The 144,179-nt window shown below is 35.4% G+C and overlaps 1 protein-coding gene across 1 annotated transcript; it reads left to right on the plus strand.

Moving 5' to 3' along the window:
* The first annotated feature begins 11,182 nt into the window (after positions 1-11,182).
* On the plus strand, positions 11,183-120,243 carry GlcAT-S (Glucuronyltransferase S). The gene is given in 8 exon segments (XM_081762928.1): positions 11,183-11,528; positions 27,640-27,797; positions 29,434-29,626; positions 72,784-73,020; positions 73,023-73,042; positions 100,258-100,464; positions 107,628-107,763; positions 110,967-120,243. Coding segments are annotated over 7 exon segments (984 nt in total). The 5' UTR covers positions 11,183-11,528; positions 27,640-27,653; the 3' UTR covers positions 111,014-120,243.
* Positions 120,244-144,179: the final 23,936 nt, after the last annotated feature.

Here is a 144,179-nt window from a genome sequence, read left to right on the forward strand (position 1 = left end):
TCCAGTGAGTTTCTCAAACACGACCAGTTTGCAACCCTGTATCTCGACAACGAAGCTGAACTCGAAAACTGCAAGATGGCTATTTGTCTCCTTTTGATGTCGCGAATCATATCCCGAAGTTTGTGGACATCTTTCAGGTTCACCCTTAATGAAGCTTCTTTTCGAAACTTTAGACATTGTTTATTTTTTAAAAAAATCACAAATGCCGTTATTAATTTTAAGGCAGAGAGCAACTTTTGAGAGAATAGATAATTAAAAATAATTTTAAAACTTAGACTTTTGTTTTCGAGACATTCCAGACAAGACGAGACATTTTAAAAGCTATCATCTCGTGTCCAAAACATTTGTTACGTCTTCTTTTGGATGTCCCAAAGCGCGTCTCGTCTTATCTCGTGCGCATTCGTTAACACTCGGGAAGGATTATCTTTCTACTCAAAGCATTGTTTTTATAATGGTTGCATATTTATGATAATTGCCGTCAACATAAATTACAGTTCTTTCAGTTGAATTAATTGTTTATTATTATTATTGAAATTAAAATTAAATGGAATATCTAGTTTAACGTTGCACGATTATGCACCTACGCTAAGGGAGAATGATGATGAATGAAATGATGAAATGAAGAAAGTGGGAGGAAAATGGAAAATTCCAAGAAAACAACCCATACCCATGCACACGGTATTTGTCTACCTCAAATTTCACTTGGCGCGAAGAGGAGTCGAGCCACGGACCCCATGAATGCTCTATTATTATTATTATTATTATTATTATTATTATTATTATTATTAATAATAATAATAATAATAATAATAATAATAATAATAATAATAATAATAATAATAATAATAATTGAAGTGAGCTTAACGAGTTTCAACCGTCCGACTCAACCAATGTTTGGGTGCCTGTTCGTTCGTCTACTCCATGACAACTTTTCATAAAAGACATTTCCTTTTAATGAAACTAGTAAGTGCCTTTTAGCTTTGAGAAGTAACTATGCTTGGAATTTGAAATCTGCAAAATATAAGAGGTAAAATTAACCAAATGGTGCAAGTTTACACTAATGTATACAACACAATTTTGCAATATCAATTACTTGAATCTTGTCCCATAAAGAAGCCGAAACTCCTACACCGAAGAGCCCTCCGAGATTTGATAATTGTCCACAAGGACTGAAATTGTCATTTGAAGCCAAGACTTTAATATGAAGCCAATAATTTCTTTAAAATAGACCAAAAATTCGAAAGTTATAAGCATTTTCATATTTTTGCCTTTTCTCATAATGGAGCCGTAGCACACTATACTGATGAGCCCCCCCCCCCACGACTCCAGGATTTGATCATTCTCCATCGGACTGAAATTGCCATTTGGAACCAACACTTTAATACGAAGCCCAACAATTCTTTAAAATAGACGAAAAATTCGAACGTTATAAACATTTTAATATTTTTGCCTTTTCTCATAAGGGGCCCGTATTAGCCTATACTGAAGAGCCCCACGAGATTTGGTCCTTGACCACTGGGACTGAAATTCTCATTTGAAACCAAAACTTTAATATGAAGCCAAAAATTAAACTTTTACATCAATTTAAACTGACTGGGTTCCAGTTCACCCCACTATTATGTTTAGTTTAGTTAAGTGGTAATTTGTGACAGCTTCACATCATCAAAAGAATCTTTCACTCCCTACCCCCCATCCCAGAAGTTTGTGCTGGATCCGTCACTGGATTCAATAGACATTTTTCCTATTCTTTTTATCACCTTGTTGGGGCTCCCTCGTACAAATAAAGAAGCGGTAATATTACAATCAAGGGGCGCTATATATTAGGTATTTCTTTAGTTACCTACCCCTAACCGCACAGGGCCATCTTTGGTAGAATAAAAAAATGCTACGTGATATTCCAATCATGAAAGGGGAGAGGATGCTGTAAATATATTTCTTATTCATTTTGTCTACCCTGCTTATCAGAAAATAACTTTCTGTTGGAAAGGTACTGAAATGAGAGGGGCAAAATAAAACGCCGTACCCCCTCCTACATGGTTGTTCAAATAATTACTAAAGAAAGCACTTTAGACTAAGATATCTAAGATTTAAACTAAGAAACGAAGATATCCTTACATTATGTAAGGATGGCATATTCAGGATTATTATTATTATTATTATTATTATTATTATTATTATTATTATTATTATTATTATTATTATATGAATGTTTTTGGAGCACCGAAATTTTGTGAGACGAACAATGGAATGTAGAGGTTTAAGATGGGTGGTCATAGGGAGGAAAAAACAGAATTTTTTTCTGTCTGACTCTCTAACGTGAAGATTATGTGCTGATGGCAAGAAGTATCATCATTCTACAATAGGTAGCTTTTACGTAGAATATCAATTACTTGAGTTTTCCTCCTTCGAGCTACTTATCTCATGTGGTAAATTCAAAACAATTTCAATTTAATACAAATACATTGTAAAACTTTTCCGTAATTAAACATCTAGGGAAAATTAAACATTTAATAGGGAAATCTGTTATCAAAATATCCAAAAAAGTAGATAGAAGACTATCTAGTGAGAAATATTGTGAAACTTTATAAAATTCTCCAAATTAGGATTAACATTTACTGGGAAACAACGCGCCAGCGAGCATTACGTATAGTGAGCAGTGAGCACAGGGGAAATAATTACTAAACTTTTTGCAAACAAAATTAGGGATGTTAATGCAAGTGCGACAACGACATTTTTTCTTTTTTTGGTATCGTCATGGATTTTACACATATGTTACAATTTAATTCTTTCCCACATAAAAAAATAAATAAAATAACCATAATAATAAAAATGACAACGTTACTTCCATCTGGATTCGAACCCGCTACCTTCGGCATACAGACTAGTTGCTTTAACTAACTGAGCTATTTGTTTCTTTACGTGAACTGACCCTGTTCTACGGTAAAGACGATTTTTCATTACGGTCGCGCTACCTATTCGTCCTTTTCCATAGACAATTTCCACTTTTTGCTCTATCTTTACGTTAATACTTGGCATGTATTCATATATTTGGAGTTTGCAGATAATGAACGAAATAAGACATATTAGAAATATTTCGTTAAAAGTTTCGTTTGTAGATTTTATCCACATTTCTCTCAGTGACATAGATGTCGCTGCTTCGTGTTGAACTGCAGAAATCCCTCGCGTTCTTGAAAATTTCCCACTTTAGCAGAGTTGGTAATTCTCGAGATTTCTGTCGATTTAATGTTTTTTGCTTCTAATTTATTTATTTTAAGCTAATATCTAACACAAATATTAAAAACGGGTTTGTTATTAACCTGTCCTGCTGGGGAAACCTTCCGAAATTTCGAACATATAAAGAAAACAGAGATATTTTCAAAAAAAATCAAAATAAAGAGACGCGTCATTTATTTTGCTCATGGTAGTACATATCATATGCTACGCTAAAATCAATACGTGAAATTCTTTTTTTTTTTTTTCATGCAAGGATTAATTCAACTCTAAATCGTGAAGTACTGGTCTTGCGTTCGATTCCGATGAGAGAACTTTCAAAATGAAAACATATTTAGTGTTCAGGTTGGATTCTCGATGAGAAAGCATTAAATATTTTAAGACATTAAATATACTCTTCAATTTCCCAAAAGGAACGGGGCAGGGAAAGACCAATGCTACAAAAAATTAGCTATTCAATACATAACGAAAAGACAAAAATCAATCAATCAATAGGGAAGCTTCGATCATGATAACTGGTAGGACTAGTGTTGCCACGAGACGAGACGAGACGAGACTTCAGGATGTCTCGTCTCGTCTCGTGCAAAGCATGTCTCGTCTCGTGTCTCGTCTCGAAAAAACGTGCTCGTCCCGTCTCGTGTCTCGTCTCGAGAGGTTCTGTCCCGTCCCGTCTCGTCTCGTCTCGTTTGTCTCGTTTTGTCTCGTCTTGTCTCGTAAAAAATATAGCAGCATACCATGGGAACGAAAGTAAAATGTACCAGGCTGCACCATGCTAATCAACATACAACTAAGTTATTACCCAAAACAAACAAGACAAGAAATGTCACGGTCAGAGTTGGCGTGGGTCAATGAAAACTTGACCCACGTCCCACTGACCCACCACCAACCGTGACCCACGACCCACTGACCCACCACAAACCATGACCCACTCTGACCCACCATGACCCATCACCCACGGTGACCCACTCTGACCCACCACCCACGGTGACCCACTCTGACCCACCACCCACCATGAACCACTCTCATCCACTTTGATCTAGTCTGACTCACCAAAATCCATCGTCATGAAGTCTGAACACGATCCACGGCCTCTTCTGAACTGACTAAAGAGTTTACACTTGTAATAAAACAAGACTGACATTGTCACTAATCGGAGTTTGAATTTCTAGTCAATCGCTCAAGCACCACTCTGTTACAATAACGGTGGATCTGACCTTTACGATATAAAAAGGTAAAGTGTTTGTCAGTGAGGAAACAGTTTGAGGTGGGGGGGAATTAGTGTGTGCCTAAAATATACTTGTACTAAGAGAGTATTGTTGCTATTCTTGCTAAGAGAGTATTCGTTAAATTTAAGTTACAAATATGCATAATTACAATTATTATGAATATTTATTGAAACGTAGTTTACCTAAAGCAAAGAAGAGAGTTACTAAAAAGTAGGTACAAAGTTGAATAACACAAATAAGCCATTAGTAATACAAGTATACACTTTCCGTAACTCGTAATTTTCCACCTTAAAACAAATCTGAAATCGGATTTATTTCCTGTTGGTAAATTTCTGGCGGTAAATCATCCGCAGTGGAATGATGTTCATCCTTCAGCCAAGAAATAACTAGCTCGTCTACTTTGAGCTTGTCTAGCGGTGGGCCATTAACATTGATGAGCAACAAGTTAGACAATGTTTGAGCACTTAATCTATTTCAAATATCAGTCATCTGTAAATTCATTGGGGGAAATCCCCGTTCGCATTCTGTCGTGGAAATTGATAATACTTCTACCCGATTTCTGCAACTTCTCATCGACAATCTACTTGTTAGACTTAAGTCTGATAACGATTTTTCTCGGTCAGTTTTGAAATACTCAGCAAGAAGTATCATGTCTCTATCAACATACAACATCTTTTCCATATCGACCATGTCAGTTGGCAATGTCAACCCATGTAGAACAGAAACTTCATATACCACGCCTTTGATGGGGAATCTTGTGAATAAATTATCAATTAAAGCCTGATAAACTGATGATTTCTTATTTGTTTATAAATTTATTTTTTGTAATTACACATGAAGGTTTCATACCATTACCAAGTTCGTTCCCCCGTCTAGAAAGCGAAAGGGAACGAGGTTTCTGGAAAGTATTCAGAGGTGAATGGGAATTTCCCTCCTTCTTCAACTTCAATTACCACACTGCTGTTTGCCATGTGCCAAATTACGATGAGTTTCAGTTAAATTATCATAGTATAATTATTTCCTTGTTGAATTATCAATACTTCTCAGTGGAAAAAGGATGAAATTTCGAAATTCCAAATCAAAGTAAGTAGACCAACGTAAAGGGAAGAAAGTAAAATTTTCCATACAATTATGCGTACAATCCAAATTTCAAATTTCCGTGTAATTAAGCTTACAGTACAAATTTTATGCCTATTTTTCTCACAACTTTATGAGTTGATTACCCTGTGCTGTGAGCGCTCCATATAATAAACATAAGCTTCAGCAATTATTATAGCAGAAAGCAATTTATATATGAAGCCAAGCACTGTATTTTTTGTTTCTGATTTTTTTTCTGAAATAACATCGATCGTTTTCGATCCTTTTTACAAACCAATTCACTGCCAATTTTCCATGTATAGAAAGTGCGCCCCCCTCCCCACATAAAGGAGCATTTAAAAAATGCTAGGACACATTCTGTTTATTTTCAATAAAGAGTTAATACACTTAATTTCAGCTCCGTAAGTTTAACGGCTTGCGAGATACTCATTTTGTTTCGCAAAAATTCGGATCCTCACTACCTCCTTAGGATATTATGCATTATAATAAAAGCAATATAACATCCTAATTTGGATTAAGGCCTAACTATATACCAAAAGTAATTTCATTTGACTTTGCAATTTGACCGTAATGATCAGGCACACATAGTTACATTCAATTTTTTATAAATAATTTATATATTACAGTGATTCAAAAGTGATTTTTTCCAGTAGTTAGCTCTAAAAACCCACAGGTCTTGAAAGCCAAGTTGTAGTGTAAGTCCTATTGCTATTATTACTATTAAAATATTAATATCCAAAAGTGCCCGAAGTTCTTTTTTCACTTGGTTAGATATACTCACCTCAGGGAAGTAGACAGAAACAAGTGGAAAAGAAAGGGAAATGAAGGTTTTGAAAGTAAAACGGAGACAAATTTACCAGTCTTCAGAAGATACTGTCTACAATGCAGTGAGCAGAGAGGATCGGTAGATCATACTGAGTCGGTAGGTCGCAGTGGGTCATGGTGGGTGGTGGGTCGCAGTGGGTCACGGTGGGTGGTGGGTCACAGTGGGCTATGGTGGGTGGTGGGTCGCAGTGGGTCACGGTGAGTGGTGGGTCACAGTGGGTCATGGTGGGTGGTGGGTCGCAGTGGGTCACGGTGGGTGGTTGGTCACATGCTGTTGACCCACGACCCACTGATCCATTTAGAAAACTTGACCCACTTGACCCATTGATCCACTCCATCTCTGGTCACGGTAGCTACACCGTGAAGCATTTACTTCTGGTGTGTGTGGTAGTCGGTTCGATCTCGGTTAGTGCCATGTGAGCTTTGTGGTGGACAAACATGGAGTGTGTGTGTGTGTGTTTTCTCGAAGTTGTCTTGTATCCTATCACTTTCTTCATTCCACTAATTTCCCCATCATCATCTATTCGGAGTGGGCCAAAGTTGCCTGAAGGTCTTAAAAATAAATTCAAATAAGCTGACAAGGTAAGGGCAAATAGTTTACAAGATAATATATCTCTGCTGTTAGTTGTCTGAGGCTTCTCGACCCTGGCCTTTTTTTTTTTTTTTTTTAACATTTTCAAACATTGAAATTTGTTTTACCAGTTTCAATACACGAATATATAGTAAATTGCTCATAGGTACGTGGAAGATGAAGACACTAATGTCAAATGATGTTTTCACGACAAGCAAAGTCCGATGTAAAGGTGTCACCATCCCCGACACTACCGTATACTACCAACCACCATATAGGGGCCCACTTGCTTTATAGTGTCGGTATATATATATTAGATAGATAGATAGATAGATGTGTGTGTACACTTTGATTTCATATATTCCAGCCTTTAGGTTTCACAGTGTTAACCGATACCAATCCAAAAACTACTTTCCATTTTAGCATGTTTAGATTTGTTGCAATTATTATATATATATATATATATATATATATATATATATATATATATATATATATATATATATATATATATTAAAAAGAGGCTTGGAACCAAATAATTTTATTGAGTAATGGAAAGTATTTGATTGAAATTTTATAGGTTACTGCACAGTAAGCTCTATTTGACACATCGGAGGAAAGAATGCTTGGGGCCAGTCTACACCTCCATGGTACAAATCTCTTCCCATACCCGCGGGGTGTGTGCCCCTATATGGTGGTTGCCCCGTTTGTGTAACAAACTCATGAAAGTATACCCAGATTAGCTTGTGGTCTAAAAAAAGGATTTTGGGTGGCCATTTTGGATTAAAGTTTCTTATATTGTCGTAATCTATTCGTAATCATACAACGTACATCTTCATACCAAACCGAGCAGTCTGCGGTGATAGACCATCGGCTTGAAGGCCACGGGTTGAGTCCCGGAAGGGTCATGTGTATGGATTTTAACAGCATTTGTTTTTCCGTATTGTGTCAGGGGGCGAAATCGTACGAAATAACCGGATTTCAGTCTGAAAAATTTGGAGAGAATATCCTGGCCAGGTTACTTTCATGGGAGTACGGAATTAGTAAAAATATAGGATATACATTTTATAGCAGGGTTAAAAATATGGTTTGGGTATCCTATTTCTTTTCTGTTAATTATGTTCTTCAATGTTCGAATTTTGATCATTCTCATAATATTTTCTGCTTTCAACGGAGTTCCATGAATATCATACCAGATGTTCTTTACATTTATTAAGTTCGAAAGGCTTAATGCGCCTGTAAGAAAACATTTTTGAAGATAATTCAGGTCCTAATGAATATTTTTCACTAGGAAAGTGAAGTATTCCCCTCCTCCCAACATAGAAGCAGAGGGCAATTTCGCACTCTGGTCAGATAAAACATTTCCGCGTAAAAAAAGGAAGGCCCCCCTGTAAAACCTCTTCAGCTCCAGGGTTATTGTTACTATAGGGGTACCATAAATTTGCTGAAAGCAAACAATTTGAAGGGTTCGTCGACAATATGTTTGCTTTCTTTGTCCTTCGCCGGCTTCCAAACGAAGATGTGAATTTTTCAACATGACTGCTGTAAGCGGGCGATTGGTAAAACGGTAAAAGTGTACTTTTAAGTGTGTGTGTGTGTGTGTCTGTGTGTGAGGGAGGGAGAGAGAGAGGGCAAAATTTTAGTTGCAAGATGTACTTCAATTGCCGTTTTCAGTTCATTTAGTAAAAAGAATACCGCCGCGCCACCAGGGAATAAAGACAAGTGTTGTCTGTTTCTTTTTGCCACCTCAGCCAGAACTTTCAACTACAGCCTGTGATGAGTATAGACCTTACCCAGTTTTCAAATTGAATAGCTGGTGGTGGTAGTTCGGTTTCTTGACCTTGTAAAAATCTTCCCTGTCTTTGTTTTGTTTGTCATCATTCCAGCCAGAAATAAAAAAAAAGAGAAATCCTCAGTTTACAGCAAGGAGAATTTGGGACAAGAGATTAAGGATGATATTCCTGGAAGCTCACGTATCACGATTGTTTCATTCAATTGACAGAGGACACTTTTCTATGAAGGCTTTTCAACATGTTTTCTCACAAAGGGGATTTTCCTTTTGCAATCTATATGACCACTGGCAATTTCAATCTTGTCCATTCCCGCCAGCGTTTTGATTTTCGAGACGAGAAAAGTAGTCTGTCTCGTCTCTTGTCTCGTCTAAAAGGGTTCTGTCTCGTCTCGTTTACGAGACGAGACGAGCCGAGACACGAGAAATGTCTTGTCTCGTGGCAACACTAGATAGGACTCTGATCCGTCCAAGAGCATCCAAGACTATGAGCATAGCAAAAGCAAACAACATTTTCCCACGCGTTCCTGTGGTACCCGTAAAAGGCTATGAACATAACAACTAAAGGCTTGTCGAAACTTGCCTCCCAATTCCAGGAAATAATATCGATTTCTAGGAAAACAAGATCAAATTTCGCTGACTCGACCTTCTATCCAGCCTCTATTCTACTGCGTATTACGATATATGCGTCGAGTAGAAAATTTTAAGACGGTTTTTCTCGGTTATTTTTGGCCATTGCGCTCTCCCAGTTTTTAATATTAACTCTTTAAATGTGCACTACCACCTCGCAAAAAATGGCCCCGAAATTCACTTACGAAAGTCAGCCTTCTCCTTGTTAGTGTCGGCAACCGCAGACAGACAACCGCAAACGTCTATTATTTTGTAGAACATGTATTTTAGTAAAGTAAATATTAATAAAGCATCATGTTACAAGTATTATCTTCAATTTTAATTCATGTTCAGCACACAATAAAACACAAACAAAACTGTCATTCCAACATCCAATGCTGATAGTAAATACATTAACTGGAGAATTATGGATTCTATTGTAGGGATACTAATTATGGAGTTTTATACCCAAATTTTCTCATATTTACATGCTGATAGGCAACGAAAATAGTAATTCAGTTATTACCTCCGTAATCCATGTTATTAGCAATAAATTTGACTACTCTGTACTTGCAATATCCTGTCATTTGTCTTTATCGGTAAACAATCAATATACTAAACAAATGTACCGGTATAGAAAATATGGTTACAACTAATTAAATTGAGATTTACTATGATATTAATGTTTTTTTTTTTTTTTTGTATTAACAACATTACATCAATTTGATTACATTACAACACAATGTTGTATCTTAAGGGGCGTTTACACTTAGTCGATTTGCGTTCGATTCAGTTAAATTGACCTCACTTTCAACTTAATCGACCGTGTAAACGGGACTTCAACTTAATCGCTTTTTGATCGAAGGCGACTAATCGACTGGCAACTGAATTAAAAGACGTTCTATTTTCTGTGGTTGAAATAATTGAACACATCCATCAATCCGATTGGGCCTACTTGCTTCGATTTAGTGGCAAATGCAGCGAGTCGATTTAGTCGTGCGACTAAATCGACTAAGTGTAAACGCCCCATTACTTTCAATATTCTCATATATCGCAATGCGTTTCCGTACCAGTTTTAATCAACACAGCCAACAATATGCTTTATAGCTTGTGATACTCGTCTAAACAATTTCAAATGACGACGCAAATTTTGCGACGGCGGTTTCGGAATCTTGCGACAAATTATAGCTCCTTTTATCCACTTTCCAATAGCTCATATGATCATATGATTGACGAGTTATTGGATTTCAGGGGCGAACTCATGTGGTTCAAAGCCAGTGACAACTCCAACTTTTATTTCTGTGGCGAAAGTGGAGGGCGGAAAAGTTCAGGACGGCTATATCTTAGTGTACCGAAAATAATAGTTATATACTGCTTCATCTAAATCAAAATCCAACATATCTGACAACAAAATTCAACCGCTGGAATGTATAGTCATAGGCACCAGAGGGCACTTGCCTTTCCCTAATTGTTAGATGCCCACGTTAATTTACAACTCCGTTGGCCTCATTCCGTATTCGTTTGCATCACTTAACGCAAAATTTGCATTTCGGTTTGCGATGATTGGCATAGCAGTTATATTTGTTTTTTTTTTTTTTTTTACTCCTCCCTTACGTTGCGTTGTTATTCGCATTTTTTTTTGAAAGACTATAGAAAACCGTATCATGTCTCATATACCCTTGGTGCTACAAGGTTCTTCTAAACTAAACTACGAAATATACTCAACATTACTGGAAGGAATGAGAAAAGTGGAAATTATGCAAAGGGTATCTAATACAAATCTCTAGCCTCTTTTGTCAAATAGGTGAACCAGCGTACTGTAAAAGGTTTGAAGTGTGAAAGTGCTTTGTTCCAGGTTTACACATCTATAGTAAAACTATGAAATGCTCTTATTGGTTTGTCCTTACATTCTGTCAGATATAAGTTTAGTCATCAATAAAAAAGTGTTTAACCGCAGTTAGCTAAATTCTGTGCTTCATTTTGTTACTTCTGAAGATGCTTGTTGGCAACACTACCTTCCGATCGCACTCGCACCGTGCAGAGGAATATCAAGGAAAATGTGGTAGAGTTGTAAATATTTGTTGTTTATTCTTGAAATGGGTTGAAATAGCCCATTATATCAGAGAAAAAATTAACATACAAGCATATTGAACATATGCTAATTTATTTGTGCAAAGAGGTAATAATATTTTTCATCACTTAGACTTGAATATGCTGTGGTAACTTATTTGATGTATAAGGAAATGTTTGGTTGATAATCTAGGTGACAAATGTTAAAATACATTTACGTTCAGGGTAATAGTATACAACAGTGCCTCATGATCTGTGCGCGTGGATACTTCCTACTGTTGCACTACGTATAAAAATGATTTTTATTACATTTAGAAGTAGTAAGAAGCATCCACGTGCACGTGACATGCGATATATGTTTCAAATCCCCCACATATACTCATACACTACGTACAAGGGCACATTATTATTCTTCGCATACCATAAAACACAACGAAACGCAACGCAAACCGACGTACATTTTATTTTATATTACTCAGTAATTAAATGAAAGTCGCATTTTTACCTCATTTTCAAGTTCCTATATCCTCAATGAATAATCCTTAAAAGACTGCACTTCGTCAGTCCTCGCTAAATGATGAGGCACTCTCGTATACTATATCCACGTTGAGATTAGAATATACGTCATAAAGAGGTTGTTTTATGTTTGAAATGAGTAAGTGACTATTAGTATACAACAGTTCCTCATCGTGTTCCGTACTCGAGGATAGTTCTTACTCTTGCACCACGTACAGAAATGGTGGTATGTCATGTACAAGTGGTAATAGAACACAGAAGAAACCCAGATCATGTTGTACACACACTGGAATATGCAGTATGAGTACACCGTGATCTGTGTTATGTGTGCTATTACAACTTCTACCATCACGTTTGTACGTAATGCAACAGTAAGAACTATCCACGAGCACGAGACATGCAATATGCGTTCAAGTCCCCTCCCCACACACACACACACATAGTGAAATATAAAGTACAAGGGCACTACAGAGGCGCACATAAAGTAACGGGTACGTACTGGTCTTCACGAAAACCTGTACGGAATGACCCCCAAACCTTCCTTTCTGTCTGCAAACACCGCTAAGCAATCACGCTTGACCTGGTACTACTCCGTACACCTCAGACATTTAAACATCAGCAATCGTGAAGAAAAACAAAGGTAAATACAGGTTCGTTCTTTTTTATTTTCATATCAGTCGATAAGTAAACGAAAGGCGCTTTGTTACCCCATTTTCAAGTTCCTAGATCCTCAATGAATAATTCGTAGAAGACTGAACTTCGTGAGTCCTCGGGGAATTATGAGGAACTGTTGTATACTATATCCAGGGCGGGAGTGAAGCAGAGGAAGGGGTCTCCGTGGTATCGCATTGGAAGGGAACACGCGCGTCAGCTGCGGGTATGCGTACAAATGAAAATAGTGGAAACATTTAATATCACATACAAACAGAGAAAGGTAGGGGTTAGGAACGGGTTAGCTCAAGGTTAAGTAAGTTTTGATCCATTTTCATAAAATTATTAGTGTGTAATTTCTCGTTTCTGAGTGAGTATACATGCTGGAGCGGTCGTTGTAAAGTTAATCCCACGTGCAGTTTTATGGATGTAAAGTTTAAAAAGTATGTTTATTGCTTTAAACGATATCTAATACATTGTACAGTATTATATACTTCGTGAAGGTAAAGAGAATAGTATTGTTTCCTTATTTTAAATTATGCCCTAACACATTCTACAGTGTTATTTTCTTGGCGGATGCACAAGCAGTTGCTTGCAGATTCATAATACGGATGCAGGCTGATATGTTATAAAAACGATCATTTATACGGAAAATACTCACCAATCTATATTAGGTTGTTACTGTGAACCAGACGTATCTAATCCGGTTCAGAATAAGGTGGAGGTAGTAAGCCCCCATAGGATATGTGCAGTTAGGGGAAAGCGCGAAGCGACTGTGGGTATGGGCAAAATTGGTTGCTAGTGAGGAACGCTTCGGCGTGTGCGAGAATTATAGCTATTCTTATAGTGCTGTCTTACCTCATCCGAGATTTACCGCTTATTTCTTCTAAGGGTATGGAATAAAGCGAAGATTCCGATAGATTTATGGGTAGTTTTGAGACTTGCATAATACTGATGTAAGCTTGGCGTTGTACATGCTATTTGCGTCGTTGTTTTTCTATGTGAACGAGAGATATAGGGTGAATTTGACAAATTTCGTAGTAATAAGATACTTCGTACAGGAACATTTGAGTACCCATGTGAAGAATAATGCGACTTCGTAGAGTACTTGTAATGTTTTCAAATTTGTAACCTTTGTTTAAGGGTAAATATAACTTTCCTAGGTTGTGTAGAATAGAAATACAGTCTCGATGAAAAGTTAATATTTTCCACAACCCTCTTTCATGTGCAGTTACTCATTTTAATTACAAAATGATAATTTTTGACGACTTCTAATAAAACTTCACCTTGTCGACAATCACACGTTGGTTCTAGTTCAGTTTATGTGACCAGAAACTCGTGTAATTTATAGAAGAAATGTTTAATATTGCAAAAAAAAAAAAAAAAAAAAAAAAAAGGAATGTATAAGTAATGAAATTATGGAAATCTCACCTCTGACACCCATGACAATGTTGAAAACGTAATCCAAAGTGTTAACCACATAATAGTCGATAAGAAAGCTATGATGAACTGAATTGCTATATGAATGCAGTGTGTCATTATCATGATCAGTAATGACAGAAGTATCCGAAACCTGTTCGACAGGTAAGGAATTTAGTAACATGAGGATTGCAGTGGGTTTCCACTATCTTCATTTAAGCGCGTACACACCGACACTCACACGCCTGGTTAATTCACCAATTTCGCCCTACCGTTACGCGTGTTAGGTATGTATCTCCTTTATAGTGGCCACCTATCACAGGTTGGTTGGTATATTTGCACCATTGTGTTTGACATATGTCCGCATGCTGTATTTATACCCATACCGGTTAAGCCGTTCGAAAGCGAATCTGCTTCCCTTACGCGATTCCTCCCATAAAAAAAAATAATTTATAAAGTTTAAGGGTTCGATTTCGTGATGAAAGAAGTGCTTGACTCATGAGTTCAAGTATAGTCCCATAAAGTGGGCTTCTGTCTACTTTGTTTTTCAACTGTATGTACTGAAGTAACTTTCCTTTGAGTTATCACTTTACTTCGATTTTTATCTGGTATGATATTCACCAAAATTATCCACTGCCGGAAAACATATAGTTGAGATTCATATTTGTGTACGCATTAACCTTGACACTTGGTTATTTGTAACAAAAGAGAGCATTCAATGCATATACGTTCTATTATGAAATTATGATATATATATATATATATATATATATATATATATATATCTTACAAAGCATTTAAGTCTGATTTTCTTCATATTACGATCAGATTACTTTGTATAATATCTTCTTATGAGTTGAATATTTCATCGTAGTATATTGCAAAATTATTCCCAGTTATTAAACAAACAGTGGTTGGAAGATGATTGCTTGTTGATTGTTTTACGGGTGCTTAAATTGAAATGAACGTTCAAAAAATGCTGTGTCGTATGCTAGATTTATTTGGGATGTGACTCATTGGTTTTTAAGGTACCAGAATTGGATGACACCCGTTTGAAAACAAAAGAAATAAAAATGAGAAATTTAAAATATATATATATATGACAGGAAAAGGAGTGGGAAGAAAGAAATTCTGAGATCACCGTACCTGTCAATTGGTCTCTGCTTGGCTGCTCTTTATCCTCTCTGGTCTTCGTCTTCTGCGAAGGTATGTTGGTTTCGGTGTGTCTGATTTGATTTTAGCCTAAAGTTGGCTACTTTTCAGACTTGCGATGCAGTTCGTAATACGGGAGCTGTGCTGACAGACTGTTTGCAAGATTGGAGGTCTGTTGTACTTATTACAGACGAAGCCATTCTCTCGAGCCACTGGGCTAGAACCTGCCGAAGACTAAAATAGAAGGTCGTTAAACTATCGGAGGCCTAACTGTCCGCGATTGATCTCTAGCAATTCACTTCCCGTTTTCGGTTTGACTTCGGTTTTTAAAGATCCAAATTTCCTGGTGCTGTTGATGAGGAGTTGTGCTTAGTTTCAACAGACACCTTGACGTTAGAGATAGATTAGATTATTGGGAAAGGAACTCTCTCAACTTTATTACATAAAAGTACACATTTTCATAATTTGTTACATAAGCGTAAACAAACACCTCTTCAATTCTGCAAGAAAATCACAAAATTACGGAAGAAAACAGCCTGAATTTTCAGAGAAAGATGAATTCATTAGTAAGGACTGTCCTTCCGTGTGTTTATTATTCTTATTACAAACGAAACAGTTTTATGTAATTAGGAACAAAAAATAAAATAAATAAATAAAAAAAACAGTATCACAACATTAATGGCAGTTGCTGATGATAAATAATGAGTCTTAGTTTTCAATCAATCTATAGGTCGTTGGTTGGGAAATCAATACCAATCAATGATCAATAAACACTGATCTCTTTACAATTGATTTGATGTTTAGCATCCCTTTAGGCGCCAAGGCTGTATGATACGTGAATCTACTGCTTAATTTGGAATCCGAGCAGGGTTGGCTGGTTTAAACCGAATAACGAAAAATGTTCGTAAAAGTGTAAGTGTTCCTAAAATCTTGATGAACACACATTTGTGGGTTATCATGTGTCACTCCCGCATATTATTCGTATTATATTCAGACCTAAATTCTCCATTCGTTACTCAAAGAGAACTACAAAAGCGACTTTTTGTTTTATTTATTTATTTTTTTTATAAGTTCATGAATGTTTCTTTCGTGATTTGTTTTAGTTTCTTATTATTGTTATGCAATTGCAATCAAAGCAAAACTCCAAATATTGTTTCGCTTTAATAATGTTTACTATTGATAAAATACATCGAAATACCGTACTTTTTTTTGAGGGGATGGGGGTCATACAAACCCCACGAGAGGCATTTACTGAAATCAGAAGTATCTGTTTATGTATAAATGGGTCAGAGCCAGAGTGGACTCAAATAATTCTTATCTTTATTCACTTTTCTTACTGATATGCAAATTAAGTCGTTGTATTTCTTTAACTTGGACTAATAAAAGTCGTAGTGAACTAACTTGGACTTAATTAGTCCTTCTGTACTCTGCAATATTTTGAAATTGTCCATATGTAATTCTGTATAATGGTTTCACTTGTTCAACTATTTATCTTTTGTCCTTCTGAAATGACTCTTGATAATTTGACAATTATTTTAAAAGTATGTAAATATCAGTATAACGTATCAGGAGTCCTTCATGAGTGGGTCGGCAGACGTATCACATTTGTGGCCAATTAGTCCCGGTTTCAAGTTCAAATGGAGGACAGTTTATTTCAGATGTAAGTTGAGAAACTGTTTGGACTCCTCTTTAAGCTTATGTTACCCTTTCCAGCATACCCTGTTGTTGCACAATAACACCAAATTGAAACAAACTTATTTCTGTCCATATGTGATACAAATGCATAGAGCAAATTATTTAAACAAAAAAATAAAAGTTTAAACAAAAAAAAAAAAACTTTTTTTTTTCAATAAAAAATATGATTTTTGCCAACCCTGGATCCGAGCTACATAAGCTCCGACCGGAAATAAATCCGGGTCTCCCTCGCCAAGGTGGGTACGTTAACGATATAGTCACAAGGGTACACAAGATAATTTGTTATCGGCGTATTATTTTATGTTTATCCATAGCCTGTTGTTATGTGACAGTAACCTTTGAGTAAGAGAAATGATGTCTGCTGGAAGTAAGCGAAGTAATGCTACTCTGAATAAGATAATCTACCGGATGTAATTGCACAGACAACCTTAATTTTCTGAAAAGATATGCCCTGAAGAAGGTAATAATTAACCTTTGTCACAACGTTCACAATTGTGTAATTTTGGAGTAGGTATTTGCCAGTGAATATTGACCTAAAGAGTTCAAAATTATCTACAAAAGTCGAATCATGTAACTTGGTTTTATTAATGAAAACAACAGAATTTCCTAAATAACTAAACGACTCCCCCCCCCCTAAATCTTTCCAAAACGTTTTATCACACGCAAGTACGGTACATTCATTTCATGAATATCGTTAGAACTTGTTATAAAATGAAATTTCGACAATGACCAGTGAACAAAACTGTTTAATATGAATTGAATCTGTTGATTAATACTGGAAAGGTGTAGGGAAAGAGAATAAGTGTCCAGATTGTTGACGTACAGCAGACCAGAGATAGCTATCATGACTCCCAAACTGCGACAGAAAACAGTATGACACTTAACACTGCCTTGAGGGACACCGTTTTCCTACAGAAATCGCTCCGAAAGTCTAAATCCCACACGCACCATAAAATAATGTTCGTGTTGGAACTTCGCTATGAACTTGCTACAGAAATGTCGGAGCTGTTGTAATTCCTATCAAATATGTACATAAAAACTTCACCAGTACTGGCAAATTGGCAAGTTGCCACAGTGGTACCCCAGGTGTGTCTTCCGACATGGTCTCATGAAAATCATTGTAGACTCCAGGCCCATTCTTGACCCAAATTGACGTTTAGCACCCTTATGCCGGACATATGGAGCTACCTTGGTACCCACTTTCAAGGAAATCAAATGGGCACTTTCTGAGATATCACTGGTACGAAATTTTCCCGGAAAATATTTGATTTTCAAATAAGTGTTTCTGACATACAGGGGGTATACAACAAAATCGAAAAACACTTCATACAGGACACATAAGTTTGGCCCTCTACTGTAGAACACGTGTTGCGGTTTGCCGAACGTTTTTTGTTTTCAATGTGTCATGTGGACCTTCCTTTTCCGTCAGCAGTAACCAGGAACAAAACAACACAGTTCACCTGTGGTGTGAAAGTGGTACGGTAAAATGGGCGACCTGACAGACTTCCAAAGAGGTATGATCGTTGGTGCCCGTCTGGTTGGAGCTTCAGTGGCAACAGTGGCGAACATTGTGGGGGTATCGAAAGGCACTGTGTCCAATGTCACGAGGGCATACACAATTCATGGGCAAACGACGTCTGCAAAGCACAACAATGGTCAAAAGACAATCCTGTCAGATAGGGACCGGAGGGTATTAAAACGGATTGTAGCAGCTAAAAAGAAGACCAGTGCAATGAAAATTACGTCTGAACTCAATTTCGGCCTACAGAATACGGTTTCATCGAAAACAATGCGACGAAAACTTCATAAAATGAGAATTCATGGCAGGACCGCTATCGAAAAACTCCTGGTCACAGTAGTAAATGCGAAGAGGCATATCCAGTGGTGCAAGGACCACAAGGCGTGGACTCATGAGGAGTGGAAACACGTAATGGGGTCCGATGAATCGACCTTCACCTTGTTTCCAACAACCGGTCGTGTTTACGTATGCAGAACATCGTCGCAGGCCTATGATACAGACTGTCTGCTCCCAACTGTAAAGCATAGGGGTGGTTCTGTTACAGTATGGGCAGTATATCGTGGTTTTCTGCAGGTCCCATCATAGCCCTGCATGGAATGATGAATGCTAAGGCGAATGAGGCCATTTTGAGAAACCAGGTTCTACCCATGGCCCAAATATTGTTCCCTGATGGTGTTGGCATCTACCAAAATGATTTGGCACACTGTTACGCTGCAAAAACGGAGAATTCATGGTTTGAGAAGCATGACCAGGAGCTATCACACCTCCTCTGGGTCCCACAATCACCAGATCTCAACATCATTGAGCCATTGTGGTCTGAGCTAGAAAGGCTTGTTCGGTCTCGTTACCCTCCACCAGCATCCCTTTATGAATTGGAACATGTTTTGGAGGAACAATGGTACAAAATTCCACACACCACGATTCAGGAGCTGTATACGTGCATTCCACGTCGGATCCGAGGTTTTTTGGGCGCAAAAGGAGGCCCCACAACATACTAGGTACGATTTTCACGCTTTTGCAAACGTTTTAGATTTTTTTGTCCAACCCCTGTATCTTGTAGCCTATTCTTTCCTCTTCAAAATGGTATATAATTTTTTCTCTCTCTCTAGCTCAATATTTACGGGAGATATGACCAATTGAAGCTAACAAAGTTATACATTTTTTTTTTTTTAACCTCTCTGTACTCTTAAACTACATGGGGTATTGGGCTACAATTTGTTACATGATCATCTCTCATAGGGGCCTACATATACACCAAGTATCGTCGAATTCTGAGACGAGTTTTTTGTTTATATATATGAAAATTTTGTTGATTTCATATGGAATGACTCTGGGCAAAAAGTCTCATCCAACCAGATACGATTAAATAGCTGCAAGCTGAGTATCACACGAGACGTTACACAGCACATCTTAAGAGTGGGCTGGAGCATGGCTGAATTTCTACATTTTGGCTTTCTTCTTCTTTCGGAGCTGTCAAACAGCACTCTGTGGGGAGAGTCAGAAGCTCCAGGTATAGTAAGGAAAGGCTCCAGGCTATATGGAAAGTCGCTTGGCTGCCTTTCCCCGCCCGAACTGTTGTCAGTCTTGAACGCAGCAGGGGTGCCCTTAGGATATCTGCTGATCTTTGTTCAGGGGATGAAGAGGAAGCTTCTTACACTGAGATGATGCGAAATAAAAAAAAAAAAAGTAATAAAACTTACTTGAGCTTACTTTGGAAAGACGGCATGTTTTTTTTTTGTCTTCAATTTGAACACAGGAGAATACGTGTCTCGCGTTTTGCGAATTTCATGTTAGAAAATGAAAATAATAATAATAATTTTGAAATCCAATATCTCGTTTGTAGAATGGATTTCGCAATCAATTTATCTCATAATCTCGAGACATGTAAAAAACATATTACCGGTACATTACATTTGGAAGGAAATGTCGCGTGCCAATTATATGCCTCACTGACCGTCTCTTGTTGACAGCTTGTGGAAAACAAAAGTGATAAACCGTTAATTTCAGAGAGTTCCGCATCAGTATTTCATATTCGTTATGTTCAGTATATCACATCCAAACTAAAGAATAAACTACTTGCATTTCTCCTTTTCTTCATTCATGTACAAAAAAATGGCGATCCGTATTATTTTTATTTTTTTTTTAAGATTGAATAAAATCTCGTCGCCAGAAATATATATATATATATATATATATATATATATATATATATATATATATATATATATATATATATATATATATATATATATATATATATATATATATATCACGTTAATGATAGTGCAACTATTTCCCTTTCAACAGATGCTGCTTCTCGTTTGAGATTGAACAGCAATTGAAAGATATGATTGTTTCTTTTCCAAAACCGTATATAGTTATGGAATCCACGCAGTATGTTTGCACATTTATGAAGCTCTTATAACAGAAAATAGTCATTAAATTCGTTTTTAATATTAGTTACATTCATTTTTCTACATCTTTGCACTTCTAGGAGCGTTTTTATCTCCTGCTTCTTGTACGGTTTTCTTTCTCAACGAACTTGACTTGTACTTTGAACCATAATAAGCAATGTCTGAAAGTTTAATTCGAATCAGTTCTCGCGTTCGGCAGTTATCGTAAAAACAGACAACACACGTGGTGTGCGAGTCGAATATTTCGCTATAATCAGTGAAAAATAAATACTTAAAATTTTAATATTTTTTCTTTCCTTGTAATAACGAAATGTAACTGAAAACAATCTCTATAATTCTCACTAGAATCTACTCTGTCAAATTCCAAGCTTAAACCACGCGAGAAAATAAACAGCATATCATCACTATGTTTATCCTTACCTCGACGTTATATCCACAGATTGAATCTGGAATCTCTCGCCTGCCTTCAACGTACGTGGTCGCAGGTTTAAACCCTAAACCCTGCTGCAAGTCCAACGGCTCTGATGAATACCCAAGTAGTGTTCGGATCCCACTTCAAACTCTAGGTCCCGTCTCTGTATAGCCTCGTATCAGGAGACCTATAAGCGCAAACGGCCTGGATTCTGATTCCGAGTGGATTTTGAGGATTATTTTGGGGGAGACATCACTTTTGTCTCACTTTCCTTTGTTGCAATCGGACACAAATCATTACATTTCTTCCCAAAAAGCACATTTCAAATTGGATTATTGGAGGGGACAGTACCCCACAGTTCCATGATTGGAGAGGACATGCCCCTTCGCCCCCTCGGGATTTGCGCCAGTGATCTCACATACTTTTTTTTTTTTTTTTTTGTTAATGAATTTCCTCCAGACTATATATAACAACAAGGGATTGGTAGAAGTGAAATAGAATTCGGGCTGCGCGATGCGATGTAAGTAACTAAAATAAAGAAACGCGTTACAAGTTATTAAAGTAACTTTTGAATATGCTTTGAATTCGTGAATCGCGACCGAAATCGAACCGTTCCGGACTCCGAGATTAAAATCTGCACCTTGTTTCGTAACTCAAATTCGAGTCTGTGGATCCTTACTTCAAATCCGGATCCATGTGGCTATCCTAATGTGCACGTTTTGTGTAATCATATGTTATTTGCATATTAATAGTAAAAGTAAACTTAACACTTTGTTTTCTTCTCTTTATAGATCTGTTCCGCCATGTAAATGGACCACGAAACTAAATCGTAGGACTAAGGCGAATGTCAGACAAAACGAACAAGTGCGTGATTGACAAAGTAACAACTATGCTACACTGGATGTCTGGAACATACAACAGAGCGACAACTCATTTTTAAGATATGATTTCAGTCTGAGAAGCAATAATTTTAAATAAATAAAAAAAATATGTCATTACAAATTTGCTTTTATATCATTACAGATTAAACATTAAAAAAAAAAAAAAATAAAACTGCACGAATTACTGAAGGTACTTTATGTATGTGTTCTTCTCAGCAACAAAATTTGAAGCTTGAAAAGTAGCAAGCAATCTGCAACATCACTCTGTTGCTCGCTCACTTTCTGTCTGACATGAGCCTAAGAATGAGCTTAAAGGATGTTATAATTTATTTATTATCGGTTTCAAAAATTTTTATTCTTGTGTTACTTTTACAAATTTTCACATGATGACAAACTTATATATGAATTTGATTTACAGAGTTGGTCATCCATTATTACAAAGGTTTAAATTCATTAAATAGTTTGAGTACTTTTTCTGGTGCAAGTTCCAATTCAATGAAAGTATACAGTTGTTATGATATTATTTACAACATATGAGTAATAAAAGCAAGATTACGGTCAACTACATTTTATCAACCTTCACAACTTGAAAATTTCAACCATACAAACGCTATGTAGATACTGAATTGAGAAAAATACATAAAAAGATTCTTAATTTACAAAAGATTAGTTGGGATGATCAACTTCTTTTTCTTTCTTTCCTCTTTTTTCAGAAGAAAGTTATCTTCCGTTTTCATTCGCCATCTAAAGTAACACAAATATTCACATCTACAGCTAAAAGTCTTATGACACTGAAACCATCACATGAACCTTATTGAATGAAACGAGCAGCATCAGGGAAGTGTTTTTAATTTTACTAGCAAAGCGAAAAAAAAAAAATCCGTATTATTTGTACACATCACAATATTAACAGAATGAATAATTGGTAATTGTATTGCATCTATGAAATGATCATTTTCATTAAAAAATCATGTTATATATAGGTATCCAAAGGCTTTTGTTTTATATAAACTATCCCAACATTGAAATTGATATCTACTCTTATTTCGGGTTTAATTTGTTAGTAATTCTCAGGTATTGCACACATTAACAAAACATGTGATATACGTATAATGTTTAATGCAAAGAGGAAAACAAAATAGACTAAATAATGCACCAAACAAACTTGTAAAGCAAGCAACCTTTACTGTGCCAAATCTCACCGCGTTGTGAAAGAAAGCTCGTACCACACAGCACTTATGGAAAAACAATATATATTAATTAAGTATAATCTCATTTCTGCTACAAATAGATGCAGTTACAAAAAGGAACTAACTAATACATGCTACATTGTACAGTGTTCTTCAAAAAATGTCGCCTTTCTTATACATAGTTCATAAGACATGCGACATATTTTTGAACACCACGGTGCATGTTGAGTGATAAAACATGGTTGCAAAAACTACAGCAAATATATATATATATATATATATATATATATTTAAATGCAGTTTCTGAGAAACTGCAACAATAAAGAAAATACTATATAGTGCAATATATTAATATAAATAAAACTGATACTTTATAGAGGATTTTTTTCCGAAGGAACAATTAAGAGGTTGTCGACAAAAACCCAACATGAATAAACAAAAGAAAAAAAAAATACGCACGTAATGAGACTAGAGATTCTGTCAAAAACCCCACTTGTCATAATGTATAAGCCTCTGAAAATACGGCAATCATTTTGATAAGGGCCGCCATTTTGAAACTACGTCGGATCGCCGCAGAAGTAACATAGCAAATTTAGAGTGCCTTGTGCTTCTGCCCTCAAAATTTCAAGTTAGAATACTGAATATTTTGCCCTGTATAGGCAAAAGCACACAAATCTAAAATGCTTTTTCTCATTTCCGCGTGCTGTGAAGTTCCTAGATTTGGGGTATTTGCCGGCAACTCCTGAACTGTAATTTTTAAGCTGGAAAATGCTAAATAACATAAGGTTAACATTTGTATAGAGCCATCCTGCGATAAAATATTTATCCGCGTGTCAACACCTTATTAAAAACGGGGACATTTTTATGATTCCTTGCAAGAAATTTACAAATGGAAGTTATTGTGCAACATAAAGTGCGGAATTTCAATATGTAAAGCATAAGGTGCTCTATATCTCACATTATAAATTAAAAGGTAAGAGTTCTCTGGGAATTGAGAAATTAGACAAAATCCTAAAGGAAAAAAAAAAAATGATCCTAATAAAATTACATTTGCGAACGAATAAAATGCCATATGAGAATGTGAGTAGCTACTATTTGTGCTAAATAAATTCACAATTCACAGATTTTCCACCGAATCTTGAAATCGGTCTTGAAACGTTGATGCCTTTGTTTCTGATGGTCTCTTACGGGCCAACTGCTTTCTTTCCTGGGTTTCTAATATGTAAGAAGGATCCGTAATTGGCATGGAACTACTTTGGCGAGGATCTACTAATTCTGGAAGAAGGCAGTTTTTTTTTCAGTAATCTGATTTTAGTTCGTTGTACTTTCCTCATTATCTGGTCAGTACGAAACAGGTGGAAGTAAATACTATATGTGATTTTTGAACCAAAGTAAATGTAACTCACTCTCTCATATATATACAATTATTTATTGTTATTAGCTTGCTGTTGTTTCAAAGTCCGATCCGCAGTCTGGATTTTTAAAGAATGTTTTGGGAAGGGTACTTACGACTTCCTAAAGATAATTTCAAATGCAATAACCCGAGTAGGAGTGAGAAGTACACTTTCTTATTATTGATAGCATTTTGTCATTTGTATGAATTAAGACATCTATTAAGTTCAGATGTTTTTTAAACCACCATGACTTTGATTCTTAGGAAGGAACAGCTTTAGCTTAGATTATTACATATGAACTTATATGACTGTTACGTTCAAAGTATATTTTTCTTTATATCTGCCCATCAATTTCAATTTAGTCAAAATTTTTATTTAATTTTTGGTTCGAGAATTAGCGACTCAAAATTACTGGTGTGACGAAATTTACCACTCGACTGACCAAATCACCCCGGTGAGAAAACATTGTGGAAAGTCGAAAAATATTACAATTTTTTTATGTCTTAATTTCTGAACTAATAAATAGGCCTATCTCAACCAGAAATGATTTAAAACAATTTCTATTTCTGATCATCGATTTTATAACCAGGGCTCTGATTTTGATGACCTAAAATTATAAAACAATGACATATAAAATCACAATAACACATTAGAAAAACTTTAAAAACGTATTACATAAAATATGTATTCATGTTTTCAGTGGATGAATGTCTTTCTGAATGTATGAAATAGGCTTTGATACTAGGGCTAATTGTTCCAATATAGAGAAGTAAGCCTTGCTGGAAAGCATTTTGCATCTATAATTATATGTAATAAACGTAGTGTCTGATTTCATTTTATAAATAAGCAAATGCTGTTATGGAGATTTAAGCCCTAGGGGAATTTTGTCCTATCTGAACGAAAAACCCTTAGAGGGGAATTATTCCGTAACTCTTGCAGAATATTTACTTAACATCAATGTTGTGTTTAGTTTCTCCAAAAGAATAACAATTATAATAATATAGTCTTCTCTTTTCCGTTCATGATATTTTTTCTAGTCCTGTCGGTAGTCTTCTTTTCTTCCTTTTTGTTGACAATTTCAAATTATTCGACAATTTGTGTTTCTTATGTCTGGGTTGTCTGACTCTTTGATGGCATTTTATCCCGAAGCAAAACAAGATCAGCTCTCTCCAACCGCAACCTTTACACCGAGCAAATTCGGAAACAGACTGAACGATATGAATGACAAAAACTTGTTCTTTGTTGATATCGGAGGCGGGGCTGAAGAACCTGAGGTAGATGAAGCCCTGAGGTTACGGAAGACGAACGTAAGCCTGCTTTCTCCGGCTGCATTTTTTGTACAGTCATCGAACGGCAAAATGCTGAACTTTTTAAACATTAATTACTATGAGAATGTGCACTCTTTAATTTAATTAACATTTCCTCTGCAGATAATAATTAATAAGAAAATTATAGGTTGAATAAAGGTGAATCAAAGATTATGAAGATATGCACCTCAGTTGCTAATTCTCGTTACTTTCTCTAGAAAGCGAAGTGGAGTTTAGTGGTAAATCTTGATTTCCTTATGGGAAATTTAAAAAATTATATTACTGATTTTGTGCAAATCACACACACACTTTATGAATTTGAATAATATGGTTAAATGTATAAACCTACTTTACGATTTTCTCCAAATCAGTAGTGTAGGACGTGATATCACGCAAAATTGAAAAAAAATCCCATATTAAATTTTCCTCATTTTTCACGGCATCCTCGGAAAGCTCCAGTCTACTCTTAAGCTACAGGATTTGTCCAGGGACAGTATTGAACGACTCACACAAGGCAGAGTCTAATTTAAAATCCATGAAAGAGACGTTATTGTTGTTAGTGTTAGTGCTACGAAAATTTAAAAAGGTCCGCTTGCCACAAGTACACAGATCACTAAACTTAACGGAATAGTGTGCAGTCACAGATAGAAGGGAAGTGTTGACCCGAATTATTTGATATCTCCACAATCCCGTGTACTGTTTAAACATGTATACTTGGAATAGTACTATGGCCGCTGATTGAGCTAACCCGATTCCATTCAGTAAGCATAGGTGCCCGACTACCGATGAGTCATAGTCTTCTGGCTTTAGAACAATTAAGAGTTAATAAGATAATGAGCATGCAAAATGCGAAACTTTTGGGAGATTCTCAGCAGTGGAAAATTGAAAAATGATACGGACGCGGTGTTGAGCCAGAATTATCTCACAGATGCACATTAAAACTTTACTGGATATATATAAATTTATGAAATATAAATATAAATTTATGAAATATCCTTTTTTATTTTTCCATATCACTTGTATATGCAGATTTAATGAATTTGAAAGAAAAGGAAAAAAAATGTTCTGCTACACCGAGAATCAAACTAGGATCCTCTGCTTACCACGGTGGTGCGTTAATAACTACGCTGCCCAGTTCTTTTCCTGACCAGTCGACATGGGTTGTACACTCCATGGATCTTGAGTGATTCGGCCTCAACAGTGCAAATGTTTGGCTGGTCAGAAGATCGAAACAGGTACCGCAGTGGTTAATATATTGGCACGGTAAGCCGGAGAGCTAGGTTTGGTTCTCAGTCCAATGTAAGTTTACGCTTAGTGTAAGAACATTCTTATCTTGTATCTCAGATTTTGTGAGTTAGTCATACGGTTCCAGTGTTCTCTGATACTTTCTTCAGTGACGTATAAAAGTTGCTAAACTGGACCTACCCAGGGTTTGATTCGTCTGTGTTCAGTTTTATATATATTGTTCACTGTATGGATTACCTACATTTGAGTGTTTTGAGTCCAATATAGTAATCGTAAAAACAACTATTCGATAACAGAAGCTGGGATTACCCTAAGACAAATATACGTTCAAGAAATCTACTTACGTTTTCAATGATTTTCACTTGTTTGGCAATTTTATCTGAACATAAATTCGAATATTTATTGTACTTACATTATTGTTGCAGCATGTAATTAGAAGATGAGACGCACCCAAACCATGTTTCTGTTTACCCTTGGTTTGATTTTGATGGTGATTTATTTTGTATGCTGGACGCCTAATGGAGAAGAAGCTAGAAGATATTCACCTCAAGAATATATGTTTATGTGTCATGTATCTAATGAGGTAATTTATAATTCTTGTACTAGAAGTTCTATGCAAATTAAAATAGTTGAAATAGCACAACTACTAAAGTCACGCGATTTGAAGTGGAAAGGGTGGGATTTCCCCGTTTTCTTGAACGATTCTTTCCACTGGGTACTTATACTATAGTCTTCCGTACTTATAATTAACTTCAGTTAAATTTGAAGAAAAATTTGTGTAATATTTCACTGTGGGAAAGGAAAAAAAAAACGAAAGAAAAGATCTGTATATATCCTACCGCATCATCTTCATTTTTACTTTCTTCTTCATCTGCACTTACTGCACTTACCTCATTAACGAATTTCTCATCCTCTGTGGACAGTTTTTTTTTTTTTTTAATTCTTTCGATCATAAACACAGATTCCTCAGTTTTGTTTTTCGAATGTTTGAGCTGAATGTAAATTTCAGTTTAGCACCTGAACCTAACTTTAACTGATTAGAGAAATCATTTAAAAATTTCAGCACTTTGAAATCTGTTTTGCTTTTAATAAACTGACTAGCAGTGCATTGTATCGATGCAGAGAAATCTGCAACAGAATGAATCAAGTGGGCTTGAGATTAACTCGCAAACCATCAAACTTGGAGACACAGTCACATTCATCTCGCCTATACAACTGATTCATGTAAGTTAGAATGTTAATTTTACTCGAATTCGAATTTAGAATTTTACTTTGAATGTTGATTTGTGTAGAATAATCCAGTTATTTTATAAACAATTAACATCAAATTAGGAGCATGCTTCAAACTGTAACATTATATTGAGTAAGTGAAAAAGTTGTGAATTTATTAAATACTTTGTTTTTGTTCATGAAGTTTTTAGGGTGATTTGTATGTCATTCAATATAGTAAATACCATGCCAATACCAGAAATGAAATGAATTGAATTTGAGTTTAGCGTACCGTTCAACAGTGAGGCTGTATGAGACGTGGGCCTATAGCTTAACGTGGGATCATAACTACATGAAATCCCGCCGAGAATCGAAAGTGACTCCACGAGAAAGTGTTTATTTTGTCCATATTTTCCGTGTACTAGATACCGAATGCATTTTCGTACCTAAAATGAGGTTGACTACCACAAGTCTTATTTGTACTGTTATCCACTGGTAAAACTATCTAGCAAAGACAAATATCCCTTACCTCTTTCAACCCTTTATTACTGACTTAAATAATATACAATATTTATGAGTAGAATACTTTTTATAAAGAGGTTGATTACACTGTTTTGCTTTAAACAGTAACTATTCCTAAATCGTCAGAATTGTCCCAATCTTTTTAAATTATTATCTAAGTTTCTATTTCTTTCGTTTACTTCTTCCAGATGTACGAAGTTAAACTTTATGAGTGATTGAAGATACTATCAATCTATGTGATGTCGCATCGTAAAGGGATTAAGAGATAATGGCCATTTACTTCAAAAGTTCTTACTATCCAACATAAAATAATTGTAAATACGCAGTTTAAAAAAATGATGCTACGTTGTTCCGTGATTGAGTTCTACTAAGCTTATATAGAGTATTTGTAAATATGTTTTGATAAATGAAAATTAACTGTGAGCGTAGTAGTTTATCGTATAGTAATAACAGTAATATGTCTTAATAACGCTGAACATTGATTCCAGGATGCTCGAGCAAAGCAGCAAGAGGGTCTTCCAACAATATATTTTATTACACCTACCTATCCCCGACGAGAACAAGCTGCTGAGTTGATAAGACTGGGACAAACGCTGATGCATGTTCCTAATATCCATTGGATTGTTGCTGACGACAATAGAAGGTGCAATAATATGGTAGTTCAACTTTTGAAAAAGTTCGGTAAGTTGGTTGTAGGTTTGAAGAAGTTATTGACCAGTTTGATGTGATTTTGTCAGCCCTACTTCCTATAAAATATGCTGTAAGTTAATGGTAGTCAACCCCTGCTGAAAATTATAGCAGCCAACATGTTTTTCGAATAAATGATTATGATTTAATTCGTCAGCAGCAAGATTGTTTGCCCCTGTCATTAGAACACTGGAAAAAATCAATTGGATTGCATTGCTTCTTGTGATAATGATATTAAAATTAATTACTCCAGCACTATATATATATATCAGGGCGCAAAATTTCAAAGTCAGACAAAATCGCCGATCCAAAAATGATGGTCGCCAATATCTCTCAATGTACAAATTATTAGAAGTACCCTGGCCACGGTTTTTCATTTGACAAAGAAAGGGATTACATCAGGGCATAAAATTTCCAAACCAAACAATTAGATTTAGGATAATCAATTTTGAATCGGACAATTCAAAAAATATCTTATATTTTTCGATTGAGAGTAAGAAAAGAGGGGCGAATTACAACGTTGTGATGACTACTTTCTATGTCCGCTGTGAAGACTTCACATTTCGTGTTTTCTCCCACTCAGTGACAATTATTTTCGTGCGAAACAGAAACTATGCAACCCTGTGAGTTTAGGCAGAAACCATTCCTACTGAACACCGGTCACCAGCTCTAAATTTCAAGTCGCCAGTGGCAATATATATATACACACACTTTCGCCATATAGTTTTTTTAAGGCTTGAACCAGAGACATAAATTTCCAGTTTCAATTTCTTCGCAAAAGAGCTTGTTCTGAAATAATTATCTTAAAATTAGCATTTTCAGACTTACAGTTCATAATCACATATATTGAAAAGTGTGAGAATCACCGTACTTAGTTAACGGTGCAAGACACGTTGAAAGTTACATGTAAGTACATGTGTTTAGAAAAAAATATTTCATTCGCAGGTAATTCTATCTCATATAAAATTACCCAAATAGTACTCTAAAAGCGATTATGATATCACTGATAATTTTTCATCGTATATATCGTAACGTTTAAGGACTTCTTTTTATCATAAAAATTAATATTGAAGTAAATGAGTAAAAATCAAGATAGAGTAAATGAGGAGAATACTTAAAGGACTTGAATATAATGACAGATGCTATTATCAATAAGACGTTAATATTAGTAAGTACGTTAATTATAAGCAGAAGACGAACAAATCAAACACATGCACTTGCTGAACACGATTCTCTGGAATTGTATACCTGAATTCAGACATAATACATTTTTAAGGATTTCACTCAGGTTTCTGTTTGCATTTTTGCATTCAACACAGAAATAAATTGAAAAAGGGGAAAATGTACTGCATATATACATCATAGTGCTTATAATTATACAGTTTTTAATTTTGGCGAAAATTATGTTAGAAACATTAGTTGGCATGACCAGTTTATATAATATCCCTCAATTATATATTCTTCATAATGTCAATTTGGTTTAGCTTTTTTTATGAAATATGTGGATTTCGCATCACGGGTTATTCAAAATATTGAAAATGAGCAGAAGTTAAATAGTTCAACGTACTTTGGTGAATTAGTTCAGTCAGGATATTATTATTGTTGAACCAACAAATTGAGATTTCGATGTTGTGAACTTTACATAACATAGTGCTTTATAAACATTACCGAAACTTCGAATGTTATATCCCGCATCGATCGCCAGTGGGAGCACTTGTTGACATCACATGATACAAACTAGTTTATAGCTCATATAACTCATACTATTCGGTGCTTAAGAGGTTCATTATATTAGAGACAAACCTTCATGGATTTCTTTAAACTTTCGAAATTGATGCTGACAACGATTTTATGAATGAAATCTTGTTTTGCACAGTTACAGTCAATGTTTTTTTCCTGTTCGTAAAACCATTTCTTCTAGATAAATTTCGATAGCCAAAGTGATATTTAATATATTTTGTATTGATATGGAGAAAATAGCATGTTCTCTACTTTGTAAGGGGGAAGAGATACTAAGTTTTCGAAGTTTTGCACATAAAAGATGCCAATTGCTAATTGCATAGTTTATAAACATTATAAAATTGTGGACAATATATATAGCTTAATAACGGCATAAAATCTGCTCTTCACTGCGCGCACATTCTATTTTCAGTAAATTTTACTTTTTTTTTTTTTCTTGTTTATTCCGAAGTTGACAAGAAGTTTTTGGAAGGTTATCCCTGCTTTGAACAAGTTGTGTATCTTGTCAGTAATATTTCTGATGAATATGGAGAAAATATGTTCTCCAATTTGTAAGGGGAAAGAGATACTAATATTTGATTTCCATGTGTATTAATGAAATTTTAATATGTAGATGCGTATCATTTGCATTAATATATATAAAAGAAATGTATAATTGTGATCGAAAAATTTATTATGTGGTGTAAATTTCCTCAAGAGCACACAAAGAATTTTAGGGATGACACCAATATGTGAACCTCAAACTAACCATGTGTCCTATAAAATCTGAACATTTATCGCAGCAGAAACAAAACCTCTCTATTTAATTATACCTTATGCAAAATCTATGCCAGCCCTGCCCACGGCGAGCAGATAGTGGAAACTCTCCTCGTGAACGCTCACGAGCATTCTACGAGCAAATACCATTGTTCGTGCTTCGTGGATCTTCGGGTTTTGTCCTTAGAGGAGCGGAAGTGTTGTCAACCTTGAGGGTAATCACTAGCTTACCAAAAAAAAAAAAAAAAGTATGTATGGTAACTGATTGCCATTTAGTGTAAAGTGTTTTTTTACAATGTGGTAACCGTTAACTATAGACAATACAAACTTGTAACAGCAATCAAATGATAAACTATGTACGTTCCTTTTCTTCTTTTTTCTTTCCTTTTGTTAAAGAGGGATGTGGGTTTGTTATATCCGAGTGTGGGTTTGTTATATTATGTTGTTTCGCTTTTTAGGAAAAGAGATAATCTGTTGATAAGAAAAAAAACTGTAGCACTTGTTTGTAATTATCTAAGTATATCTCCAGAAAATTAGCTTATGCATGTATGTGTGTACGAATAGGCTTAGCAAGGGGTTGGTTGTGGAGATTAGAAGCCACTATTACACTATCAATAGGAAGAATAGTATTTCTTACTCCACTTTTAAAGTTACTTTGATCGCAAAGAATCAAACAAAATATTAAGAGAGCCAAAGAGATTTTCCATTTTTAAGTGTGACCGTTAGTGACTGCAATTAGTTTTTTTTTTTTTTTTTTTTTTTTTTTTTTTTTTTTTTTTTTTAAACAAGGAGTGTCTTTTTAATAAGGAAAAATGTATTGTCCCTGGCTGGTTGCTTGCCGGTGGCTTGTTAAAAGTGAAAAAGAATGTTAAATCATTTCAACGACTGAAGCTACAAGCTTGTCTTTCTTCGATAGTTACTGACTGATTTTGAAAGTCACAATGTTGTAGGCCTACTGTAATAGCGTAGGCCTACTGTAATAGCGTAGGCCTACTGTAATAGCGTAGGTCTACTGTAATAGCGTAAATTCGAAAGGAAACGTTCCAACTGAATGATACGAACAATTATTCCCAATGTCTTGAACATGAACCGTGGGTTGCACGGATAACGCTTAAAGTAGGCTGGACTGCACTGGAATTTCCTTCCGGCAAATTAGTGTTTGGTCGAAACTCGGTTCTTCTGTGTAATTGCCTCTTAACAACATTTGAACATTTCTTTTAGATAATAATAACTAACTAACTCTATGGTCTATGGAACCCGAAGGTTCAATGCCGCGTTTACAAAATATTTCCACTAACTTATGTCCTTAGCCAACTGGATCCAGTTTCTACTCTGTACTCTTATTTCTGCAAGATCCATCTTAATATTGTCTTCCCATCTACGCCTAGGTCTTCCTAGTGGTCTTCTTCCAATTGGGTTTTCAGTTAAAATTATGAAAGCGATTCTAATTTCTTCCATTCTGGCTACATGGCCTGCCCACCTGAGCCTTCTACACTTCATAACCCTAATAATGTTAGGTGAGCGGTATAAACTATGCAATTCCTAGTTATGAATTTCCTCCAATCCCCATTTTCATCCCTCTTTGGTCCGAATAATAATAATAATAATGCGTATTATTATTATTATTATTATTATTATTATTATTTTCAACCTCCCATCGTTCTCCTATCAATCTAGCAACGAAAGGCGTTTACAACTTAGCAAACGTGAAGCGAATGACAAATTACAGACCGAGTGCTAATGTAATACAACGTCACGAATTGTGTAAGCAAGCTAAAAAGGTCTGAAACAATTCGTTTCCGATTTTTGCAGTCGTTTTTGCGTCTGTAAGATGACATGTTTAATATTAGTTTCTTTCTTTCTTTCTTTCTTGTTCATTTGTTAGTTACTTCAACGCTAACTGTAACCTCTATCATGCGTCTTCCTCAACCAAAAAACGTACCAATTTTATTTCCTGCAGTGTTTTCGCGTCACTGCTTTCGAAATGGGGAGGGGGAGAGCACACCTGCACATTTTACGCTTGCGTCTGCACAATGCTTATCATCGTGCGAATTTCTGGCCAGGCTTGGCCATGGGTTTTTCGCCATCATGTGTGGTTGGCAACACTTATCGGATGCAGTGGAAGAAGCGAAGCTAGCAGCACCTGTGCTCACCTGTTCTTATCTTCGCTCGTGCCCGCTCACGCTTTGGCTCCGGGAGCCAATTCATGGACAGGCCTGATCTATGCAATCAAGACCGTGTTGCCCACCTCTTTAAGATATTTCATATTATTTCTATGTTTTTCTTGGTCTATCCAAAACTCTTTACTCATAAGCCCACCCCACCAAAACTTTACACAGCCACCGCTTATTTTCCATGTGAGTTGCGTGTGACTTTAAGGCATTTCAGTTTTATTCGTACGAAATTCAGTGGTGAGCTCATATTGTGAAATTCTGACATGGGCCTCTTATAAAAATAAAATACATTGACAGAATTTTGTAGCATTCAGAAATAAATAGTTTTTGTTATTAAAACCTTAAATGAGTAAATCTTAATCTGTTCATAAGTTGTTTCTTTTTCTTCTGTTGTAACATTGAACTTAAGCCACGATTTAATATGCTCTTATAATGAACTTCGTTTAATTAAACACAATGCGAAATTGAAGTGTTTAGCCGGGTCGACTGTCAGATTAAATGCCAAATGCAGCATTTCATTTTGAAAATATAAAAGTATTTTCGTTTGAAGACCCTTCTTTCTCTGTTATAGTCTTACTTAGCTATTGCGTGTTATGCATGTTTCATTGTATTTATTATTATTAATTAATTTATTTTATTTTATTTCTTTAGGTATAATTTATCGTTGTGTTGTGCTTTAATCGAGAAAGGTTCTTATAACCATATGTTGTGCATTTATTCGTGTTTTAAGTTGACTAATAAAACGTTATGAAATTACGTGACATGATTATGTTCAGACTTTTGATACTTTAGTTTTACGAGATGATGAAGTTGCCTGGAGTACTGTTGGGAGTCCAGGTTAACTTACTATCTCGTGATTGGTTGCTTCAAAATAGCTTGAATAAAATAGTATAAACAATAAGTTGCCTAAATTAGACTCGTCATTTCCTTTGTGTGTATATAATATTTTTGTATATTCTAATGACTTGCAGTAAAGGATATGTTGTTGGAGTTTATTAGTATTTTATAAGGTAATAAAAACCTTATAAACCGTAATGTATACAACAATCAGAGCATTTGACCCCTCGAAAATTGTTCACGAAATATGATTATTTTCTCCTAAATCCTTCTATGTCTGAGCCAGTCAATAGTACGAAGTGAAGAATAAGAAGAAAAAAATCACTCAAAATATTAAGTGCCTCAGAATATATCTTGCTTCGAACTATTGTATAAATATTTTTAAAGGAGCAAGTAAGACAGTACTAGGTTGACGTGTTTATAATGGTCTGTGAAGTTTTGCACACAGATACCATCTACTGGTTGCATGTCATAATTGTACTGTAAAACTATGTTGTAACGAGGAAGGAACCTTAATCTGAAGGGGATTATCCTATACGACCACCAAAGATGTAACTTGAGGATTTTACACCTACGAGGTTATTGCGAAACTGTTTTCCATTTATTCTAAGAAGCCAGTGTGATCAGTAATATACTATTTTTAGGTGCTTGTTATTATATATGAGAAACTTTCATGGTAAAACTATGAAGAATGAACAATTGATAATATGTTGCCAAGTGAGGTAATATTATAGTGAGCACTCACTTTGGCAATAGAAAGTAAATATTGCTTCAAGATTATTGAATATATTGTCAATAGAGAAGCTGATTTGTTTCATATATTTCGAGTAAATGAAACTGCATTTCGTTCAAACTAGCGCAGTGTCATTCGTGACAAACTGTATCACACATCAGTATAATAGTCATGTAAGTTAAGTGACTATTTAGATACAGTGTTCAAAGTTCGTAATTTTTCCATTAATCTGTTGATCCATAATAAGATAGCAAACATCTTGGGTTACATTATACGTTTAGTATTACGTGGTTCTGGGTTTGATTCCAGAGTTGGCAGTGCTGACTGAAGTTTTTATATTTCTTTGCAATCACACGTCAGGTTGCCGACAGTATTGAAATACTGGGATGCTGCTGTGACCAAAAACTGTAATGAGTGGCTGGATAGCACTTAGATACAAACAAATAAATGTTAGACATGCATAACTTCTGTTTTGTGTTAATTACAAAAAAGAAGAATTACCTTGATATTTTCAAAGTTGTCCTAGTTGATTAAATGAGTTTTTGGTAATGGCATTAGATTTCATCAGTAAAATCATTCAGTATTCATTATAAAATGATCTATGTAAAAAATAAATGGGAACAAATAGTTTATTAACCCTAGAAATATCATTGAAGGGGGAGAAAGTGTCAATTTGCCCGCTTTTCTCTCTCCCTCCCCCATCTATCTCACTTTCGCTTGCTCTTACTTTCTCGTTTGAATCTAATGTTAACTTCTGGTAGTTTTATATTGCAACATCTGTTTTATTTTTACAAATAATAACTCATTTGCTGTGGGCAGATTTGATCCTTCGCCGTTGGTTTCCCGTCTTTATTTGCGCCAAACTTTCTTTTTTCTTTTTTAGATTGTTCTTTATTTAGTTTCTAAGTATTACGTCTGTACATTGAAGCATAAAAGAGCGTGATACATTTAATTCTAAAAGTGGACCGCCAAGACAAAACCGAAGTTGAGATTGTAATAACACGTGTCTGTACTTTAATAATGTAAACAACTTCACATATGTAACCATTTACGATAAATGTAAAGTAGAGTTACTTCAAGGGTTTATGCTAGTAGTTTAGTTTAAAATGTTGAAGTCAATAGATACAGTATAACTATCACTTACAAAGAGTACTTGGTACTAGATGTAGCAGATGCGGGTTTGGGAATTCTATGTTTAAAATTCAGTATATGTTACTGTAGGTCAGGACACGAAATATCCTTTTGCCATTTCAAATATTTTAGTTTGGCAATAGATATTTGGCCTTTACTTTGTTTGCCAAATGGTGACCAAATTCTGTGATCTGACTACTGGATTCAGACATCAAATTTTGTGCTCTGCTGTAGGTTGCTCACTGAATATTGTAATAAAAAAATTTAAAAAAAAGCTTAGTAACAACTTTGCAAATGCTTTCTTAATAGCTTTAATATGTCAAAAGGGTTTAAATACTATATTTATAAATGCTATGGATGATATTAGTGTATTAATTCAGTAAGTGTATTTCTTATATCTATACTTCAGTGGTGTAGAATAAACTTTATACAGTTAAAACTAGACTCATATTTACATACACACACACACACACACTTTTTTTTTTTTTTTTTTTTAACTGGAAAGACGACTGACTCCCATAAATTACATATGAACATGAGCCCTGGCTACACCTGTACAAAAAAAAAAAAAAAAAAAAAAATGTAACTTGCTTGAGCAGTATGATGTCAGACCGATTTAACACAACATTCATTATGCATTCGCAATGGAATTAAGACACATAACAAGTGATTCGTTTCCAGAGAAACAGTACACCATTCTTCATGCAGTGCATCACTTAGTTGTCAGACATGAAGAAGAGAAAATCTGCGTAGATTCGTTGCTTTAAAACCGACTCTCCTTGCTGCTGACCTCCACATTAAATTTCAATCAATCAATTTCAAACTGACCCTAAGTGTTAGATAATGTTAAAGTCGAAAGATTGAACATGCCATGGGAAATGTTGAAGTTAATGTGGATGATTCAGTGAAGTAAGTCCATATTCGTCAATGTCCTTTCTGAAACATTTTAAATGCAAACAAAAATTCATTACTTCCAGATTTGCCTGCCAAAAGATAGCGAGGTGATGGCCATCATTCCTTTGTGTATGCTGACAAAAACAACTATGTTCAAGTATTTATTTAAAAATCTTCCAGCTTAACACCCCACGATTATGCCCATTAGGCTAAGAGAGACTGATGATTAAGGCAAGTGAATGATGGCGGAAGCGTTGGTGGTATGAGAATGTGGGGGAAGCAGGAGTACCCCGAGAAAACCCATGGACCCGATGTTGAATTTATTTGAATCATTGGTGCCTATTGAAAGCCATTATTGCTAAATTAAAAGCAAAAATAAAGTATATCTAAACTTCACACTTTTCATCGTTTTTGCAGTGTACACAATATACGCAATAATGCACGCTCTGACGGGAACTGAACTTAGGAATATTTTATTAGAAACATTTTCTATAATGTTTATAAGTTGAAGCATCTGCTTTTCTTTCTAAATTTGAAATATGTCATTTATACAGTTTATACGATACTCGAAAATATGAGAGAATACCGATTATACTTCCTGACCTAATGTTGATGTCCAATTTACAATGATTTTTTTTTTTTTTCAAGTGTCCGGAACAATATTTCGTTTATACTAAAGTCCGTAATTTTTATTGGATTTGGTCTGTATACTAATGCGAAATAAAACTCAACCTGTCCGCATCATGCAAAATGATAGTGTTTTATATCGATTGATAGTTTCAAAAGGTCTCTTGTCTAAATGATTAATCTCTATATGAAGAGAATGTATATCTGTATTGCATATAAAACTACCCAGATAATCCATCCAAATCATGAGTGATTTTCTCATTCATTTTTTTTTTTTTAATGTCCTTTTTCTCTTGTTCATGAAGATAAATAACTGCCTCATTTGGAGCACCTAACACTAAATGTTTGTTGGAATCGTTTGATTCTAATGTATTGAAGTTGTTTAGTTTTCTACTAAGTTCAGTGAAAATAGATTCAAGTAAGATTAACTAAATTTGATAGTAGCATTGGAAGAAAAAGAAGGCATGAGTACGAAAGCACAAACCAAATTAGTGTAATATAATCTTTCAAATGTATTATTTTGTTTTAGTATTAGGATATGCTATCACATGTCTCTAGGGCATGCTAATGTATTACAGGAAGTTTAGAAAGTGAATAACATATCCTCAGAGTAAATTTGTTGTAAAATAGAAGATACAATAAAATCTATTAAATTTGTCACCTGTCTAACTAGGTCTCAGTTTAGCATAACTTACAGTTTCTAGTAAAACATGCGTTACTTATTCCTCTCTAAGTTGGTCATCTATCTATCTTGGATTTAGGTCGCATTGAAGCAATGTTAATCCAATGATGTTCAGTTTTCTTTTATGTTGACATCTGAACATTGGACAGTACGTGTGATTATCCTAATTTTTTTACAAACCCTTGTAGGAAATCCTTTACTTCTAGTTTTGGACAGTTAATAGTGGTGAAGGAGAAAAAACTTGAAAATAGAAAGCAACTTGTAGAATACAGAAGACGATGTTATTGTTTTTCTGATGTTTATGCCTGTTGTTGACGAGTGTATGAAGATTTATTATTATTATTATTATTATTATTTATTAATGTTCTTTGTACAGTACAAGAGTATAGTTCAGTCTGGTTTATTGAACTAGGGATAGATTACGTTTGTTTTCGTCGCGCGTTCGAAGGTTTTACCTTCTGGGGAACTTACAAACAAAATTATAACAAATGTCGAACCGATTCGCTTGAAGAGTAAATGAAATGAAAGAAAACAAACATAATAATTGCAGAAGTTCTTACTGGTTACCACCCATCAACAAGATGATTGTGATCATTTGTAAATCCAATAACAATGGGCCACTTTTGGTGTTCTGGTTGTGAAAAAGGCAGAGTCGGATTTCCAACTAGGCAAACAATCCAAATTCTGTAGGGCCAAAGAAAGAAAATATCAACAATATGTTATATTTTTTTTCTCTAAATTATTATTGTAACGTTTACGTTGTATTTGATTTGGTACATTTCATTTTTTCCTAAAATAACAAACTTAAATTTGGTCAAAAGTACTTCATAGTTCACACCCACCCGTGGTCAGAAAGCGTTGCTTGGCTTCATCTACGAAATTGCTGACGCAATGTTTGCTACAGCGGACGGGTGAGTAATCACGGTCAGTCAAGTGATAACACTGTCTTGTTTTTATTGTTGTATTATGAATACTCTAAAATACATGTTTGACCAATTAATTAATTATTTCAAGAATTTATATTGCTACGGAAGTTACGCATTTGATATTATTGGGAGGTGCCTAAAACGCCACTGGTTAAAGGAGTGTTTAACCAGTGAATGTTCCTAAAAAAGCATGGATCTTCCGAGGATTTCCTTAAACTAACGATTTTATTTGCCACTTGTTGTCACAGGCGGAAGAAGTATAACAGTCAGTTATGAATTAGTGTTTCGTTGGTAATTATCAATTTGAAATTACATTTAAATTGTACTGTGAGCAAACACTGTGTAAACAGCAAACTTATATATTTATGCAATGTTCTTACATTGTACAAGTAATGTTTGCTGTATACTGTTTATGAAATACAAACTAACACGTAGGTAATAAGTGGTTACTGCATTAAAAATGCGTATACTACAATCTATAGATTTTTTGCCGTAAAATACGTTTTTTGTAAATTGGTATCGATGGTGGCCTGTTTCATCGTATCATCAGAGAAGTTTCATTGTATAACGCCATTCGCATAGATAACTTTCGGATGAATGAAAAAATAAATAAATAAATAAAAAATAACTTTTGATAGCGTACCGTTAATTGTCTTACGTGATTTATTTTCAAGTAATCATCAGGCTGAATAAACCCAAAAGGCACTTCTGAATTTGTTTAACCTCAGCCTTGCTCTTTTCTATTCTGTTACGGATTCCTTCAAAAATGCGTTAATTTTCGCTTTACATGTTCGTCAGCGTTGCCAGAATATGAAATGGTTACATCAGGTTGAAACATCGCTCAAAACTAACAGTACGAAAACAATATCTACTACTAACAAATCTGTTGAATTCCTTTGTATATTTGGTTTCAAACAAATTACAAGATGTTTTCAGAAAGTATAATTTTGACACAGCCAAAAACATAGAGAAAACTTAACAGATTATAAAAGATCCCTAAGCAATCCGCTGGATTTCGCGTGTTATGTTTCATGCACGTTCCAAGACGTTTATAGATGTAACGAGAAGCAGCACATAAGCTTGAACATTTGTGATGCCAAATACTACTATGCTTCAACATCAGTTCTTTCAAAACATATAAAAGATACAAACACAACGTTGATAAGGTGGAGATCACCAAAAAATTTCCATTGTTTATAGAAATACAAGTATACTTTTTTTTCTTTATTTCTTTCTTTTCGTGCAAAGGACGGAAACTAGCTCTAACGTAGCCACTTCGGAGAAAAGTGTGAATAGCATCATTCATACCTTCACTGTCGTCGCCAGCCACGATAAAAAGAAGCATAACACTGCAGCAGAAGCATCGAAATATTACTGTATATAGCAATAATATAATTAGCTCGGTAAAATTAGAATGTAACCTGGAAAAAATTCCGAACAAGCAGGATTTTTGTGGAGACCTACTTTTGATATCCTTAGAATATCCTGGAAAGCACCTTTAATTTGAGCCAGTTTTTTTTTTTTTTTTTTTTTATTTTTTTTTTATATTGGGGGAGGAAGATGGTAAGTGATAAATTCTTAAGAAAGAATTGAATCTTTCGTGACGATGTGGCTCTAGCAAGTTTTCTCGGGAGACATTGCATATATCTTCAGGTTATTTTTTTTTTTTTCAGTTATCTCGAAAATTATCAATTTTTGAAGAAAAATTGTAGTATATAAAATTCTATACGAAAACGTCCCTTAGACTTTTCGTAGAATCAATCGTTTCAAGGATAAAGACTAAATTATGTCTCAAAGAAATAGCACACACCACTGTAATCTTATATACAGACTAGCCTTTGGTTAGCTTGGGACTCCGCCCCCAGTCCCCCGCGTTTGCATCAACAGTGGATCTCGCACATTTGCTCTTCAAATTTCCTGAATTTGGCCAGCTGGGGTCCTTCACCCTCACCCCCCCCCCCCTTGCGTTTGCTTCGGCACGGCACGGCCTCGCACCTCTTAAACCCACAATTCTACCTAAAAATTAAAAATATCCACTTTTGGGAATTTTCCTATCGGTTAGTACAAGAAGGCCACAATCATGCCAAATTTCATCATTCTAATCCTGCCGGAAATGTCTAAACATTTGGAGTGTAGAAGATGTCCCATATAAGTAACATGGGAAAGATTTTTCAGCTCCCCATAAAACTACTCTAAAATTGATAATTTTTACTTTTACTGATTTACTTAGATAGTGGTAACGAAAACGTACACGCATACGGAATGTAAAGTTTTATCCAAATTCCAAGTACCTAAAATATGAGATTATAGCTCCAGAAAAAGGCCCATTTATGAGGCCACGTGAGGAATTTCTTCATCTTCCCTTTACATTCCCTAAAAATTAAAAATATTCACTTTTGGCAATTTTTCTGTCGGTTAGTCCCAAAAAAGCTATAATAATTTCAAATTTAATTATTATAGCCCTACAGGAAGCGCCCAATAATTTTGGGGTGTAAAAGTTGTTCTATATAAGTAATATGGGAAAGATTTTTCAGTTCCCTATAAAACGATTCTAAAGTTGGATTATATATTATGTATTATATATATAATCCAACTTTAGAATCGTTTTATAGGGAACTGAAAAATCTTTCCCATGTTACTTATATAGAACAACTTTTACACCCCAAAATTATTGGGCGCTTCCTGTAGGGCTATAATAATTAAATTTGAAATTATTATAGCTTTTTTGGGACTAACCGACAGAAAAATTGCCAAAAGTGAATATTTTTAGTTTTTAGGGAATCTATATATATATTCTTACTGGTTTACTTATGTAATACTAACGAAAACGTCCAAGTATTCCGAATTCCAAGTTTTTATTCTAATTCCAATTTTGGACATGAGATTATAGGTCAAAAAAAAAAAAAAAAGAAAAGGAAATAATAATAATAATAATAATAATAATAATAATAATAATAATAATAATAACATGGGGAAATTCTTCGTCCCCTTAGACTCCCTAAACATTATTCATTTTTGGGAATTTTCCTGTGGGTTAGGCATGGAAAGCTACAATCATGCCAAATTTCAACTTTCCACGTCAACCGGAAGTACCCCTTTAATTTATGTAGTTAGGATAGGAAATGAATGTTTGTTTGCTTATTTGTCCAGTATACAAATCTTTTTTTGCATGCTTGTAACTGCATCAAAAAGATCATAGTCTGAAAGAGACTTAGGCTATTTATTTTTTTGGATGCATATCCTAAGGGGGAGGTAAGGGGAAGAGGGGTTTATCTTATATGTAAACAATAAATGTTTTTTTGTCCGCTATACAAAAACAACGCCGTTTGCTTGATATACTTATCAAGGTTGCTGTAATTTCCCCCAGTTTTTTGGGGAGGGGGGTAAAACCAACATAAAAATACAATAGCCTCCCCAAAAATTTTAAAATATGCTTCAAAACTTGGATTGAAATAATAACTTTCAAGAGATCATGATCAGAACAGAATATCATTAAAAAAAAAAAAAAAAAGTGTTCAGGAATCATACATAACAAATTTTGTTTGCGTTCCATCAAATTCGTTATAACAGTGTTAGGTTATAACTGGTATCTAACTATATGTAAAACTACAACACTCACTGACATAAAGTAACGGATACTTGCGGTTGACGTGAAAAGTTGAAATTTGGTGTAATTGTAGCTTTTAGGTATTAATCTACAGGAAAGTTACCAAAAGTGAATATATATATATATATATATATATATATATATATATATATATATATATATATATATATATATATATATATATATATATATATATACCGGGTGCACCATTTATAATGTCCCACCTTTATAACAGAGGAACTAAGAGAGATAGAGAAGCGAAACTTTGTACAAAGCAACTACAGGAAGGGGGACATCTATCCATGTATTAGGTAACATCACTAGGTGAACAGTGTTGCCAACCCAATATAAAGTTATGATTTTTTAAATGGAATGACCTAAATTTAATACCATAATTCGAATCAGCAATGAAAACAAAGAAGAAAGAGATGACACTCGCAGATCAGTGTTGCATGCTTTTTGAGAAATATTGTAAAACATATGCCAAATTTAAACGCCTTTAATACACACAAGGAATGAAGTAGTAACTATTTGTGCACATTAAATGAAATACTGGGAAGGACTCTTTAAAATGACTTCAAGTTTAGAAGGATCAGTTAAACAGTGTTTCCACAACAGAAGAGAGAAAAATTGAGTTTGGAAATAGTGCAATAACTTGGAAAGGGTCCCTAGTCCAGTATGATTTTAAATGCATAGAGGAAATCAGTATTTCATAAGGAGCATTGTCACGTTTATTTGAGATCGATAAGTTAAGTACTTACCAAGATATTCGGTACTCTGTAAAAGCTGAGAATTTTGTGCTGTACAAGATGGTAACGCTGTTTCAAAATTCCCATTTTTCCCTCTGCGTTGGAGAAATCGTGAGGAAATGATTAAAATGAAACAAAACATTAATCAATGGACCTACAATGAAATGAAACCCATTTGAGTTCTTGAAGGGACTACTTAAACGTAATGTGGATATAAATTGTTCTTGAGCTAGTAATACCAATTCAAATTTTAACAAGATGGTAGAAATACGTTTACGAGAGCTACCTAATAGCTATTTCGTGCAGTGAATATACTTATTCTTGTGCAACTTTAAGGAAGTAATATCGAAACAATTCAATATTATCTGTAAATATTACCGACTTGTTACCATTTCTTTTTTAAACACGAATGAATGAAATAAGTAAGAGTGTTCCAATTGAAGCAATACAAAGGATGATTTGCGAGCACAATTTCTTTGGCTGTATTGTTGTTGTTGCGTGTAGCCAAGTGGTGTAACCAAGATCATTACTCACTTACTTCGTTTGCACGTCTAAGGGGATCATTCGGAAGCAATGTTTAAGAAATTGTTCATACAAGAAATGCAAGAAGTCATTATAGCTGCTATGCCGATGATCACTAACAAAATGTTATATATTGCTTTGCGTTGACGTAATCCATATCGGAATAGTTCCCCCAGTCTTTGCCCTTACCCATCAGGTCACGAAACAAACTACTTTGTGCGGTGTATTTTGTACAGATGAACTCTTACTTTGGAACTTAAAATTTTAAAGTCATTGGCCCTAACTGAGTATTTTTTATTTATTATTATTTTGCTACCATATTATAAATCTTTTAAAAAAAGTTAGCTGTATGAGTTGTAGCCTACAACCCAATGAAATAGGCACCAATGCACGAATGAAATAGGCATTTTTTCTGGAAATACCTAATTATATGTACCATAAAATTCGTCTATTTTTTTTTTTATTTCTACTTTGCCGCCAACTTTTCAAACTTCACGTTATCTTTTGTATTTGTCAGCTCATTTATTGAATGTATAGTTACAAATCATCGAATAAGTTTGAAACGCGCTACTGCTTTTCATGTGAAGCTCGACATAATGTTTTAAGTACATTTTTAGGAAGATTTCTCGTGCAGCTTTACTTTTGCCGCACAACTCGAAATAATTGTTCAATAATTACAATTCTTTCACAAATTCCTTCTTATTGTTTACTAAATGATTGGCGCTGGCCGACATGGAAACATGTCAAATAGAATAGTTAAATTTCAAGGGGACCATCATAATCAATTGTTGATAAATTAAAATTCTTCTAGGATTTGCGTGTAAATACGTATTCCGGATGTATGCATAAAAACTGCAATGCAAAAAACAAGAAACAACCTGTGCTAGTAGGCCACTAAGAAGCACGAATGCTATCAAACCGAGTCACGGCAGGGCGAAACTGAAGGGCACGATCTCTAAAGAGGGGGTGCGTCCGAAGGGAGCAGGTGCGTCAGCGAAGGTTGCTATATGCAAAAATAAGGATAGTGAAATGAGTGGATTTTGGTAATGATATGAGTTTCAATAATACTTGTCACGGTACATACTTGTAGCGTTCCACTTGTAAACATAAAATACAACTTCTGTACAATCTGCTCAAATACAGCACCGGTGGAAAATAGTTTCTAATACAACAACCATTTATATGCACTCACTTATTTTATCCGTAGTAAAGTACTCGTAAGAATCTTACACTATACTCCGCGCCACCCAAATTGGCGTCTGACATCAACCAATAAACTCACAGTGCACTGTTACTAAATCTTCAGGGAGGAATCAAATCATTCATAATTAATTTTGTTCGTATTTGTGGACAATTATGAATGTATAGGTTCCTCCCTGAAGGTATAGTAACAACGCACTGCGATCTTGTTGGCTGATGCCACACGCCAATTCGAGGGACGTGAACTACAGTAATCTACACTTGTAAACATAAAATACAGGTGTATTACTTTGTATTTAACTCTATCGCTTCCAGAAAATTGTTCTTTATGTCTTTTCATGCAAAGTACGGAATTTTACCTGTAAATCTTTCAAAATTTGGTATGCCAAAAGTAAAAAAGCACCATATTTACTATAAATTCAAAGGTAAATAAATTGACCAAAATGCAAGTACTAGAAAGTAGTAAGACTGACGTAATGTACTATACACTGGCTCACGCACAACAATGCGTGATATGATCGAAATATAGTGCTGATGGGGTTCACTAAAATTTTACTTAGGTTTTATTCTTTCTTTTTGTTCTTGAACATAAAATATGAGTTAGGATACGTAGGTTGGCTTTGGTTAGCTTAGTTTAGTATACATTTAGTAAACTCCTTGTATGATACTACAGCAAACGTAAAAATTTGTGAATTGTGCATTAATATCACAAAAATCATTGGTTCAAGTTTTCTCTTACATACACAATTGGTAGGTCGTAATTACTGAATGTCTTAAAATGTTTTATACGGCTTCATTCTGCAGTGGATTGTGTTAACGAAATGTAAAATATGGCTTTTTTCCGATTATCGGTATGCAATTATAATAATTTATTGCATTGTTTCTGCGTTCGTTTGTGATTCGCAAATTTTGCGAACATTATTACGAAATTAGACTCATATACTGTTATTTAGCGTGGCACATAGATTGTAATTTGTTATGGTACCAATAGCTTCTGATGTTTGTAATTAGTATTTAGATGTACCGCTACGTACAACATTATGTCCTAGCAACTGTTCGGAAAATTTTTTGGAATATATTGTACGACAGTCATTTCGAAAGTTCTGCACACTGAAAGATGTTATGCAAGCTAATAATTTATTGTACAAAATACCTTTACAGGCGTTCAATACAATCTTCATACTTGTTTATGACAACTTCCCAACATTTGGCAAATTCTGTATTCTGGATAGGGCACCTTCATTGTTGAGGTGTCTGATCACTCGGGTTACCTCACTGAAAGCTTCGTCAATCGAATCAAAACGTTTTCCACAGAGTGGTTCTTTTAATTTGGGAAAAAGTCTGGTGGGCTCAAATCATTGGGAAGGAAAGTATTTCCCATCCATACTTGTTAAGTGTCACCCTTACTTGTAGAGCAGTATGCGGCCTTGCATTATCGTTCAGAATCAGGACACCAGCTGCAAGCATGTCGGGATTTCTTTCAATAATTTTCGGGCGCAAAACATTTTGCAGAAACAGCTTGTAATATACGCCTGGTATAGACGTCCCCTGTGTCACTCTATTGTAGCCATCTCTCCATTCGTATTATACGCGAAGATCATCGTGAGTTAAACGTTTGATTGTTGCTACCAGAATTTCTTCGGGTGTGAAGAGTCTGAACTGTTTTAATGTGATGACTGAAACTTCAGTTCTGGTTCAAACTCTCGTATCCAGGTTTCATCAATTGCAACAGTCGTTTGGAAAAACTGATCTGCTTCTGTTTGATAACGTTGAAGTAATTATTCTGTGATTCTTTTGCAACATGCTTTCTGCTCCAGGGGTGTAGCCAGCACGTTTGTGTAGGAGGGGCCCGTCGTTTTTTAAGGGGGGCAGCTACAATGCACAAAGCCAAAAAAATGTGTTGTTGCTAGTGTTTTTGAGGCCTGAAAGAAAGGAAAATTTTGGTTTCCTTCTGGAAAACTAAAAACACTATTTTAGCTTCTTCTTCTTCTTCCTATTATTATTATTATTATTATTATTATTATTATTATTATTATTTTATTATGCTTAATCAAGAACTACTGCCCAGGACCAAACACTATACGTTTGTGCATAACTAAGTTATAAAGGTAACCAAGAAAATTCTGTCCCTTTTCGTGGAGGTCAGTGTTCAATTGGACCTCACACCGTCAGTTGAATGCGAGTGGAGATAAGGCGAACGTCAGTTGTTGGTGTTGGTATATCCAACATACTACCTGGTTGTGGCAATTCAGTTACACCGTGAACTTTCGTAAAGACAGAGGGAACATGGGACATCCACAGAGCGTCATAAGAGCATGTATGCTGAACGAGTTCAAATGGAGGTCAAACGCCGCTGTAGCGGGACAGAAGATATGCCAGTCCTTTGGTGAAGGGTGTCGTGACGACGCGGACAATGCAGCGATGGCTGAACAAGTTTAAGGACGATGATGAAACATCCGAAAACACCACGCGCCAGAAGACCAACACATGTACAAAGAGGAACTGGGACTACAATTCAGTGTATGGAGAAACCATTCGGCAGCACATCCATCAACTTGGGAAGCACTACAAGTTGGGTCGAAGGGTCCCACATGTTTTGACTCCTGGCCAGAAGTCAAGGCGGCAGTCCCTGCGATTATTTACTGTTTCTGGACTGGGCGTTGACATGTGATAAAAAGTGGGTCCTATACGAAGCTCCACGGCGCCGTCGTCATTGGTTAGCACCCCATGAACCGATTTCAAAACAGCCGAAACCAGCACTGTACCAGAAAAAGGTCCTTCTGTGTGTTTGGTGCATCGTGCATCGGGAACTGCTACCAGCTGGTCAGAGTATCAATGCAACTGTGTAGTGTCAGCAGTTGAGCTGTGCTCAAGAAAAAACTCGAAACTCCGGAGCCATCACTTCTGAATTGCAAATGGGTCCTCGTTTACGGGACAACGGTAAGTCCCACATGGCTAGGATGACTCAGAACACCATTCTCCGCCTTGGATGGGAAATAATATTGCAACCACTATATTCTCCGGGTGTTGCACCATCCGATTATCACCTTTCGTATTCTTTGGACAATCACCTTAGAGGACGCCAGTTCAAATCCCTAGTAAAAGTCCAAAATGCACCTGATACCTTTTTCTTTTCACGGCCCACCAAGTTCTACCGCGATGGATTCAATGGCCTTCCAGAACGTTTCCAGAAGGTCGTCGATGTTGATGGGGACTATTTTTGATCTTCCAGGATAGGTGACATATCGAGGTTCGAAGGTGGTGGGTGAAAAAGCAACAAAACTTTTCTTGGTTACCTTTATATTTCAATTTAAGACATTGTATACAGAACCTATCTACACAACATTGATTTTCTTTGAAATTTCAGTTAATTTTTTACGGTTTCCTGACAAAAGTATTTATTATTCGTGACTAGAAAAACATAATTATTTTATTACACTGAGTAGAAATAAAAGAGAGCGAATGAAATCCAAATTGAATAAAAACATTATTTCTCACCAAATTTTCCATCCTCTATGTCTTTTAAAACACTTGTTAAAGCATATAAAAATATACTATACTTACAAATCTGTTTAGTACCTTTGTTTTATGGCTGTATTTATAGTACCTTGTTAAAACGTTTGTCTTCAAATTGTCAAATATAAATCGCAGTAAATTGTGCAATCTGCTGTCACAAAAAAGTATTCTATTTTTCGATCGGTATAAGGAAGAGATATTATACTATTTTTCGATCGGTATTGAAAAACAATATTTCTCCATTCTATTTTACCGTAAATTATTAATTGTCAATAAACTTTGTTACTTTTAAATGAATGAAGCGAGATAATTTTACTATGATGTTTTAAAAGCTGGTCATTTGGGGGGCCAGGAAACAATTTGGAGGGCCTAGCCCCGATAGGCCCCCTTTGACTACACCCCTGTTCTGCTCTTTACTCAGATCATGCGGAACCCATCTTGTCTTCATTTTCAGCTTTTCAGTAATAATTCTGTAAAGTGAAGTGACAGATATTTTGGTCTCATATGTAATTTTCTTACATGATTTCGTCGACCCTCTCTCAAAATGTCATTCACAATAATCTCAGGAGTGTAGTCTGTTGCAGTTGATGGTCTTTCACATTTTGGGGTGTCCGCAATGATTACACGACCTTCACGGAAACGATCTGAGCACCGAAATACAGTCCTATGATCCACTACACTATTTCGACAAACCTACAGTAAAACATTGTAAATTTCAGTTGGATTCTTTCCACATAGAGTTTCGATGTTGCTATAGGAACGCTTATCATCATGTGTAACCCAACCTCAGTCAGGTTCACCACTGAATTTCTCACAACACAGCTAAGCAAACCAGAAAAAACAGAAACAATCGTCAAGCCCAAACTCTGACCCACAACAAACGTAAAAATGACTCAAACGGTCGTGCATATGCTGTGTTCAAGACTTTTGAAATGACCCTCGTACTTATACCTGGACCCTCTCATTTCGTAACGGTTTGCGTCAACACAAAGCGAAAATAAGCATTTCGGTTTTACTTTCACGTGGTGACGTGTTTGTTTTCTACGGACACAGTTCCACGTTTGCTTATCGTGAATCCCAAAATATATAACATCATAATGACCACGTAGCACAGGATGGTGCTTGTCTCTCTCCCTTGTCTTCCTTTACGCGCATATACACTATCGCTGAAATGCCTCCTCCATACGAACAAAAGCCCGTGTGAGTTTCCAACTTCGTTCAGTTCAAATAAAAGAAATGATAGTTTCTAGTGACCACCATGCAGAGGTTTGTACGTATTCTTCCGAGAATAATCGCTTTTCAGACATATCCTTTTGCAGTATATCATAAATCTGTACTCAATCATTGTGAACCATTGTACAAAAGACAAAAGATTTTGATTGAATTATAATAGGAAAATTCTGTGGTTAAGCCTTCTTAAAGTTAAACTGCGAGGGCACGGTTGCTCAGTGGTAGAGCACTTATCTCTGGTGCGTGGGGTCCCTTATACGATTTCCGATCCAGTAAGTTCGCGAAGTTAACATCGCGTCCATGGGGTTGTCGGGCACTCTCGCTTTCTCTCACATTCCCATCCCATTAATTCTTCTAACATCAGTCACTTGCCTTAACCATTGTCTCCCTTAGCCTAAATGGCTTAAACGTGGGACGTTATACAGAAAGTTATGCTGCGCTAAGGAATACGATGTCGTATTAATTTGCAGAAGAACTATGGAATATTCTTTACACATTATGTTTACACTATTTTGTTTAGAATCATACCCACCTTTGCTAACGCGCCTGGTCCCTATAGACACCTTGAGTTTCCACTACTTTGGACCTGCTCTGACTTGGTTAAATACTTCCTTGTTTTTTGTGGCCACCCAGCATAGATTTGATTTTTTTTACACTACTCGTTTACTCCTCAACTCACTACGGATCCAATCGTTCATGGACCCACCAGGTTCTCCGTTTCCCATTAGATACATTTTTTTGTTTTCAATGGACATCTAACAGGGGTTGTTTGGTGTTTATTCCACTATAGCTTTTATGGCATATTTCTATGTGCTGTACTTTTACTCATAACGTTTGGGTCCAAATAAGGGAATCGGCACCCATGCATCCATAAATGCAACTCACTTCTTAAAAAAACAATTTATACATTATTTGTAGTTAATTTCGTGGAGAATGAAATACAAAATAAGTTGTGTATGATTCCCTGAAATTGGTTAGTACGTGTAAATATTGGATGATCTGAAAAATTTTGCTACCATTTAACAGAACTTAGCCTATGTATTTTCAATTCAAATTTTACAACTATTAATATCTACGTTTTATTGTCTTTTCCAACTTATATTTAGGAGAAAGAAAGAAATATATGTTTATGATTATTAAGAAACAATTATTTGTAACATACATTACAAAATTCATGAAACAGAAAAATATTGTTTCCTTATTTAGATAGTTTACTTTAATTCAGCATGTCACAGAATATAACTTGTCATAGATTAGTACTGTAATATTTCTCCAACGCAGAGGGAAAAAAGGGAATTTTGAAACAGCGTTACCATCTCGTACAGCACAAAATTCTCAGCTTTTACAGAGTACCGAATATCTTGGTAAGTACTTGACTTATCGATCTCAAATAAACGTGATAATGCTCCTTATGACATACTGATTTCCTCTATGCATTTAAAACCATACTGTACTAGGGACCTTTTCCAAGTTATTGTACTATTTCCAAACTCAATTTTTCTCTCTTCTGTTGTGGAAACACTGTTTAACTGATCCTTCTAAACTTGAAGTCATTTTAAAGAGTCCTTCCCAGTATTTCATTTAATGTGCACAAATAGTTACTACTTCATTCCTTGTGTGTATTAAAGGCGTTTAAATTTGGCATATGTTTTACAATATTTCTCAAAAAGCATGCAACACTGATCTGCGAGTGTCATCTCTTTCTTCTTTGTTTTCATTGCTGATTCGAATTATGGTATTAAATTTAGGTCATTCCATTTAAAAAATCATAACTTTATATTGGGTTGGCAACACTGTTCACCTAGTGATGTTACCTAATACATGGATAGATGTCCCCCTTCCTGTAGTTGCTTTGTACAAAGTTTCGCTTCTCTATCTCTCTTAGTTCCTCTGTTATAAAGGTGGGACATTATAAATGGTGCACCCGGTATATATATATATATATATTATTTTTAGTTGGTCTATAGGGGGATGAAGAAATTCCCCGTTTTATTTAAATGGGCCCTTCTTTTGACCTATAATGTCTTGTTTTAGGTACTTGTAATAAAAACTTGAAATTTGGTATGCTTATACATTTTCGTTAGCGTTACCTAAGTAAATCATCAAAAATAAAAATTCCCAACTTTAGTAAGGTTTTATGGACAATTGAAAAATCTTTCTCATGTTATTTATGGGTCACGTTGTACACTTCAAAATGCTTAGGCACTTCTTGTAGGGCTACAATAATTAAATTTGGCATGATTGTGGTCTTGTGGGACTAACCCATAGGAAAATTACCAAAACTAGATATTTTTAGTTTTTTAGGGTGGTCTAAAGGGGAAATGAAAAATCTCCATGTTATTTAAATGGACGTTTTGTTATGATACGAAATATTATTTTTAGGTAGTTGAAATAGGAAAAGAAACTTGAATTTCGGTAGAATTGTGGATTTAAAAGGTGCAAGGCCGTAGGCCGAGATAAAACGTGTATAATGGAACTTATCAACTGTTATTCGTATATTCAACTGTATTGTCCTTACTTCGATAACCTTTTCTGTTTGTATCAAGGTAGGTGTTCTTTACGGACGTGTCATCGTTGATAAAGTAAAATACATATTAAATAGAATACTTTACTTTAGGTCTACACTCTTAAATTGGGGAAATATTAAGAGTAAATGCACGAAATTCACTCTTGAAGCAAAATCTGATATATATGAGATGCGAGGCCGAGCAAACGCAGGGATTTGGGGGGCGAAGTCCCCAGCTGGCCAAAGGCTAATCTATTATATAGAAATGAAAAGCATCTTGTTTGTGATCACATCACGGGGAGACGGCTGAGCTGTTTGGAATGAATTTTTGGATGTAGTTATCACGTAATTCGAACTGGGTGTTTAATCATTTTACATTGATTAAGATGCGTATTCTAAGGGGGAATGGAGTGGAGGGTCAAAATATTGGTGAAAAATTGAGTATTTTACAATCCTGTTGAGTTACTAAAATGAAACTTAGTATATGAAGTTCTCATTAAAAATAAGTGGACTTGTCCCAGCGTTTTTGAGAATCCCCTTTTCACCAAGGATACCACAACTGCCGTTGCTGTCGCCTCATCCGTTGCATCCTTGGACGTTCACTGCGTTGTTTGTCGTGTACAGATCCAGATTTTTTTTTTTTTTTTTTTTTTTTTTTTTTTTTTTTTTGCAAAATATGCGACACTGTGGTATGTGCAATGTTGTTCTCTCTAGATGCCGGGCATTGAAGTCGTCAGCGATGACTCTGGGACTGTTACCCAATAATGAGAACAATTTCAATCCTTTCTTGGCGGGTGAGAGCCATGTTACATTACATAGTTTCGTATCTCAAGCTGGGATTTTATCATGAACTTTACTTAAAGGGCATATCGTAATGGAGGAGGAATTCAAAATTCATGCCAAAAATGTAATATCTTATGAATTTTTTAATTACGCTTTCACTGATATGGTTATTACAAGGGGATAAGGAGGCTCAAACATTTTCCTTGAATTTAGCCTTCCTGTGCAAAGAACAGGCATTTCAGCTAGTCTGGAATAAAAAGTAGTGCAAGTCATTCCCCCCTTTGTTTTTGTAGAAAAAATACTTGGGTATTAATATGGGGCATGGTGGCTCAGTGGTAAACCGTTCACCTCTGGTGCGTAGGGTCCTTGGTTAGATCTCAACTCACGCCAAGTGGGCTTTGTTCTGGGAAAACATCGTGTTCGTGGGTTTTCTCGGGGTTCTTCTGTTTCCTCCCACTTTATTAATTCAACCATTTTACTCATTTCTCATCATCACCGTCTCCTTTAGTTTATCCGGTATAACCGTGGGATGTAAAAGTGAAAGGTTTCATTTCATTTCATTTTGTGTATTAGTGTAAACAAAATGTTTTTCTCCAGACGCTTCACTTCAAAAAAATAAGTAACTAAATATATACCTCTATCTTCTCAACACTAACGGCAATCAGATCGTGTAACTCCAGAATTCTTCTTGCGTATTTCGTGGAGTGTTACTTGTAGTAGAATTATGGTATGTTACAGAGGCCCTTCAATCGTAAAACCTATTTAAGAAAGCAAATTGGCAACTATTTTTAATCTCTGGCTTTTGAATTTGAGGTACTGTCCCAGTATTTTCCTGGCGTGTTTTGAGGGAAACTAAAGGAACCTTCAGTTAGGACGGTTGGCTCAGGGATTTGCTATTATTATATACTTGCAGAATTACCTACATCTTTGTCACCCTACAAAACTGGCTACTTCCTTCTTTCTAGAAATCGAAATATAATCGATTGTCAATGGTGCAAAATGTATCCCAGGAAACGTGGTTGGGGCTTTATGGTGCGACATGTTTTCTTCGTAATTTTTACTATTTAAGTTTAGTTTAATGTTTTAGGATTATACACCGACACTAAGAGAGATTGAGGTGATGAAATGGTGGCATGACGAAAACGGGAGGAAACGGTAGAACACCGAGAAAATCTATGCACACGGTGTTTGTCCACCACAAAACCAACTTCACGGGACCTGGAATCGAACCAGTAACCCGTGTCAGAGGCGAGTTACCGCGACCTTACAAGGGAATTTCACAATTTCATGTGCACAGTAGAACGTGAATCCTTAAATGGTATTTTAAGTAGGAATATTGCTTTAAATATATGTTTAAAATTTAACAAATATATATATATATATTGCCCAATAAAACCCTCTGGCTTTTTTTTTTTTAAACTATGTTTCTCACAAACCTGACAACTGTATTGAAGAGACCATAGGCTATTTAGAATTTTTTTATGTCTACACTAAGGGAGAAGGATGAGGTTCAGAGGAGAAGAGATTTAAGATTTATGCCAAATAGTAGGGTAAAAGTAGAGGTTGACCCTGAACTAAATATTATTGAAATAACCTTTGGGATATGAAATCAGGTAGCTATGAGTGAATTAACTAGAGAATGCTAAAACCTGGAAGTTTGCGAAATTCGAGATATTCCGGGTTGGAGTTGTAACTCAAAATCGCTTCTTGAAACAAATGCTGCTAGGGAATACCGGTCAGTACACAAAAAATTATTTTATTCGCGCAGTACAACATATATTTGGTCCTTAATAAAATAGTATAAATGTATAATCAAAATGTGTTGAAATTTCAATACTGGTACAGATGGTTATACGCAGGGAGACTCATAAGTGCGGCGCAATTAGAGAAATGGATAAATTTTACATCTGACCTGTGAGGTAAACATTAATGAATATTAAAGTTCAATATTTTCAAAGGTACTTTGCAATTTGCTGACAGAATGCTGACATAAAAATTCCCGATATGACTGAAGCACATCCATCCATCCATACATGGTGCTTAGACCATACCACGTGTCTAAGCAAACATTCGCCATCAATAACAAATGATTCTGATAGCTCAGGTTCTACAGATACCTGTAGTGTAACACTCAAATCCTTTCGTAAGTGAATGAATTAGTGCAGCTTTTGATTATTTTCTCATCATTTCTCCAGAGAATAACGCTGATGGTGTAAGAGGGAGTTCATATGAGAAATAATGGGATGGTGTGTGCTCACGCTTAACGAGCGTATCAAGTCTCCAGAAGAAAGTTGAATTACTGAATACTATTATCGATGCTAACTCCTTTACCTACATGTTGTAATGTTAATGCTTGGTCAGTCTTCAATCTAACTGAATTCCAAAGTTCGCCATCTAACTTCTGATGTATTCCATTACCAACAACGTGTGCATCGTTACAGTTCACTCTGTCATTAATTCCTGCTATAACGCCAGTGGCTACATTGCACAACGATGAGTCGTACACTGGAAAAGGTTGATGCTTATTCAGTCATTGTATCATAAGTCTTCGATCACTCCGATTACTTCATACTTGATGACAATAGCTCACAATGTTGTGCGCTCTGTTGGCGTCCAGTTAAAGATGTCATAGCAGAATGCATCTCTCCAATTATATGTAGAAATTGAATCCATGTGTTGCACTTATTTTGTGTCATTCCACGACCGTGGGTTAAACCTCCTCTACTCTTGATAACACGCATAATACTCTGTCCGAGGAAATTCCTTTACCAGTTTTCTTACGTTCTTCGGATGACGTGATTTCCATGGTTTTGAAACTGACCGTATAGCCACGGATGTGTAAGTTGTAACTACTGTATCTCCTGAAGGTATATCCGTCCTCATTCAGTACATATATTGTGCCCTGTCGCAGCAAATAGAGGTAGCACGCATGCCACAGAAGCAAGGTGTAGATTCCAATTTCCTTTTCGTTCGCCTCTTATAAACATCTGAACTGTGTTGATGTATTCTATGTATTTTACCCATAACTTTGCAGTTCGAGATTGCGCAGACAACTCTCGCTTCAGCCGTTGACATGTTGTTCCACGTTCGATAGTAAATCACCCTGCACTTGGTTTCTTGTAGTTTCTTCATCAGCTTTCAGAAAATTACTGCAGATATTTTTGAGATCTGTAAACACGGCGTTTGTAGTAGGTGAGTAGGTGGGGGGTTGAATAAATTATTATGTCTTTCATGAGGGAAATATAGGAGGTAAGACTGATGATCGTAATATAGACATCTGTGCAAGAAAATGTCCTCTCAATGCTATCGAAAATTCTTTTCCGTTAAGCATATGAACAACCCTGTTTACTCCATACATTGTTCCAAGTAATTCTGATAAGCGAGATCCAATCAGTATTGATCTTATTCTTCGTACAAAAGTCATTAGCATGTGAAGAGAACCTAAGCGACAAACAACGTTGAGGCCAGTGCTATTGACAATTTGAATGGCTTTTATCAAAGTGGTTGGTCCAGAGCTACGGATAGAATGGGTACTTCTAACTTTTTGGCTAGTTCTTCAATATAGCAGAGTGTACTGTAGATACAGATTTCATCATTTGGGTTTAAGTTCACAAACGGAAGTAATGTGTTATGAGATGGTGAAAAGGTTTCAGATGAAGAATATCGCTGCATAAACCCACTCCAGCTGAATTGGTTATTTACGGCGTCGTATAATGTAGAATGGGTGTGCCCCAGGAGATCAGAATTAATGGATTGCGGCAGATTGTTTGTCGTTTGCAGATGCAACATCGGAGCGAATTCAAGTTAGTGAATTTGGCGAATTAATGGAAGAGTTCGTATGAGAATGGCACAATTTTTAACCAATGATGTAACGCTTCTGAGTTTTGTTCCTCGCTTGATGACTGCATCCTTCCGAAGAGTGTTGGTATAGACACCTGGTCTCATGATCACAGACCACGAAATGTGTAACCTTTCCATCAGTAGTGACGACATTGTTGTCAACGTTATCAGAGGACCACTGGACAAAAACAGGCAAAGGAGCATTGGCATAAATCACGTCATAATTACTGGACTCTAGCACGTCCTGCTTGTAATTCCGAACTTCTGAATACGAAACACAAAATCCCAGTGAACATAATTCGTCAATCAACCAACTATATCCATATACATGATCGAGTTCTGCCCCAACACCAAATTGCAGTGGGGAGAGTACAGTTCTTCTCATCGCCGACTGCTTTATGACATGTCAGGGTGTTACACACTTTCACGTCATTAGAAATCACACATGCAAACATTGTTTTCAAAGAACGAGAGATAAATTTAACAATTTCTCAGTGTTTCGAACTTGAGATGGGGCAGTATACACATTCCTTTGTTGCTTATGGCATCTCATATCAGCAATTATTAATTTTTATCGGCTGCTGTAATACTTCTTATTTTTCTTCCCCGATTTTCTCTCTCTGTGATTCATACCATTTCTCGTTAATAATATAACTTACCAAATTTTTGAGACATGTGACGTTTGGTTTTCTATTAAACTCTGTTATTGTGATATGCTCTTCATATTTTGCATGCAACTTAATTTTTAACCATTCCTCTGAATACACATCTTCGTCCCAAGCAAGTTCTACCATCTTCACATGAAGATCCTGCAAATTGTACAGACTTGAATCAAAACATAGCTCTGATCACTAACATACTAGTACATCATATCAAATACTGCTGCGAACTTCATGTTACTTGACCACCTGCGGTGTTTTCCAGTTTGTCCCGTCATTGGTAGCGTTTCTTTCTTTTTACTGATGAACAATGTATGACAATTACTGCGATAGAAAGCTTCGGCTGCTACTAGATCGAAACACTCTTGCCTTCGACATTCCATTCTTTCTCCCCATTCTTTTTCCAGTCAAAAGTTCATCGTCCAACCTACATTTTCGTTTCTTTATTAGGGATCACGGTCCTACAATTCATGCATCCTTTTTATGTAATATTCATGAGTGTAACGACGGCGGCAGCTGTGATGTACTAGAACACATGGTGAGCTTTGCATGAGAAATGTTTCACTAAGATATTTATGCAGTTACTTCTCTTCCCTGTTGAGACTAACTGCTGTTAGTCCTCGCCTGGTTATCGCGTTTGTTTCTTCGTCGTTATTTGTTCTGGCATATGATGCATAGATCATCCTTGTAACTGGTTCTCTCCATTGTGGAACTGTAATTAATCATTTGCTAGTTTCGAACTTCACTACAATTCCTTAAAGACACCTGAGAAAATAAAGAAAATGCAAATTCTAAAATAAACGTACAAAATAATTTTAGGTATATAAGTATGTACATTATATTCTACCTAGTTGTCCTATGGTGCCTGACTTTTGTATCATCCTGCATAAGAAAAATATCACAATATAATTAGTATTTTCAATTTAATAATTTAAAACATTATTAGAGAGATATAATGAATATGCAAAATATACACATAAACAATAATTATGGTTATGTTAAATGTGTTACATAAATTCAAACATCAAAGTTTGTTGAATCTGTAGTTCAAAGCTCAAGCACTCATAGAACAATTTTCGCAAAATGCCATACTTTAGCATTTCGCCTATGAAGAGTATCAGTACCCATTAACGTTATAGCAGGACTCATAGCTAGTCATTTTTTTTTTTTTTAACTAAAGTTACTTTTTTTCAAGTTGGTCACTAAAAGTTACTTTTTTTTTTTTTTCAAACCTGTCACTAAAAGTTACTTTTTTGGGAGGTAAAGTGACTTTTTCGTGTGATTTATGTTTTGCATCGGCATTTTTCTAAGAAAAATAAAAAAATAAATTGAAAAAGTCAAACTTGTTAATCATTACTCTTCTGAAAGCTTCAGTACTTGCTGCCACATGTGAAACAGTCAGTTTTATTCTCACTTCAACTTTTATTCTTTCTAAAGCACAGTGCATGGTTGGTGGATGCTTAAACTCTCAAGGTGGGGTTGAGAACTCAAGCATACTTAGAAAACCTAAGAAAGGAGGAAGCTCAAAAAGAAGTAAAGAAGAAAAGATTAAATAAAACAACAAACAAAGAGAGAGGTGATGGAGAAATTGACAAAGAAAAAAGGGGCATGATGAGATTTTCGTCACTTTTGGTCACTTTTTCGTGTGCTTTTGGTCACTTTTCAACTATTTACAAGAGACCAGACCACTATGAACCCTGTCATAGCAAAAAATCATTTCAATATTATTAAATTCTTGGTTGTGAGAAATTTCAGCTATTTTTACCCTACTAAAAATAAAGTATCTCACGCCCTTCTCATGTTGGGAAGATGAAACTCGGTTTGCAAGCTCTCATTTAACAGCTAGTCGACACATACATAGGACTTACAGTCTGGAAAAAAAAAAAGATATTGTGTGGGACCCCCAAAAAGATATTGTGTGGGTAACAGTCCCGACTAAATTTAAGCCCACATTTAGCGAAGAGCGTGCATTTCAGCTGGCCTGGGAATTGATTGGTGTAACAACTTTGGCGTTGCTCGCCGATGTTTATTCTATTCAATCTATTTTCGAGGGGGCGCTGTGGCTCAGTGGTAGAGCGTTTACCTCCGGTGCTTGGGGTCCCTGGTTCGATCCCAGCTCGCGCCGTGTGGACTTTGTGGTGGACAAACACCGTTCTCGTGGGTTTCCTCAAAGTTCTCCCGTTTTCTCCCACTTTCTTCATTCCACCATTTCATTCATTACTCATCATCACCATCTCCTCTAGCTGGGACGTAAAACTTAAAGATTTCATTTTTCATTTCAAGATTTCTTTATTTCAAGTATTGTGCATAATCATTATTCTCCCCGTGCGAAGTTACATCTTTCTGCTAGTGTGGGCTATATATGATTTGCAAGTGCATAAAAATTATATTAGAAATATTTTACTGTTGAAAAATAGCTAAAAGAATCTACAGCAGAACTAAACGTTATAATTTATAATATTTATGGTGTTTGAACTCATATGACACTATCTCATAACTCTAAACTTGCGATGGTGTGGAAGAGTATACGTAATAATAATAATAATAATAATAATAATAATAATAATAATAATAATAATAATAATAATAATAATAATAATAATAATAATAATGAAATGAAACATGTTGCAACTTTACAACAGCTTTCACTTAAAATGAGTGATTTTACGGAAGAAGGTCTAAGGACCTTTTTATGTAGAATTTTATAAACTACAGTTTTCCTCCAAAACTTGATAATATTCGAGATAATTACAGAAACCTAAAATTACCGCCCTATCACCTCTTCCCCCTCCAAAAAAATTAAAAATAATCTTTGTCGGATTTTTTTTTTTCTCCAGGGCTAGGAGACTTTCAGTTGAAGAAAGCTTAATACTGATTACAGCACCATCAATCATGAATCGAGAAAAAATGTTTCGAATATTTTTTTTTTATTATTTATTTTTGTAGAATCCGAATATACAGTAAAAAATAAATATAAGTTTTCTAAGTTACCCGTATCCCACTCTCACGGTAATCGGTGCGGGAGCTGGCTAATTTTATCACAGATGAATTTCCCCTCCAAAATATAAACTTTTTTATTTCGAACATATTTTCCCGTCTGATATATATTTTTTCCATATATTTTACTGTATCAAAAATTCACTGTTTTTCTGTTCAGACATAATTCAGCCTACTTTGAAATCATTAATTCTACGAGAATTTTATAACCTGCAATTTTCCTCGAAAAATTGGTAATTTTCAAAATAATAATAATAATAATAATAATAAACTAGAATTCTCCCCTTTCCTTTCCCCAAAAGAAAACACAGGTATAACAATTAATGTTACTTTTCAGGATATGTTAAAGACATTAAAATAAAGGTATTGATAAAAATGCAGCTTGTTCGGAATTTTTTCGAAGTCACTTCCACCCGCTTTTTTCTTTTTTTATTTTTTCTTTCTCTTTCTTTCTTTCTTTTTTTCTTTTTTTTTTTTTTTTTTTTTCAATTTCCCTGGGCTAAATGAGCTGTGTCGTTCAATGAAATGTCGACTCTTAGCCTTGATAAGAGCTTTATAAATTCCAGGCATTTGTTTGATTAATTTATCCAACTTTTAAAAAACTGTGCGGCTCTGTGCGTTATATTTTTGTATTTTAATTTGTTACATTTATAGCCCACAGTTCGAATCACAAAAATTGGTAAATATGATTAAACATCTTAATGGCTCTGACTTTTATTCTTCTTATTTTATGTATATTTATTCTGTTGCCATAGCAACAACAAATACCTATCTTCTTTTTAACAACTGACATTCCATGAATACTTATATAAAATCAACATCTATTCTACATTTTTCTCCTTTTATCAACAAATTGTACACTTTTAAGCGCCGTTGCCCAAAATAACTACAAGAAATTGGAAGTAATTCACAGATTAGATATACAATCTCGTTGTATATATGGCTTCTGACGAGGACTTCTTAAATTGATTACAATTTAAGAAAGAAACCTGGACCGTTACATATTCTTAATACATGGTTACCTTACTTTCCGAATAGCCCTCCTATATATATATAAAAATTACAATACATATATTAATTTCATTTTATATCAACAATAATCGTACATTTATTTAATAATCAATTATATTTTAATTATATAAATTATCGTCGAAGAGGAGTTATTAAAAAATACGATTCTTTTGCTGATTATTTAGGTCCTAAAATAGATTTTTTAATTCAGTATCTCCGGAGCTCATTAAAAACTTAAACGAAAATACATTCGCATATTACATAACTTATTTCTTCCACTTGGACATCATGAAGATGATAATAAAAGAATTAAAAGCACAATATTGATAAGTGAAGCGAATTACAAAGAAATCATAACAATACTCCAAATAAAACAAAACAAGACTTGATCAATATAACGGAATAATACAAATAAAATAAATTATTATATTAAAAATTAGCAAAGTTTATGTGGGTTAGAATACAGTATAACATGTTTTATTTATTCAAGCATATTTATCATAACTTTTAGTAAGCGATATTCGTGTTCATTTACATTAAGAACATTATATATATTATCTGTATAGAATTCAAACAAAGTACGAATGACAAATGAAATCATAATTGTATTCAAAGTGAAAATAAACAAGAATTAATTAAATATGCCTTGACGGACGCCACAACTTTAGCTTAAGTTACATTGCCAAAGGTTTCGGTTAAGTTGCATTGTACGCTGCAATCTTGTGTACAGTTCCGTATATTATGAATTCCTTCAAATCTTTGATTTCTATTTTGATAACTTCTGCCACCTATAAAATTGTTACGAAACCTATTTCGAGAAAAATTAGGTGTACTGTTTGCCTGATTTCTAAACGCTGTATAGTTACTATTCCTGTTTCCTCTGTAATTAGGTACGGTTCTATTACCGGTATAATTGGATATGAACAAAAACACCAGAGGTGCAAAAAGTGCAGCCAAGTTCGTCAGGCTCAAAAAGTGTTGAGATGAGGATGGATGAGCCAAGTTCCTTGGCCACTGCATCTGAAACGAACACTGGAACTTGGCGCTAGGTGTCTAACATATTCGATTACATTAAGATGTCTGTTCCTAGTTTCACGGCCGGGACATTTCAGCCCTAAGGCTGGTGGTGACCCCCCAAATCCACCACGCTCACAAACACCATCCCTAAGGCTCGTTAACATCATTTACTTTGACACTTCGTGGAGGAATATAAGTTTTCCTTGTCTGGGTTTCGAACCACCAATCTTACTGCACTATACTGTATATGTGCCCTAGCGCCTTAGCAAAGTTGATATTCCTAAGGTTGGTGGTGGTCCTAAACCCACCACACCCACCACCACTATCCCTAAGGTTCCTTAACATCATTTTCCTTGACACCTCGCGCCAAGTTGCAGTGGCTAAGGAACTTGGCTCATCCATCCTCATCTCAACACTTTTTGAGGCTGACGAACTTGGCTGCACTTTTTGCACCTCTGGTGTTTTTGTTCATATTTCACTTCTTTTTGTAGTTCACCATAACAATATCGTATATTGGTTTTCTCAATTGTGACACATTGTTGGATTTAAATTTAAAATTGTACATTTTTAAAGGAGTCGTAATGTGTCACATGTAACATTAGTTCCCAAGGGCTCTCCCACCGGTAATCGAACCCAAGACTATGTACAAGAAAGGCGCACATGCTAGCCACTAAAACAGCGGGGAGGATTTATTCTATTAAATATCTGTCAGATAGTTATGTCCAAACGAGATTCTGGTTCATTTACCCGAACTACAAAATCACGATCGCTAACATCTCATTTTTCATTCCCTAAATACGAAGAGTATCAACAGGGCCCAAAACCCTTGATGCTGAATCCTCTCTGTTACATCACTAGACATAGCTGGTGTTTCAATATACTTAGTTGTTCTCTACCTTTTCACATTGCGAAATTACGGAGTTCATTACATGACGCCCATTTTGTGCAGTTTCATACTGCCTCGGGTTTTCCTTCCAATGATATACACCTTTCAAATTGCTTGTAAACTTAATAATATTTGTCACCAACATATCCTAACTTTATATTAAACTACATGAACTGACATAAATTAAAGGGGTGCTTCCGGTTGACGTGGAAATTTGAAATGATGAAGGGGGATGAAGAATTTCCCATTGTTATTTAAATGGGTCTTTTCTCATGTTTTAGGAACATGGAATAAAAAAATTGAAATTCGGTATGCTTGTACGTTTTCACTAGTATTACCTAAGTAAATCAGTAAAAATAAACAATTCCAACTTTAGAGTGGTTTTATGGGGAACTGAAAAATCTTTACCACGGTACGTATTTATATGGGGCACCTTTTGCACCCCAAAATTATAGGGCACTTCCTGTAGGACTACAATGATTAAATTTGACATGATTGTAGTTTTTCGGAACTAACCGACAGAAAAATTGCCAAAAGTGAATATTTTTAATTTTTAGGGACTGTAAAGGGGAGATGAGGAATTTCCCATGCTATTTAAATAGGTCTTTTTTTGACTTATAATCTCATTTTAGTACTTGAAATTGGAATATAAACTTGAAACTCGGCATGTTTCATCGTTTTCGTTAGTATTACCTAAGTAAGTCAGTAAAAATGAAAATTTCCAAATTTAGAGTGGTTTTATGGGGAACAGAAAAACCTTTTCCATGTTATTTATATTGGACGTCTTCTACACCTCAAAATGTTTAGGCACTTCCGGCAGGATTAGAATGATGAAATTTGGCACATGTAGCCTCCCGAGGCTAACCTACAGGAAAATTGCTAAAAGGAGTCTAAAGGAAGATGAAGAAATCACCATGTTATTTAAATAGGCGTTTTTCTGGAATACAAAATCTTATTTTTAGATAGTTGAAATAGGAAAAGAAACTTGAAATTCGGGAATTGTAAGCTCAAGAGGTGTGAGGAACTAGGCCGTGCAAAGGCGAGGGTGTGGGGGCGAATCCCCAGGAGGGGAAATTTAGGAAATATGAAGAGCAAAGGCACGAAATTCACTGTTGATGAAAAGGCTGAAACGTAAGAGATTCTCACGCTGTTCACAGATAGACACACGAAGCATCAAGAACATTTTTACATAACGACTTTGGCAACTATAATATAACTCGTGGTACCAATATATTTATAAAATCGGTTACATTTTGTTGCTAGTCCCATATAAATTCAAACAATTGGATTTCTCATTTCTTCGAAAACTTCATTAATTTTAAATATTCTTACCTCTACATTATCTTACTTATCAAATTAATCTTAATATCTATTTAATACCAATGACTGCAATAAAGGAAATTTATTCACCGGCAAAAGACAAAATATTGGCTTTTCCTTGTCTGTGTTTCCAACCATGAAATTTACGGTAGTAAGTACGTGTCTTAGCCCACGTTTTTAAAAGTTAACTGATTCACAGAACGTGCCTCATTAACTTGCTTAGCTACTTATTACTAGCTTTCACTTATTTTACTCTCACACTGAGAAAAAATGTATGTGGCGTACGTAAAAACGTTGGTTACATGTGTAAATTCTTTAATTTTTGGACTTAATATACACTAAGCGTATAACTGAAAAAGTATATTTTAAACATATTTTCCGTATAAGTGTTCCGAATAAACGTAGTTTCCGCACGAACGAAAAGACTATATGTAGGCGGTCAGGATCTCACATACAGATGACCGTATGTAACTTATAGCTGACGTACGTAATGTGCGGAAGAATGTTAGATGTCAGACATCCTGCAACGACATTGTGCAACATCTAAGCGGGAAAGAGGGCAGTACGTATGTAGCATATGGATAACGTATGTTAAGTATTGATTTCTGTAGTAAACATAAGGATCCCGTATATTTGTACACTATAGCGCTGTCCGGATAACGGATTTTTCTCAGTGACCTTAGCTCATTTCTCTATTAACCTAGAACGACAGCAACACGAACACAGAAACATCGAGGAGAGTTAAGATTTCAAAGGCTCGTCCACCGGGAATCGAACCCAGGACCCAATACACCAAAGGCGCACGTGGTAGCCAATAGATCAGCTAGGAGGGCACCAACTCGACCACCCAGACGATTGACACTATCACTATGCACATGATGTGTTCGATAACGGAATCGTTCCCGATGTCTGATTGTAAGGAGTTTTATATATATATATATATATATATATATATATATATATTAAAAACTTTCCATAGCAAATTCCTCAAATTTCATTTTCAAGCAGTTATAGGGTACCTTTATGGAGAGTTTCGCATCTTTATGTCATTAAGAAGTACATAATGGCTATGGACAGTTTTTCGCCCATAAAAATTCCCATAGTACATTCCTTAAATTTGGAATCTTTTACTTACACAAGTCATTATCTAAGGTAGGTACCATTATGCAGAGTTTCAAATCTCTATCTCATTTGGAAGCACCTAATCAATTATGAGTGAGTAAATGAACCGATCTCTGTTTGAGTAAGGACAGTTTTCACCCATAAAATTTTTCCATAGCACTTCCTTGAATTTCAGACATTTTCCATACTCAAATCATTATAAGGTACCTTTATGCAGAGATTCGTCCTATCTCATTGGGAAGTACCTAATTAATGCTATGAGTGAGTCAGTCAGTGAGTGAACCGATTTCTGCTTGGCTAAGAACAGTTTTCACCCATAAAAAATTTGCTTTAGTATATTACTTAAATTTCAGACCTTCTCCATACTCAAGTCATTATAAGGTATCAATATGCAGACTTTTACGTCAAGATTTCATAAAGAAGTACTTAATTAATGTGACGAGTGAATGAATGAACCGATATCTGCTTGGCTAAAAATAGTTTTTCACCCATAAAAAATTCCTATTGCACATTCCTCACATTTAAGACTTTTTTCACACTCAAGTCATTATAAGGTACCGTTATGCTGAGTTTCACGTCTCTATCTCATTGGAAACTAGCAAATCAATGTGACGAGTGAATGAATGAACCGATTTCTACTTTGCTAAGGACAGTTTACATCCATGAAAAATTTCCCATAGCACATTCCTCAAATTACGGTCCTTTTTTACACTCAAGTCATTATAAGATACTTTTATGCACAGCTTCACGTCATTATCTCATTGGGGACTAGCAAATCAATGTGATGAGTGAGTGAATGAACCGTTTTTTGCTTTTCTAAGAACAGTTTTTCGCCAATAAAAAAAATCTCATAACACATGCCACACATTTCGGATTTTTCTATGCTCAAGTCATTGTAGGGTACCTCTATGTAAAGTTTCACGTCTCTATCACATTGGGAAGTATCTAATCAACTTGATGACTGTGGGAATGAACCGATTTGTGTTTGACTAAGGACAGTCTTTCGCCTATAAATAACTCCCATAGCACATTCATCACTTTTCAAACTAGGGGGCGCGGTGGCTCAGTGGTAGAGCGTTCACCTCTGGTGCTTGGGGTCCCGGGTTCGATCCCAGTCCCCGCCAAGTGAACTTTGTGGTGGACAAACACCGTGCTCGTGGGTTTTCTCGGGGTACTCCCGTTTCCTCCCACTTTCTTCATTCCACCATTTCACTCATCTCTCATCATCACCGTCTCCTTTAGCCTAACCGGCATAACCGTGGGACGTGAAACTCAAAGATTTCATTTCATTTCATTTCACTTTTCAAACTTTTTCCATATTCAAGTCATTATAATGTACCTTTATGCAAAGTTTTACGTCTCTATCCCATTGGAAAGTACCTAATTAACTTGATGAGTGAGTGAGTAAAAACGATTTCTTACTTGGCTAAGGACAGTTTTTTGCCCATAAAAATTCTCCATAGCACATTCCTTAAATTTCGGCTTTTTTCATACTCAAGTCGTAATAAGGTACCTTTGTGCAGAGTTTCACGCCTCTATCCCATTAGGAAGTACCTAATCAATTTGATGAGTGAGTGAGGGAAACGATTTTTTTTTCTGGCTAAGGACAGTTTTTTGCACATAAAAGAATTCCCATACCAAATTCCTCAGATTTCGGACTTTTTCCATACTCAAGTTATTGTAGAGTACCTTTATGCAAAGTTTTAAGTTTCTATCTCATTGGGAAGTACCTAATCAATTTGATGAGTGAGTCAGTGAGCCTGAAAACTGCATATTTTGGGGGTCCAGTACTCGAATATGGTTGAAGGTAGGAACGTGAGATTCAGCATATGAGTACATCTGTGAGATATCTCCTTACATTCTAAATTTCATGTTTCTACCCTTAAAAGAATTGGTTTTACAAAGCCTCGAAATCTGCGATTTTACCCAAAACTCTCGTTCGTGTATAATATGCTTACGGCAGTGCAGGCCAGTTTTCATTCTTCGCGGAACTTGGCTGCCATGCACTGCCGGGCATGTTGATCTATCATTACTTCTTACATTAGGGTTACATTCTTCACGCACATTGATATTCCGGACGGGAATATAATTATCTTGACTTCGGTTATTATTAGTTTGATTTCGATTATTATTACTTTGCACCATGGATTGATTTTCAAAATTTTGCACTATCATAATCAAATGATTGAAATTAATGCACTGTACAGAAATCAAAATTTGTTGCAACCTAAAAGGTAATAGTATCCGAATCGATGCTATAATTCGTGATTCTTGTTGGTACGGATTAATTAATTTCAACTCATTGTATACAGAAATCACAAAATCAGTTAAATTCTTATCAATTTTAGGATCAAACCGTCTGTTTCAAACCAAGGCGTCTCGGTTTGCCAACATGAAATCATTCTCAAAATTGGAAAGTAAAGCGTTCTTAAAATCTAAATAATTGCGTAAATCCCCCCTGATTGCTTTGAACCAAACAGTGGAGGGTGGTAGTAAAACATACGGTAATATTTTAAGGAATTTAGTTTTGTCTGTACCGATGAGGTCACATTCCTCTTCGAATTTCTCGAAAAATACACTGTCAGGTATGTCTTCTGACCTTCCGCTAAATTTCGTTAATGATCGTATTTCACTAAATCTGAAAGGATGATGATTATTATGAGCTTGTTTCGAAGGAGTAGATCTTACGTGTCTGGGTTTTCGGTGATGTACTGAACATGATCTTCTTTCCTCTTTCCTCATACTACCGGCACTTTCTTCCTTCTCCGAAGAGCTTTTTGTTATATCACTTTCTTCTAGTGATAATCTGGGTTCATTGGATATATGGTCCCTGTTGAGGATTGAATCAGGATTAACATTTATGGAGATGATCTTTTCCTTGAAAGTGTCTATTTCTTCCTGTAACACTTTAATTTGGTTACTGTGTTCACTAACCCGAGTTTCAACAACATCCACTGCACTTTGCACAATTGTAAATCTGTGCAACATTTGTTCCTGTCGGTTCGTTCTAATTTAGTATTTATTTGCTGTGTTATTTGCTCTAATTTATTATCCATTCGCTGAGTCATAACCTGTGTAATTTGTTCAAATTTAGTGTCCATTTGTTGCATTTGCTGCGACAAAGATTGACCTAACTGTTTTATAAGGTCAGCTACATTTGTTAATGTCTTCATACCTGATGTTCCACTAGCTTCATTTATATTTTCATTCCCAGAAACACTCATTTTAATGTTTCTATAAATTCTTTTCTTACTCCTGAGTAAAGTATACTCCGTGTTGAACGCTATGATGAGACTGCTTTACTTAACTTCAAACTAATCTCAAGGTGTTCCTGGTCGGTAAACCACCATCTAAAATGTAACGTTATATATATATATATATGTTACATTTATAGCCCACAGTTCGAATCACAAAAATTGGTAAATATGATTAACCACCGTAATGGTTCTGACTTTTATTCTTCTTATTTTATGTATATTTATTCTGTTGCCATAGCAACAACAGACAAATACCTATCTTCTTTTTAACAACTGACATTCCATGAATGTTTATAAAAAATCAACATCTATTCTACATTTTTTTTTTCTTCGCATCAACAAATTGTGCACTTTTAAGCGCCGTTGCTACAAATAACTACAAGAAAATGGAAGTAATTCACAGATTAAATGTACAATCTCGTTGGAACTCCAATAGCTCAGAATAACCTTCCTAAGACCTTCAGTATTCGTTGGCGTCTGTTTACGGAGTGTCGTGTTAAACTCATCTTACAAGAACTCGATGGGTAACAAGTGCGGTGACTATGGCGACTGTTTCATTTGTTGGTGATGTAGGCGTCGTCTTTGCATTGCAGATAATAACTGCATAACTGGTAATCTTGTTGTAGTACAAAGTTACTACACCAAATCAGCCTTCCTGATGAAATTCCATGACTACTTAAACGTTATTAAACAAAATTTTGTCCATTATTCCATTAATTCGAACTAAATTATCAACTTATTAGTCTGTAAAGCATCCCCAAACAATGACGCTACTTTCTGCGTGTCTTGCTATAGGTATTTCATGGTCGAGATGAAAGCGCTGTTCGGGACAACGATCCACAAACTTCTAGCATTGGAAGGCGAAAGATTGGAATCTAGATGCGTCTTCCTCTAGAGTGTCTTCCTCTACTGTTCATAGTTCCAGTCATTTTGCCCACAAGTTTTTTGTAACCTTTACTGCTATTGCTTTTCTTTCTTTCGCAATTTTATCCCCAAAACCATAAATCTGAAGGTGCTAGACCATCGGCGTATTTGATACCAATTGGAAATGCCTATTCTATAGTTCTATTGGCTCTTTCGGAGTTGTTAACATCTATTGTGTTTGTTTGCTTTTTGCAGGAAACTTGTCCTTAAGAAGTTTTTATATTTGACCATCAATGTGTTCCGTACAATATTTACACCACTTTGTGACTATCTTTGAAAAGTCCGATGCACTGCTCCACATGATCACTGAACGATTTTATTATTATTTTATTTATTTACTTTTAAGCAGAGAATGACTCTCTTCTCTCAAAATAACTACTTGAATATGTTAACTCTTAGTTAACAGTTTCTCTTTCACATTTTATAGTATTTGCATGTTCGTCAACACTATTCAACTGGTTCACACGAATGAATACAGTAAGATCTCACATCACAGATTTCATGCAGTTTTGCCCATATTATGATTAAGTAGCGCAAACACAACTGTTCGTTGAAGTGACAAATACTTAACAAGTGTTCATACTACACACACCACTAGCTGTCGTTGAAACAATGCATCATAAAACAAAGCGTGACATTATTTGTCTGTTCATTAGTTATCTGTTTATTACCAAGCAACTTTCCTTAATAAATTTGTCTTGATTACAACAAGACCATGAATGTCCGTATCCTTATATATCAATTACATTGTTTATTATCAAAAACGAGAATAAACATGGTTTTGTATGGACACAGTGTCTTTTATTTCGAAGATTCTGAAAACTCGATAATGTGCTCAGACTTTTGATAATGGCTATATATTGACATACACATTTTCTTTTTGAAACACCTGATGTTACTTCCTGTAATTTCCACCTCTCTGATCCTAAATTTGAAGAATGCTGATAGCATAGTCATTTAATATTCAGTGAATAACAAGTTATTTGAAGGAATCAGCATATTTTAAAGGTAACAAGATAGAGAAATACAAAATGAATACTTCTTGAATTTATTTCTTCATGCATCTTACATTAGAATGAGTCGTGAGGTACTTGAATCATTTCTCAGATGTAATATATGCACGTACCATAGTATTTTGCTAATCTGGCAATCCAGCGAAGCGAATTATTTAGTGTCTCACTGCCCAGCGAACACAATTGAGCAAGTAGGTCCTTTTATTATATTTTAATTTTGTGAAATTATTATTATTTATTGTTTTTGTTAAGAGTTAACACTATTACAGTATAATTAATTTATATAAACTTGCTTGCAACCGTAGAAAATATGTTTAAATTAGGCTACAAAGACTTTCGTTTGCATTACTTTCCTTTTTAAAATAGAAGTTGGCCAGTTTATTTTGAATATGGCCGGATATGATTTCACATAATTACTACTTTAATGCATTTATCTTGTTCGTATTATCATCTTCAACATTTTGTAATATATTCACTTTTCTTTCTTTTAAGGTATTCCATTTACACATATTGCAAGTCCTATGCCAGATATTTATCGTAAGGAGGAGATCGTGCCAAGAGGTGTAGCGAATAGGAAAGCAGCTTTAACTTGGGTGAAGAAGAATGCAAAAGAGGGAGTGATATATTTTGGAGATGACGATAATACGTTTGACCTCAGACTGTTTGATGAAATTCGTGATACGAAAAAAGTCTCCATGTTTCCTGTAGGCCTTATTGGAGAATATAGTATAAGTCCCCAGTGCTCAAAAATGTAAGTAAACATTCGCGAGCTTCTGTTTTAATAGCTTCTTATGTATATACAGAAATAGAGAGATAATATAGGTGTAGATGTATATAGTTGAAAACAAAGGGATCCTTGAACGGAATAAAATTAAATAATATTAATTAACATTATTTATATTATATAAAAATTAAATAAATTAATTAATAAATAAAATTACCAAGATACAGTGGAAACATTATTACAACTTACGCTTAGAAACGCATCATCAGATGGACAGGAAGAAGAACGGTTTAAAAAATGAGGAGATTTAAAGAACGGAGAAAAGGCTGATAAGCATCTTGGTAAGCGTTCTGTTATAGTGGTAACGCGAGTATGTTACCAGGCTGTAAGTAAATGTAGTTTATCTTCCTATTTGGTGAATGAAGCGTATAGTGAAAGGGCTCATATTGTATTTTAGGGTCATGTATTTTCTCTTTCTTTTCCTCCCTATTTATTTTACCAGAAAATTATGAAAACGATCACACACACTAATCCCTTTTGCTCGTCAAATAGAGAGGAATAAGCCGGGAAAAAGGAAATAGAAATTAAAACACAGTAAAACACAGTATTTTTATGTCACTTTTGTCAGTTGCGTCCTGCAATTCAATAAAGGGCAAATTCGAATGAATGTAATGAGGAAATATAACTCGAATGCCTTAATGTACACTTATGTCCAAAATTGTTGTCGCATGTCTTTAGAAATTACATAAATAGAAATAACTCTCTTTCTTGTGATAGAAAATGTCACATTTTTTTCTTGGAAATAAGCAGAAAACAAAACACATATTTCCAAAAAAATATTTCAATAAAAATTAAGGAATAAGCAAGTTATAATTAAAAAAGAAATCTCCGAAACTTTCATCGAAAATTCTAAGTTCCATTTTCGTAAACGTGGCAAACGCGCAACGAAATTTACAAAGAGGGAGAGAATTTTATGCTTTGTTAGAAATACAACGTAAATCTGTCATAAGGTTAGCTATTATACATGTGGCACAGCTCTAACAATCATCGCTATTAAGCATTTTACATTTAAACAAAGGACTAAAGAGAAATAAGCTGCAAAATGTGCGAAGCGATCAGGCATTTTGTGTTAGTGGGTTCGTTATATGCATCTGCCAAGGTGCAGTCCTTACCGTGTCTTTGTAGAGTAGTCGGTTAAAGCTTGCTCTTTACATACTCTATTTTTCCACGATCATCACTTCCAATCCCATACCCTATAGTAACTTTTTTTTTTTTTAAAGAAAAGCTTGATTCTGTGAATTCCTTAAGGAACAATGTTTTGTTCTAATAATGCTCCTTAGTATTATGCTCTTCATTCTAGTTTATTTGAATATTTCCAAATAATTTAGAATTATGTCTTTAAAAACATTAAAATTGTCAAGAATTTTATAAAAAGAGGAAGCTTCATTTACAATCATATTCATAATCGAAATGAGAAACTTACAAATAATGGAATTTTAATTAACATATGACTAAACTTTCATAAAACAGTAATTAAATGAAACATTTACTCCGCATAGTTTCTGCAAGTAATATGTAGGAAATAGACAGAAATAATGAACGTAAACTATTAGATGTCGATTAAAAATTAGTAGGGATAGTTCTAAAGCCAAGTAGAAAATTCTCTCTGCTTCATGAAAATAATAAACATTTTACAAAAATGATGGCATTTTTGCTGTATCGAAAATTTGTTTAGTAAATAAATAAATAAAATACTATTACATAATGCAATCACTCTGACTCGATAGCTTGAAGAGAAACTGTATCGGCCGCGATCCTTCGGCTTTGTTCGTAGCACACGAAGGGACACGAAGTTTATCCGAACCAAGCGAAAGGGTGTAGAAAGAAATAGTGGCACGCCACAGAACGGCATGATATGTGTTAATGGTCACGGCAGTGACACGGACGGATCATGGCAGGGGAATGACATGGGCATGATACACTATGTGTGAGTTGATCTTTAACTGAAAACTGGCACATTCAGTGCACGAGGGAGTCAAGTTCACTTTTGATATTTTAGACATGTTTTACCTTTAAGATCCTCACTTGAATCTCCTTTCAGAGCGCATAAGGTTCAAAGATTCATGTTCAGAAATTGTTAAAAATGCAAAGTATATCTGTCATAATGTTAGTTACTATACATATGGAATAGCTCTAATAATGATGTTAAGAATTTTACACGTAAACAAAGGAATAAATAGAAATAAGCTACAAAATATGCGAAAAGATCATGCATTTTGTGTTAGTGGCTTTCTTATATGCGTCTGCAAAGTAGTCCGCTCTTAAGTTACCTTTGTAGAATAGTTATTTAGCGCTTGCTCTTTATGCTTTATTTTTCCATAACCATCAGTACAAATCACATACCCTACAGTCTTTTTTTTTCTTTTTTTAAGAAACGCTTGTTCTATCTATTCGTTATAGTGTTTGCCAACAAGTAGTAGAGTGATTTGTTAAAGCATGATTTAGTGCCCCCTTTTTTTTCGATGATCATTAGTTCCAACTCCGTGCCTACAGTATTTTTAAAATTTTGTTCGCGAGATTTCGTTATACAGCTCTCTTCTATTAATAAAAGGTATTTGGTTAGTAGTTTAAATTTGGGCAAACAATTCAAATTTTTGCCTTTAAACGTGTTAAAATTATCAAGAGTTTTATAAAAAAAAAAAAAAAAAAAAGTAGCAGCTTCATTGTCATAACGCGAAAATGAAACTTTAATAAAACTTAATCAACATATCATTAATTTTAATAAAACAATACTTTCGTTTTTATCACGAAGGGGCTAAACCATGGCTATACAGAGGCTGGCCAAAAATTTCCCATGTGGGTCATACCCCTTTATTGGGACAAATGTCATCTTACTTTTCAAAAGGAGTTTATAAACAAAATTTAATCTACCTATTTTAAGAGTTTCGGAAGATACTATATTTTTATCACAAATTTGGAGCCGATTTCTCCCTTAGGATACCGATTCTAATGAAAGCAATATGATAAAAAAGAAAACTGATTCGACTACCTTCGAAGTTTAATTTCAAACGATTCAGTCATTATCCGTAATGAAAGTGATGAGTACAAACTATTTCTCCCGGGGCAGAATTTCAATACACAGGGTTAAAGTAGCACTGCAAAAATACTGGTTTCTTCGGAAGTTTGGATGGGAGTGGTAAGAATTTCATTGGTCCCAGGAGAAAATGTGCCCCAGTGCTACCCCCTGAAATCACCAGTACGTGGTGATGAGGCAATCAACATCAACTTAGTTTTTACAAATTGCCCTCTCTCCTTTTAGAAGTCAAGCTATCGTAAACGCTGGGATAAGTTTTCACTTACTTCATTGACGAATTTATATAAGTAGATTCAAGTCCCTAATGACGGACTCGCAGGATACACTATTTTTATCGTGTATTTTGAATCTCCTTCTGCTTTAGGATATATATTTTGGCGACAGTGAGGTGGTGAAATCACGACTCTAGCCAAATGATTTGGCGTAGGAGACTTGGGTTCGATTCCCGGAGGGAGCTCATGTGGTTCGGATTCCACATTAATCAGTAGGTCGCGTCTCATATAGCCTCGCTGTTGAAAGAGACTTTAAACTCAAAATCAACTCAACTCTAGCAAAGTGATTCTGATTTTCAAAAAATCGTTTGACGTAGTTCAGCGTTTACTTGTGATGAGGAGACAGAAAACTTCGATTCATATTTTTATGTTGAGAAAGTATTATATAAATTACCTTTATACCTTTTCCTGTAGATGCTGAATATTCGAAAACTCGATTACACGGAACCATTTATTTTAGTGAGGAGTTTATATATCAAACTTCATCTATCTAACATGAGGGACTTTTGAGATACTTTATTTATAGGTTAAATTTTAAAATTCCATTTCCCCCTTAGGATGCAAATTTAAACAAAACATTGACAAAACGACAGTGCTAATTATGTTCAGAAAACCATTTAACTAAACTAAAAAATGAAGCAACCACCCCTTTTCGTATAATTTGTTTGTGTGTGTTATCAAGATGTATTTAATAAGCTAGCAATCGTGGAGCAGTCAGTTAGTGTGCATTCACTAAATGTTCAAGTTTGGTGATGATTAGCAGTTTTTCTTTTCTTTTTTTTTTATTATTATGTTTAGATTTTGTTAGTGATATTTTGTTAAACAACTCTCTTTTAATCCAGCGTGGGAGGTCCGGGTTCGATTCCCTTCGGAAGCTCATGTGGTTCGGATTTCACGTTAATCAGTAGGTCCACGTCTTATACGGTTTCGCTGCTGAACGGAATGTTAACTCAACAATTTCTTTTTATCCAAAAAAATATTTCTCAATATTACTAATTTAATGCTATTCAATTTGAATATGTGCATAAAGTATAATTCAAACTTCTATATTTATCAGATATTACAATTAGCAAGATTTCAATAAAAAGAAGGAACTTGATTGTCACAACCTGAAAATGAAACTTTAATAAAAGTTTAGTCAACATACCCGCAACTTTAATAAAACATTACTTTCCTATTTATTATGCATCATGTAGTGCTAACTATATTTGTTGTATAATTTTGCAATACAAATTAATTTAAATATTCTAGAAAAAGTAACTACATTTGTTAATTCCTTTTGTACACAATGACATGGGCGTCACTGGCGGGGGAGACGGGGGGACGCGTCCCCCAATATTTTGAAATACGAAATATTCAGTATTTTACTTTACTTTAATTTATTTAGATACTCACTAGCAGTTAGATCCCCCCCCCCCCCAAATTTTACATCCCAGAGACGCCAATGCACAATGATTTGATAAATCGTTACATTACTACATAAACAAGTATGAAAGTATCAAAATTATAAGTAAATGTGGTTGAAATAATTGTTCAGAACTAGCGTTCTTCTCAATAAAAACTAACACCAGTAAGTAAATGAAGAGGCAGCAACATAAAAACTAATACTTTTTCTCCCCAGCAGGGGTGAGTGTGTGTGTGTAAAAACGTGACATCAAGAAAGCAACGGTAGCTACGTGTATTGTGTTAATATCGCATTAATCTACATATAATAATGTTCATCTAGCAACTTTGTTTGTATTTTTTGAATTCATATAATTTTGTGTGTTATGAAATACAAATATATTGAACAGTCTCAAACCAACGTCGATAAATTATTAAGAAACCAGCGACTACACAAGGATTACATCAACCAATAATTAATATAATATTAAAAAACATATATCAATTGGCGATTAAAAAATAGTGTTGGTCAACATGAAGATCTACGAGTATCATTTTACGCGAAGTTGTCTAATATATATGTGAAATTAAAATTAAATATTTTTAAAGACAGCACTCCAAGTTAATTTGTTGGATTGTAAATGTAATATTTAAAAAAAACGCTTAATACTCTTTGATGAGGGTGAAAAGGCGACGTAAATAAGTTTTCGGTTTGATGCCTGATCTTGAGTTTGTCGTCTTTTTGAGCACTGAGGCTATATGAGACATAGATCTATAGCTTAATGTGGGTTCCGAAACACATGCGCTCTTACCGAGAATCCGAACTGGATCTTTTGCGTCGAAAAGGCGTACGTGAGCCTTATAATCACGAAGGAACAGTTTTCACTTCAAGGAGAAATCCCAATCGGAGGTGACTTGAAGGAATTTATTTCGGAAGAAAAATTAAATATTTGCATGAATTTCAGAATGGTTAACTTTTTCAGGTCTGAAAAACCTATTTAGTTGCGTCTGAACTTTTGGAAATGTCATTTTGAAGGTAAATAGAGTCTTGAGTGTGTGTGTTTTATAATGTATTTTACAGTGACTTTATTGTTTCTCATAGTCATTCTCTGAAATGAAGTTTTTAAAGTGGCAATTTTAGTCGAAATCTTTTATTTTAAGATATGTGTATGAAATTAAGTAGCGTTTGAAGGATTGATCTTAAACGCTTCATACTTAACACGTTATCTTTCACCCAGTGTTTCTTTCGGACAAGCTCTGACAGTGCCCCCCCCCCCCCCCCCCCGTAATACTGACAAGAAGAAGGCAGAGTTTGGTAAGTGAACTTCGGAGCCATTTTTGGCGAGGTGGTAGTGCACATTTAAAGAGTTAATATTACAAACTGAGAGAGCGCAATGGCCAAAAATAACGGAGAAAAACCGTCTTAAAGTTTTCTACTCTCCTCATATATCGTACGACGTACGAACTTACCAATTGACGGTGTAGCAGAGTGAATAAAATGTATAACTTATGTGTAAAGTGTCCTGGGTTCGATTCCTGTTCGAGTCACATCTTTTTTTTTCTTCAACCAATAAGTAGGCATTTGTAACTGTAAGTAAAATATTAATTCATCGTAAGTTTATAATGAATAAAACAATAAAAGTTTTCAAATCACTTGTCTTCTAGTATTAATCTTTCAATGTCACATGTTAACTTGCAAACAAAATTTAATCTATTCCGTAAATATACTGATATCACGAGTCATATTATGGTTACGACCAGTGGCTTATTTGCGATTTTATTTGGGGGGGGGCTTTGCCAACTTTAGTCCTGGAAATGTGAAAATTCTCAAAGATATTTCATTTACTTTAATATAGCAAATAACTTTTCTGGGGGGCTTAAGCCCGAAAGCGCCCCCAATAAATACGCCACTGGTTACGACAGTCGTTGTGTAATAAATGTTCTTGACGCTTCGTGTCTACATCTGTTGACAGTGTACGTATTACAAAGGAGATGAGGGGGAAATCCCCTTTGCTAATACTGCATGTTGCTATAACCAAAGGAGATTTCCTCCTTATTCCCCTTGTAATTCGCACACTGTTTACAGATGTAAACACGAAGCGTCAAGAACATTTTTTACACAAGGACTGCGGTAACAATAATATTTACGGAATAGATTAAATTTTGTTTCTACCGTAGTTAAAATGGAACATTGAAATATTTTACAAGTGATTTGAAAATTTCTATTGTTTTATTCATTATAAACATATAGTGAATTAATATTTTACTTATAGTTACAAATGGCTACTTTATTGGTTGAAGCAAAATAATAATAATAATAATAATAATAATAATAATAATAATATGTATGACTCGAACAGGAATTGAATCCCTAACCCTTTACGCATGATTCAAAGATTTTCCTCACTTTGCCACGCCGACATTTGATAAATGTGTGGTCGTACAATTTATGCAACGAGTAGAAAACTTGAAGACGGTTTTTCTCCGTTATTTTTGGCTATTGCGCTCTCCCAGTTTGCAATATTAATTATTTAAATGTGCATTAACAACTCGCAAAAAATGGTCCCGAACTTCACTTACCAAAGTCTGCCTTCTCCTTGTGAGTGTCCTCCCCCCCCCCCGGAACATTAATTCTGAAAGAAGCACTGCTTTCACCAAATACTGATTTTTGTTTCTAATCTTGTAGACATATCTGCTGAGGTGGTAGTCATAATTTACGTTTTAGCGAAATATTTCTGAATAGAATTTCGTTAAGACAAACGGTGACTTTAAATCTATACTTCGTACACATTATGGATTACAGGGGATACCTAGTACTTTGCCGTACTATGTAAGGTATGCCGAACAATTGTTCGTAAGGAGAGTGCACAAGAAAGTAAAAAAGCAGTATCATCTTTAGATTTTTCTTCAAAACTTTCAATTGAAAAATAATTCGTTGAGCATTGAGACAATTTTAAACAAATTCAAAATACTTTGATGGATTCCTAATTGCAATCCTTAATTCAGAAATTGAGGACATTTATATTCTAAGTGACGAAAATACCAGAGGTTCTTGTCTAACGAGTTAATTGGCTTCCTAGCGTTGTAAGGACGTATCTTCGCCCTTACTGGTTTGCTGTAATAAGGTAAAAAGATTAAATATATTTTATACATATTTATATGTTAATTAGTAAGACTATATATATATAATCTATTAGGTCTGGCCAGACACACATCTATATATATATATACATATATAATTGTAGAGGATAACTTGTGTATAGAATTGTGTTCATAGTTTGTGCTTATATTTTTTTTTTTCTAACGTACTTTTTTCCTTTAGCTTTTAAATATTTGGTGGCTGCAAATTTTAGAATGGAATTACTAGAATCTCGGAGGGTTTGCCTACCCAAGCTGTTCTTTTTCTTTAGCGAAAATATAAACCTAATAAAAAAAGAGAAAGTAACGCGTCCACCGACCATATAAAAGAAGACCCTCAGTCGTAATTTTTTAGAAGATGGTCAGGAGGGCTAAGTGATGTCCTTTTGAAATTCTCTGTCTTCTGGTAGGGAACTATCTAAATGATGATAGTTGTAGAGAGAAGGAATTTTCTCTGGGCCTAAGTGATGGCCGTAGAAATATTATGTTGAAATAAAATTCATGTAGGGGACTATCTAAGTGATGATAGTTGCAGAGAGAAGTAATTTTCTCTGGGCCTAAGTGATGGCCGTAGAAGTATTATCTTGAAATAAATTCATGTAGGGAAGGCCTGAATGACGGTCTATACAGAAGCGTTAATTTAACTTAGTTCTGAGATTCAAATGGCTAATATATTGAAGTATTAGATATTTTTTTTATTTAGGCCAGAGGAGACCAAAATGATTTTGTTCTCTTTAAGGAAGTTAACCTTCTATGTTCACAAGTGGGTGTCATAGATGAAAGGTTAATCTAATTTTTTTTTTTTTTGGATAGAAAGTTGAAATCAGGCTTTCTTGATAGAAGTAGGACATCGGTCGAAGCTTGTTCGAAGTGGCGGACAGCGGGTTTCCGAGTAGAGTAAATTTGGGAATCTGTGGGCATCGATTAAGATACTTTTCTATTCAAAAGATACAAAGGTTAATTAGTTAAGGCTGAAGAACTTCAATGACAGAATTTTGATTATTTGTACATATGTATATTTGCACTTTTATTCTAAAAATAAATTAATATCAATTCTACAAGTGTTATATATTAAATATATATTTCTCAGAGCAAAAACCTACAACCTTAGTTTGATAGATAAAAATTAGATTTCAGCTAAAACCTTCGGTTGTAGGAGAAGAAGAGGATTAAGACAATTTATTTTATTATTAAAGGTAAGATAAGAGTAATGCTTTATGAGAGAAGCATTATACTTAATTATGTAGTGGCCTGTTACATGCTATGCATTTGAGGTTATGGAGAAGAACAGGTTAAACCATTAACATAAATGGGGGCTCGTAGCCGGAATTGAACAGCAGACATAGAATTGTATAGATATTTGAAAAGCTCTTATCGTAACCTTTATGCTACTGAGATCTGGTAGGTTTAAAAGAGGAAAGATGGAAAATTCAATAAGTTTAGACGAACTTAAGAGTGCTTTGGGTTTAGCACCGGAAACTGAAACTAGCCTTGACAGTTTATTAGAAGAAATAAGAAAATTAAAAACTAGAAATCATGAAAGTAGAAGTGAAGAACAGTGTAATTGCGGGAAAATAGAAAATCTTATAGATATTAAGTTATCTACTCCGACATTTTCTGGTACAAAAAATGAATGCCCGTTTGAGTTTTTAGATGCGGTAGATGAATTTGTAAAACAGAAGAAAATAAGTGAAAAGGACGTTCTGGATCAGGTTCTTCCGAAAATATTGTTAGAGGAAACGGGACGCTGGTATAAATTCCGTAGACCTTTCGATAACTACGCGAGTTTTAAACACAGTTTTCTGCAGGAACATTTTTCTTTTGAGTACAATCAGGAAATAGAGACACAGATTGTTAAGAAAATACAAAACCCTGATGAATCTTTGGCAAAATTCATCAGAGATATGGCAACACTGTTCTCACGCCTAAGAAATCCGCCGACAGAGAAAGAGCAAATAACTAAGATAATATCCAAATCGCATCCTAAGTTCAGACAATTTCTTCATGGAAAGGAATTTGAGTCCTTGAAGAAATTAGAGATGGAATCTTTACAGATTCAGTCTTATTTATTAGGAGAGTACAATTATTTGCAGCAGGCTAAAACAGTAAATATCACGGCTTCTCATTCAGTGGCGGCAATTACAGAAAGAGAGGAAACAGACTCTTTGAATACGTCCCAAGTTGCTGTTTCAGCGTTGGATCCGGCAAAATTTAATAGAAACAAAAAAGAGCACGTTCAAAATAATAGCGTACGGGAAGAGAAAAAGAGAATTCAGTGTTACTTTTGCCGTAAATTTAATCACAAAAGTTTCGAATGTTCTGAAAAGAAAAAGCAGGAAAGATCGAAAAACACAGTATCAGCTTCTGTGTTGGACGGGAGGAATCCTGTTAAGAAAGAAATCCAACCCTATTTGTATGGATATTTCTATCGGGCTAAGAAATTTTTATATCTGGACAGTGGTAGTTTTATCTCATTAGTTAGCAAGTCTGTTGCTAACCAATGGAGGAGGAGAGGGGCTACTTTTGAGAAAAAAGAGCTAGAAATTTCTCTAGCGAGCGGCCACACGAAGAGTATAGGCATCATAACACCTTCTTTCTGCGTGAAAAAGGGTAGATTTAGACATAGCTTCTACGTTCTTCAGGACATAAATATTCCGATCATATGTGGGGCAGATCTGATAAAGAAAATGGGGATTTCATTACATTTGAGAGAGGGTGGTTGGAGGTTCCAAAATGAGCATAAGATCACTCCGTTTGCCCAACCCAATGAAGCTGACGACCTCGACAATACAAACACTTGTAGGTCAACAACTAGAAATAGAAGAATAAAGGCAAGCAACGCCAGGGGGTCTGTTTTCCCCAGTAACCTCACCCGGGAAGAAGAAAAGGAGGGGTCATTCACACAAGGCTATACAAAAAAGGTCCGAGGATCAGGTCGGAAGAGCACCAAAAACAAAGTGGCAACTATTGCAAAAAACGGGGACACGAACCGTCTTCCAAGAAGACGGTAGTTCGTAAACAATTGAGGGAACCTCTGGTAAGATGTCATATTCTTGGATTCGAAGAAGTTATGTACCTAGACGTTGGGAGCAGTATTTCTTGTATTAGCCCTGAGATAGCTGAAAAGTGGAAAAAGAGAGGGGGAAAGATAAAAAAGAATTCTTTTGAAATCCTGTTAGCTTCTGGTTCTACGAAGACTAACGGTTCCATGACAGTAAATGTACACTTTTATGGTAATACTGTTCGACAAACATTTCACATAGTCCCCAACCTGATAAAATCTGTCCTTGTTGGTAGATGTTTTATTGCAAAAACGGGCTTGTCAATACATTTAAAATCAAATGGTTGGAGCATAGACAATGGAGAAACACTTGTTTGTTTATTTGATTCCCCGGAAACAGTAAAGAAAGAAACAGAGAGTGAAGTACACCTCATTGAAGAAAATAAAACAGATGATATTGAGACAATGATCAATAAAGTTAATTTAGAACCTACTTTAATGAAGCAGTTCAGGGAAATTGTTTATAAATATAAAGATGTATTTTCTGAAAAACCAGGGTTGACGGATGTTATTCAACACTCCATTACATTAAAAGATACAAGACCATTTTATTCAAAGTTACGGCCTTTATCTGAGGAAAAAAGGAGAATTATGTCCAAATTGTTGGACGAGATGGAAGAACAAGGAATTATAGAAAAAACAATATCTTCTAATTATATTAGCTGTCCTATATTACATCGAAAGAAATGTGGCAAGTTTAAATTAGTTCTTGATGCCCGTAGGTTAAATTTAGCCACGCAGAAGGAACCGACGAATATTCCGGGACTTTTTGAAGCATTAAGCTATTTAGGAAATCGAAAATATTTTCTTAAGTTAGATTTAACTTATGCATATGCAAATATTATGATATCCCCAGAGAGCCGTCAGTATACATCATTCATAACTCACAAAGGAGTGTTCCGCTATGTCCGAGGAGTTTATGGCTTGTCGGGAATGCCTAGTACTCTAAATAAACTAATGCAGATAGTTCTAGGTGAACTATATTACACGAAAGTAATTGCTTTTTACGACGATTTGGTAATTTCTACTGAAACCAAAGAAGAAATGTTACAAATCTTGCAGGATGTACTGGAAAGATTCAAGAAAGCGAATTTAACTGTCAGTCCATCGAAGGCATTATTTTTTGCAGAACAAATGGAATTTTTAGGATTCCAAGTAAAGCAGGGATACTTGTCTTGTACTGAAGAGAAAAAAAAGATGGCTCAGCAGATACAGAGGCCGAAAACGAGAAAGCAATTACAATCATTGCTTGGATATTTTTCTTATTTTCGTCAGAATATAAGAAATATGGCTAAAATAACTGCATGCTTGAGTGATTTACTAAAGCAAAATAATCGTTTTAAGTGGGAAGAGAAACACGAAAATGCACTACAGGAACTAAAATCAGCTCTGATAAATGATAAGAAATTGTTAATTCCTAGGATAGGGGAGGAATTTTATTTATTTGTAGACTCTTCAGCTGTTAGTTCTGGCTATGTCCTCGCACAGAAGAATGAGGAAGGAAAGCTTTGCGTAGTGGCGTATGGGTCAAAGAAATTAACACCGTCACAGCAAGTTTATAGTACAACAAGGAGAGAGTTACTAGGGATTCTGCTAGCAGTAGAGAGATTTGAATTGTATCTGATACATTCACCGAGAATAATCATTTATACTGATCATGAGGCATTACTTACAATGCTTAAGTCTTATAAGCTATCTGCTACTCTAACAAGATGGATGGCTAGAATTTCTAGATTTCCAGTTATTTTGAAGTACAAAAAAGGAGCTAAATTGTACGTAGACTATCTCTCAAGAATTGAAAGTGGACACACAGAGCCTATGGAATTTGAAGGTTCGGAAGTTGCTAATGAACAATATCCACTGGAATCCGAAAATGATACAGGATACTTCAAAATAGAAGATAAGGATGGTTCCCTCGTGAACTACGATGATTTTAGAAAAGAAGAGAATTTATTTATTGATCTTGAATTTAGTAGAAGAATGAAAAACTTCAAACAAGAAATCAAACAGAAAGGGAAAATGCAAGAACACAGATTTAGTGGAAATATCAAGATTAAGCCGGAGGACAAGATTAGTATGCTATCAGAACTACCATTCTGTTTGGCTGTAGATGGCAGCACGGACCAAAAATGTGGGAGTGAAGAAGACCAAGAAAATTACACAGAAGAAATTTTAGTTGACAGTAAAGCAATTAGAGAACTTCAAGAAGGGGATGAAGTTTTATCACAATTAATTTGCTTTTTGGAGAATGATGTTTCAAGTTTCAGCAAAGCAAAGAGAAAGAAACTTAAGCTCCTAGCGAGAACAGCATTCATTGCAAAAAACAGAATTTTGATGAAAACTGTTAAAATCAGAGGTTTAAATCGAGATGTCATTTGGCTTCCTACTAAGTTGAGAGCTGTGGTATGTGATGTAACCCATAATAAGAAATATTCTGGGCACCCAAATTTCAAGGATACTCTTTTGAGAATAAGAAAGAAATATTATTGGAAGACGATGTTCAAAGACATTAAACAATTCTCACAAGCATGCGTCGCTTGTAGTATCTTTAAAGACGCTGGAAAGGCAAAATACGGATTTATGTCTAGCACACTCGTGGAGAAGGCAGGTCAATGTGCGTATATTGATGCCCTAGGGCCATTAATTAGATCAAGTACAGGGGGACACGTTTTTTGTATAGTAATCCTTGATGCATTCACTCGATTAGCAAAATTTTTCCCTCTTAGAAAAGTAACATCAAAGACAGTAGCTGATTGTCTAATAAAATTTTTTTGTGACAATTCCTTCTATCAGTTTGTCATTTCTGATAATCATGCTGTATTTACAAGTAGACTGTGGAAGGAAACTTTAGAGTTGCTTAGAGCAAAAGCTGTGTATATTTCAGCTTATAGAGCTTGTGCTAATAAAAGCGAACTTTGGGTTAAGCAAATCAAAACAAGTATTTCTATATACAGCGAAAAACACAGTGACTGGTCGAAAGATATAAAGTTATTAGAATTTGCTTTGAACTCGAAAACTTGTTCGGCGACTGGCTTTTCCCCTTTTCAATTGACTTTTGGCAGGGAGGTTCAATTTCCTTACAATATGTCTGAGACCAGTGAAGGAGTACATGAGGTCATTCAACATGATTACTTAAAATCTGTAGACGAGCTTAAAAAGAAATTGAAGTCTTCTTGGGACTGTGCTAATTTAACGCAAAGGAAGAAACATGAAGCCTCAAAGAAATTTTACAACAAGGGTCGAAAACAACATCATTTCAAAACAGGACAAAAGGCCTGGGTCAAGGCAGTGCGTCTGTCTTGTGCACCCAAAAACATTTCTGCCGCGATGTTACCAAAATATTTAGGTCCCTATTTATTGGAGAAACAGTTAGCCATGAACACATTTTTAGCTAAAAACATATTTACAGGCAAGATCATAAAAGTTAATACCGACCAAATGAAACCGTTTTGGAAACCACCGTCTTTCAGCGAACATCTTCCGGAGCAGAGAGAAGATTTTGTTATGAGAACGCCGGAAATGAAGGGGAGGGGGAAGAAAGACCCTAAAATAAAACTTCCTTTTTCGGAGAGGAAAAAATAGCCGATGAGGAAGGTTATATACATATAATTCCTATTGTACGAACTTGTCAAACAAAATAGGAAAAAATTAGAGAAGCTTTAGTTTTGTATTAGACAATCTAGTGTGAAGACTTATAGTACACTCTTAGAGATGAACTCAATGTTCAAAAAACCACTTTCGAAGCAGAGATCGGTCTATGCTTCTTGTAGACCTAGAGAAGACAACCCGTACGAACTAGCCTTGCTTCTGCACGTCGATAATGAAAAGGCAGAAAGAGGTAGGAAAAGGAAATTTAACCAAATTTCTGAACGAAAAGGCTACGATCCAAAGAACTGCACACTTACAGAGCTGAGATTAATTAAAAAAGAAGAAATCATGGAGGTACATTCCATGCCAGGAACATCCTCCAAGAGTCAACCGTGGGTTGAAGATGATGACCAGGATGTGCTGTCTATTTTCGCAGATGACATCAATTTTGATGGACTTCCACTGACTCCCGGGAAATTCTTAGAGGAGGAAAGACCCTCGGAAGACAAGAAAAGTGCTGCGAGAAAACTCCACTTCTAATCCAGAACTTAGTTTCAGTGTTTAGTGAAAACTGTGGTGTTTGTGTTTTTTTTTCTTTTTCTTTAAAAAAAAAAAAAAAACAGTTCGAGACTTTTAGACTAGGCTAAAATAAGCCTTAAAGTAGAAATTAATATCTTGTGTGTGTGTTTTGTGATATTAAAAATATAAAAAAGGGGTGTAGTGAAAAAATCTTAAGAAAGACAGTTAGAGACAGTGAACTTTCAAAGAATAAGTGATATATTCAATATTTTTTTTTTTTTTTTTGTTTGTCCGGGGCTATGTAAGGACGTATCTTCGCCCTTACTGGTTTGCTGTAATAAGGTAAAAAGATTAAATATATTTTATACATATTTATATGTTAATTAGTAAGACTATATATATATAATCTATTAGGTCTGGCCAGACACACATCTATATATATATATACATATATAATTGTAGAGGATAACTTGTGTATAGAATTGTGTTCATAGTTTGTGCTTATATTTTTTTTTTCTAACGTACTTTTTTCCTTTAGCTTTTAAATATTTGGTGGCTGCAAATTTTAGAATGGAATTACTAGAATCTCGGAGGGTTTGCCTACCCAAGCTGTTCTTTTTCTTTAGCGAAAATATAAACCTAATAAAAAAAGAGAAAGTAACGCGTCCACCGACCATATAAAAGAAGACCCTCAGTCGTAATTTTTTAGAAGATGGTCAGGAGGGCTAAGTGATGTCCTTTTGAAATTCTCTGTCTTCTGGTAGGGAACTATCTAAATGATGATAGTTGCAGAGAGAAGGAATTTTCTCTGGGCCTAAGTGATGGCCGTAGAAATATTATCTTGAAATAAATTCATGTAGGGAAGGCCTGAATGACGGTCTATACAGAAGCGTTAATTTAACTTAGTTCTGAGATTCAAATGGCTAATATATTGAAGTATTAGATATTTTTTTTATTTAGGCCAGAGGAGACCAAAATGATGGTGTTCTCTTTAAGGAAGTTAACCTTCTATGTTCACAAGTGGGTGTCATAGATGAAAGGTTAATCTAATTTTTTTTTTTTGGATAGAAAGTTGAAATCAGGCTTTCTTGATAGAAGTAGGACATCGGTCGAAGCTTGTTCGAAGTGGCGGACAGCGGGTTTCCGAGTAGAGTAAATTTGGGAATCTGTGGGCATCGATTAAGATACTTTTCTATTCAAAAGATACAAAGGTTAATTAGTTAAGGCTGAAGAACTTCAATGACAGAATTTTGATTATTTGTACATATGTATATTTGCACTTTTATTCTAAAAATAAATTAATATCAATTCTACAAGTGTTATATATTAAATATATATTTCTCAGAGCAAAAACCTACAACCTTAGTTTGATAGATAAAAATTAGATTTCAGCTAAAACCTTCGGTTGTAGGAGAAGAAGAGGATTAAGACAATTTATTTTATTATTAAAGGTAAGATAAGAGTAATGCTTTATGAGAGAAGCATTATACTTAATTATGTAGTGGCCTGTTACATGCTATGCATTTGAGGTTATGGAGAAGAACAGGTTAAACCACTAACAGCGTAATTCTTTATTTCTTTTCTGTACACGAAAATAAATAGATATACCTATGATATTAATCAAAGAAACTTCTTTTTAACGTAACAAGCAATTATTATAACCACACTTATTTCTAATTTAATATGATGTGTAACTCACTAGCGTGCGCAGGACATTGGGAATGTGGGTGCCAGATTTAAAGTACCACCGTGTGGAATGTCGTCCTCCCCCCCCCCCCCCTTTCCGCTAAGAAAAGATAGCGCCATTGCACCCGACGCTGCGTCGGCGACGCACGACACACACGCAGACGGGAAATAATGTACATGTAATCTCTTCTCAGTTTGTAATAATTCTACATAAAAAAGTTTGTCTAATGGGGGTGCCAAGGCACCCATGGCACCCACCTTGCGCACGCCTATGGTGTAACTCTTGTTATAGATGTTATATCAGCTTGAGAGTTTACACTGTAAAAGTTATAGGAAGAGAGTCCATAGCTATCTGATGATTAGGCTGCTCTAGAGTGTATTAACTGCTAAGGGGTGCGGGATTAAGGATTGTTCTATTGTTAAATTATTATTTATTATTTAACACCATTTTGAAGAGGGAACATAATTAAATTAACTCTCGCAGAAAATAATAAATATTTTACAAAACAATTGTTTCATAAACTTTATTACATGAATGGTAACTAATGAATGTAGGTGTGCAGTTAGCACTGGCGGTTCAAAATCAGGAGTTTCAATTACATATATGCCTTCTTGGCTAGAGATTCTCCATCCCATTACGCGGAGGAAGAGATATATATTTTTAATATATAGGCCATGGCTGAATTAATAAATATGCTGTTCAATTTTTGTTAATGTTTCAGTGCACCTGGATCTTTTGGGCTATCAACTTTATCTAAAATCTTTTAAATAAATAAAAAACATAACGCAATCACCATAATTTGATCCCACATTGAATACAAGAGTGAAGTCAAAACATACTCTTACAAAACATTATACAGCTGAATGAAGACAGTAAATGAGGCGTATAGTTTCTAAATCCGCCATCTCCTTCATAAAAGGTTTCGAGAAAAACAGAAAAAAAAACTGATAACTCAGAGATTATGTGAGATAAAATTTTCTTTTTAGAAATACTTTACTGCTTTCTGGACATTCATTATAACTACCAAATGACAAAAATCTCTCTCATTCCATTTCTCGGTTATTGCAGAAAGCAGTTTGGAGATGGCGGATTTTGTAAACAACTTTTGGAGATGGAGGATTTTGAAACAAACATACTTAAGTTATTTTTGGGGTTTATTTGCTTCCAAATCATTACTATTATACTTTCGGATAACTATTTCAGAACAGAACAGTACATGGAGATAAACTGAATCTAAACAACGATATTAACTTGTTGGGTGACATTATAATGTGCACAAACAAGGAAAAAAATGAAGCTCTAATCATAGTACGTTAGCTACATTTACGGGTCAAGTTCCGAAGTTCCCAGCCCGTTTAGAAATATCGTCTCCTAGCATAACATAAGCTAACTTAACCTCATCTCACTAACCTAATCTAACCTATTGTGACCTAACCTAACCTAACATAGCTTCACATAACAGGATGGGAACTTCAGAATAAATGCCACCTTTACCAACAAGAAAAGGATTGAAAGTGATCTTTACACTGTTGTCAGATATAGATCTCATCAGAATCATGTTCGGAACACTGGCATTCAGCCTAATCCTCATCTACACTTTCTTCTGTTGACGCAGTCAGTCTCTTTTCAGCATCAACATAAATGGCTAAGTTTGAATTAGCACGCCAATTCTCCCCGAAGTGTTTCGTTAGGAGTTGAACAACATCTTGCAACTTTTCTTCATTAACGTCGGTCTTCAATTCATAGCATAGCATAGAATAGAATCGAGATAGCGGGTTTAGAAACACACTGCTGAGTGGAGATGGCGGCTTTTGAAAAATACCCTGAACTTTAAAGCAGTAATTGAGGGTGGAGGTGGCGACATTTCAAACAACTCTTTTCATCATCATGTAGGGTACGGAAAGGAATACCAGTAAATCTACTTACCTCATTTTTTTTGAAAATTGGAGATGGCGGATTTAGAAACTATACGCCTCAAATATAAATTATTTATTCTAAATGAACGTTTAAAATAAATGTGAATACCATATTGTATGTATACTGATAATCAAATAATTTCCCTAATTTCAGAGATTCAGTTATTCAGATAAGGTTGAATACTAGCATGTGCAATCCTTCTAGTTGGTGGCTTTATACAGGGTGTTTCAAAACAACACCGACAATATTTGGGATGTGGTTAATGACACCAAGATAGGACAAAAAGTATAGACCAATCTGGGTGCACAAATGCTCCCTTTCGGAGTTATAGTCTGCCAAAAATATCAAAAATGAACTTCAAAGGTCCATAGGTCCAAATAGTCGGGTCAAGACTTCACTTACGAACTATAGACTTCACTTGGTCACTCTCTCCAAATATCCAACTTTCACAATCCTGCGATACTTCCACAACAATTTTTATAGAGGTAGTTGGTGAGTACTTCAAATTATATGCCTTTAGCCAAACTACCTCTATAAAAAATGTTGCGTGAGTACCTTAAGATTCTGAAACATGTATTTTTGGATAACGCACATATTAGTTTCTAAGTGAAGTCTTGACCCGACTACGGTAGGTCCCATAGTTTTGGACCTATGGACCTTTATTTTTTTTTTATTTTTTTATTTTATTTTATTTTATTTTTATTTTTTTTTTCATTTCATGTTTTCGGCACCCTATAACTCCGAAAGGAAACATTCGTGAATCCAGGTTGGTCCATATTTTTTGTCTTGTCTTGGTTCAGGAATCACCTCCCAAACGTTATCGGTGTTGTTTTGAAACATTCTGTATATTTGATACCAAATAATAGGTGTGGTTCAGAAGTATAAAAAAGATAATAATAAAAATTCAGTAAGGTTTATCAAATTTGCTTTGAAAACACGCAAAAATCTAGTTAAGAATTTCAAAAGTACTTTAAGAAATTTATCCTACTTTAGAGATACGAATCCACTTTATTTTAATGGCGTAGAGGACTCGGATTCGATTCCCGGTGGGAGCTCATGTGGTTCGGATTCCACGTGAGTTAGTAGGTCCACGTCTAATATAGCAACGCTGCTGAACGGGACGTTAAACTCAAAGTCAACTGAACCCAACTCCATTTTAAGTTTGGTTATGAATACGAATTTACTTTAAATCACTTGCAAAGAAAATACAATTTTCGACTATTGCATTTTCCTTTTCATCAGTCAATAATGAAGCTCTACGTTTTCAATGCAAGAGACGTCTTCTTAATAATGCCAAACAATGGTAGTAATTAGGTATCTTTCCTGTATATAATTTTTAATTACGAAGGAATGTTACGTATGAAATTTTGGCGGCTTGGCAGCAATTGTGCAAGGTATTGGTAGGCAGTAACTGCTAGTGAGAGGCTAGAGTAGAGGTAGAATTTCGGATTTACGTAGTGAGGGTTGTGAGATCGAATCCCACTCAAAGCACATTTTATTTTTTTTTTTTTTAAATATATTTCGATGATTACATCGCAATTTTTTTCTGTATGCTTAATCACATATTCACATAACATTTTATGGATGAAATGTAGCACTTAAAAGGGCTGCTAGAAACTAAACACGTTCTTAATGTGATGTCCAGTGACCACCTGCTTCAACAACCGCTAATATTCGACGAGGCATTCTTTCTATCATTCGACGGACATAGCCCGTGCCATTCGCAGCAAGATCTTCCCAAGCATTAACGACCGAATCCCAGAGGTCATTTGAAGTTCTAGGAACTTCATTAGCCCATTTCTCCCTCAAACACCTCTTTACCTTTGCCCAGACATTTTCTATTGGGTTAAGATCTGCTCCGCGTGGAGACCAATTGATTACCTCTGCATCATTTTGCTCTACCAGCCACTCTTGGACAACTCGTGACATATGGACAGGTGACCGATCGTGTTGAAAGTGGATTGCTCCCTCAGGATAATGTTCGCGAACAGATGGCAGCATAATATTCTCCAAGATGAACTTATACTGCGCACCTGTAAGACGCCCATCAATCCTGTGAAGATACCCAAATCCATCTGCAGAGATCCAGCCCCAGACAGCCAGTGATGTGCGTCCGCTGGAACGCTTGTGCCATATGTATCGAGGATCGAACCTCGAACCTCTCTCACGAAAGACACAGACTGGTCCATCATTTGCAGAAGAAAATATACATTCATCGCTGAAAATGACACTTGTCCAGTTCCGATACATATTTTCCTCTGCAAATTGACGTCGTCGTCTGATGTGTTCCGCAGAAAACAATTCCTTAATGGCTGCACGCCGAGCGAAGAGATTAGCCTCTCTGAGTCGCCTAATAGCTGTTTGACGTGATCCAGGAAAGTCAGCGGCTTGTCGCAGTTGACGCGAATTTGAATGGGGAGTTTCCTTGGCTTGTTCAACCAGACGGCGGTCTTGCTCGTTTGTGGTAACTCGCCGTCTCCCATTACCACGACGACGAATTGTTTCCCCGGTATCACGATATCTATGTGCCCACCGCTGACCTGTTCTAGGCTGAATGCCTACATGTTCCGCGGCTTGCTTAGCGCTGTAGCCTTCGTCAAGAAGCGTTATGAAACGAATTCTTGCTTCCTGCATGACGCCTACTATTCAAATGTAAGTGAATGTCTATCTACAAAAAATCTCATGTATTACGTGGCATTTACTGGACTCGAACTCCCTTTTATCGAATTTTGATTGGTTGTCATATCAGATATTTCGTAGTGTGAATTGAGTCCTTACTTAATAGCCCTACAGTATCACACGAAACACAGCCAGAGGCGTTTTCTTTCAGCTTTACCTTTGAATGTGCATAATGTAACTTCTATTCTCCAGGCGTTTCAATAACCAAACACACTTAACTTCAGAACTAGTAACAGTATATATGTATATACCTCAGTTTCATTCAATGACATCTAGAATACTTCTTACAGCACCGAGGTTACATAAGACGTAGACTTACAGACTAGCGTTTAATTTGAACAAATGCACATTCACCGATAATCGAATCAGGCCCGTATCCAGGGGGTCTAGGGGGACCGGCCCCCCTAAATTTTTGCTGCCTCCTAAAATTTTCACGATAGGCTTGCAAATGAACTATAATATGGTTGGATCGGGCCTCCCCTAACTTCAGCCTCCAGGCCTCCCCTCCCCTTTACATTTTTGGGCCGGCTACGGGCTTGAATCGAATCCAAAGTGCCCCCATTCCTTTCACAAGGATACCCCTTAGCCGCAAGTGAAGGCAACATTCCTTTAAATTATATATACTTGAACCACTTTAAATCACATATAGACCCTATTTGATTCATTCTTAATTGAATGGGGGAGTTGGAAAAGGTACACATTCCAAAAACATAAACTTTCGGAAAACAAAGAAAAACTGTTTTGTGAGAAAACTAATTGTTCTACCAATACATTTTCTATTGTCAAGTTGTACCGTTCAGTGTAGCAAACCCATTGCACTTGGTACCTGTACATAAATATATTTTATATACCATATGATTGCGTAAAGATGTTCAGGAATATGTTCCTTTTTCAACTCAATGTTTTTAAATGAACAATACTTTATCCCAATTAGTGGATTATTTTAAACAGATTTCAGAAATAAGTGAGTAAAATTTTTCAGTCTTTGTATAAAGGTAAACAAATTTATTTCAAAACTGTAACCTACACATATTGATGCAAATAACAATGTTTTCCGATAAAACAGTGGTCATTGTTGGATTTTTCAGAGTAGACAATTGTCAATCATCTTGATCTAGTGGATCAGCAGCTGAGAAACAAAAGCCTTGATCGAGTTGAGTTGATTTTGAGTTTAACGTCCCGTTCAGCAGCGAGGCTATATGAGACGTGGACCTACTGATTAACGTGGAATTCGAACCACATGAGCTCCCGCCGGGAATAGAACCCGGGTCTCCCGCGCCAAAGGCGCGTACGCTAACCGCTTAGCCACGGAGGAGCTCAGCCTTGATCGAAAAACATTATAAAAACATGTTCTTTTTTTTAACATCATTAGCAATTTTTTTTATGTGATATAACCACACTGAGCTGCGAAAAAGCGCTGGGACAATAGTATTAAAACGATTTATTTTACTTTGCCATTGCTCTTCTTTCTTTGTTACATACAGGGTCCAATGTCAAAACATACCATTAAACATACATGCCTGTAATAAAGATAGAAATACTTAGGTTAGGTTAGATTGTATTATGAAGTTTCGTGTTATATTCGGACTGTAGTTAGGATAGATAAGTTCAGATTAAGTGAAAATAGTATAAATTGATTTACAAAATATAAAATACAGAATATAAAATTTACACGTTTTGCATTGTCATTAAGCATGTTTGATTTAATTTTGATCTTCAGGTCTTCACAAGTATTGCAGACATCGGCCTGAGGTCTGCCAAATTGGTAACCAAAGTTTTTCTTGAAATATTCCAAGTAAAACTCATACTTTATTACATACTTCAAGTCAGGAAATTTTTCTATGAAAAGTTCATGCATTTTTGTCACATTAAGCTGAGCATCAAGATATGTGACTAATGTAGACGTATAGTGTGCAACATATTTAGGAAATAAATCAATATGTTCATGTATTTTAACTAGATGTGAGGCTGTGATAGCATTAGAACGGTGTTCGTGTTTACCTCTCATGTCAATGGGAAATTTCCCAGAAGCCAACATCTTTGTCAACCTAATAACAACTTTGTGTGACACCGTATGAAGGCTTACGTAAGTATTACGCATACTTCAACTCTGCTTCATGGCAAAGTACTTGAAAGAAGACTCGTGTTGCTTTGAGTTTTCATTTGATGGCCTGTGCCTTGCAACCTCATTCCTCTCAATTAGGTTCATTATTAATGTGCTGCTCGTTCTTAGGTCTGCCACTATATAGGGTTCTAATAATGCTCTCCTTTTCTTCAATGTTCTCCTTACATGTTTTTCTTTGTTAAGTCTACCCTTTTTACTGCTTGGTTCACCACTGTCACGACCTGTTTCTGACATTGTTACTAGGTTAAAGCAAAGAAACACTAATAAACTTCAGGACACAACTTTTCGCAATGATCTTCACTTTCCACTTTAAACATAACCAACATGAACTTAAAAAACAGCTCATCTGCTAAGTCATAACGCATGACTGAGCACTAGCGCTGTGGTGGGTGCCTTCGGCACTAGCGAGGCTGTGAGTTGAAGAAGGGACATATTCCTGGAATCTGTTCCTTCTTCAACTTAATCGCATCTACATATTTTTGGCAACCTCATTTGCAATAGTGAAATATGTTTCTTTTTCTTTTCAATGGATGTAGATACGTCCAAAGAAAAAGATGACTATCTCAGTTTAATTTGTGATATTTTTGGAATGTGTACATTTTTCAACTCACCCATTCAATTTACTTCGTAACAATAAATTATATTTAATGTATGTCTACAATTTACCGGTAAAATAAGTACAACTGAAATAGGAAATAGCGATGGCCAATTCCAGAATTTTTACTTCCCGAAATCCGGAAAGTAAAATCAGAAACATTCTAGACTTCGGAAAATTCCGATTTTTGAAAAAATTCGGAATTCGGAAAAATTCCGATGTCGGAAAAACTTTTTTTTTCGAAATCCAGAATATTTCTAAATTCCGGAATTGTTCCGACATCGAAATTTTTCCGAAATCCGGAAAGTAAACTTACCGATTCCGGAAAATAAATTTTCTGGATTCCGGATCGCGAAAAATTTTGGCCATCGCTAGGAAAGAGTAAGCTGTAATCTATATATCAAGGGTGCATTTCGCGCTTGTGTTTTAACCTCCATCTGATTGCTTCAGAGAAAAACGTAAAATTTCTACATTTATTTCTTTGATAGCAAAGATGTCCGTTTATTGTACGGGAAGAGTAGTTTTATTTGAAAAATATTTTGAAGGTTGGTTTGGGCTTTCTTCCTCCTCTCAGAATGCATATTTGAATTGAAGTGAACTGATGAAAACTAAGCTCGACTCAAGTGGAAAAGTTCGTGTCAGATTCAGAAGAAATGTAACATTTTATGATTATGACATTTAGGCTAAAGGAGACAATGCCAAATTGATCTTGAACTTAAAAATAATTGTTGCAACGATAAATGAAAAAAATGGAAGTACATTCTGACTTAGTGTTCGGTGCGGAAGACTTGGGTTCGATTTTCAGTGTGAGTTTATCTGGTTTGGGATGACACGTTAGGCTGTAGGCCCATGTCTCATAGTCTCGGTGCTGCAAGTTACGTTAAACTTCTAACCATCCAACCCATCAGTCTTAGAGCTCATAGGATTGTGAGAAAGTGATTGATGTTGATCCGTGATGGGTTGCAATTAATCAAAAAGCCACAATGAGAATCACAATGGTGGATATAAAAGTTGATCTCTCGCTGAAGCATCGTGACTTATAATTAAATTTCAGATTTCTAGCTTCCAAAAATTGGGCGTATAGGTCCTTAATATAATCTTGGCAAAGTAGTTAAATATATTCTAAAACTCATGAAATAGAATCAACAATTAATTTAAAATTATTGACTGAGTATAACTGTAAATCCAGGGTCTAAAAAGAAATATGTAAAAATAATTAGACACATAGTTGCGTTCGTCTGGATTTTCAAAGCACGTTTTCACATCAGTTTAACAATTATCAACCAACTAATTACAATTTCCATTCTCCACACAAGAGGAATAAGCTTATGGAAATGTTATTTGGGAAATATTTACGCCCCTTTCCTCCCCTCAAAAAAACAGTGAATGATAAAAGCTATCCCAGTCAATCCACGTGTTAACTGCGTATGTTCAAAATTCATTGTAAACAGTTAAATTACTTCCTTGCTTTAACCATTTAATTAGTATCTTGTGGCAATTACCACCGTTCCCCAACCCCCGTACATTCTACACGACAAATATCACTGGCTCGCTTCATTGAATTTTGACAATCCTTTAAAATCAAATAACTTATCTTTTCTGTTATTCTCAAGCGCTTTTACTCTCACAGGCCTTGCAGTTATCTTTCAGTAGAATGTTTTGACACACACAGACGCACACATCAAACAAGAAAGGCAAATATAAATTTAGTGAGAAGAGAGAGCAGAATCGTGTTGTTACAGTTCCATTTAAAAATTAAATGAACATTAATGAAAAATTAGTTTCACGTTCCACGATTAAGTCCTTTAGGCTAAAGGAGACGGATCATCAACCTAAATAAATGCTAGTTAAAATAAAGTTTTAATGATCTCCTAACGAAAATCGAATCCGGGACTACACGAACCACAGGCGCACACGCTAGACCGCACAGGATCGCGGCCGATACAGTTTCTCTTCAAGCTATCGAGTCAGAGTGATTGCATTATGTAATAGTATTTTATTTATTTATTTACTAAACAAATTTCCGATACAGCAAAAATACCATTATTTTTGTAAAATGTTTATTATTTTCATGAAGCAGAGAGAATTTTCTACTTGGCTTTAGAACTATCCCTACTAATTTTTAATCGACATCTAATAGTTTACGTTCATTATTTCTGTCTATTTCCTACATATTACTTGCAGAAACTATGCGGAGTAAATGTTTCATTTAATTACTGTTTTATGAAAGTTTAGTCATATGTTAATTAAAATTCCATTATTTGTAAGTTTCTCATTTCGATTATGAATATGATTGTAAATGAAGCTTCCTCTTTTTATAAAATTCTTGAGAATTTTAATGTTTTTAAAGACATAATTCTAAATTATTTGGAAATATTCAAATAATCTAGAATGAAGAGCATAATACTAATGAGCATTATTAGAACAAAACATTGTTCCTTAAGGAATTCACAGAATCAAGCTTTTCTTTAAAAAAAAAAAAAAAAGAAAAAGTTACTATAGGGTATGGGATTGGAAGTGATGATCGTGGAAAAATAGAGTATGTAAAGAGCAAGCTTTAACCGACTACTCTACAAAGACACGGTAAGGACAGCACCTTGGCAGATGCATATAACGAACCCACTAACACAAAATGCCTGATCGCTTCGCACATTTTGTAGCTTATTTCTCTTTAGTCCTTTGTTTAAATGTAAAATGCTTAATAGCGATGATTGTTAGAGCTGTGCCACATGTATAGTAACTAACCTTATGACAGATTTACGTTGTATTTCTAACAAAGCATAAAATTCTCTCCCTCTTTGTAAATTTCGCTGCGCGTTTGCCACGTTTACGAAAATGGAACTTAGAATTTTTTGATGAAAGTTTCGGAGATTTCTTTTTTTAATTATAACTTGCTTATTTCTTAATTTTTTATTGAAATATTTTTTGGAAATATGTTTTTTTGTTTTTCTGCGTATTTCCAAGAAAAAAATGTGACATTTTCTATCACAAGAAAGAGAGTTATTTCTATTTATGTAATTTCTAAAGACATGCGACAACAATTTTGGACATAACTGTACATGTGTCTCTTGTTGATAATGAAAGGGCGATATAATTGAATGTTAATACAATATTTTCATTCTTTTGATTATACTAAGTATGAAGTAAATCTGTTGTTATTAACAATTATTTCCTATATATCTAGGGAAAAGTTGTTGGATTTTTTGATTCTTGGCCTGCCAAAAGAAAGTTTCCTGTTGACATGGCAGGCTTTGCGGTATCAGTGAAGTTTCTGTTGGAGCATCCAAACGCAACAATGCCTTACAAAGCAGGGTATGAAGAAGACAGTTTTTTGAAAAGCCTAGATTTGAAATTAGAAGATATTGAGCCAAAGGCAGATGGATGTACAGAGGTAACATTTTTTTTCCTACGTAGTGATTCTGTATAACTTCTTTAATTTAATTTCTTTTTATTTCGGAAATTTTAACCGAAAACAAGATTAATGCAGAATTCGGTTTAAAGAGTAGTCTCATGTTCGAAGTAATTTAATATTTCTTCTTCAAAGTCAAGTGAAACGTCATTTTCCTGTCATTAATTTCTTTTTTTAACTTATTTACTGACTTAAATCACAAAATTTTAAGGAGAAGGAAAAGAAAGATTTGGTTGGTTAGCTGATTTGAAGTTTAGCATCCTGGTCAGCACTGGGGCTATATGACACGTGGACCTACAGTTTAATGTGGGATCCGAACCATATCAGCTCTCGTATACAGCATGTCCAATATACAATGCAACCCGGAGTTTGGAATAGTAGAACTTTTGAACCTGAAGCGATATACAAATAATGGTTATACCAAAATGAAGCTTTGTTCATGCATACATTTTTAAAGTAGGAAGCAACGACTGAAGTACACTAGGAACCACACAGTGTTGCCAGATGTAGCCGAAGGTCTAAATCTTTTTTTTTTTTTTTTTTCATGTAAATTGATTCATACGTATGGATGTTCTGTCGTTGATTTTCAGTTTGTTTAGTTGGAGTAGCTTGGAAACTATGGAGCAGAAAACATAATTTTTCATTTCCACCGATGGGGGAACTAGGGAAATCGTAGTTTTCATAAATTAACACTCTAAATTGGCAACATTGCTGAAGTTTCAGTGCATCAAAAGGTGCGTTAAGGATCTCTTTACATTATGCAATTCCTGAAAACAATGAAAAAGAAACTTTGAAATTATCATAATAAAACTTTTACTCACATGCACAAGCCAACACTGTTACTACCACGCAATGAGTTATCAGCTCTACAGCAGATGTTGGAAGTGGCCCCTGTTTTGATTCAAACACTGGTTCACACATTTCACCATGTTTACAAAGAGTAGAAGTGTTAATGTTCTCAATGTCACTGCAAATGTTCGTTTCCAGGTCTTGCATAGTTCAAGGATTGTTCTTGTATACCTGTTGCTTTAAGTAGCCCTATAGAAATGAATAGCAGTGTTGCCGGGTGCATGTAAGTAAATGTTTCATTATGATAATTTCAAAGTTTCTTTTTCTTTGTTTTCACGAATTGCATAATGTAGACAGATCCTTAATACACCTTTTGATGCACTGAAACGTCAGCAATGTTGCCAATTGAAAATGAAATGAAATTAAATCTGTAAATTTTACGTTCCACGTTATACCAGTTAGGCTAAAGGAGGCGGTGATTATGAGAAATGGATGAAATGATGGAATGAAGAAAGTGGGAGAAAACGGGAGAACCCCGAGAAAACCCACGAGCACGGTGTTTGTCCACCACAAAGTCCACACGGCACGAGTTGGGATCGAACCAGGGATCCCAAGCACCGCAGGTAAACGCTCTAACACTGAGCGTCTGCGCCCCCCATGTTGCCAATTGAGAGCGTTAATTTATGAAAACTACGATTTCCCTAGTTCCCCCTTACAGAGGCCTCATCCGATTAGTTATCGGTGGAAATTAAAAAATATTTTTTTTCTGCTGCATAGTTTCCATGCTACTCCAACTAAACAAACTGAAAATTAACGGCAGAACATCCATACGTATGAGTTATGAGTCAATTTACATGTTTTGCAAAAAAATTGATTTACACCTTCCGCTACATCTGGCAACACTGTGTGGTTCGTGGTGTATTTCAATTGTTGCTTCCTAGTTTAAAAGTATATGCATGAACAAAGCTTGTTTTTGGTATAACCATTATTTGTGTATCGCTTCAGGTTCAAAAGTTCTACTATCCCAAACTCCAGGTTGCATTGTATATTGGACACCCTGTATTTATGAAATGAAAGAAAAAACTATACGAGAAATTGCAGTTTTTAAAACATTTGTGTTCCTATGTTATTTATTTTATATGTTTACATAAGTAGGGGTCGCTAGGGATATATTTTTCGGATCTCTGACTAAAGGTTCTTGGCTTACGTTATTTTCTTGGGATAAGACATAAGACATGTAATTACATCATTCATACACAGCTCAACGTAGAATCTCAACCATAGTTCAACGTGGAATCGAACCGGATAGCTTTAGCTAAAAGAAACTTGGTTAAAAATAAACAAATCATCTTTTATCCAGTTGATAAAAGAAAATTAAAAAAAAAAAAAAACACTTGAGGACAAAATTTTGAAAATGTTTAATGTTGCTTTGAGATTCCTAGTTCAGAAATTCTGTTCTGTAAATCAGATAACATGCTTCAATTTCAAAACAGGAAACAAATTGTAGATTTTATTTACATTGCTTAGTTTAATGCATACGATTTATTTCACCTGTTTTCTTGCCTTTTAAAAGTTCTTCGGTTTTCTTTTTGGGGGCTAAGCTACTTCTAAGAACCATGCGATCACACTAAACGTATTATTGCTGGGTGGAACAGCTACAGATGTAGTATCCCATCTTACTTTTATTGCCAGTGCGAAACGTATGCTCTGCTTTCAGTAATTTTTATTTTATTTTCTTATTTATTTATTTTATAAGTTATGAGATATTTCGTAATATCTCGACAGTAACCTTCGTAATTAAGGTTTAACTTCCTTCAGGCGAAAGCGTGGGACGAGGATGTTGTAAAATAAACCATAGCGCGGAAAATATTGTCACGAACAAGTACCTAGTTTATTTGGTACAGTTGTTACGAAGAGTATATATCCTCTTAGGTAATGGCTAGTGCTAATATCTCCGTGAATGGTGTGTGTGGTTTTGTTACAATGCGTTTACTCCGACATGCATTTTTAGACTTCAAACTGTACTATGCATAAGTGTCGGAAGTCTTACAGAATGGCTATATCCGTCCGTACGTCGACAGGTATCACAGCAAAAATGGTAAAAGATATCGAGAACCGGTTTTTGCAGTCGGTTCAGCGTCCAGTAATAGGTTCTATGTCGTCCGTTAACCCTCTATTCAAACCGGAAGTGATTCAGGTTAGTCATTTCCGGATTCAACTTTTATTGCCATAGAACAAAAACAGAAATAGCGACAAACTGTTTACGTAGTCGATTCAGTGTGTCTGGAGAAAATATCGTCGTGACCAACAACACACTATCGAAACCAGAATTCGTTGAAATTTACTAGTACTTCCGGTTTCAATACTGATTTCCATAGAGCAAAAGCGGTAAAAAATATTGAGAAGTGGTTTTGCAGTCGGTTCAGCTTCCCAGTAATCGGTTCTATCTCCTCTCTTAACTTTCTATTGAAACCAGAAGTGGTTCAAATTAACCATTTCTAATTTCTACGTTTATCGCCACAGAACAAACGGTAGTAGATAGCGACAAGTTGTTTTCTAATCTTTCAGTTTAACGTCCCACGATTATGACCTTTAGGCTAAGGGAGACGATAGTTAAGTCAAGTGGTGAAATGAAAATGTAATAGGAAACGGGAATAACCGAGAAAATTCATGAACGTGATGTCCCACAAAGTTTTTTCTTTTTCTTTAATCAGTTCAGTGTTTCAAGAGAACATATCACCACCCACAATACTCTGCCGAAAACGGGAGTGGTTGAAATTTACTAGTACTTCCGGTTTGAATATTGATTTCCATAGAGACGGTAAAAGATATTCAGAAGTTTTCAGTCTATTTAGCGGCCCAAGAATAGATTCAGTGTCCCTCCGTTAACTCTCTATACAAACCGGAAGTTATAGAAACGAACCATTTCCAGTTTCAACGATGATCCCCATGTAACGAAAATGGTAACAGATGACGGCAAGCGATTTTTTGCAGTCGTTTTGGTGAACGAAAAGAACATACAATAACCACCCATAACACAACGGAAACCGGAAATGGTTGAAATTTACTAATATTGATACTAATACTATTTACTAATACTAATTTTCAATATTGATATGCATGGAGCAAAAATGGCAAGATATGTAGAATATTACCTCTTTGATATGCATTGAGCAGTCGATGAACAGAGGCTCTATCTTTATCTTATATCTGTGTTACAACAGTAGTTACAGATATACTGCTTCATGTTTGAATATTGATTGATTGATTTTGAGTTTTACGTCCCGTTCAGCAGCGAGGCTATATGAGACGTGGACCTACTGATTAACGTGGAATCCGAACCACATGAGCTCCCGCGGGGATGTTTGAATATTGAATTTGCATAGTTTGGAAGTCTATCTTAATTTCTTAGTGTGAAACGAAACTCACTTGTTTTGAAATATTACTGAATAAAATCTACTTATTCAGAAAATATTAACAAAAATATCCACTTCTTGATGCTACTGTTTAATGCTCATTTCTGAAGCTTAGAGTCCTTAGATCGTTGTATATGACTTCAGTAATGAGTCAGTACCTAATGCACTTTTTATTTATTTATTTACTTATTTATTATTATTTACTGTACTGTACTTTCCAATGATTATTCATAGCCATTTATATTTACGTACATTTCATTAAAACAAGGACAGACCCTTGAGCTAAATTCATGTTCCAACTACGGGTATGGTATTTAAGCAAGGTTGCACGTTTTTGGTGTTCGAAAGATTTTAAATGTTTTAAACATTTAAATCAGTAAAAAAAAAATTAAACAACGAACTATGTAAGACTTTCCGTTCCTTATTTTATTTTCAAAGTTGTATTGTGATTAGTGCTACTGGATTAAATTTGATGCAATTCGTTCCAATGAATTTCTCAATAATAATAATAGTACCCTTACCTGATTAAGTTAGTGTAACTAACACTAAATTGTCGTCAGTAACATTTAGTTTCAGGCTGCAAGTTACTTTTATTTCATGTTTATTTTTAATCGCGGAACACAAATGCTCAACAGTTCGAAAATACAAATGAGATTTGCATCACTTGTATTAGATTAATTTTCATTTTAAATGTTGTCTGTAAACCCGTATAAGTATCAAAGTGATGAAGGGTGGCTCCAACTTTTTGTACTCAGGTTTGTATCCGCAACTTCGTACCTTTATTGTGGAATTGAGCCTCTAAAGAGTACACTTAATATTGATAGCCAATATAACATTTTAGAAGGTTGTGCAGTTGTTACTTGTGTCAATTACTGTCAAAAATCGCGTTTCAACTACTTGTTTCGAGGTTTTACTTTCATAATTGTTAACAAAATATTTTCGAATTCACTTTGTTTGGAGTTAAATTTTCTGTTATATAAACAAATTAAATCATTGTCAACGTTGTATCAAGTATTTTTGTCATCCGCGAAGTTATCTTTTGCTACATCTTCTCAAGATGGCGTGAATTAAGGAATTTTAAAGTAAATTACATACTTTCTTCTATTTTGATTTTTTTAAAATATAAATTTAGACTACATTATTGTAAATCAGCAGCAGTCATTTGAATGTGGGAGTCCAGTATGCCACATGTAACACAACATGCAGTTAGCTATTATATCAAGAGCACCGATACCTGTGACAGATGTAAGAATTGACAAGATAGGCCATTGGTCAAAAATCCTAAAAGCTGTGTATAATCATTCTTGTAGTGCGCGAATTGTTCAGTTCATCTATGTTCGAAGAAAACAATAAATTGCTTTTTTTTAAGGGGGGGGGGATTATATTGTTTTAGAGGCCTTCGTCCATTGAAAGCACATATTTGTTCACCTGCTGCTACATTATCTTCCATTGGATTTTTTTTTCTTCCTTTCCATCTGTTAAATCCATGGCAAAGCGCTGCAAAAGATCCGTTTATTGCACACTGTATACGATATGACACAAACACATTACGTCACTTTCTCTATTAGATTATTTGCAAATAATCACAACAAACTATTGTAAATTGAAATAAATAGTACAGTAACAATAGAGATCTTGTTCCTTTTGGCCAGAAATTATCATTCATTAGAAAAAGAAAACTTAATTTTCTGTCATTGTGCAACAAATTCAGTTCCGTCTGGCACTAAAATGATTTCTGGTCTCCAGTTCACATATTTGCCGCAAAGTAGTTCTAGCTGTCAGAAACTGAACACCTGGTTCCTTGTGAATGGGAAAAGGAGCCTTAAGGTACGTACAACGTGTACTCGTTGGAGACAATATCTGTATATGCTAGAAATGTGACAATATGCGGTAGAGGGCTAATTACCGAAACCTGCTACAGTTCTGTGAAGGTTTTATTTCAAATATGAGCAAAGACAAGAACTCACGCTAAATATAATGATAATATTTACTACCGCAACTTTGTCATTCCTTGCATGTCAGCTCAGAAGAAAGTCACGTATTTAAAGAGTACGAAATTAATTTCTTACTTAAAATTTCAGGTGGCAAATCACACTCATTACTGATATTACAGTTATCAGAATCAGCCCTGGTATCAACGTCATAATCACTTTTACCTTCTGTTTTAGTTCTACTGTCTGTTTCACTTTATATAAGTTTTTATTTATTTATTTATTTATTTATTTATTTATTTATTTATTATTATTATTATTATTATTTTTCGTGCGTGTCTTACAACATGGTCATGTTGTCAGTTTGTCATGTGATGAAGACACATTATTTTTTCTCACGTTTTTGTCTATATTGAATCCCAAGTCTCACGTGTATCCCCTTCAAGGGAGACTGCAAACATCTGTTGTCTCCATCTAGTTAAAATATTTTCATCTCAGCTGCATAGTTTTGCGAAAATATATTTTCTCATTCTGTATGGAATAAAATACAATATCTAATATTCGTAGTAATCGTATTTCCATTTATTACTGAGTGCCAGTGTGATTTACGAAACCATTACACAGAAATGCGGAACTTCATCGCACTTACCAATAATTCTTTCAGATTAAGTAATGAGTTTTATATAATCTCATTAAAATTGAACACACAAAAGAGGGGAAAAAATAAGGAATCTAATGCGTTAGTGATGAAATTTTAAAATAAAGAAATCCACGAGAAGAAAGAAATACACTTCGCATTGCAAAACAGTTTGCTATGACATTCTTCCTCATGCATATTATTATTAGTAGTAGTATTACTAATAGTTGTAGAAGAAGAAGCCGTTGTAATAAATATGTAAATAACAATTGTTAAAAACATCCCAACCCTGTATTTAGCTTTATAATATTTCATTAATGCATATCAATTTTATCGATAGTGCTTTCATGTATCCGTTCTTTCAATTTACAGATTTTGGTATGGCATACACAAACAGTAAAAAAGAGCGCCCCAACTTTAAAAATAAAAGGCAATCTTGATACAAGTCTAGAAGAATTATTAAAAGAAGTTCAGTTTTATGGAATTGGATATACCAGTAATACTAAAGGTATGTTATATATATAGAATATGTACACTGCTGGAAATACATTTAACAACACCCAGTATACATTACTTGATTCAAATTCGTTTCAGAATGTATGTGTGTAAAGGGACATGCTGCCAGCAGTAAAAGTCATTAAACAGCACGACGAACGTTGTTGTGTGTGGATCACAGTCTGTGCTTACAATGCCAGGGCATTGCCAACGAACATTACTATGTAACTAAATGGCGGTATAGTGGAACTGCGAGAACCCAAAGGGCCGTTCTTTAGAACTTCCTCTCGTGTTCGTCGTGACGTAACCCATCGATGATATCTTGATTATAACAGCAAGAAGCCTGTGTCAGCCACGCTCCTAATAATAGTTCACAGTCAAACTAGTAGTTGTCACTAGCCGCGCTGCCTTCTACCTGACGGCAAGGAATGTTGCTGCCGTGCAGGTAATTTGCAAAGGAGCGGAAGGCTTGGGGGAAACAAGTAGTATAAGATGAGAGGCAGAATTCTTACATTAGACGTGGCCCGCAATGCCTCTGCGAGCGTTTAGACTGGAGGATTGTTAAAATGATTGTTCAATTTTTGTAGGCAGGCCTGTTTTCCCACATTCTTTTCGATTGTGTCGAGAGAGACTGTGGTGCCAAAACTATTGGAGGCCTGTGATATTCACCGATAAGAGTTATTTCTCGCTCGGATGCAGTGACGTCCGTTTGCATGTCCATAAAAATGCTGAGGAAATCCACCGTATGTTCACACTCACTATATAGAACCCACACATGGTCTTAATACGGGGTGGGGATCAATAAGCTACATATCTTGCTCACCTCTGGTAATTTATTCAAGGGAATACGACTGCATTCGTCAAGTCCTCAATTCTGTCCTCTCTTATCTGGATTCTTTATGAAGTTCAATCGAATAATCTCGTCCCTATTCCACCACAGCAGTCATATGTCCTCTCTAATCTGGCAAGCAGGGTTTCCCATCCTGAACTCTATCGGTCATGTGTGAGATGGCCTCTCTGAAGTCCAACAGTTTCCGTCGCTCAAATATTTTTAAGTCCGTAGCGTGAATGAGATTGTATACCCCCAGAAACAGAGTACTACGAGTGTCTACCTGCACTGTTAATGGTCACCATTAAGGGTTAACCTTCTTGTAAGATCAGTCTTACTATTTATGGCCGGTCTGTTAATTGCCCAAGATAGGTATATGAAGTATTCACAGGAGACTTCTAGAGAAATATCCTCCAGTATCATCCCTCAGTTCTTTTTGGTCAATCTGCTCCCCTAATGAGTGGAGGCCTACCAACATATGCAGTGATGGCACCCGAGTGTTATAAGGCAAGGTCACCAAACCTTTGGAGAACGAATCAGCAGTTAATTCTGTGACAGTATACATGCTACATAGGGTATGGGAGAAGTTCGACTATTGATTTGATGTATGCCGCGTAGCGGAAGAAGGTCACATTAAACGTTTATGAACAACATTTAATTGAAAACTTAATGTAACTATAATTATTTCCTAGTTTGTAATGATAAATTAATATTGTTTGTTTAAAGTCAATACAGCACTTTGAAATCTAATGATATGTGTACATGTGTTTGAACTAGAACATCCTCTCTTTCGAACTGTAGGCGTTTCATTCAAATATAGTTTGTCGTTGTCAAGGTGTAATACTTTGAAATAAGATGGAGACTTTAAAGCAGAGATTCCCAACCTCGGAGTGTAAAGAGCTAGCAAAGAGGCAAAAGCTTCTGACAAAAATAAACTGTGAAATGATGAATAAATCACCCCTTGCAATGACAGTTTACAATTAAGCTTTAGCATAGTTTACAGACGCTACTTGTTTGACATTTTCCCTTTGTCATGGGAAGGGGGTACGAATAGGGGCCCGGGTAAACAAGGTTGGCATCCACTGCTTTAGAGACATCCTGTGTATGGATAAGCGTAGTGGACAGTGCATATATGATTTCGAACTTGTTTGTAAAATGAAAAGTGAAATTAATTTATCGTCCCACGTCTATGCCCTTCAGGCTAAAGGGTATAGATAATTAATGAAAGTGAATAATTAATTGGTAAAATGAGAATGTGGAAAGAAACGGGAGTACCCCGAGAAAACCCCACGGACATGATGTCGTCCACCAGGAACCCTTGCACCAGAGCTGAGAGCTCTACCACTGATCTACTGTGTCCTGCTTGAACTTGTTTGTTTCGCAAATCGAAATATAGAATAATTAAAGATAGAATTGAATGTTCATGTTATTTTTTCGCATACGACAGATACTTAAACTGGAAAATTTCTTGCAAGTACTAGAAGCGTAGAAAAATTGTTCGAGTATAATTTAAAAAATAACTGACAAGAACTTTCCATGTTCCAATTAGTTCCAGAAAAATGCAGTGTGCAAATTTCTGAGAGATGTCTTTTTCTTAGTAATGGCTGTATTATCAAAGTACCGAGACAATTTGGGACACAGAGGCATAGTGTTAAAAGTAATCACGTCTGGTGTGAAGGATTCCTGATTCAAACTCAGGCAATGTGAGTTTGTGGTGGACAACTTTGTGTTTTTAGGTTTACTAGTGTATTCAGGGCCGGATTAACTCATGTGGAGACTCGGGGCTAGAAAAAATATGTGGCACCTGCTGACTTCGCTTAATACATTTCTGTGAAAGTACAGTAGGAAAGTTAAGGGTATACTCCTAGTTCTACATCAACCATGCCATGCATTAGGTGATACTATACTTAAAGAAACTTTCCAAATGAAGACGGTGGATGTAACAAACGAAGAAATTTGTTTCATATTTTTTGTCATATTTTATCTTATGATGATAATATCTTGTATGATTGTTTTTGGACAACTAGTTGAGATTTTAATCAGAGTGGAGGCCCTCGTCCATCTAGAGACTCGGGTCTACAGCCCCCCGCTTAATCCGGGCCTGAGGTATTCTTAGTTTCCTTTCACTTTTTCATTCCATCAATTTTTCCGTCGTAATTCACGTGTAATTATGATTCGTCGTCTTTAGCTCAAATGACATATTTGTGGAGCATGTAATTAAAGATTCCATTTCATGTTTTTGTCAAATATTGCTTGTTGATAATTGTCAGTATTTAAGATGCTTGTTTATAAGAACTGAAAGTAATTTTATTGAAATTGATAAGTTTTAGTCTATAACTTCTCTCGATAAATCCATTAGAAATACAATTTATTTTTCTGTTTTTCAGGTATTGAAGTACATGTGATAAAGGATGGGAAGAGTAGACCTTTGTGAATCTCTATTGTATTTCAAGTCATTCATCTCTCAATGATAAATTAATTTTAACTTGTAGACAATACAACTGTGATATTACTTTTAGTTTCATTAAAGCTTAGGTCTCTAGTCAGTAATTTGTAAAAGGTTTGTATGAGTATAATATTTACTCAGAAAGTTGCTGATTGGGTTGCGAATATGAAACCCATGCCTTTAATTTTGTACAGTTTTCAAGTACTTCTAACATACTCGATATATAGAAATATTATTTATATCATAGTGGTTTTTCTCCTCGCACAGTAGAGAAAAAGTATATTCACCGTGTATGTATGGGAAGAGCTGTCAATTTTTATGTAATGTTGTGTGTAAGACGAAATACTACTGGAAGTATGTATTATACTTCCGATAATTTTACATAGTTTATTCATAATTCAGATTTATTTATTTAATAAAGAGGCTAGGAGGAAAGGTTAAAAAATTGAGACCAAAGGTTATATTTTAAACTTTTCCGTTAAATAATCGATTATCTTGTAACTTGTGACTACCACCGTCTTGTGTAAAGAAAAAATACAGTAATACCATTGATCTATATGCTAGAAAGTAAGATAAGTTGGGTTTAATTAGTGCACTTTGTTGGAAAGTAGCCATTACGTTATCAACTTCTATATTTAAAGGTAATGGTAGGTTGGTTTCGTTAAAGTACACTCTTTAAAAACAGAAAAAAATGACCACATGCCAGAGCACATAACGAACACTAAGTGACCAGTTGCAGCGAATAGGGCTTTAGTACGTCTCGTGTAACGAAAATACAAAATAATATACCACAAGAAAACAGGTCTATGTATAATATATTTTGCTTCTTTTTTTATATTAGCGGCAGCATGATTATACAACAAACCAGTTTGCTAGGCTTTGAGTCATTTTTATATATAACTAGCTGAAATGCCCGTTTTCGCACGGAAGGAATAGGTTTAAGCAAAATAATTGAATCCCTTATGATATGCATTTCAATGAAAGTGTAATGATAGAAATACAAAAGATACTCTACTTTTGGCATACATTTTGAAACACATTATCTGCTCAGAATACACCTTTAAGCAAATTGATATGATTAATAACTCAGCTTGAGTTGATTACTGTGTTTGTTCCAAAACTCACTTCAAACGGGTCAACCGTTTTTCCGACGCCGAAAACTATGAATTCGATACAAATCTCAGTCATTTTTGTCACATTATTTGTTTCGCATATTTTCCGAGAGCACACTTGAAATACAATGGCTCTAATGAGAGCTGAAATTTTACTTAAACGGCATCGTGAGTGTACTGCTCATCTCAGTGACCCCAGCAACAATACCTTCAATATTAATGTCGGTCGTTTTCGGTCATTTCGTATATCACCCCCTCCAGCTTTGTGTCCTAATGGGGTCGTACCCCTACAGTATTATATTTCCAGATTTAAGTAATATGTGTACCAGGATTGTTTGAAATTGCACCAGGTGTTCCAGAGCTATGCTGGAACATACATACATTTTAATATATAGATAGATAGAAGATTTTTTGTATTTTTTCTTTATAAAAAGAAATTAAGAAGAATTTAACTTATATGACGATATGAAAGAGCAAAATACAGTTTCTAATGTTCATAAAGTCTCTATACTGAGTTCGCGTAGTAAATGTTCGCCTCTAAAGATTATCATCATCGAATAGCAGCATTCTCATTACAGTCCTGTTCGTGTTATACCAAAGCCTTAAAAGTACTCTACATAAGATTACTTTTTTTTCTTTTTTCTTACTTATCTTTATTTCCATATATTTTTTCAATGTGTAGAGAATAATGTTTTTCCTCCCGAGTCATGGACTTGTTCTCTTTAAGTAGGTATCACTATAGATACATTTATGTGAAAATAAATGTATGTTAATCTAAATCATACTGTGATTAATTTGTGATAAAGCCAGTGCATTACGAGTTAGTGTACATCAGAAATACACGTTAGGTTGGGAGTATCTAATCTACAAATTGTAAAATGCGTATTAAATATTGCTTCTTCGGAATTTCATTGTGAACATTACATTGAACTAGAATAAAATTTACTAGTGGATAACATTGTGCATGTAGGTTTTCCCTGGGTCCTTCCATTGCCATCAACTTTACTATTCCATCAACTGATGTATCATCATCCACCTCTAAGACCTACAGGGCGTAATTATGGATCGTAATACTAAAGAGTTCATTTCGTTTTCTTTCTAAAATCTTGCCACTGCTGCTTTTCTTTGAGCGCTTAAATTATTTCTTGATCTTGATTGATTCGGATCCCATTTCTAAGCGGGTGGGCGCGGTGGCTTAGTGGTAGAGCGTTCACCTCCGGTGCTTGGGGTCCCTGGTTTGATCCCAGCTCGCGCCGTGTGGACTTTGTGGTGGGCAAACACCGTGCTCATGGGTTTTCTCGCGGTTCTCCCGTTTCCTCCCACTGTCTTCATTCCACCATTTCACTCATCATTACCGTCTCCTTTAGCCTAACCGACATAACCGTGGGACGTAAAACTTAAAGATTTCATTTCATGTTTCTCATTTCTAATCGGTAGGTCCGGACTCTTTTAGCCTCGTGGCTGAAAAGGAACGCTGAACTTCAATGGTTTCGGCAGACTTGGAAAGTCAGGAAAGCGTATAAGTAGTCGGGGAAACGTATAAAATAGTCGTACATATCGGACGAATAATTAAATTGAAAATAGGCTACAGCAGGCTGCTAGTAGGTAGAAATTGCATATTTAAAAAGTGTTAGTTTTAAATTAGCTCAGCTCAGTCAGCTCCGACTGCCAATCGAGCTATTCGTATTCCATCTCTGGTGCTTGTAGGAAGACTTTTCACCTAGCCTGTAAGATCCGGAGATATTGTCATCTCGGAACTCGGAACGGGGACAATCCTGGGCTACATCTCCAGTACATGAACTTCGAAAGAAAATTAAGCATAAGTGAAGTTTCTTTGTGTGTATCAATTTCATGATAAAAGGTACGGCCCACTGCGCTACTTTTTCATGCTCCAATTTCTGAAACTATATAACGTTTATGCTGTTTTACTGAAACATTTATTTGCAAAATACTCTCTCTGGAAACTTGATCTGATGAAAACGCAGCCCTAAAAGTAAACTACTCCTTGTGAATAATTTTATAAGAAGTAATTTACGCAACATTATAGGTTATTAACGAAAAACGTAGTTATGAAATATGTACAAAATCGCCTGAGTCGTTTTTGAGAAAATCGCCCAAAAAAATAGGTTTATGAATTTTTTGAGGACAAATGATTGAGGGGAAATTGTTAGAATATTAATGAAATATTTGTTTATGATATATATAAACAAAATCTCTGAGTCGTTTTTTGAGAAAGTCGTCGGAGAAAAACTCATCCCCAGGAGTAAACTAAACCTAACTCTTCTGGATTTTCCCAGAGAAGCAACTTATACCATACTATATGGATTGATGTATGAAATATAAACAAAATCGTTAGAGCTATTTTCGACGAAATCGGATTCTTTCTTTTCACCCTTTAGTAAACTACTCTTAATTTTGGGGGTAGGAAGAAATTTGAAAAATCTCCGTCGAGAGTCATACACAAAAAGTTCTAAGTTTAAAATTTGGTGCGGATTCTTTGAACGATGGGGCCTTTAAAATAGTGGACACATCGGTACAGATGGACGGAAAGACATGGAAAAATCACTTTTTCGGCATGTATAAGCCATGAAATGTGTAAACTCTATTTCGATGTTTTCACGATCAACATACTTTCTCCTCTCTTATCGTCGCTCGAAAGTAAAAAGACGAGCAGATTCCATCAATTAGACATTGACATTAAAGTAGTGCAAGAACTGGAAAGAGACAGGGAGAGAGAGATAATCAGGAGTAGAGTTTAACATTGTAGTTGTTGTTACTGTGTTTATATTATTTGAGTTGTTGATACGTAAGTAAACATTCAGTAGTAATTCAGTGTAACCAATATGCTTTGGCTGTATATACTGTTATAGTCCATGGAGCAGGTGTAATTGAAACAAGAATACTAAAGTATGATAAACATTTGTAGGAAAGTTTTATATATTTCTGACGTTGTAACTAAACCTTAAATTGTAATGCTAAAAATAATCTAAAAATCTAGAACATACAGGCGAGGTATGGTCAGCTTTAAGGTATCTATAACGTAACGTAAGGTATCTATAAAAACTATGACTTCGATCAATCAGTACGTTATAAATAAAATACGTTATTTATGTGGAAATTGTCCCTTTCTCTCAAAGAGTAGGAGATAAACAAATCGTTAATTTGATGTGAAAGATTAAGTGTATCTAGGTTGGTTGATTTGAAATTTTATGTCGCTTTTAACACCAAAATTGCATGGAGCAAGGACCTACAGTTTAACATGCGATCCGAACCACTAAGTTTCCAATAGACATCGAACCACAAAACTCCTGCGCTGCCGAAGGCGCTTACGTTAATCATATAGCTACGAGAAAGTTCTTGTTGGATGATATTAAAAAATAAAGATAAAAATAAATAGTAGATAAGTTACTTTGATTCCTTTGCTCCTGTATATGAAAGGCGAAGAGCTTGTTATTTAACACGAAAAATTTGTGAATTTATTCTTGTAGTATTCTGGTCGATTTGTTTAGTGAGCACAGAGTTTTACTGTTAGTCTAGTAAAACTTGCTACTCTGACTCTCTCTGATGGAAGCATTTAGTGAAGAGTTTGAATGATTGTAGAACTATGCTAAATCATTTTCTGTAGTTTTCGTCGCATATTTATTTACATGCATTTTGAGGATACAAAATGAAGATAACGAAAGTGCAAATTTAACATGTAATAAATACACTATAATTAAATTATCTGCAGAATTCGCCGAGTAGTATGCACTAGTTTCCAAACTTCGCGTGAGGTTTTAATGCAAGAGATTTATTTTATTGAATGTCAGTTTGGTTACGTAATCAATTTTTTGTGTGTAACATTAAAAGAAATACGTAATGTCATTTTGAGAAGCAGCGTATTTTTCGTGTGTTAAACATTCATTGTGTGTAATGTCTCTGTACGTTAAAGAAATATATTTAATGTTAAATAGTATCTAATCAGATAGTTACTAAGATATTTTAAGGTACTTTCGTATTACCTAGTGTCTCCATTTATATCTGCAGGTTTAGTTTAATTTTTGTCAGAAATGTTATTTATTTCAATAGAAAAAGTTCTCCTAGATTATCTCATTTGATTTTCCCTGTAGCGTGCAGTAAAAAAAAAAAAAAAAAGTATAGGAAGGTATTTGTTCGTAGCACAATAAATTAAATGCCTGATGTGTTAACTGCTGGATTTTAGGAAAAGTATGGAAAATGCCTTTGCTGATACTTTATCTATATTTAAGTATATTTTAAAGAATACCTTGTAGAGCAACCAGTAATAGTGCATAATCTCCCCATATTCTTTTGTCTACTGATTGACCAAATTGGGTAGTTTGTAGTACTGTATGGAGCATTAAATGTTGATTGCGTAAATGAAACTACCCAAAAGTAAATTCGTTTTGATGAACACGTAGTGGAGAGGTAAGCACTTTTGCTTGCGACTACATATACCCAGTACAAATAAAAAGTACCTGACCAACATCACATACAAATAATTAAATATTATTAGTAGTAAGTGGTATAATATTTATTACTTTCACTGATGAACTGTGTAAGAGAGGGCTAGGAAGGTAGGAAGCCAATGAAATATCAGATTTCGTTTATTAATAAAAATTTACTTGCAGAACAAAATGAAGTACCGTATACCTGTATGAAATTGTGTTACAGCATGTAGAACGAACTTTGTCGCCCTTGCAAGTGCTTGAGTGTTTTTTAAGACAGTTAAAACAAATTTTGGTAATTCATTAAAATGTGTATTTTCTATTTGCGCTCACAGCTAATTTTCATCTGGGTAATACCGTGTGTATATAAAATTTTTAGTTTAAACAAAAAGCTCTACATATCGTGCGAATAGGGAAGCATTTGGATGGGAAAGATACGCAATTTTACGCTACGTACCCTTATGTTAATGTGGTCTTTAAGGAATACTCTAATTAAGTGTAAGCTTATTGGTACAGTACATCAAGTACTGAGACTTATGCTTCATCTCTAACATGTGCAAGTATTTGCTTCAGCAACTCAGAATCTCAAAGACATTGTATATCCCGCAGTTCATAAGCAAGAAGAGTGGATCTGCATGGCCTTATCAAAACTCGAAAATCTGATAGTAGTATAAATTTGGCAGTTTTGAAATAAAGGCGAGCTCATCTTGTGGGAATCAATGTAGAATTTGTTTGTTTCACTTCATGTAATCTCGTAATACATGGGTTGAAGATGTGCTCTCCATGTTACATAAGACATTTTCGTGGCAAGAGTGTACTGTACGGCCTCTATTTTTTTAAATTTTGCATTGTGACTTTGATTCACATTAATATTGTTTTAGTGAATGATAGTTATTAGTCTGTACAGTGTATATTTTCACCTTTAAATGCTTTTTGTCGTCATGCAGTTTCTGTAGTTTCACCTTGCTGTTTTAAATACCGTACTACAAAAAACAAAAGCACGGGCTTGTAAATGTGTATTGTACAGTCCGCAGCAAAAAACCTGCAACATGACCATGTTAGTTTATTGTTAAACGACGAAGTCTTTTGCTCCAAAATAAGTGTGAAAGGGAGGACGCCGAGGTTTATCCTGGCGTGATTCCTGCCACTTAGACGTTATGTTGATTCCCTGGGCTGTTAGGCGTAGTTTCACATTAAACTTGCATGCTCATGTTGCAATTTTTTTTTTTTTTTTTTTTTTTTTTTTTTTTGCGGACTGTATATTCGCCAGTTGAAGTGTATACTGCCGCACCCTACATTCTCTTGTCAATAATTGTAGACTGAAAATAAAATCCGTGCCAAGTTCCAAAAATGGAAAAGTTGAGTTTAATGTCAAAATGTGGCGTATGTACATAACACTGCTTACTGAAAAAACATGCTATCTAGTGTTCACTGTAAAAGTAATTCAAATAATCCCAAAAGAATGCGCGTGGGTCTATGTCCCACCAGTTCTGAAGTAAAATCTCGGCTTTTTAGACATTTCCATTTTAGAACTTAGCGCGCATTTTATAGTCAGTCTACTTTTTAAAAGAACAATTCTGTTAAAGAGAGAAGTAATTTATTTGCCGAGTAATACTCAAAGTGGTTCATTTCTTTCGAAGATATTGGCAAGAAAACACACACACACACGTATATATATATAGGGCTTAATGAACTATTACGACAAAGTGTAATAGGTGATTCCTTACATCAAAATAAGAAAAAAAATATTCATATAGACATGTGGGGGGAAAAGTGCATAGCTTCAGAGCTAGAGCCATCCAAAATCGTGGAAAAGTATTTCAACACGCGTTATTTCAAATTTGAGAAACCGTGGAGTGGCGGTCCATATCAACGTAAAGAAAGTCACACATACACGTCATCCAAAAATTCGTATTTGAGCAATGTGCAGTGGGTGCGCAACGGATTCTCTAAAGAGCATAATTCCCGGTCGTACTCCCAACAGAATTCTCAGATATGTTGTGACTTCAAGGTGACTTCCAAGTAGATAAAAGGAACACTTCCAGTGAACACAGAATGCTTTGGCGGAAAGTCGCAAGCGTTAGAGACCGTCAGCACCACGGTCCCTCGTATTGGGAATAACGCGTGCTGCGATATTTTGTTTTACGCTTATATAATTATACATCTGAAAAACGTGAAATATACCGCGACAAAATAGTTTTAATTATAAGGCGGAGGTATTGATATGTATGAAATTTCGTGATTATTTATTGCGACATGATCAAGGAGGAAGTCATCTCAAATGAGTATTGCAATAATTTAGAAGTGTATGAGTTGTTGATAAATGCCATATTTATTATATGTATATTACTGTTTAGCAATAATGAGATATATCGAGGAGAAATACGATAGGATATATAAATAATGTTTATGCAATTATCTTTTTGTTTATTTCTTTCGTATATCCAGTTGACTTTCAAGTGGATAGTCTGAAGTCGAAACATAATATATATTTTTAGTCAGTCTGTCAAAGGGATCAGATCAGAGTTGTCGCAAGAAGTATTTATGTGCAATATGCTAGCCAGTGAATACAAAGTATTTTATTGTGTTTGTTATCCGTAAAGATAAAAGACGCAGCAAAGATTCAGTATAATTATATGGTATGTTTTTTTTTAATTAATACTGAATGTAATATTTTCTTATTTCTATTCAACTGAAATTATTGTTATTATTATTTAAGTAACAAGTTATGACAATTTGAACATGTTTTCTTTTAAAGAAAAGACTATTGTTGGTGGCAGCATGTGTTGCATGTAAGAATGTGTGAATGAATGTGTGGAAAAATAGAAAAAGGAAGAACTAGAAACAGTAGGTTTTGCTGTATCATGTATATATAAAAAAAGTGCCTTTTCTGTTAAGAGTATGTTCTGAACACTCACAGAGAAGGAACTATTTGTTTTTCTGATTTTTCATGAAGCTGAATCAAGTATTTTATAGTATTTTATTCTAGTGGAACGATTTTGAGATATCAGTTCTTGCATCAGATTGAACGATAGCTATGTCATGTAGATTATTTTCGTGACAGTCTTATTGATAACATTGAATCTTATTATTATTAAAAGAAAATAGTGCTATGAGTAGTACGTACCAATGCATATGTATATAATACTAAAGCTATTATTAAGCATATTATGTAAAATATTTTCTCGACATTTTTGAATGAGAATCTCGATTGATCTTGTTGAAATTTTTATGGATTTGTTGCTCAGTTGAGCTAGAAATGTTATTGTGGAAAACGATTTCTAAAGATTTTTTTCTGCTGAAGCGAAGAAGTGCGTAATTGTTAAAATGTTTGACCTTTTGAAACTGTTACATGAAGAAAGAATGGATTTTGATACTAAAATAACTTAATCCAGGTGAAGTAAGATCAGAACATAAATAATAATAATAATAATAATAAAAAACGGATCTGTGTCTATTCACTGCCTATAGAATTCGAAAATCTAACCTATACGGGTGGTATATTGATAATTGTAAATTGTTTTGTGTATATATATCTGTCAATGGCAATATTGAAAAATTCGAATTCTGGATGAAGTTAATTTTGCATGCTGTTGCTCTGGGTGGCACAAATTGAAACGTCACGAATGTTATCTATTTAAATAAAAGGTTTTAAATTACAGTTGTTTCTTTCTCCTGAACTGTGAAAAGCTAATCCCATAAGAGTAAAGACTGGTATTTCAGTAAACTAGGGAGTCGGAATATTTTAAAACTAAATAGACTGTCGATGTTCGGGAGTTAAATATTATTATTATGATATGTTCCTCGCTTTTCTTCGACTCTACCAGTTTTCACATGAACAGTATTCTAAGCGGTCAATATGGATTTAGATATTTAATGTTTCGTTCTAAATTTTAAGTTGAAAACTAATCTAGTGGTTTTCAGAAAATAAGGTGAATCTAGCACTTACGGAGTAAAGAAAGTGATATATCCAACGAAGTTTATTAAATAACACGTGAAGGATTCAGCTATGTATGACAAGATAATCATTCTTTCAAAATTCCACTTCATGTTCCTCCCTACAGTTTTCTCTGAGTGTGCTCTCCGGAAACAGATTCAATTTCATTTTATCTAATATAGCTAGACGGGCGAGAATCCCAGTAAAACAGGAATGAATGGTCAGTTAGTTTCTCGTATGATTTGAAAACGGTGTATGGAAATCTGGAAATTAGGAGTGAAGGAATATCCTGAGGATTTGGGTAATGAATCTATTTTTACAAGAACTGAAAAGTTAACACTTCATTATACAAATATTAATTTGCACACGTTAAGATTATTCTGAAATGGGAAACTTTTAACTTCTTATCGTGACAAAAATTAAGTCCTTGACAAAGCAAGATTCCTAACCTGGATTAATAAAAGTGTGTGTGAAAAACAACTGAACTATGAAAAATCTGATGCAAAATAGTGTCTTCACATTTCAAATGGCAAATAGTATACAATGTACAGTATATTTGTGGATAATGCATTTAAGAAATATATCACTGTTTTCTCCAAACTAATCATTGGTTTTGAATCCAGACATTATCACCCCCCCCCCCAAAAAAAAAAAAAAAGGAAAAACCTTGGTTTTCAAAGCTAATTTTGAAACAGTGAATAGTTTAAGAGAAAGTTTGGACAAGATAAAGATTGCGTACCTTATTTACCATAGACGATGCGGGAAAAAGAACATCATGTAGGGTAGGCCATCAGCTGGTTTCTTTTTGAAGGTGCTAGCAAAGAAACATTGTTCAGTGTGATTCAACATTTGTTGCTTGTTGAATGGAGTTAACCTTCGGATTAAGTATGGAAAATAGTTTCATTCAAATGGCTGCCTCGGCTCTCGTGGCAGTAGACCATCCTTCTAGCCCAATTTTGCAATACTTTTCAATGGTTTGTGGTGCTATTTTATAAATTGTTCGATCAGTATTATGCTCAACTGTCTAAATCGTTTCTAGATTGTCAGCGTAACATCGATCTTGAACAGCACTCCTCAGCAAAGTAATGACATCAAGTCGCATGTTCGCGGAGGCCAAGCAGCAATATGAAACCGGATGATGAAACGATTATTGCACGTAGTGGTCAAAAGGGTGATTGTGGGACGGCTTGTGTAGAGCGTAGCACCATCCTACTCGCCCATGGCTAATGCAGCAATTGCTGGAGAAAAGAAAGCAGTGAGCATGCCTCTGTAGCGCTCTGCGTTGACCGTAACTTCGTTGCCGTTTTTAACATCGAAGAAAAAGGGGAAAGTAATGCCACCACTCTATAAACCACACCAGTCGCACGCTGGGATATATTAGCTTTCGGACGACGACGTGTAGGTTTCTCGAGCCCCAAATACGGCAGTTTTGGTTGTTGACATAGCCCCCAAGATGAAAATGCGTTTCATCTGAAAACATGATTTTACCCGTTAGCAAAATCAACGCAAATTTTAAGCTAAAGCCTAAACAGAGAATCAGTGCCGAAATGGTGGTCATCTTGTTTCAATAACTGAATAATTAGAACTTTGTCAGCAAATAATCCTAGGTCTTTATGAAGAACTCACCTCGGGCTAGTGCAGCTAATGTGCAGTTGCTGCGATTAGTGGCGAGTTCCGGGTCTTGGGTTGATGTACACTCACTTTCAGCAATAGCAGCTATATTCTGGATTAGGCGTATTGTACGCACCTGAAGATACCTTCTGTTGTCACTAATCCAGTCTGACGAAATTTCTGGTCAAACTTGCGTACAGAAGGCGCGGTTGGGGTTATTTCGACAAACTTTCTTTTCAAACTTCGCGCTGTTTCGGCAATACAACACTCACTCAGGAAATAAGTTTCCAATATTTCCCGACGTTGTTCAAGCGTAAATCAATTCATAGCGTACCATGGAGATATGATACTGTGTTTCTTTCACTTGTTTGGGCAAGAATGAGCTACCTCACTCAACATAGCATAGACTTTAAAATAGTATGAAACCACCATATGGCCCACCATTTATTAATAAGACAAGTAAAACAAAATTTTCTGTTGAAAGGTTTGAAACGCACATATACCCACAAAATGCATCAGAATATAAAACAAGAAAACCTAAATCAGAAGAGTCAGATAACTAAGAAAAAAATAGCATGGATATACTACCAACACAAAGTTAGATGTGACGGAAGTGATAGCCTTGCAACAGGTCAATTCACGTTTTTCCTACCAGACAACTGACTATGATAACTCGTTAAGAACAGCTTCTTATCGGCATTTCTTAAGATAAGTTTATAAAAGAATATCGTTGATTGATGGGTTGTAATGTGTTGTGTATGTTATAAATATGCACGTTTCTCTTGAAGAAACTGAAAACTGCATTAAACACATCGTCTACAAGGAATTGAAACGTATATAGACCAGTTTCCAAAATATAAGGGATGCGTCCAAAGTTTCAAAGGGAAGATAGGAGGAGATTTTCATTCCATTGATCGATAGAGCTTACAAAAGATTGGTAATGACAATGAAGTAAGAATGGTGAGTTTTTCAGCATACAAGAATCTAATAAATTAATCCATGTGCTTTTCATATAAAAGCCATCCATAAATACGCGTGCACCTTATATATGGAATCCAAGTGGTAATATCAATATTATTTTTTTTCATTTATTTATTTATTTATTTTATTTTATTTTATTATTATTATTTTTTTTTTACAAGAAATAAATAAACTTGAGTGAATCATTGAAAATATTCGAACATCTTAGATGTCTGTAGATTGAACTCAAATTATAATCTATGATTGTGAAAATATGGCAAAGACTTCTGGAAACCTTAAATAGGAAAAATTTTATTGGGATATGAATCTGAAATTCTAGAAGGAATATCAAATTAGTATCTAAGATCGGTTTGAACCTTTGCAGCTCCAGGTCATGATAAATATGAAAGTAATGATAAAACTAGCATAGATGTTAAGATACACAGAGAAGCTTCCGTGATAGTTATGAAGAAAATAGCAAAAAAAAAGTATGGAATGTGTCAAGGACGAGGTTTAGAAACTGTAGTTCGATGAAACATGTAAAGACGTGAATGAACAACGGAAATGGATGGTTTCCAAAGGCTTAAAAAACCCGAACATTGTAAACACGGAAAGATACGAGAATAGTGAGCCTGAAGCTTCTTTTACTTCTAAGCCCAAATTAATGCATGAAAGATGGCGGAAATTGAAGAAAATATCAAAAGCATGAAACTTCCATAAAGGTATAAGCGGACCAGGAAAGAATATATATTTCTATAAAGCCTATGGTGAATGTAGAAACGGAAATATTCTAACTCATCCCGGAGACGTTTTCAGATAGAAGAAAGTTGCATTTCGACTCCAATGTTAAACATAAAAGTAGAAGACTAGGAAAAGTGCAGTGAAGTATAGAAGAGCCCCTAGGGGGAAATCATGTAAGAGAATTGCTTTTTTATTTTTACTAAAATCTTCCCCATATTGAAAATATTTAACTTCCATTAACTAACAGTATCAGATTGAATTAAAAGCGATCACCACAAAGATCTAAATATTAGTCGCTTGAATACATTACTTTTGGTTTGGATTGGGCCAATGATTCATTCCTTTGTGTCATGTAACCCTATCTGCAACCAAGACAATCAACAGGGCTTCTTGTATAGGAGCAAGGGGTGAACTTCTTTCTAGACATCTCACTTTAAAAACAAAAGGTAAGAAAAATATCGATGTTGACAACTTAGAAATTATTTCTAAATAAGAAATTAAGACGACGTACAGTTCGCGGCATAGAAATTGTTACAAAAAGTCTAAGTCCAAATTAATAACGAACTCTTGCCCCGTTTCCTATGCATCCAGAAATACATGTCTTAATCGATTAGTTGCTTCTAGTATTCAATACAACTCCTCCACATCTCCTTGTCTAAAGCAGTGAGTGTGACGTAGTACACTCTTTCCATTCAGCTCAAAAAGAACAGCAATCAAGTTTACAATGTTATAGCTTATTCATATACATTCAGGCTTTAAAACAGTCTTTTCCATTCGTTTGTTCTGAAATATTTTTAAGAGTCTAAATTTTAAAAAAATGTCACACAGTGTTCCCAGAGCTTCATAAAGACGTTAGTTTCGTTCTGTCCTTTTTTTAAAGACTGCAAGCTAGTAAGATGCTCCCTAAGAAATCTATGGAAATTGCCAATAACGGCAGTAAGTTTTGTGCTTCCTAAAGTCTGTAATGCACGCACAGAACTAAAATATCTACTGACAGAAATGAATGTTATCCAATGATTCATTTCATTTCTTTTCAGTAATTGCAAGCAAATGTTCCAAGAGCGTCATTTGGGCTGGACAGGAGGGTGTAATTCCCCCCCCCCCCTTGAGCCTCATAAATACATATTGTTTGAGCAAATGTATAGTAATACACTAATAAAAGAGTGAATTTTTTTGTTGGCGGAGACACTCCCCCCCCCCCCGAGTCAAATCTAAAATCCTCAAGAGTCGAAGATTTGATCTCAAGCCATATGAGATCCTGGGCGACAATGAGAAAGAGGGAGAGAGATTGAAATATGAAGACAGAGAGGAATGATCTATATACACAGATTTAGAACTGAGGAAAAATTATCGGACAGTATTCGTATATGACGAAAATTGTGATTTTGTGAAACAAGAAGGGAAAGTTTCGAACTGCGAGGATCACATTAGGCGGTTGTCGAATTAAGGTGGAGGACTATTTTAAGATCATCAGATGATTACGAAGGCAGATAAAAATCTTGAGAATTGAGGAATTAAGAATTTAAAAAATGTGAATCTTCCGAGACGGGATTCGAACCACGAACCTTGACTTTATCCATTCTACTACGGAGAACTCTATGTACTCGGTATATACGTTTCCTTTAGCTATGTTGAAAGCTAAGTTAATGGGAAATTCCAAAGGTTGACTCGGTGGATGCACCGTTCAGATAGGACGTAAACCTCTTGTAACTTAGTTACAATGTATCGTGGCGGATATAGGCTAAATCATTGATCAGGTAATGGCGACTGCTTTGAAACAAATGCAGAGTATGAGAATTAAATCAGTCATATCTGTGGTTTCGTGTAGAGAAGAAACAAACTTGTGAACCAAAGGTTTGAGAACAACTCAAGTTATTAATATAAACTTTGCCGAAGATTATTCACATATATCATCATAAAAGGAATACGAAAGGCGTTCTGCAACGAAGAAATACAACTTTGCAAGCAGGGGCAAAGAAACTTAAAGTAACGAGACTAAAGACGAATTATCTACCGCGTAGTGATCGTGGTTCAGTAGTCAAGGCGCTAGATCAGTAATCTTGAGGTTCATGGTTCGAATCCACATCGGGCATTTTTTTTACTTTAGGATTTTTGATTTCTATTGATCGACAATGACACACGTTTTTATTTATATACAGATATTTGAATACTCGGGTGTTTCAATACTTGAACTATCAAATCTTCACGAATAATAATAGTAATAATAATAAACTAATAATAATTATTATTATCACGTAGAATATTAGAAGCTAGGAGCTAATTATCGCTCAGTTCGTACCATTACAAGCAGAAACGTGACATTTGGCAAGAATATTTTGATTTTGTTTAATGTTGCCCACGAGAAGAGGAATTTTTCATCTCGTTTCTAAAACAAACAAAAACAATTAGAATTAACATTTTACTTTCGAGACGGGACAAGGCTGACTCAAATTATCGTCTCACTTTGAAGATGAGAATTGAGACGAGACGAAAAGTATCATAAACATTTCTCATCTTGTCTCGATTCTCGAAATAGTGTCTCTATTCTTTAAGTAACAATTGCTCTGTAGACTGAATCGTATAGGCTTTTTGTTACTTTGTATTTCAGAGCCCATTGAATTATTATCTGTGTAGGTATTTTTGTAGCAAAGCTTTTATAATAACCTCTGCATATCCTAAAAATTAGTTTATTATATGCCTTACTGTTGAGTGATATTCAGTTACTTTTATTACAGTTATTTCCCTTAAAACATGCAGTAGAATACTTTCTATATGAAACTTTAGTGGAAAGCTTTTGTTTAAAATGTGGGTAGTTGCAGAGGCGTCTTGAAGGTACGGAACCCTCTCTCCGAAATCCCTACGTTTAAGTAAGTTTTTCCAAATTTTAGGGCAACTTTAAAACTTTTAATACAATTATTTATTATTATTATTATTATTATTATTATTATTATTATTATTATTATTATTATTATTAATGAATTTTTTAGACCTCAATATTACGTCCTAGTCCAATGCAAATTAACATACTCAAGTTAAGAAAAACAAAAAGAAATGTTTTGGATCCTCTATTAGGATGAATTGCCTCATAAGAGATACTTTGGAAAGAAAAGAGGGGGAAAAAGAACGTGCCAGCTACTGGACGATATGAAAATCGAACCTTCGGATGCCTTAACAGAAACTAAGTAGGATTTGTCTTCAGCACGATACACAGTAACACCCTTTCTTTGGGTAAAAGACATTGGATTATGTATGCGTTGTATTGATATTTTAACAAAATATAGAAACACATATAAAAAAGAATAGTTCCCATTTACCAATTGTGGTTGAATGAATATATGGAACGTGTTGAAAATGGCGAACGAAAATATTATTATTATTTCTAGTTAGAGTGGAAGAACTTAATAAGAATTCCACAATGACGTTTCAGACAAATTTATGACTCATACTAGGCCTGAAGGATGACCCGTTTGTATTCATGAACTGTTTGCTAAACACACGAAGTTTTCAGACAGTAGGAATCAAGATTGTAGACTGTGACGTCATGTTTTTAGTTTTTCCCCTGTGGAGGAAGTCTTTTCAACTCTAACTTGTAAGAACGAGAGAAATTGACTATTTTTCATATTATTATACTTCAGAAGTATCTACATTCTAAATTATAAAAATTTTCTGAATATCGGAGGGACGCAAACCGCGGACCCCTAACTCAAGAAACGAATGCTCAAGCCACTACCCTAAGATCGCTCATTTAAGCAAGTGTTAAGAAACACTCGTCTATGTAGCAAATTGCAAACGTTTACGATTCCAGTATTTTGTTAACGATGAAAAAATGATTTCGGTCATGATAAAATACTATAGCCCAGAGAATTCAAGTTTAATTTTTTTTAAAGAAGACCGAAAGTATCTCCGTAACTTATCCCTATTATATTCGGTTATTCTCGTTTTACAGGTATTTCGAGTAACCTTGAACGACAGGGACACGAACACAGATACATCGAGGACATTTAATATTTCAAAGGCTCTCCCACCGGGAATCGAAACTGAGACCCCACCTACTAAACTATCTGATGGGTGGACTACCTGGTCCGTTGCCAAGGCAAGTAAGAATGAGACGGACAACGTCGTGCTCGTGGGTTTTCTCGGGACATTCCTACTTTCTCGTTCCACCAAGTCGACCATCATAATTCACTTGCTTCAATCATAGTCTTCCTCAACTTAACAGGCATAATCGTTGGACATTAAACGTAAAGATTTCATTTCCAACTTGTTAACCTAAACCAATCCGAATCGAAAAACAGTTGTATTTTCTATTGCTCAATAACTTTTTTTTTTTTTTTTCAAAAAATATGTAGAAAAAAACATGGGGAATCGTAATTCCATTCAAAAGTGAAACAGCAGACTGATAATACCTTAACCTAAAACGAAACCATTACATTTCGTTTGGAGTTTTTCCAAAATATATACGGATATTCTGAAAAGTTGCAATATAATGTCTATTTTCAAACAAAACTGAACCAAATTACGGTTCGTTTTCTGAAATAAACGGGCACATTCTGTTTCAAGTTTAAACCGAACTCAAACCAGTTAACTCAGAGATGGCGTGGGTCAATGAATCCTTGACCCACAACCCACTGACCCAGCACCCACTGTGACACAGTCTGACCTATGACGCACCGTGACCCACTCCGACCCACCATGCACCATGAACCACTGACTCACCAAAACACATCGTCCTCAACTCTGACATGATTCACGGCCTCTTTACCGACTAAACAGTTTACACTTGTAATACAATCAGGCTGTGAAATTCTAACTAATCGGAGTTTGAATTCCTACCGTCAATCGCTCAAGCACCGCTCTTACAATAACGATGGATCTGACGTTTACGATATAAAATGGTAAAGTGTTTGTCATGGGTAAAATTACGAAGAATTTCAATTAAATGATCATGGTCTAAATATTTCCTTGTTGAATTATCGATACTTTTAAGTAGGGATGCGCTCGAGACGAGACATGTCTCGAAACCCGACTGGACTCGACTCGAATTCGAGTCGACACACACTTTGTAAAATTCGAGACGAGACGAGACAAACGTATTTCTCGACTCGATTTTTCGAGTCGAGACTGCTCGTAAAATATCGACTCGACTCGAATGTCTCGAAAATCTTTATATAATTTTTAATATTATTTTGAAGAATGTATTCACTCAGAAACAGCCTTGAAACAAATTGCAGCATTTATTACTTTAGAAAATTATAGAACGCATGAACTTAATAGTTAATCTTTCGAGATCAAGATTTAATTTTCTGCTCAATTCAGGTAATTAAAACTAATGTCGTGATATTCATTGTACTTCAAATGTAATAATAATAATTTATTATCTGCTTTGTGTAAAACTATTATCCGTAGCCTATATGTAGTTTGTATAAAACTATTGCGATAAAGTGAACTTCATAAATTCTCTGAATGAACAATTGGCAGTCTATAGAAATTTAGCATAGTTATAATTATTATTCCCATGAACGCAATAGGACTACATAACTTCTGGATTATTCGCTTTCCTAACTATTTTGAGGCTTTAATGTGTTGCAGCATATCACGAGTTACGAATAATAATAATAATAATAATAATAATAATAATAATAATAATAATAATAATAATAATAATAATAATAATATATTATTATTATTATTATTATTATTATTATTATTATTATTATTATTATTATTATTATTATGTATTCTGCCTTTCGTCAAGTCCTGGGACTAATAAGGATTCTTTTTTTTTATTCAATTTTAGATTTTGGCCTGGAAATGTTTCTTCCACTTTTGTCAATCTTCAGCTGCCTCTTATATTCCCAATATTTTCTCCTGTCTTTCAAATATTGGATCAGCTGTGTTCTTCTTCTTTCTATTCCTCGCTTCCTTTCCATATTTCCTTCTATGGCGGTGTTAAGAAGACAATTTCTTTGCAAGATGTGTCCAATCCAATTAGCCTTTCTACGAAAGATGGTGGCTAGAAGTGTCTTCTTCTCTCCTATCCGTTTTAAAACATCTCCATTTGTTGCTCTCTCCGTCCATTTTATCTTCTCCATCTGTCTCCAACACCACATTTGGAAGCTCTCCAAATATTTCTTCTCTAATTTCCGTAATGTCCATAATATAAATATAATGTAACATTTGTTGTACATCACATATTATGATACGAGACTATTTTACATGGTAGATTACAATAAATGGACTGCTTGGATGTCAAGAACTAGTAGAGATAGGTACACTCATGTCCAAAATGATTGTCGCATATCTATAACTGTCTTCTTGTAAGAATATAATTTGATAATGATTTTGCAGAGTACTTTTAATACTGATTCTATGTGTATAATAGGGAAATATATATTTGTGGTAAATTTCGTAGGAAAAGAATTATAAATACAAACATTAGAATGAGTTAAACAAAATGTTGCTAAATGGACAAGAAAATTTTATTTTCGTTACATTGTTCTTATTTATTGCTCTTTTGACATGAAATTTGCCACATACATGTCTTTGCTGATTATACACATACTTAAATTGTAAGAAATACCGGGCGAATTCGTTATCAATTTATATGTCTACAACAACATATTTATAGACATGCGACAATAATTTTGGACATGAGTGTACCTTTCACTTCTATAGATAGGTATTTTTTAAAAAGATTGTTGTAAACACTAAATCATAAAACAATAAACTACATACAGTAGTTACGGTTTTGGTTCCCAACATAAAAGAAACATGGATTGTCCATGAGATATTGAACTTCAACTTTCACTCCTGGGAAATTTCAATTTTGGAGTTAGGCCACTTGGCATCAAAGCAGTTCACTGTAAGATAAATACACTCCTCATTTTACTCTAGTAACGTAGTTGTTCAGCAGCTTGGGATTTCCATCCTCTCAAATGACAGCTGAACGATTGCTTGATACATAGGAGTAATGGTATATTAAGTTTTCGAGCTTTGGTGCGTCTCTGTATTTACACACTGATATAACTTTTAATATGAACTTATTTAGCTTTCTTTTGTTATTGACTTAACACCGACTTCTCTCTGTTATCATGGAGGTGTTCATTCGCTAGACATTGATTCTGCGCACTGCTGAAGGAGAAGTGCGTTTAGTAATTTTTATTTTCCGAAATTCACATCTGAAATGTATTTCACTTACTTACTAATCTTTTTGCAACGATATTTGCTTTTCTTTCTTTCTTTTCATGACAATTCCAAATAGTTTTGTCTGGTGCTGGAAGTATATTTTATATTCACCTAATAAAATTACGGGTTCATTTTGTAATCAGAAACTATTAAGTTCACAATCAAATCGCGCTAATTATTTAATGCATTTCGAAGGCTTTTGTTTTTATGCAGCCCATTAAGGAAAATCTATTTCATAATCGTAAGTTGTATGTACTAAGAAACTATAAAGGTAAAGTGGACTCGACCTAGCCCCGGGGTTGCTGTGACTCTGTGGCACAGCTTTCATCCTTGGTGTGTGAAAGCTCTGATTTGATCCCAGTTGGTGCCAAGTGGGCTTTGTTGCATAGAAACACGTGTGTGTGGACTTCCTTGTGGTTCTTTAGTTTCCTTCCACTTACTTCATTCCACCATTTCATTCATTCTCAACATCACCGTTTTCTTTAGCTCAAAAGACCGTTTACTTGCCCACTAGTTTTATTATTGTGAACTGAAACTCAAGTGCGCAGTTATCTTGGATACTTCTGTCCCTTTTTACTTTACAACTTAAGGTGGGATGAGGGTCAGGATAGATCTAGTGAAAGGAATGCTTCAGTACGGTGTCGGAAGCGGTATGTATTGTTTATGTTACTTCCCTGTAAAATATAAATTCACCCTTGGATGTCTTGAAAAAATACTACTGGAAAATAACTGAAAACACAAGATGGATTTGATAGCCAAATTTACGTCATCTTGGTGCGTCAGAATTTTTCTTTAAATACTTGTATTTAGTATTCGATTAGAGTTTAGTATTCGTTTTAGCATCGAGGCTATATGAGACGTGAACTTACAAATTAACGTAGGATCAGGACCACAGGAAATCAAATCTGGGTCTCCCGCAACAAAGACGCGTGCACTAACCATATGGACACAAGGGGGTTCAATATTTTGTAATGTGTACATGAAGTTGTAGAATTGCGCTTGTATAATGTTAGTAGTTCTACCTAAGTACTAAAATAAATTTTCACAATACTCAGCGTATTACAGTATCTTTAAAAAGAAAACGTCACTCTTTATGTTTCAGTTCCTGGTTCGACTGAAGGATGGTACAAATTCCAATGACCTTTTTTGGGATCCTACTTTATCAGTAGACCTATCATAAACTGGGTATTTGATACGTATATAAACTAAAAACTTACAAATATAAATTTAAGTCACATTCAAATATGTTTAAACGAACATTGAATGTATACATATGATGTGTCATTTACTAATTCATTTTTATCGTTTGTGTAAGAGTCGTGTTAGTTCTTTAATACAAGTACATGAATACAGTTAGCCCCTCTTAATGAAAGTAAGTGATGGCTGGTCTTTAAAATTAGTGTGGAAAGATAAGTAAAGAATCTGGCATAATTTAGAAGAATCTATCGTAATTCAGGCCCGTGTTTGGCATCATTGATTGTCTCAAGTGTAGCAACCCTGACTTAAAGCTTTTGGTTCGAGAAAGATGGAGTTGAGTTGAATTTCAGTTTAGCGTCCCTTTCAGCAGCGAGGGTATGTGAGACGTGGACCTACTGATTAACGTGGAATCCGAACCACATGAGCTCCCGCCGGGAATCGAACCCGGGCCTCCCGCGCCAAGGGCGCATACGCTAACCGCTTAGCCCCGGAGGAGCTCTCGAGAAAGATGGATTCTCTGTTATATATCAGATATATAGTCTGAAGTTGGAGCAGTATTCTTTATGACAAGCTTCGAAGCAGGCAGTATATCTGTTGAAATAAGTTATTTCTGAGTGTATGACTGGAATTAAGAACTATTTTGAGTCAGTTCGACTTGTTTGTGGTTAAGGCTAGGTAAATCAATTCTCACATAGAGAAATAGATTACTCTTATGTTATTTCCTGGCAGAAAACATCTAACCTTTTCACGAGAGACAGTGTCTGTTTATGGATATTGACATTTCCACGTTTATTTAAGATTGCTAGCAATACCTGGTTTCCATAGTAATGGAGCAAGTCGTAGGGATTTTGGAGTAAGAGCCTTATTTGAAACGTGAACAAGGAGGGTCCTTGTTTACGAGGTTCAAATACTTTTTTTATCAACTGAGGGGGAATATAAAGAATACTGGACTCAGTTTTCGGTGCGAGAACTTGACGACTGTTTTTGTGGAAACTTAACCTCAAACGAAGATTCTGATGAAGGCGCTTCACTTCTCTGGTGAGAGGAATTTTCTTATATTCAACCAACTCAATCCTATAAGTAACAGAGTTAGCCTTTTTGGTGGAGAGTCTGTAAATAGACCAATCCATGTTTAGGATTTTAGGTCAGACAGCTTTCTGATTAATGAAATTGTCTTTAAGATCTTGAGGGAGTATGATGTAAGAAAACACATGTTCTGCTCTCTCATGATTAAAGCACAACTTAGCTGCGTTAAAGAAAATCGGTTTGAAGCTATGGTTTTATGAAAGCTTAAGTAGGCGACTTCACTCCGGACTGAAAAGTTGGTCTGTTCTTTGATGACAGTTAACTTAAAGAAACTCTTCTCAAATCAGAGTACCATTCTTAAGCACCAAAATATCCTGTGTGGACTGTAGAAATGCTTTATTTATCAAAGTTTCCCTAATCGTGTGGTGTGTACTGCTCTGTGTTTGTTAATTACCCTACACAAACTACCGGGCCGTTCAAATTTTTACAGGTAAAGAAATACTATCAAATATCATTGGGCGCCCCCCACCTTATTACAGATGTCGGACGTTGTAGGCTGGGCAGACTGGTAAAACAGGACAGGCAGCGAACTGTGGCGGAACAAACATCAGACTTTACTGCTGGACAAAGTACAAGTGTGTCTGATTACACAGTGCACCGAACACTCGCAACGATGAGCCTCCGCAACCGACGACCCATCCATGTGCGAATGTTCACAAAACGACATCGGCAACTACGACTGAAATGAACACGCGATCATCGCCACTGGACCTTGGCGCAATGGCAGAACGTTGCGTTGTCTGATGAATCCCGATACCTTCTTCATCATGACGATGGAAGGGTGCGAATCCGTCGTGTTGCAAGGAAATAACTCCTTGACACCTGTACTTCGGGACGGAGACAAGCTGGCGGCGGCTTAATTAAGCTCTGGGGAACATTCACGTGAGCATCCATGTGTCCAGTGGAGCTTGTGCAAGGCACCATGGCGCCGAGGTGTATCTCACACTGCTTGCAGACTACGTACAGCCCTTCATGACGACCATGTTTCCCAACGGTAGTGGAATTTTTTGACAAGATAATGCACCATGTCACAAGGCCAGGAGTGTAATGGAGTGATTCGAGGAACATAGGGGCGAGTTCCAAGTAATGTGCTGGCCTCCAACTCGCCGAATCTGAACCCAATCGAACGCATCTGGGATGTGATTGAACGTGACGTTAGAGCGCATCATCCCATCTCCGGAATTTACGGGAATTAGTGACCTGTGTCCAACTCTCTCCAGCGACCTACCAAGGATCATTGCGTGCATGCCAAGACGAGTCGCCGTTGTTATCCGTGCCAAAGGTGGACATACTGACAATTAGGTAGATAGTCATAATGTTCTTGGTGATGTGTGCGTATATTTTAACTCGTATATTTTGCCTCGACTCGAATTTCGAGACGTCTCGAATTCGAGTCGAGTCGAGACAGATCATGTCGAGTCGAGTCGAGACAGAACGTGTCGAGTCGAGGCGGAAACATATTTTCGAGTCGAGACACGAGCCGAGACTACATTTTCTCGAGACGAGTCGAGACAGGCTTAAATCTCGACTCGACTCGACTCGTGCGCATCCCTGCTTTTAAGTGGGAAAACGGATGGAATTTTTAAGTCCCAATTCAAGGTCAGTAAACCAACGTACAGAAGCCTATATTACAAATTTTATGTATATTTTTCTAATAATAATAATAATAATAATAATAATAATAATAATAATAATAATAATAATAATAATAATAATAATAATAATAACAATAATAATAGAGAAAACAAATTTTGTATGAGGACACATTGTATTAAAATTCGTAGAAACGCCCATAGCGTTAGACAGAAGTTACAAAATAGCCGGGATTGGAGAGAAGTGTCAGGACCATCAGGATATACCCTCTGCATACGTCCCTGCAACTAGATAAATGTTACAAAGGAAAGTTTCGAGCTAAATTTCATATAGAAAGTAGGGATACAAAAGTCACAAGAGCCGTAAGAAAATTTGTTTTTAAGTAATTGTTATGCCGGCTAAGCTACAGAAGACGTCGATGATGAGAATGAAAGGAATATTGGAATAAAGAAAGTGGGAGGAAGCGGAACCCGGAGAAAACCTATACACAGTGTGTTTGTTCAGCACAATGCCCACTAGGCGGGAGGTGGATGGAAGAGGGTGAACCATTAAATTAACAACACTTCAGTAATAATAATAATAATAATAATAATAATAATAATAATAATAATAATAATAATAATAATAATAATAAAATAATAATAATAATAATAATAATAATAATAATAATAATAATAATAATAATAATAAATAATAATAATAATAATAAATAATGGTAATAAAAGTTTTAAAGTTGCCCTAAATTTTGGAAAAAACTTACTTAAACGTAGGGATTTCGGAGAGGGGGTTCCGTACCTTCAAGACACGCCTCTGCAACTACCCACATTTTAAACAAAAGCTTTCCACTTAAGTTTCATATAGAAAGTATTCTACTGTATGTTTTAAGGGAAATAACAGTAATAAAAATAACTAAATATCACTCAAGAGTAAGGCACATAATAAACTAATTTTTAGGACAGCCCTGGCCACGGCGAGCAGATAGTGGAAACTCTCCTCGTGAGCGCTCACGAGCATTCTACGTGCAAATACCTTTGTTCGTGCTTCGTGCATCTTCGGGTTTCGTCCTTCGAGGAGCGGAAGTGTTGTCAACCTTAGCGGTAATCACTAGCCTACCAAATAAAAAAAAAGTATGTATGGTAACTGATTGCCATTTAGTGTAAAGTGTTTTTTACAATGTGGTAACCGTTAACTATAGACAACACAAACTTGTAACAGCAATCAAATGATAAACTATGTACGTTCCTTTTCTTCTTTTTTCTTTCCTTTTGTTAAAGAAGGATGTGGTGGAACCAAACCAACGCTTACATTTATAAAAATTTGTTAGTTTGCCCAATGGAAAACCGGTTATCAAGATATATCTTGAAAACCGGTTTTCCATTGGGCAAACTAGCAAATTTTTATAAATGTAAGCGTTGGTTTGGTTCCACCACATCCTTCTTTAACAAAAGGAAAGAAAAAAGAAGAAAAGGAACGTACATAGTTTATCATTTGATTGCTGTTACAAGTTTGTGTTGTCTATAGTTAACGGGGGGGGGGGGGCGCGGTGGCTCAGTGGTAGAGCGTTCACCTCTGGTACATGGGGTCCCGGGTTCAAACCCTGCTCCCGCCAAGTGTACTTTGTGGTGGACAAACACCGTGTGCGTGGGTTTTCTCGGGGTTCTCCAGTTTCCTCCCACTTTCTTCATTCCACCATTTCATTCATTTCTTATAATCACCGTCTCCTTTAGCCTAACCGGCATAATCGTGGGACGTAAAACTCAAAGATTTAATTTCTATAGTTAACGGTATTAATGATATATATTATCAAGTTCTTAATCCGACTGTGGGTTTGTTATATTATGTTGTTTCGCTTTTTGGGAAAAGAGAGAATCTGTTGATACAAAAAAAAAATACTGTAGCACTTGTTTGTAATTATCTAAGTATTATCTCCAGAAAATTAGCTTATGAATGTATGTGTGTACGAATAGGCTTAGCAAGGGGTTTGGTTGTGGAGATTAGAAGCCACTATTACACCATCAATAGGAAGAATAATATTTCTTATTCCACTTCACTTTTAAAGTTACTTTGATTGCAAAGAATCAAACAAAATATTAAGAGAGCCAAAGAGATTTTCCATTTTTAAGAGTGACCATTAGTGACTACCATTAGTGTATTTTTTTTTTAACAAGGAGTGTCTTTTTAATAATGAACAATATATTGTCCCTGGCTGGTTGCTTGCCGGTGGCTTGTTAAAAGTGAAACTAACTAACTAACTAACTAACTAACTCTATGGTCTATGGAACCCGAAGGTTCAGTGCCGCGTTCACAAAAGCTCTCCACTGACTTCTATCCTTAGCTAATTGCATCCAGTTTCTACTTTGTATTCCTATCTCTGCGAGATCCATCTTAATATTGTCCTCCCATCTGCGCCTAGGTCTTCCTAATGGTCGTTTTCCTATGGGTCTACCAGTCAAGACTTTGAAAGCGTTTCTACTTTCTTCCATTCTAGCTACATGACCCGCCCACCTAAGCCTCGTAGACTTGACGACCCTAACAATGTTGGGTAAACCGTATAAACTATGTAGTTCCTCGTTATGAAGCTTCCGCCATTCCCCATTCTCGTTCCTCTTGGGTCCGAATATTCTTCTCAGGATCCTGTTCTCAAATACTTTCAGTCTATGTTCTTCCCTCAGAGTAAGCGACCATGTTTCACAACCATACAGAACAACAGGCGTGATTATCGTTTTATATATTTTAAGCTTCAAATTCCTCGACAGAATTCGCGACGACAAGAGATTTTGAACCGAATAGTAACACGAATTCCCTGCTTTTAGTCGACATTTAATTTCTTCGTGAATATGATTTTCGTCTGTTAATATTGATCCTAAATATTTGAAAGTATCCACTATATCAAAAGTATTATTTAATATTTTAACGCCTCCACAATTTGCCGTATTACGGTCCCGACGCACTTCCATGTATTTAGTTTTCTCTGCATTTACTTCTAAACCCATGTCCCTGCAAGCGTTTAATAAGATCTCTGCATTTATTTCTACTGTTCTCCTATCATCCCCTATTAAATTTACATCATCAGCATATGCCATAACCTGGTGAATGCCGTTCAACTCTAGGCCCTGGTTGCTATCTTTGATTTTCCTTATGGCGTATTCCAGCACAAAGTTAAATAATAATGGCGACAACGCATCTCCTTGTTTCAGGCCATTTTCGACGTGGAAGCTCGTGGACAAAAATTTTCCTACCCGGACTTTACTTTGGGATTCACTTAAACATATCTTAATTAATCTAATTAGCTTTCTCGGTATTCCAAGTTCTGTAAGAACGTTGTATAATGTTTCTCTCCTAACCGAGTCGTAAGCCTTTCTAAAATCAACAAATAGTTGATGTACCGGGGTATTGTATTCCCACTTCTTTTCGAGTATTTGGCGAATGGTAAATATTTGGTCGATAGTTGATCGATTTCGTCTAAATCCGCACTGATAATCTCCAATAATTTCATCTGCGTATGGGGTCAATCTTGCTAACAGAATATTTGAAAGGATTTTATAGGATGTTGACAGAAGAGAAATGCCTCGATAATTATTACAGTCAGTTTTGTCGCCTTTCTTGTGAATTGGAACAATGATTGATTCTTTCCACTCTTGTGGCAATTCTTCCTTGTTCCAGATAAGGAGAATGAGTTTGTGTATCTTGTTCCACAATTTTTCGCCTCCAGCTAAAATTAACTCAGCCGGAATTTCATCTACACCCGGAGATTTGTGCTTCTTCAATTTCTTTATAGCGGCTTCCACTTCTATTCGATTGGGTTCTGGAATATACGGTTCTGCGGTGTGTATCTCCTTTTCTCCACGCACATTAGTTTTTGGCTGCGTGTTCAGCAAATCGTCAAAGAAATCTTTCCATCTATTTAAGAGACTATCCGTATCGGTGAGAACTGTTCCGTCAGATTTCTTTAATATATAAGCACGAGGTTGATAGCCTTTCTTAAATTCGCTGATCCCCTTATACATGTCCCGAATATTTTTATTTTTACTATTATCTTCAAGTTCCTTAATTTTAGCTTTCAAAAAATCCCGTTTCTCTGTTCTAAAAGTTTTGGAAGTTTCCCGCCTGGTATCTGCGAAATTTTGTGTAGTTGTTTCATTCGGATTTTGTAGCCACCGTAATTTTGCCTGTTTTCTCTTCTCTGCTAGTTTAATGCATTCTTGGTCGAACCATGGTTTGTTCCTACGTATTTCCGCGAGTCCCAATTTTTCTATTGCTGAACTTTTAATGCTATCTCTAATTTCAATCCAAGTATCCTCAACACTAGTGCACTCCGAGTCTACTAAAACCGAGAATCTATTCGAAACTTCAATCTGGTATTCCTCTCTTACCTGGCTCTCTTCTAATTTCTTTAAATTAAATCTCTCCGTTTTCGGACATTGAATATTACCTTTATTCAACGATAATCTCTCCCGTATTATCGCTACTACCAGGTAGTGATCAGTGTCACAATCAGCCCCTCTAAACGACCGGACGTCAATTATGCTAGATTGTCTTCTTCTATCTACTAAAACGTGATCAATTTGATTATGTGTTTTTCCGTCTGGTGATGTCCAGGTGTATTTATGAACGTCGCGATGTGGGAATTTTGTACTCTTCACGATTAGGTTTTTGGATGTTGCAAAGTTCACGAGTCTAACACCGTTGTCATTACTTTCCTTATGCAAACTTTCGTTCCCTATAATCGGTTTGAAAATATCCTCTCGTCCTACCTTCGCATTGAAATCCCCTAATAGAATCTTCATATGGTATCGCGGGAGTTGGTCAAATATCCGTTCCACTTCTTCGTAAAAACTATCTTTTATATCGTCACCCTTATCTTCAGTTGGGGCATGTACATTTAAAACAATAATATCACACCACCGTCCCTTAAGAGTAATAAAAGAAAGTCTGTCAGTAACAAATTCAACCCGTTTAATTGCTGGTAATATTCGTTTGTGAACGAAAAACCCTGTTCCTAACTGGTGATTTTTATTTCCTTCCCCGTAAAAGAACGTAAAATTTCCGGAATTCTCAGATCCATTTCCTTCCCACCTAACTTCCTGAACTCCTACTACGTCCATCCTGTATTTCTCTAACTCACTCGTTACAGATTTTAACGCGCCTGCCCTATAAAGACTTCTAATATTCCATGTTCCAAATCTCATGTCCATTTTCTTTTGCTGATGTCGTGCCAAGTTATCAGTCCTTGTCCGAGGCTTTTGTGAATGTTTCTGAACAAGTACCTTTTTTTACAGGATGAGGGTGTTAGCCTTACCCAAACCCCCAAGCTGGAGGGCCACTCCTAGTCGTCTGTCCGCGACTGCTTATTCAGTATATTCGCAGCTAACCTCTATATCTAGAGGCCTTCTCCTCGATCCGCAACCTGAGGACGCGCCATGCCGTGGTGACAGGAACCCACGTTACACGGTTGTTAAAAGTGAAAAAAGAATATTAAATCATATCAACGACTGAAGCTACACGCTTGTCTTTCTTCGATACTTACTGATTGATTTTGAAAGTCACAATGTTGTAGGCCTACTGTAACAGCGTAAAATCGGAAGAAAACGTTCCAACTGAATTATACGAACAATTATTCCCAATATCTTGAACATGAAACGTGGGTTGCACGGATAACGCTTAAAGTGGGCTGGACTGCACTGGAATTTCCTTCTGGCAAATTAGTGTTTGGTCGGAACTCAGTTCTTCTGTGTAATTGTCTCTTAACAACATTTAAACATTTCATTTAGATAATAATAACTAACTAACTATATGCCCTATGGAACCCGAAGGTTCAATGCCGCGTTTACAAAATATTTCCACTAACTTCTGTCCTTAGCCAACTGGATCCAGTTTCTACTCTGTACTCTTATTTCTGCAAGATCCATCTTAATATTGTCTTTCCATCTACGCCTAGGTCTTCCTAGTGGTCTTCTTCCAATTGGGTTTTCAGTTAAAATTATGAAAGCGTTTCTAATTTCTTCCATTCTGGCTACATGGCCTGCCCACCTGAGCCTTCTACACCTAATGACCCTAACAATCTTAGGTGAGCGGTATAAACTATGCAATTCCTCATTATGAATTTCCTCCAATCCCCATTTTCATCTCTCTTTGGTCCGAATACTACTACTACTACTACTACTACTACTACTACTATTACTACTACTACTACTACTACGCATTATTATTATTATTATTATTATTTTCAATCTCCATTCGTTCTGCTATCAATCTAGGAACGAAAGGCGTTTACAACTGAACAAACGTGAAGCGAGTGACAAGTACAGATCGAGTGCTAATGTAATACAACGTCACGAATTGTGTAAGCAAGCTAAAAAGGTCTGAAACAATTCGTTTCCGATTTTTGCAGTCGTTTTTACGTCTGTAAGCTGACATGTTTAATATTAGTTTCTTTCTTTCTTTCTTGTTCATTTGTTAGTTACTTCAACGCTAACTGTAACCTCTATCATGCGTCTTCCTCGACCAAAAAACTTACCAATTTTATTTCCTGCAGTGTTTTCGCGTCACTGCTTTCAAAATGGGAAGGGGGAGGGGGAAAGCACACTTGCACATTTCACGCTTGCGTCTGCTCAATGCTTCAACATCGTGCGAATTTCTGGCCAGGGCCATCATGTGTGGTTGGCAACACTTATCGGATGCAGTGGAAGGGGCGAAGCTACCACCATCTGTGTTCACCTGCTCATGTCTCCGCTCGTGCTCGCTCGCGCTTCGGCTCCGGGAGCCAATTCATGGACAGGCCTGTTTTAGGATATGCAGAAGTAATTATAAAAGCTTTACTACTCCGTGGCTAAGCGGTTAGCGTACGCGCCTTTGACGTGGGAGACCCGGGTTTGATTCCCGGCGGGAGCTCATGTGGTTCGGATTCCACGTTAATCAGTAGGTCCACGTCTCATATAGCCTCGCTGCTGAAAGGGACGCTAAACTAAAATCAACTCAACTCAAAAGCTTTACTACAAAATTACCTACACAGACCATAATTCAATGAGCTCTGAAATACAAAGTAACAAAAAGCCTATAAAATTCAGTCTACAGAGCAATTGTTACTTAAAGAATGGTCATGCACTATTTCGAGAATCGAGACATTAAACAAAACCAAAATATTATTGCCAAAGTTCACGTTTCTGCTTGTAATGGTACGAACTGACCGATAATTAGCTCCTAGCTTTTAATCTACGAGATAATAATATTTATTATTAGTTTATTATTATCACTATTATTATTCATGAAGATTTGATAGTAAAAGTATTGATACATTCGAATATTCAAATATCTGAATATAATAAAACGTGTGTCATCGTAGATCAGTCACCATCAAAAATCCTAAAGTAAAAAATGCTCGACGTGGATTCGAAGCACGAACCTCCAGATTACTGGTCCAGCGCCTCGACCACTGAAACACTTTTTTATTTTTATTTTTGTTTTTGTTTTTTGAACCACGATCACTACGCGGAAAATGATTCGTCTTTAGTCTCGTTACTTTAGGCTTCTTAGCCTCCGATTGCAAAGTTGTATTTCTTCGTTTCAGAACGTCTTTCGTATTCCTTTTATGATGGTAAAAGTGAATAATCTTCGGCAAAGAATATATTAATAACTTGAGTTGTTCTTAAACCTTTGGTTCACAAGTTCGTTTCTTCTCCACACGAAACCACAGATATGACTGATTTAATTCTCATACTCTGCATTTGTTTCAAAGCAGTCGCCATTACCTGATCAATGATTTAGCCTATATCCGCCACGATACATTGTAACTAAGTTACAAGAGGTTTACGTCCTATCTGAACGGCGCATCCACCGAGTCATCCTTTGGAATATATCCTATTAAGTTAGCTTTCAACATAACTAAGGAAACGTATTATATACCGAGTACATGGAGTTCTCCATAGTAGAATGGATAAAGTCATTGTTCGATAAGTACTAGGTTTGTGGTTCGAAACGAGTCTCGGAAGTTTTAGGTTATTTAAATTCTTAATTCCTCAGTTCTCAATATCTTTCTCTGCCTTCGTAATCATATGATGCTCTAAAAAGAGTTCTCCACCTTATTTGACAACTATCTAATGTCATCCTCACAGTTCGAAACTTTCCCTTCTGTTTCACAAAATCACAATTTTCGTCTTAATATGAATGCTGTCCGATCATTTTTCCCAATTCTAAATCTGTGTATATAAATCATCCCTCTCTGTTACATACTTGAATCTCTCTCTCTCAAAGTCGCCCAGGAACTCATATGGCTTGAGATCGAACCTTCGACTCTTGAAACCAAATGTAAGCTCTCTAGCAATGTGCTATCGTAACTCTATAGATTTTTGCTAAAAGCAGTGTCCTTTAGATTTTTTCGGGGAGGGGGGAGATTCTCCGCCGACATAACATTTTCACTTTTTTATTAGTTTATTACTATACATTTGATCATACAATACGTATTTATGAAGCTCAAGGGAGGGGGAATTACACCATTCTGTCCTGCACAAATGACCCCCCTGGAACATTTGCTGCAATTACTAAAATAAATGAAATGAATCATTGAATAACATTCATTTCTGTCAGTATATATTTTAGAGCTCTGTGCGTGCATTACAGACTTTAGGAAGCACAAAACCTACTGCCGTTATTGGCAATTTCCATGGATTTTTTAGGGAGCATCTTACTAGCTTGCAGTCTTTAAAGAAGAGAAAGAACGAAACTAAACGTCTTTATGAAGCTCTGGGAACATTGTGTGACTTTTTTAAAATTTAGACTCTTAAAAATATTTCAGAACAAACGAATGGAAAAGACTGTTTTAAAGCTATTACGTTGTAACCTAGATTCCTGATTCTTTTTCAGCTGAATGGAAAGAGTGTACTACGTCACACTCACTGCTTTAAACAAGGATATGTGGAGGAGTTGTATTGAATACTAGAAGCAACTAATCGATTGAGACATGTATTTCTGGATGCATGAGAAAACGGGGCAAGATTTTTTTTTTAAATTTGAGCTTAGAATTTTTTGTAACAATTTCTATGAAGCGAACTGTACAAAACTATTCGTCAATTACTGTACCGGCATATAAAAATGGATTTAATAAAGGTATGTTACCATTCCACTTTTCACTGACGGTATGTATTAATCACTGAAAAAACAGAGACGGTATGTCTTCATCCTTGAAAAACCAGAGGCGGTATAGCATACCACCGCATACCGTCTCACTTCGACCACTGATTATTATTATTTACATGTTATTCTGTCGTTAGGAAATAAATTAAGATAGAATA

The sequence above is a fragment of the Thermobia domestica genome, chromosome 6 (genome assembly GCF_964235325.1).
Source record: "Thermobia domestica chromosome 6, izTheDome1.hap1.1, whole genome shotgun sequence".
NCBI classification, from domain to species: Eukaryota; Metazoa; Arthropoda; class Insecta; order Zygentoma; family Lepismatidae; genus Thermobia; species Thermobia domestica.